At 39.3% G+C, this 122,500-nt stretch overlaps 3 protein-coding genes across 7 annotated transcripts; 2 read left to right on the top strand and 1 right to left on the bottom strand.

The window, feature by feature from the left end:
• Positions 1 to 15,697: 15,697 nt before the first annotated feature.
• kitb (KIT proto-oncogene, receptor tyrosine kinase b) lies at positions 15,698 to 65,034 on the top strand. Its single transcript, XM_017709437.2, has 21 exons — positions 15,698 to 15,928; positions 26,597 to 26,860; positions 30,833 to 31,117; positions 32,998 to 33,137; positions 34,243 to 34,411; positions 36,026 to 36,212; positions 36,828 to 36,943; positions 38,462 to 38,576; positions 39,490 to 39,674; positions 41,335 to 41,441; positions 43,622 to 43,748; positions 46,149 to 46,253; positions 46,396 to 46,506; positions 49,165 to 49,303; positions 54,789 to 54,850; positions 54,948 to 55,048; positions 56,429 to 56,551; positions 58,616 to 58,727; positions 59,079 to 59,178; positions 59,505 to 59,610; positions 63,138 to 65,034. The coding sequence occupies exons 1-21, from the start codon at positions 15,868 to 15,870 to the stop codon at positions 63,306 to 63,308; spliced, it is 2,886 nt and encodes a 961-aa protein (XP_017564926.1). The 5' UTR covers positions 15,698 to 15,867; the 3' UTR covers positions 63,309 to 65,034.
• A 44-nt stretch (positions 65,035 to 65,078) lies between these two features.
• clockb (clock circadian regulator b) lies at positions 65,079 to 91,541 on the bottom strand. 4 transcript variants are annotated; one of them, XM_017709432.2, is made up of 22 exons: positions 91,412 to 91,541; positions 87,419 to 87,534; positions 87,048 to 87,146; positions 85,169 to 85,228; positions 83,202 to 83,350; positions 81,221 to 81,312; positions 81,044 to 81,133; positions 80,374 to 80,491; positions 79,746 to 79,859; positions 79,419 to 79,537; positions 78,008 to 78,090; positions 77,619 to 77,725; positions 77,143 to 77,290; positions 74,468 to 74,543; positions 74,146 to 74,296; positions 73,167 to 73,261; positions 72,866 to 72,970; positions 71,991 to 72,137; positions 71,295 to 71,504; positions 70,270 to 70,379; positions 69,902 to 70,163; positions 65,079 to 69,204 (listed from the first exon to the last, which is right to left on the bottom strand). In XM_017709432.2, the coding sequence occupies exons 3-22, from the start codon at positions 87,062 to 87,064 to the stop codon at positions 68,983 to 68,985; spliced, it is 2,475 nt and encodes an 824-aa protein (XP_017564921.1). In that variant the 5' UTR covers positions 87,065 to 87,146; positions 87,419 to 87,534; positions 91,412 to 91,541; the 3' UTR covers positions 65,079 to 68,982. The 4 variants fall into 4 exon arrangements, with proteins under 4 accessions (XP_017564921.1, XP_017564919.1, XP_017564922.1 ...); XM_017709430.2 differs by lacking the exon at positions 91,412 to 91,541 and adding an exon at positions 88,925 to 89,235; XM_017709433.2 differs by lacking the exon at positions 91,412 to 91,541 and adding an exon at positions 88,925 to 89,235 and having other exon boundaries at positions 74,146 to 74,293.
• A 79-nt stretch (positions 91,542 to 91,620) lies between these two features.
• lap3 (leucine aminopeptidase 3) lies at positions 91,621 to 108,047 on the top strand. Of its 2 annotated transcripts, none has more exons than XM_017709436.2 (14): positions 91,621 to 91,851; positions 91,976 to 92,091; positions 94,152 to 94,206; positions 96,805 to 96,910; positions 98,459 to 98,618; positions 99,108 to 99,272; positions 101,244 to 101,402; positions 102,196 to 102,320; positions 103,411 to 103,499; positions 103,598 to 103,700; positions 103,896 to 103,975; positions 104,732 to 104,844; positions 105,801 to 105,988; positions 107,001 to 108,047. In XM_017709436.2, the coding sequence occupies exons 1-13, from the start codon at positions 91,765 to 91,767 to the stop codon at positions 105,985 to 105,987; spliced, it is 1,545 nt and encodes a 514-aa protein (XP_017564925.1). In that variant the 5' UTR covers positions 91,621 to 91,764; the 3' UTR covers position 105,988; positions 107,001 to 108,047. The 2 variants fall into 2 exon arrangements, with proteins under 2 accessions (XP_017564925.1, XP_017564924.1); XM_017709435.2 differs by having other exon boundaries at positions 105,801 to 106,031.
• Positions 108,048 to 122,500: the final 14,453 nt, after the last annotated feature.

The following is a 122,500-nucleotide window of genomic DNA, read 5'->3' as shown; positions in this document are numbered from 1 at the left end:
TAGTGTACTTGTAGGTACTAATTCACTAATCCCTAATTTCAGCTTGTGAAAAAAAATACATTTATTAGATTTTAAAAACATCATTTTGATGTAAAAAGAGTCAGCTTTTGAAAAATATATCTAGTTTAAGTTTAATTTCAAGTAACTTTATTCAAAAAGTGCTGTACCACCACCAGAACACGGAGATGAGGTCTGTAGGCAGGGCCTTATTTTAGCCACACCTCTGCACTTTAGAGCAGGAAGTGAGACTGCATCCCTGTCCCTCATGACCACATGGTGAGCAGTTAGATTATGTTTTTAAGTAACTGTGTCCCAAAATCTGAAAATCAGTGTGGACCTTTAAGAGCAGTCTGTGATGGTCAGACAGATTTGCAGATGCTCACAGATAAGATGCGGTGACTTTAATTATCCACTCAGTCCAAAGGGTAAAACACAACACAGTATAAGATCCAGTCCAGTAATCGATAACATGAAACCATCCGACAAAAGGGGCAACAGTATCCAAGGGGCAAAAACACAAATCATACACGGGAAAACTCGTCCAAGGTTCGATACACAAAATACACAGAATAGCAGAATCAGGGAACGCTCATTAATCGTCTAAACAATACTTCACAAAGTTCTCAACCTGAGTCCCTGCTTAAATATTAGTAGGGGATGAGCATCAGGTGAAAGGAGTTCAATAATCAGGCGACTGAGAGCGCTGATAGGTGCATGGGGAAACCACGTGACCTGTCTGAGAATCTTGGGGGTTGGAGTTTTCAAAGGCCGAGTCCCCTAGCACGTGATCGATCATGTGGTCTCCCCAAGCACTCTGGGAGATGAAGTCCAGCTCCTTCGCAGAATGCATGACACAGTCACTACTGAAACACATGGTTTTATGATTTTATGTCAGTACAACTACTCAAAGCTGTGTGTGCTCATCATGTCCTGGCCATTGGATGTTGAGTCATGTTCATTGGCTAAAATTGTCACTAACAAAATGTTAGTTAAATGTTTTGATACGGTTATGATGTTATTGTTGGTGAGAAAATGAAATGTTCAGTCATTTATCATGATTGATTTCAGGGTCATTCAAATCTAAAGTATTTTAGTTTAAAAGCCAAATGTGTTTTTTCTTTTTTAACTCTGACTTCGAAGCAGTTCTATAGTATGATCAGTCCCTGACAGACGTTCTGTCGCTTATCCATGTTGTGGAAACAAAAGCTTATAACCTGACTTTAAATTCATCCATTGGTTTTAGAAATGACTCCTATGAAAGCTGAAACCCTCCCAAATGAGGTTTAATTTACAAAAATAAATTTGCTTCAATGCAGAAATATTGATCATTTAATGAACACAGAAAGATTTTGGCAAGACAAAAGTTGTCACCAACAGAAAGTAAATGTGAAAATCAAACAAATAATTTACCTCAAAATACAAACATTCATGACATTGGTGAATGAAGTGGTACAATTTATTGATGAAGTCATCAGGAATAGCAAAGACTGCAGTCTTGCATGCCTCCCAGAGTTGGTTTTGTCTTCCAAGCGTCCTCTTTCATCCTACCCCAAAATGATGTTCATGTCTGGTGACTGGGCTGGCCAGTCCTGGAGCACCTTGATCTTCTTTGCCTTGAGGAACTTTGATGTAGAGATGGATGTATGAGATGGAGCACCATCCTGCTGCAAAATTTGACCCCTTTTATAATTGGGAATGTAAGAGGTAGCTAATTCTTTTGATATTTTAGGCTATTGATATTGCCTTCCACCTTGCAAATGTGTCACACACCCCCATACTGAATGTAACCCCAGACCATGATCTTTCCACCACCAAACTTAACTGTTTTCTGGGTGTATCTTGAATCCATACGGGCTCCAGTAGGTCTCCTGCCGTATTTGCGGTGGCTGTGGTGTAATTCAACTGAAGATTCATCTGAGAAATCCACCTCCACCAATTGTGTGTGCAATAACTCAGAGGGACACTAACTTAATTTAAATAATTTAAATAATTGTAACTGCTTTATACCTGATGTTTCATATTACTATCACAATCACCGCCACTTTACTATATTCTTAAGTACTTAAATCTGGTGTACATACTGTAAATTCTCTATATTGTCTTAAATTATTAGTAAAGTGTTTATTTTTACATAAATGGCTGCAACTGTAACAACTGCAATTTCCCCCTGGGATCAATAAAGGAATCTGAATCTTCTGCCACTTCTCCAGCGTCCATCCGTGTATCAGGCTGTGGGCCTTGGCAAATGCCACACGGTTTTTTAATTGCCTTTTGTTTAGTGCTGGCTTCTGGGCACTGATTCGACCATGGAGGCCATTTCAAGACAGAATCCTACAAACTGTTCTAGTTGACAGGGACTTGAGGTGACCAGGCTGAGAGGGGCTGGCTTTGGATTTTCTAACCAACAAACGTTCCTCCTGAGCAGTTGTCTTGCGGGGTCTGCCGGACCTGGGCTTGTCAAAAACATCTCCAGTCTCTTCAAATCTTTTTTTAATTCTTTAATTTGTCTCAGCATCAAGTACAAAGGTGCCAGCCACCTCTGCAGTGGATCTGGTCTTCAGCCTCTTGATAATCAAGGCTTTGGTCGCAGGGTGGATTTTTGGCATGTTGTCAGAGGTCAAGCTGCAGTTCAAGTGAAGGTCTGGGCTGCTGGGTTTTTTTTATACACACCCACTAATTAACCGATCAATTAGTGAGCACAGGTGAGGCTGTAAACTAGGATTGGGTGCATTATACGACAAGGCGACAAAACGTTTGTCTTGCCAAAATCTTTCTGTGTTCATTAAATGATCAATATTTCTGCAGTGAAGCAAATTTACTTTCATAAATTAAGCCTCATTTGGGAGGGTTTCAGCTTTCATAGGAGTCATTTCTAAAACCAATGGATGAATTTAAAGTCAGGTTATAAGCTTTTGTTTCCACAACATGGATAAGCGACAGAACTTCTGTCAGGGACTGTATAGCAAGAGATCAAAACTGGATCAGGCTTAATCGAACTTCGTAAATGCCATCATGAGCTCTGATACAGATGTGGACAGTATTTTGTCTTTGAGAAGTCGGTAAACTTTGAATTAAAATATTATATATTCACTGTCATGTTTTCTGAGCACAACAGTCTCTTGGACCCCACCCCACCTCCAGCCTCCTCCCAGGGGTTAGACCACAAAACCATTCCATCTTGTGTGAAATGTATGAAGACATCTTTTTTGCTTTCAATAGTTTTTTCATACACTGAAGTGATGGTGAACTTTCAATGAGTATATTTAATCTTGTAGAACAATGTAAGAAATTCAGTGCACTTGTTTTATAAAATGACTCTAATATTGATGGTGTCTTTAGTTCAGTTACGATTTTGTTGCGCAGTTTCGTGATTTTTCTTATTCAGATCAAGAAAGACAAAAAAAAAAAAAACAGAAAAAGCCCCCCAGAAAACTGTGCAGTGAAGGTGGGCTTCCAGGACTGGAGCTCCAATGGCCTGCATACCAATTCTGGTGAAGTAACAATTTCGAGCACAAGAGGGAGACATCTCATCACATACAAGGGCATGGAATGACTGTTTGCCATAAGCATCAAATTTGTATTATGAAAGTAAGTTTGGGCAATCCTAATCTGAATTATGAGGTGTCGGCCCTGCAGTTCTTAAAGGTTTAACACATTGTATCATCACCGTCAGAACAAAACCTCATATCTGCAAAACTTTACAGGAGGAGGGAAAACAGTGGGGTGGGGGGCATTTTTGCAGGGTAGGACACTTGTTAAAAAAGTGCAAAGATTTTTGATAATATAATATATATATATATATGTATGTTCTATTAAATTCTTCTTCTTTCGGCTGCTCCCTTTAGGGGTCGCCACAGCGGATCATCTGCCTCCATGTTGCCCTATCCACTGCCTCCTCTACTTTCACACCAACCATCTCCATGTCCACCTTCACTACATCCATAAACCTTCTCTGAGGTCTGCCTCTTCTCCTTCTACCCGGCAGCTCCATCTCCAACATTCTTTGACCAATATATCCACTATTCCTCCTCAACACATGTCCAAACCATCTCAACCTGGCCTCCTTCAACTGCTCCACCTTCACTGTCCCTCTGAACTGCTCATTTCTAATCTTGTCCATCCTTGTCACTCCCAATGAAAATCTCAGCAGCTTCATCTCCGCCACCTCCAGTTCAGCCTCCTGTCTTTTAGACAGAGCCACAGTCTCCAAACCAAACATCACAGTAGGACGCACTACTGTCTTGTAAACCTTCCCTTTCACTCTTGCTGCTATCCTTCTGTCACACATCAGCCCTGACACCCTTCTCCACCCACTCCATCCTGCCTGCACCCTCTTCTTCACCTCTTTTCTACACTGTCCATTGCTCTGGATGGTTGACCCAAAATATTTGAAGTCATCCACCTTTACGACATCTACTCCTTGCATCTTCACCTTTCCACCTGCCTCCCTCTCATTCACACACATGTATTCCGTCTTATCTCTACTGACCTTCATTCCTCTCCTCTCCAGTGCAAACCTCCACCTCTCCAGATTCTCTTCCACCTGCCTCCCTCTATGTTCTATTAAATTCTATTCTATTAAATTTCTATTAAATCTATAAAATTCTATTCTATTAAATTTCCCATACCAATCACATTATTTGGTCACTACAGATGACTGGGTTACTGAAAATTCAGAGTATGCACACATAGCTAGGCCAAAAAGAGTCTCTGAAGCAGGTAGCCTAAGAGCTAATCCTTACATAAGTATTGTTTGTGTACATTACAAAGCATTTGCATATGCGATTCTTATTAATCATTTTTGTGTTCTAATATTGACATGTAAAAGCATTAGATATCCTGAGGATAAGGTAAAAATGGTACTTTGTTAACGTAGTTTTATGTACAATCTGCAAATTTCATGTGGTGCTATTAAATTTAAATTTAAAAAGCTCATTTTAAAGCTAAGCAGTTTTTTAAAGAGGAACCATCAGAACTGCATCATTATCAGTGTCAACAAAGAACAAGTAGTTTTGTCTCATCTCTACGTGACAACTAAATTGTGTCATTCTTTAAGGCAATACTAACCACCAGCAGCTGTTTATTATACATATATTCTAATGCTGGGTCACTGGGTGGTAAAATAGTTCAAAACCGGCTGTTTTAGAAAACACAGGGGGGGAGTTTGGCTAATAAACAGGTTTTGGGTTGCTTAGCTGGTAAAGACTGCAGAATCTTCAGTGCTGAGTAGGCACACCTGCTGGGTTCAGTTTAAAAACCCACACCAGCAACAAACAAAACCACTGTCAGCAGAAAAAAAGAAAAACAAAAACTCTGTGCTTGGGTCCACCGTTGATATATCCATAGAAAACAAAGCCGAGGTGCTAAAAACTCCATTTTAAGCACAAGATTGGAGATTTTGTGTGAATTGTGTGAAAGTGAGGGGTCCATTTATAATGAAGAAATGAAGAAAACAGTACCATAACAGACTGTCCATCAAAGGACTATTATGGTGATGTTATAGAAGGGTCTTTCTAGGAAGAAGAAATACAAAAAAAAAAATAATAAAATTTTAAAATGTTATATAAAATGGAAAGTGGGGAAGTAATAATAGTTTTGGTAAATGCTTAGGGTCGCCTTTCCTATTTAACAGCTGACATTCAGCTTTCCTGACAATCAAACTTCTAATTATAGAACAAAACTGGCGAAACTGATTGATTTAAAAGGCAGCTGTGGGTTGGTTTGATAGTTTAAGTGTCTGCGGTCCTGAGAAACTCTCAGTGAGGAAGATGCCATATTCATACAAATTGATAATTGATATTTCACTAACAGACACGACAAAAAGGCCAGTTCACTATTTCAACAAGTTTGTTGAAATTTTTCATCCAACACCACCTACAAGGCTTCCAGGTTATAACCTTAATAAGCTTTGTTAAAATAAGACCAGGTATTGGTTGTTTCGTGGTAAAACTCGTCGTTATCTTAGGTCTAAAACCAGCGTGATGATAGTGTTTTGCTAAAAGAAGTGAACGGGTCAGGACAGATGTCCGAGACAGTATGCACCAGACCCAGCACATTGCATACGCTCATCTGCTCGATTACCAAACGGTTTTGTGGCATTGCTAAAATGTGAAAATGTGTACATAAATCTAGGAACAACAACGGCTAGATATGATAAAATTACAAAGAATAGATTTGCAAAGTTTTTACTGGCCAACTTAATTCCTTTTCGTTACAGTTTTTAAGTGTTTGGGAACCAGGTTGTGTAGTTTTGCAAGTGAAATTTGTGTGTGTGTATATATAGATAGATAGATAGATAGATAGATAGATAGATAGATAGATAGATAGATAGATAGATAGATAGATAAAATATAATATATTCACTCAAAAGAGGCATAACTCTCGCTAGGACGAAGCAATATGAACAAAACAACCAGCAGTGTGCTAATCAGTATATGGAGCTATGAACAAGCTGGGATGCCCCTGTCAGAGCGATGAGGTAGGCGCAGGACAGGCGTTGCAATGTTTAACCTCTCTTTGCAGCTTCCGTGTGCAGACCCCTCCCCGTTCCCCTTCATGTGTCTGGCCGAAAACTGAGATCACTTCCAGTATCACATGTAATGCAATCGATTACACACACGTTAAGGTATGCAGCATATATTTTTGGTTCAGATTGCTTCATCTTAACGGGAGTTACAACACAATATTCAGGGCCTCTTTCGAGTGAATCTCCCTGTACATTCTCAGTACATGACAGATCATGACTGCAGGCAGGCCAGTCAAGCATACATGCACCCTGTGTCCATGAATAACCATGGATTACCCAGGAAAAGACGTCATCTTGATGGCAGCATGTCTCTCTGAAATCCCAATATACGCCTTAACATCATTGATACCTTCACACATATACCAGTCACCCATGCCTTGGGCACTGAAGCAGCCCAATACCATAAGAGATGGCTTTTGCACCTTTCACTGATAAAGGTCTCGATGGTCTTTGACACAGAGAACTCAGCATCCTTTTTCCCCAAAAAACAAGCTGAAACATGGACTCATCTGACCTCAGCACACATTTTCACAGCCTGCATGCCACATAAATCCTATGGATTAGCGATCCAAAATTGAAATAAAATCAAGTTTTAATGTTTAATGTTGTTTGCTTTACTAATTAGAATAACATCAAACAACATCAGCGCATTACCAACAGCTTACCGTCACAATATACACACAATACAATATATAATTTGCTCTCTGTGGTTTTAGAGTCTCGCGATATTGATTGTGAAGTAGGATCTTATTGACAGGAGAATGGTAGCAGCGCCCACTAAGCTAACTGGGAATGTCGAATGATTAGACTTTGTGGTCTGGCAGTGGTTTATGGGTTTAATGCATGCTGGAATGCATTGTAGTGCTTTTAATGCAGTTATGAGTTGAGTTACAAGAATTTCTTGTGGTTCAATCTTAATGTAAAGAGGCCAACATGATCCCACATGATTCTTTTTTATTCATCTATATGCCAATAGTCATGTGCAAAAAAGTTTGAATGCTTTCTGTTTATTGGCTGAGTTTGACATATCAGAGAACAATGTGTGCCATAACTTTTGCACAGGCCAAATCTGGCGTTTCCCCAAGATGTTACAGTCAGCAAATATCTATCTGTCTATCCGTCTGTCCGTCCATCTGTCATCAGGTGTGGAAAAAACGTAATAGTTAATATTCCAAAATATAAATCTGGAAGATTTGTACTGAAGTAGTATTGAAAGTAAATACCAGTGCTGGTAATATGGCTGGTTAGCATGGGATGGTCAGTCAGGTAAACCTCTCTCAAGAAACACACAAGTATTTATGATATGATTTATGTTATGAACTATTAAAACCCAAAACACTACGAGAGGCAGTACTAAGCTAAATATGTACAAAAGTATTCTTTATAGGATACTTTCTGTTGGTAGGTGGCTATTCCAAACCATGACCTCTGGATTTAAACTTGAAAATGATATTTACATTTTATTTATTTAGTTTTGATTTTTTTTATTAAAATTGAAAAATAGGGATTCATCCAGTTTCATTTTTAAATAAATAACTTTCAAAAATGATGTCCCACATTTTAGCCACACCTGTGAGTTTTAGAGCAGGAAGGGAGACTGCATCCCTGACCCTCAGGGCCACATGGTGAGCAGTTAGATCCCATTTAATGCACTTTTGTTTTTATAATTATTTTACCCTTCACTGTGCTACACATCTGTTGTTGTTTTAGAGAATATTTGTAGTTCCTCCAAACTTTCATTAACACTTAAAAGGCAAGCAAACACAAACTATACAAACCAGTAAACCTGGAAGAGCTGGAAAACCCAAAGTTCTGACTGGGTTTATTTCCTGAGGCAAATTTTAAAAATGCAGTTATAAGGTTTACAGCTAGGATTCCGTAATATGTGCAGTGCAGGTCAAACAAGTCCACAACATCTGTGGAAAGAGCAAGTCAAGGTGGACCACAAAACCAAGGCTCTCTCAATCAGAAGATATATAAACACTTAAAAACCACTATAGGGCACACCCTGCTACACCCTGTTTATCTTATTATGTGATGTAGGGACTAATGGTCATTATGTTTGGGTAGACTGGGGTCTTTCGCACAGTCAGCAATAACCCAATGGGCAAACTTCATTAGGTTACCATCATCCTCCATTAGACTGACTTTCACCAGTGGTCTCTCTACTCGAGTGTGGCTTCAGGGATTTGACTCTGAGGTGAATGGAAGGATAATGTTGAGACAGACAGAGCTACGCCACCATCTGATTGGATGAAAGTAACTCTGTGTGGTGTTTACAGTCTTCATGACTTTTATTATGAATTTAGAAATTATGATTGGTCGAACTGTCAGTCTATGCATTCATCAGCGAATCAATCTTCCCCTTTTAAAATTAATCTGAAATGGGTTTCAGAATAATTGCCCAGAAAAAAAGCTTTAAATTATGAAACAGCTAACTAAATAAGCACCAAAATGTAAAAAAAAAACATAATGAACTTATTCCAGCAAAATAAATGAATTATTTTTAATTAATGTAAGCTTGGTAGCTTTGTGTGATAGTGTGAGACCTGCCGAGTGTGGGACTTGGATACATTTCTCCACTGAAAACCTTGCCACATCTTTGAGGTTTGTAGCTGTTTAAGCATGGGTGGTTACGACCACCAATTTGCAATAATATTTAGGACTTTTGGAAATAAAGCTTTTCTTCACAGTTACTGTTTCTTTTAAAGCTGTCTTAAATTTCTTTATCGTGTTAAAAGATCCATCCAGCCAAGAAGAATCCAACTGGCAGCAAAGTAGCCCCAGAGGATCAAATTGCCATCCTATGTTAGAGTTGGCGCAGTCATTTTTTCTTATTAGAAAACGTGTCTGCAGGCGTTTTTCAGTTACCTGTTGAAACCGTTTTTGGCCTTGGTTTTGGCTCACTGATTATAAAAATTAACCAAGGCTGTTTCCTCCAAAATGAGACAGTATACGCACTGTACTATTGCTGCCCACATATTGCCCCTACTTTCTACTTAAGCTTGATGGAAAGTTTTAGATGGCACAGCTAACTCTGACAACTGACATTATATTGTGTAATTAATTCATGACACAGCTCATGTATCCTTGTAACAGTGGAGGTTCTTGAGGGAAATGGCTTTCAAATTTGCTATTGCTGTTGTTAGTCTGCTGCTCGTTGATCCACCCATAAGTCTCCCTATATTAAAGGTTTGGTATTGTCTACTGTACTGTAAAAAAACAATAAAATAAAACTCTGGCATAAGTGATTCTATGAAGATATGATGTTGCTTTAAAGAAACATCCACATTTTTACACAACAGTCCACAACTCCTATATATAATGTGGTTGGAGGGCACACTTTGAGGTTAGGGATTGTCTCCATCCCTACACATTAAATGTCTAATAATGTCTTTAATATAGAATTAAGCGTTTCTTCTCCTTTATTGTCAGCATGTTTTCATTGTGTGTATATTGTATGCGGGCGGCATGGTGGAGTGGTGGGTAGCGCTGTTGCCTCACAGCAAGGAGGGCCTGGGTTCGATTCCCCGGCCGGGTGATCAGGGTCCTCTCTGTGTGGAGTTTGCATGTTCTCCCTGTGTCTGCGTGGGTTTCCTCCAGGTTCTCCGGTTTCCTCCCACAGTCCAAAGACATGCAGTCAGGCCAATTGGAGATGCTAAATTGCCCGTAGGTGTGAGTGACTGTCTGTGACTGTCTGTCTGCCCTGCGATGGATTGGCAACCTGTCCAGGGTGTATCCTGCCTTCCGCCCGAAGACTGCTGGTATAGGCTCCATCACCCCCCCCCCCCCCCAGCGACCCTGACGGAGAAGCGGCTTAGAAAATGGATGGATGGATGGATGGTTGGTATGTGGTATGCATGAATTTCTTATGCTGTTACATTTTAAAATTGCGGCTGTGACAGAAGTTGCTAACATGTTTTGGAATCCATTATTTCATTTGTGAAGATCAAAAAAGGCTTGCTACATGTCTGCTGTCAGCTCTATGAGTATAAAAGTATATCAGTTGTTAGATATATTTGTAGAAATCTCACGGAGAGCCTTTAATTTTGCCATCTAATCAGACATAATGACAAACATTCCCCTAGCGTTCATGTTTTTTTTTATTATTATGATTTATATTTAGCAGATTTGAACACTCACACATAAACACAAACACACAGACACACATACATACAGTGGTGCCACACGCATGCAGGAATGCACACACTAACAGACAAGCGTGACAGATACAAGTGGCAGATAACCAACAGGCCTGTTTGTTGCTGTTAAGCCAAATAAGTGCTGCTATCTATGCTATCATAACAACCTAGAGTAAAGAACAATGGGCTATCTCAGCTCAATACGTTAGAAGATCTTACTGGTTCATAAACTGTGAAGATTTTATAGCCTGTGTAGGTGTGCACATGTCTGTTATCAGTACAAGCACAATTACTAGGTGTAATAGCTTTCCAAACTTGGGGAGTGGAGCACAATCTAGCATATTTTGTTTCTCATTAAATAAAAGTATTTGAGCTTGATCATTTCACAAAGCACAAAAAAAGCCAAAAGTGGCACGAGTGCAGTGTCACAACGAACCCCATAAACGGAGTTAATTGTAATAGATAAACTGGTAATCTTGCCCTATCCATTGCCTCCTCTACTTTCGCACCAACCATCTCCATGTCCACCTTCACTACAGCCATAAACCTTCTCTGAGGTCTACCTCTTCTCCTTCTGCCCGGCAGCTCCATCTCCAACATTCTTTGACCAATATATCCACTATTCCTCCTCAACACATGTCCAAACCATCTCAACCTGGCCTCTCTGGCTTCATCTCCAAACTGCTACACCTTCACTGTCCCTCTGATCTGCTCACTGTAAACACAGTTATTCAATGCAATACCACAACATAACCACATTATTTTGACCACATTTCTTGTGATGTTGCATTTTAAATTGCTGCTGACAGAAGGCGCAAGCATTTTTTGCAATCCATGATTTGATTAGTGAAGACCAGGAATTGCTGGCCACATGTCTGATGTTCGTTCTTTGATCTTGCCCATTCTGAACTACAACGGCCATTATAATTACTCCTGTTGTTCGATGTATTTTTAAGTATCTCAAGAGGTGGCATTCATTTTGGCACCTACTGATGCGGTTATGTTACAAGAGCATCACCTGAAAGTGCAGGTAATGCCACAAAAAAAGGACAAAATGACAAACATTTCATGTCATTATATTTAGCGGATTTTCAAAAACATGCACACAATACAATTGCAACAGCAAGAAAGACATGAGATATCAAACCGATATTAATTTGGCAGATTGCTTGGGTTACATAGCACACGTGATCATGCAGCTCAGTCAGGCTTGCAGAATGCACAACAGTTTATATTTGGTGTATCCACAACTGCTTCTACACGGTCAGGCATAGTGAGGAAGAGATGCTGGAATGGCATGCAATGCAGCCTCTATATATGCCAGAGTTCACATATGAGAGCCACAGGTGGTCATTATCATGTTAAAATATGGCACCAGGTGACCCCTGTAGATATGGTACCACCTCAGGCTCCAACACCACTGTCATGTATCACTGGCTGGTCAAATTACCAGTAATGAACATGAGGGGCGAATGGGCATGGAACCCAATGGCACGTCAAACCACAATGCCTGGGGTGGACCTATATGGCTCTGCAAAATGCATACCTCAATGAGCCTTTTGCCCAGTGCCTCCATACATGGATTCATCCATCATGTTGCAGTAAAATACAAGGGCCATACAATAAGATGCCACTCATTGATCACGTTCTCTGTTGTCTTCCTTGCTGGAGCATGCTTGGTTCCTAAAAGAACGTTAATGACGTGCTTTGAATCTGCTCTTTGCGGTCGCCTTCTCTACCAAGTCTTTGTTTTTGAAGAGCTATACAATTTATACCGATATTATTTGCAAGATGTCTGCGGCACACTTTTTTGATGTGTTTGTGCGTACAAAGTTTTTAAAAACTTGACTGTCATTGTTTACATTGGGAATTTTAGTAGTAATATTCGCTCACAACTGACCTGGCCAAGCAGAGGCTGTACTATTGCTAGCTCTCACTGTAAGCTATATGCTTCAAAACAGTGTTATACTACAGCCACTAAGTGGGTGATTAAAACAATATAAGTGGGGCCTGTGCACACAAGTCAGTAATCAAAGAACACAATGTACTTTCATGGAACTAAAGTATACTTTAGAAGTATCTGTCTGATTTCTTACCTTCATCTTTAAAACTGCATAAAAGTCTATGTTACATTTTACAGTAACACTTTACTTTAAAAAAAAAACTACCTACATAGGCTCTACCAATGCTGCACACATAACTGGCCATCCATGTGATGCAAAAGAATTCAGGACTCATCAGACCAGGTGACCTTCTTACATCAGTGCTAGGACCAGTTCTAACATATTATAGGCACTGTCAATGGTGGACAGGCGTTAGCAGCCCCATACACAGCAGGGTGAGGCTCACTGTGTGTTGGGACACATTCCTTGTGTACCGTCAACAAAAATTCCTGTGATTTGAACCCCAGTAGGCCTCCTGTCTGTTTGACCAGACGGGACGGCCTTTCGTCACCATCGATTAACTGGCACTGCATGGGTACCTGCTCCTAACTGGTTTAGAAATGCTATGTTTGAATGGAAAAATAGAAACGTCCAAATATTGTAATGTTCAATGTTCGAAACATTCAAGTAAACTTTTTACTCTGTTTTTAAATCCTGATATTTAACACATGCTAATGATTCCGGAGTCTATCTCATCATGTGCTCTCTCTCTCTCTCTCTCTCCCTCTCTCTCCCTCTGTCTTTGACCCACACAGGTACAGTAGAGAGATTAATGTGAGACAATATGGGTGTTTTAAAAGGAGAGCGTGTTCCCTGGGGAGGCCAGTGATCATATGCCTATAAAGAGTGGAGTGACTCACTCTACTGTGCTGTGAGAGTCGAGCAGTGAGTCAGCATCTTCCATCTTCACCTTTCTTTCACTCTCTCACACACACACACACACACACACACACACACACACACACACACACACACACACACACACTCAAAGATGTAAGCATATACTTTGCGGGTGATGAGTAAGCACTGATCACCGCTAAAAACCTGCCTTCAGCATAAATAATTGATGAAAAGCAAGATAACCTATGCTTGCATATGTAAAAACACACAGGATCTTATATTTTCATGCTACCTGAACTAGAGTGAGGCATCCTGAGGCATTAGAATATATCATGCCATGTTATTAGGATGTATCTAATATCTTACTCCAGTTACAAACAGGATAGTTCTGGTTCTAAAATCTGAGTCCCTGGCCTTGTTGCAAAGTACTGTTAATGCTGTTTTGTGTAACCATTGCTACTCTTGTAAACATGTTTATTCACATCCTACAGTAATCCTGTAGAGTAGGATTTTCCAGATTAAACAGTAGGAAAGCCCATTCTGATGATGTGTCTTTAAGGTGAGAGACTTTGGAAAAACTACAACTGCCTTTCGGTGGGTTTTTGGGGGGTTTTTGAAAAGTAGTTTTCTTCCTCTTAGCTGATGAAAGCAGATAGTAGAATCGAACGTTACTGTAAGGAAGCTGAATCTTATTACAGCAGTATACCTGGCAACTGTTTTGGATGTATTTATTATCTTAAAGATCAGCAGCTAGGCAAGCAGCCAGGATTGGTTGACACCACAACAGTGGCTGTATAACGTATTTCTGTAATGCGTGCTGGGTAGTGTAGTGAGAAAACATTGATGGACAAAAGCATGAAAACTATATAAAATTGTGAATTCTGTCAAACCATTAAAGCTGAGGGAAATATGGGTGCGCTGCAGCTGGACTACCATGCTAGAACAAACCAGCATGGACCAGCATAGCCAGCATGGTCACTAACAAAACCCAGATATGTTGTTTTTTGGGTGCTGGTATATTGGTGAACTAGCATGACCATGCTGGGTGACCAGCTAAACCTGCACCTGACCAGCATAAAAGGGACCAGCATGTAATTCATGATGTTCAGCAGAGGTCAGAATTTCCCGTTTAGTTCCAGTTTACCATATTACTCTAGTTTTAGGCCAGGATGCCCCTTTATGTGGTGCATAAAAACATCCCTTAACTGTGGTGAACTCTTTGTGATGTACAGTTGCTCATAGCTTTACTGAACACTGCACTGTTTATTCCGAATCAGACTGCCAACCTAATTGAAACGACAGCATTAAGAAAGACATCTACGTCCACATTCTCACACACTCCTCCTCAGATATTGACAGCAATCACGTCACCACTGATGAGCAGAGACCTTTTGATTGTGTGTGTGTGTGAGAGAGAGAATAGCTGATTTGTTAAATGCCCTCTATCACTGTCTTTACACAGACGTCCACTCAGCTGCTAAAAGGCTCCGTGATTCTGTCCAAAATCGGCCACTTAACTTAATGAATATCGAGAATTGCGACGGCTCAGCTTTGACTGCAATTGACCGTTCGTTTCCGGTAAGAGGGAATGGTGAACTGGCTCCAGTCCACACACTGTCCAAAACAAACACTCCAAAGGACGAGGTGGCCCTTTAAGAAATCCTAGACACACACACATCGCAGGATGTTTGTATTCCTATCTTCGTGAGGACGTCTTTAGTTACTGAAGCTAATACTGAGATAATACCGTGTTATGTTTACTTGTTGTATTTTGAGTTATTGACTTATTCTTTTCATTTTTTTCACCTTTCAGTTCGCCAGCACTGGCCAACATTTGTTTTTAAAAGGCAATTCCATCATTTTTTTCAACATTTCATAATTACACTTAAACAAATGCGTTCAGAATGGTTTGATGTGAAAATGCTTCATTTTAGAGACACCTGCCAGACTCGGCGTTGTTCACAGTGGTGGTGATGGGAACCAGATATCTGAACGCTTCAGAGAGTCATTGCATAAAATAGCTTATTAATAGGACGCCTGACGACGGAGACGCTAGGTTACAATACACATTAGGCTTAAAGCGTATTAAAATCCATTGATGGCGGAGGGATACATGGAGGGCATAGTAAAGCAAAACAGTCCCCTTTTTCTCCCAGGTTCACCACTTTGAGTTTCCCCTTCAAATTGCCTGGACTAACAGTCCCTGTGTTTCTGTGGCGTTCTGTGGAGGTGCTTCCTAAAGGGGTCGTCACGTAGTTCCATGTTTTGATCACGACCACACACACACACACACACACACACACACACACACACAGGCACGCGCGTGCGCACGCACACACACACACACACACACACACACACAGGCGCGCGGACTGAGGCGCACAGTCACCCTGTTGCCGTGCGCGGCGCGGGAAAGATGGAGCGCGCGTGGAGACTGCTGGTCACGGCGGTTACGCTGTTGTTCACCTCACAAACAGGTAAGACTCGGTCCTGTTTTACGAGCCTTCGCCTCTTTCTCTGGGTCCGTTTTCGCTTTTCCGAGGCGGTGAGACGCGCCGGTGAAGATGTCCGTGTGTTCCGCTGTGAGAGCGGATTAGCGGGAGGAACAGCCCGGTTGTGTTTTTCGCGGACAGATGGAACCGCGACGGTTATTTCTTTTCTTCCCCAAGCTGTTCACTCGCCGGCGTGCCAAGTTCTGAAAGGGGAACTCCACAGAATTTTAAAAAGTCCGCGAAAACCGTTGAGGCGTAAACAAAGTGCTTCAGAGTGGTTTACTGTGAAATGGTTCACATGTACAGAAACCTACAGGCTCGCACTCCGACACCGTGTTGGCGATAAGGAACCGTTTTATACATAGCCGCTTTATTTAATGTCCAAAATGTCCAGTCAGTGTTGATAATGATAATTGATAAATAGCAGTAAATCTGTCTCCTTTGGGGACTATTTTGTCCTAAATCGTTCTGAATATTATCTCAGAACCGTCTCAAGGATCATACAGTGCAGTGTGTTCGTCAGCGTTTCGTGGAACAACTTGGTCAGGGGCATTAAACTATGTGGACGTCTGGTTCCTATCACCGCCACTGTGAGCAGTTCGGACTCGGTGGTGTTTCTCAGGAGAGGTGCACATCACATCAAACTGAGGCGGAGCTCCTCTTTAAGCCCCCCGGTTTCATTCGGTCGGTCAATAATTGAGAAGTTTGTAATTGGATCCGTGACGAAGAGAAAGGAGCGCAGGCGGCTTCCCTCACAGCAGCCCTGCCTCCCACAGGTAGCAGGCTCTCCTGCCATTAACATGTGGTGTCCGAGGCGCCTCCGCCTAACAGAGAATCCACAAACACGGAGTTCATTTGCATAACCGCAGTCTAGGATCACTGCCTGACTGATTGATGATGCGGCTACAGGTGGTTGCTAGGTTACGGGGCCTCGCCGTGGGCTCGTTAACTGTAACTCTTATAAAAATAACCTTATGTAAACGTGTTTATTGAGCGCGGCGAGGCCGGCAGTGTCAGTTCTAGGACGTCTCGGAGGCTCCGGAGCTGCCCCGTGTGTCTTTGTGCTCTTTCTGCGCGAGGTTTTGTTTTCATCGCGCCCAGTGACGTCACGCCGCGGACTTTGCGGGGCCCTGTCGTAAGAGCGAGGTGTCGCCGGAAGGCCTGCGACGGTTACGCAAATCAGAGACCCAGTTCTGAAGGGGCTTCTGAGTTTTTACAAGATCCACGCGAGATGGATTGTGCTCGCAGGGAATTCTGTTGCAGGAGCCTTTCCCAGAACTCAGTGTGCCAGGCAGCCTCTGCGCAGACGTTTGGCTGGTGCTGACGAACTGACTGGATATATGCTGAATCAGCACCTTCTTCAACCGTCCAGAGGAAAACCTGTGCACTCCGTGCTGAAAAACAACAACAACAACACAGAAACCATGAAGTGTTTTTGTTGGTTCCCAGTGCTTTAGTAATGTGTTTTGGCTTTTTAATGCGTTGATTTCACAATGTAAAGGGTCCTAATGGTTTAACAGGTGCATTTGAGCTTTTCTTAATTGGATCCACAAGTGTTCACCAGGAATCTAGTGGTCTCGATTGGGCCTTTCCCTTAGGAAAACGATCAGGTTTTAATTCCAGTTGGTTCGTATGATCCTTTTTCAGCAGGGCTGCCAAGCTTCCTGCAGCTTTAAAGAGGAATTCCATTTTTCAGCATTTCTGCACGATACAACCACTGACATGTAAACCAAGTCATTCAAAGTGGTTTAATGTTTCGTGGGTTCATTTCAGAGGAGCTTACAGCCCTGTATCCCTCCACAGTGGTGGTGTGGCGGTTTATATGAGGCTTTGTTCTGATGAGGATATTATGCGATGTTCCTAATTGGTGAAATAGTGTTAAAGCTGAGAACTGAGAAAGCTGAGAAATAGTGTTAAAGCTTTCTTTTTTATCTGTTTTAGCTTGCAACGCCCTGTGTATACCATATTAACATGAATGCAGGCGTGGGGCAGCTGGATTGAGTACTGGGGGAGTACTGAAATTTGAACCTGGTGCAGCAAAGGCTCGTGTTTTTTATAAACTGTTGTATCTCCTGCTCAGTATGCTTTCCCATGTTAAATCTCAGTGACTGTGACTGTGGACACACTCGGTTACCGTGCCACATACCAACAATCTGATTGGCCGCGGCTCCGTTCATTTGCATAAAGATGAATCATAGCAAGAAAGCAGAGTGGGAAAGTGCATGAGCAGTCTGATGGGTCAGATATATGAATATCGCTGCTGTTGGAACAAAACCTTGAATCTCCAAAATGGAAATTCACAGGAAAAGGAAAAAAAATTCCAAGTCATTTTGGGCCCTTTCTGTTTGACCATTAAATTTACACACCATGTAAAGGGCAACAGGCAATTTCAATTTTTGTCAAAAACTGAAAAACAGCAAAAATAGAGACAGAAGGTTTTGTTCTGACGTTGTCATCTATTGTCATCTCACCTAATAACAGTACAGCATGACCTATGACATTTGCTTTTACTGTAAATGATCAAAAATCACGTTAAATAATTTTGCATGACGTCATTGTTCACATCATGTATATGCTGTTTAGATTTTCAGCCCCTTGGCTCTAAACGCCCCCAAAAAAGCAGTGTTTCATGCATCAGGCAACATATTCAAGACTATTTCATGCAATGACTTTTGGTAATTGAGCTTTTGAGGCATTAAAAACTTCAGACATCTGATTCCTATCATCACAACTATGAGCTGTAAACAGTTCTGACTGTTTCTCTAGACCAAAGCGTTTTATCCCCACCCACTCTGAGTGACTGTTCACATCCTAGATTTTGAAAAATCGGTGAAATTCCCCTTTACATACAGCACCCAAGCTGTGCATGATTACGCCTGTAAGGTGCAGCACTTAGAGGTTTCTGGGGTGTGCTAAAGAGTCCTGTTGTAGCTTACTCTCTATCAAAACATAAGCTCACACCCTAAAACACTACAAGTATGTCCACGATGACACTCTTTGTGAGTGTCAAAGTGGATTATTTCTAGTTAGCTGTGTAAAGATGGACTGTTTTCTTCCAGAGGTTCAGAACTACCCAGTGAAATATCCTTAGGCTGATTATTTAAATAAGTGCTAGTCTTATGCAAATGATCATTCTTTGTTCTATTTCATGTGCCAAGGAATACGTTTGCCTAACCTTTATATGAACATTCCCTTTGCACAGTCTATTATATTATTCATTTAAAACATTACACTTAATTATAGGCTACACAAACAGAACACCACCTGCTAACTAACTGCACAGATGTGTACTTTGAATGCACTTTAGAAAGATTGTAATATTGATTTTCAGTATGTCTAAGATTGCTTGGGAACATGCAAATGGATCAGAGATCTCATCTCTATATGAAATCTGCTTTCCAGGAGAAAGAAAAACGGACAAGATTGCTCAAAAAGAAGGGTGCCAATGTGCCAGTTTGGCACTATTTGGTGACACCTTGGTAACGCTGTGAACAGTGTTACCTTATGTCTGTGCTTATGTCTATTTTGTATGTTTGCACATCTGTGAATAAATCACTCACCCTTTGGAAAGCGCCACTCAGAGTCATCGTGTCTTCAACCTGCAACTTCATTCCACATACCTTTCAGTCATAACCTACCTGGTGACTTTGTGTCTCCTCACAGGGTTCGGCGAAGCGTTGTCCCACGCAGGGGGAGTAAAATAAACAATTCATAAAATTTACAAACAAATATTGTTTGTTAAAATGAGAAGTATGTTCACTGTACTTGTGTACTTACCGACAAATTTGAGCAGGGGTGCCTAAGCTTTTGCAGCTGTGTATGTAGCCATAGCCTACATAGTCCGGCAGATTAAACTTGACATTTAGAACAAATAAAATGTTCTCATCAATAAAGAAAGATTACTGGCCTGTTTTACCATATATTGTATATTTGATACTTAATACATATTTGGTTGCACATGCAGCTCATCAACACATTATGCCCTCTCTCTTGGTTAACTGAGGCAAAATTTGATCAGTTTGGAATGAGCATCTTGGCAAACATTGCAACTGCAGTTGTAAGAGTACATGAGGAGGGTTAGTTACTTTCTTAAGAAAGATTGGCAGAAACTTTTCCCAAAGGAAATGCAAAAAGTCACAAGAGGCCTTCCATTACAGTGATTTTACAATGGTTATGGTGCAACATGTCCATTTTGATTGGCTTTGACCGAGAACAAACATGCAAAAACAACACGGTTAAGATTTGGAGTGTGTGGGTTTGTCCATCCATCCACCCACCCATCGTCATCCGCTTATCCGAGTCCGGGTCGCGGGGGCAGCAGCCTAAGCAAAGAGGCCCAAGCCTCACTCTCCCCGCCAACTCCTCCAGCTATTCCAGAGGGATACTGAGGCGTTCCCAAGACAGTCGAGAGATATAATCCCTCAACGTGTCCTGGGTCTTCCCCGGGGTCTCCTCCCTGTCGGACATGTCTGGAACACCTCCCTAGGGAGGCGTCCAGAGGCCATCCTTACCAGAGGCCCGAACAACCTCAACTGGCTTCTCTCAACGTGGAGGAGCAGCGGCTCTACTCCGAGCCTCTCCCGAATCGCCAAGCTTCTCACCTTCTCACCCATCTCTAAGGGAGAGTGTTCTGAATGTTCTGAAACATCATATTAGAATGTCACCAGGACATTGAACTGTGGGATATATACCAAGCAGGGCTGTACAGTTAACTACACTGTGTACAGTTAATTAAGCCTCCAAATGTTGTCTAATGATTCCTATGTACACTATATTGCCAAAAGTATTTGCTCGTCTGCCTTCACACGCATATGAAATTGAGTAACATCCCATTCTTAATCCATAGGGTTTAATATGATTTTGGCCCACCCTTTGCAGCTATAACAGCTTTAACTATTCTGGGAAGGCTTTCCACAAGGTTTAGGAGTGTGTTCATGGGAATTTTTCACCGTTCTTCCAGAAGCGCACTTATGAGGTCAGACACTTTTATGTTCTATCGGGGTCTATCACTGACCCCGCTCCGTTATTTTACATTGCCTACCACTTCGTTGGCTGAGTTGCTGTCATTTCCAATCACTTCCACTTCCAATACCACTGACAGTTGACTGTGGAATATTTAGTAGTGAGGAAATTTCATGACTGGACTTGTTGCACAGGTGGCATCCTATCACGGTACCATGCTGGAATTCACTGAGCTCCTGAGAGCGACCCATTCTGTCACAAATGTTTCTAGAAGCAGTCTGCATGCTTAGGTGCTTGGTTTTATACACCTGAGGCCATGGAAGTGATTGGAACTCTGGAATTCAATGATTTAGGTGGGTGAGTGAATACTTTTGGCAATATAGTGTATAATTGCATTTACTGTTGGATAAGGTTGTTTCTGTTGCCAAGCTGAAACTATTATCTGGACTACAATAATACAGCACTTTTGTGTTCTTTGGGAAGTTTATAATATGTGGATTAAATGTCTGTTACAAGAGCCAAACATTTCAGTTAACATCCAGGCAGATAAAACAGCTGCACTGAATAAAATGATTGACGTATTATGAGACAGCAACCAGGTCCTGAAGATGGATCTGCCTTTCTGCTGTTTGAAGTTCCTACCACAATCTGCTGCTCTTACTCCAGATGTGTTAGCATCAAGAAAGACAGCATGTTAGATGTAGGTTGAAAGTAAACTCTGCAGGAGAAGGGTTGGTGAACCGTAGAATGCTCTACATCCCTAGCTGAGTTTATTCATCGCCCAGCCTGGGACAGTCACACTGTTTGGCTGACACACATTGGGTGGCTTCAAATGCAAGTACATTTTTGGTTGTTGCGTTCCGCTGTGGTCGTAAAGCTTTTAGGTTTGTAGAGAGGGTGGGCTAAGCATGACTGGACCATAGCATGTGAGTTTTGGAGCTGAACTGGGCAAATCTGAATGGAGATCCATAAAAATCTAAGCTACTGGTACTTGTCTAAGCCAGTTGTTACTCTTGACGTTCTAATCCTCTACATGACCCATTGTTTTAATTTACATTCAAGTAGATGTTTTGCTGGACCTGCTGAAAATTTGGGACTGTCTTGTGAAGGCTCTGCTTTTATATTACATAATGCAAAACGGAACGATCCACCGACACCACTTGGTCACATCATCAAAAAGGAGTTGCCACACAACATTTAATAGAGAAAACACAGTTGAAGTGAATGATAATCAATCAAAACACTGATTTGAATGATGTAATATGTGGCAGGCAAGACACTGTCTGTAATTAAATGCTGTCATTCAAGCTAAAAACTGTTAATGAAAGCAGGGGCACACCTTGCTTTCAGTTTACACCCACTTAAACAAATACAGCTGAGTAAATAGCATATTTTATACGTTATTACAAATGTAGTCTGCAGTTTTCAACTGTATTTGAAGGATCCTTCTGTTGCAAGAGCCTTGGGTGATGTAGTGGTGTAGACATGATGCCCAGCTAAGCTGGTATTACACAGAACTGAGGACAGCGATGATTTGGAGGAAAGATGTTGATTCATTCTGAAAATTGTAGCAGCATAAGATGTCTCTATTTTAGTCTCATTTTAAGCCTCTGTGCAACAATAAATAGCATATCTGATATTTTTTTTCCCAGACATACTCAATATGGTTCCTTTATTTCCATAGCAAAATAGAAATGCCCAGCAGCAGCAGCGAGCAGTGAGATGTAGTAATAGATGCATAGCATAAGGTTGTTGTTGCTTCTGCTACCAAGACAAATTTGATGGTGTGCAACAATATAGCATTTTTGTGTTTCTGGGGGATTTTGCATGGGTTGTATGAGTGATATTAGGCTGATACATTTCTTATACAAACGCCTTTCCAATAGGATTTCACTTAATATCCAGGCAGACATTTTGCTGATGAAATGAGTGAGACAGCAGAGGTGCCATTTAGGAAACAGCAGTGCTTAATGGGAAAGGGCCTTAGGAACCAGGCTTTTTAACCGTTGTGTACGAGGTCTTTGTACCACAGCACTCACTTGGGATCAAACCTCCAATTGCTCGATTACTTAGCCGGAGCTCTAAGCCCAGAGCTACCTACATTAGACAGAGGAAAATGCTGAGTAATGCCTTTTCTGATCAAGGCTGGTACAGCCAGCATTTTAAAAGTCATAGTTTATCATGTAACATTTCAAAGACCTCTAACCTTCCACTCTCACCGTATGTCTGAGTGAAAGTGCTCAGCTAACTCAGACGCCTAGGTGCATCAGATAATAAGTATGGTTACAATATAAAAGGAAATTACATTATAATTCCATTTCAGGTTGTCTTCAGTGTCTTACTGTATCCACTTGGCTTCTTTCAGCGCCCAGAATTGGGTGATCATTCAGGCTCTGCTTGTTCTGTTTTGTTGTGGTCTTAAATATGTTAGGTTCATGCTGAGGCTGGGGTAACTTGGTGAATAGATATGTTATCACCATTACGACTAAACTACTAAACTCAGCAGAGTCATATATCTATCTACATCTGGCATAGTAGTTGGAATTTGGCAACTAGGGCTGGCTACCAAATTTCAATGCTTTAGACAAATGATATATAATTCAATATCAAATTATAATGTCTGAGTAAACAGACTAATCAGTATCAGTGAGCCACTGAGCATGCTTATTCCAAATTCTAGACTGCTGATTGGCTGTCTAGAATTACATTCAGTATGCATACTAACCCCTGAATGCTTATTATTACACTAATGCTTATTATTCAGTGCAGGGACTTAAGGGCAAACTGGCTGAGCTATTCATAGGTTAGGAAGTGTGTGATAAAACTAGCTACTTCAGGGGTTAATAGCCCCAGCGCTTCTGTGTTCAGTAAACTTACTTCAAGCTCTTCACTCTCAAGCCCCACCAGCTTGTTTATTGGGGCAGACCCAAAAAATTGGAACAGACTAATATTTGTTCATTTATGTGGAATTTGTGTATTTCTCTGTTTCTATTCAGAAACTTGGCCTTTTTTAGGCCACAACAATAGCCTGAACTACAATACATTACAAAGCAAAGGCCCTTAAATTACAGCTACTGTAATCTCTGCAGAAAACTTCAAGATCAGACAGTTGATCAATTTGATATTTAAGATTCAATATTTCAAATTGACAAAAAACCATAAACCTTCACTCTGAAGGCCAGAACTGAAGTGCTATACACAGTAAAAACTGTGCTTAAAATAAAGGGTCAAAACAAGTTGGAACAGTTGAGAGTGTGTCTGTTTGTAAGAAGTTTATGAGTACGTTAGACAGTGAGATAGTTAATCCAGCTGGAGTTTTAGTAAGTTTCAAAAGAATATGATCTTTGACTTGCTAGAACTTTGGTTAGATTAGCTGTCGGCTAGTCTTGCCTTTGTTCCTCCAAGCTGTGCTCATGACTAGAAGACAAGGTGACAGTGTAAATTCATGACCATACCCACAATGCAATGCCCTCAAACCACAATACTGCACATGATTGTAGAAAAACTGCAAGGTAAAACCACATGTGAGGCTTGTTTTTCCTCTGGCTGAAATTTTGCATCTTAAGTCTCAAGTCATGAGTCACTGAAGCGCAGGCTAAATTGAAGTGTCAGGGCAGTTGAGTATGAGTTCATGTCAAGTCGTGAGTCAGAGCTGGTTAACTCAGTTGAGCGTCTGAGTCAAGTACGGTGTTAGTTAGCTGCGAGTCCCAGTCAAGAAGCAAGTCAATTAAATGCGACTCCAAGTTGCGAGTCAGTCAAGGTGAATTGTGAGTCAGTTAACTATGAATCTATGTCACAAGTCACTTAAGTACAGGTTTGAGTCAAGTAGGCTGTTAGATAAGAGTGAGTCTGAGGTGAGTAGCAAGTCACTTTAGTGAAGTCAAGAAGCGAGTCAGTTAAATGTGAGTCCAAGTGAGGAGTCAGTGAAATGCAAGTCAAGTATTGCTTTGCAGTTTATGTAAGGGGTCATAGTTTTGATGGACAGACATTCTAGCAAAGCCAGTGTGAACTGAAACTGAAAAAACATTGATTAAACTAAAGAGTACCTCTTCACTTAGATGACCAATAAACAAGTTTTTAAGTGTGATTTTAAGTACTTCTTTAGAAATACCAATGCGTATTTGAAGCCTCTAAAATTCTGTACATGCAGCAGGGTCACCCTGTTCATAAAGTTTAAATGCAGGTATGCTCTTATATGCGTGATTCCTCTGATAAGATTGTTGGTGCTTCTGCTGCCAGTATGCAACAACACAGCAGTTTTGCGCTTCTCAGGCATTTTATATACGTGATAGACTGATTAATTTTCTGTTCAAAAAGACTTTCATAAGTCCAGTATTTCAGTTCATATTCAGCCGAATGTTCTGCTGGATATGACTGATCGAAGGTGTCCTGAGACAGCAGAACTGTACCACTTAGGAAACTGTGGTACTTCCTGGAAAAGACCTTTAGGAACCAGGCTTTTTGAGCTTGTTGTGCAAGGTCTGTGACCCACAGTACACACTTGGGATCAGACATGCAATTGTTTGCCTGCTAAGCAGAAATGCTGACCACAGAGAGTGGAATAAAGCTGGGTGGCCAATGCTCTGAAAGAAATAAATTGCCCTTGTACATACAAGGAAGTTGTATTTGCAAGTGGGACAGTGCATTCTAGACAATATAGGAGTTTATCAGATGTGATGTGCAGTAAAGTTGTCTTAAGCACCTGAGAAAATTATAGTTCAAAAGCTGTTTAACTGTGTTGTAAGTGTATTTGTTCATAACAACAATATTAGAATGCAAACAAAAACCATGAAAATAATATGTGATTTAGTGATTATACGGTTGGTATAGTGTAGTGGGTAACATCTCTGCCTTCTATGCCATAGACTGGGGTTCAATCCCTGTCTGGGTAAACACCCTACACTATACCAATAAGAGTCCTTGGGCAAGACTCCTAACACTGCCTTCGCCTACCTGTGTAAAATGATCCAATTGTAAGTCACTCTGGATAAGAGCGTCTGCCAAATGCCATAAACGTAGTCAGTGTGTTCGTTTAACCATTTCCAAACATCTCCTTGAGGATGTCCAGTATTGTAGTTATCCACTACCTGATTTGGCTAATCAAAGATGAAATCTGGAACCTAACACCGGTTCTTCTAATCTTCTCTGTCGGTGAAAAATGCTAAATGTGGTGGCAGATATGAGAAGTATTTGCCTGAGGTGCTTCTATGTGATGGGTGCTTTTTAAAATAGGAGAGATAAAGCAAGATTCATATACTTCCATACTTTCTTTTTCCATGTGGTGCGCACATCTTTCAACAAGAAGCTGAGCGTTTGTGAAGTTTGATTTACTTGATAATCATTATGCACAGTACTGGTCAACAACGTCAGAGACCACCCATTGTTAATGTAATTGCTTGTGAGAATATACTTATTCAGTGATGTTGAGGTCTGGACTCTGGGGTGGTCTACCAGGTCTTGCTAGGAGTGCTTGTTAGGACTCTCATTTTTTGTATATCTTTTAATAATTTTTGGACTCCAGTTTTGGAAACTCCTGTTTTTTCACTTGTTTTCTTTGTCTTTTCCCTTCCTTATGCAAGTGGATTATCTTACATCTAATTGAGCTGAGCAAAACTGTAACTTATGGCCGTTTTGAAAGTAAAGAAAGCGAACAGACCTAGCATAATCTGAATGATGCATTTTCTGTTCCAGGCTTGTCCAAACCAATCATCACACCTGACAGTCCTCATCTGGTAATTCTGAAGGGTGGGCAGCTAGAGCTGCGCTGTCATGATGATGTGGGCACAGGTATAGTGCGATGGCAGCGGGAGAAGGACAAGAGGATCGAGGGAGACAGAGAGGAAGATGGGGCCATCATTATCAGCCTCGCCTCCACGCAGCCACAGCACATGGGCCGCTACACTTGTGAAAACACTCAAACAGGAGAGAAGAGTTCCATCCACGTTTATGTGAAAGGTGTGTGTATATTTGCATAACGTTCTCTTAAAGACATCAGTATGTGTGGGAGAATGTGTACATTTGTTTCTTACTGTTCTATTTCCCACACTTGGCTCCTGGAACAAGATTAAATTCTGAATAGGTCCCTAAAGCTAGTGTGAAGGAATAACTGTTGACTAAAGGTTTAAACATCACCTCAGAGTAGACTTTTGTTTTTCTTGGCGGCTGTGTTTAATTTAGTTCTGATACTGTTTAAAGTGATTCAGAAAGGAGGTATGCAAATACTGTGGCTATGAACTGCTTTTCATATTTGACCTGTAACTGTCATGTGTATTTGTAGTGTTTGGTACAATCTGTGACTGATTTTCTGCCTTTGTCACACACATGCTGAGATTTAAAGGACCCGTACCATGGAAAACTTCAGTTTTCTGAACTCATCATTCCTGTAAAAGAAGAGTTTAATGTATTATGTAATAGTGTAAAAGGTGCTGGGCTCAATGGCTGAAAACCAATCCAGACTATTATCCACCAAAATTTACTGCGGATAGTATGCCTTCCAGTAGGTAGTGTTCCACCAAACCCAGATTTGTCTACCCAGAGGATAGATGATTTTTAGGTGTTTGAGTATATATAGTGTATGTAAACCCTGCTATAAAAACAGATGTCATGAAAATGAAGACATTTATTATGTTTATTTTCACATTATATTTACTGCATAAAAATGACAAAAAATGTGTCAATTTATTACATAAAACCATGAAAACACTATGTGGATCTTCAGGGGGAAAAAAACTAGAAGACAAGAAAAATGGAGAATACATGTTTTGGGACCATGAGCCACATTTACAATGCACATTTACATTTACGTTTATAGCATTCAGTAGACACTCTTATCCAGAGCAACTTACAAAAACTGCTTTGTCTATCTAGAGAAAGTATCTTTGCTAGTTACAAATAGGTTAGTGAGAAAGCCGGTCCTGAGCTCAGATACTGCTAGAAACAAACAGTCACTGTAGATACCTAAAGAAAAAGGAACAGTGTTGAACACAGAGCAGTGCAACACAGTACAATACAATACATTACAATGAATACGGTCTGTAGCTGTTGACATCAGAGGTGTCAAGCATGGGATGGCAGGTTAAACTCACCCAAAAGTGTGAGTGGGGTTCCATTGATGGGGAAGAGACTCAGAAGAATGTCTAGGTCATCAATGAAGTAGCCTAGAGGAGAGGCAGGACGATAAAGGACAATGATGTGAAGTTTAGTGGGGAAAGATACAGTGACAGCATGGTAATCAAAGGAGGAAATTGAAAGATGAGAAGAAGCAAGTGGAGTGAAACGCCACTTTCTGGATAAAAGCAAACCTGTGCCACCACCCCTGCCGGACTGTCTCGGAGAATGAGAGAAGTGAAAGGCAGAGGACAAGGCTGCTGGAGTCGCCAAGTACATGGGAGTGATCCTGGTCTCTGTCAATGCCAGACAGTGAATGAAAGCATGTAAGGGCTAAAATGCAGTCTGCTTTCTGCACAGCGGATTGGCAATTCCAAAGTCCACCTGCTTCCCTGGTCTGAGATTTGATGACCGTGGTGGATAGGTAAGGTCAATGGAATTACGAGTCCTGAGACGATGAATGGTTCTACACAGTCTGTGGGATGAGTAAACAGGTATTGTAAAGCACATAATGGACACAACACTAGAGTAATTTGGACATACAGAGGTAATGAAGAATAACAAAGTGATACTTAGTCTCCTCAAAGGTTTACTGTAAGGTTAAGAGCAAATAAACTTATTTTGTCAATAATGAACAAGGATTAACTGCCTGTTTTACCATTTACATGCCATCAGGTACTGCTGAACCTTTCTCTCATTTGCAAATGCCTTTAGGGATTCATAAGAAAACACAGTCCTGCCAAAAAATAACACCCAAACTAGTCTTGACGTTACATTTGCAGATAAGAAGCTTGTGGTGCCAGTTATCTGTTCTATAATATTTTCAAAAATGTTTGTTTTGTAATGCTTTTCATGGCTTTTACTACAGCTTCTTTCAGTTTTTGTTTGTTTTTGGGTGTTTCTCCTGTCATTTTCTCTCTGAAGTTCCTCTTGATTAGATTGGATGCACTGTAGATATCTGTATTCATTCAACTGCTACTATCATGGGTTACATCATCAATAAAGATTAGTGAACATGTTCCAGAGGCAGCCATGCAAGCCCAAGCCATGATAGTATGTCCACCATACTTGTATGTTTGGGATCATGAGCAGATTCTTTCTTTTTCTACACTTTGGCCTTTCCATTTCTTTGGTAGAGGTTAATCTTTGTCTAATCAGTTCATCAAACTCTTCTAGACCTTTTGTGCCTCATCTCTATATTTCTTTGCAAATTCCAATCTGGTCTTATTTTGGGTTTGTCTTCACAGCTCGCATAATGTTTCTGTCATCAACTACTGCTGTTTTCCTTAACCAACCTATTTGCTGTTTGATTGTTAGTATACCAGTGGTTCTTTCATTTTCAAAAGCAAGTTGTACTGGATATATCCAATGACTGTGCAGTGGCTCTGACAAACTGTCCTGCTTTTATGAGCTTCAGATGATTTTTTTGCTTCTTTTACTAGATATTCCACATTCAGCTGTCAGTGATATTATAACAAAGTGGAAGCGATTGGGAAGGACAGCAACTCAGTGGTAGGCCATGTAAAATGAGCGGGGTCAGCAGAAGCTGAGGCACATGGTGCACAGAGGTTGCCAACTTTCTGCAGACTCAATCGCTACAGACCTCCAAACTTCATGTGACCTTCAAATTAGTTCAAGAACAGCATAGAGAGCTTCATGGAGTTTCCAAGGATAAGCAGCTGCATCCACGCCTTACATCACCAAGCACGATGCAAAGTGCAGAATGCAGTGGGGTAAAGCGCCGCCACTGGACTCTAGAGCAGTGGAGATGTGTTCTCTGGAGTCTGGCAATCCAGTGGACGAGTCTGGGTTTGGCGGTTGCCAGGAGAACGGTACTTGTCTGACTGCATTGTGCTGACTGTAAAGTTTGGTGGAGGGGGGATTATGGTGTGGAGTTGTTTTTCAGGAGTTGGGCTCGGCCCCTTAGTTCCAGTGAAAGCAACTCTTAATGCTTCAGCACCAAGAGATTTCGGACAATTTCCCAACTTTGTGGGAACAGTTAGGAGACGGCCCCTTACTGTTCCAACATGACTGCACACTAGTGCACAAAGCAAGGTCCATAAAGACATGGATGAGCGAGTTTTATGTGGAAGAACTTGACTTGCCTGCACCTGTCCGAGTCTGAGTCCTGACCTCAATCCGATAGAACACCTTTGAGATTAATTAGAGCAGAGACTCTGAGCCAGGCCTTCTCATCCAACATCAGTGTCTGATCTTACAAATGTGCTTCTTAAACCTTGTGGAAAGCCTTCCCAGAAGAGTTGAAGCTGTTATAGCTGCAAAGTGTGGCCCGACATCATATTAAACCCTATGGATTAAGAATGGGATGTCACTCAATTTCATATGCGTGTGAAGCCAGACGACTGAATATTTTTGGAAATATAGTGTATATTGTGGGTTTATACAAAAGATGCCATATTTTATATTCATCATATCTAGATTTAAATATCAGCACATAAAAGGTGAAATTCAGGTCTGTCATTATTCAACAGTAATGTCTGAAATGTTCTTAAAGATCTCTGTCCAGTAACTATATAGAAATGGTTTTGTGAAGACTTGGGAGTCCTCGGAATGGCTGACCATTCAAATACTAGGTACTATGAAGTCACTGATTAATCAAGATTAATCCTCAGTTTGCATCTCTTCATTAGCTGTTACACAGCTATTACACTACAGTAGCAGTTACTATTACACTGTTTTAAAGTTCTGTGCAACTCTTTGCATCTCCGTCTTTTTCCCACACCTTTGTCGACTACTCATGTCTCTCTCATTTCACCTACTTATTCCTCTCTCTGCTTTTCCTCTTTCCCTCACCATCAGATCTGGAGAATGTGTTTGTTCGCTCCATGGTGAACAATTTGCTGGTGAGAGAGGGGAAGGACTGCACTCTGTCGTGTCTGGTGACGGATCCAGCAGTGACTGATCTCTCATTAGCCACTTGCTCTGGTGCCCCCCTGCCAGCTGACCTCTCCTACAGCACCAATCCTCAAAGAGGCATCACCATTCACAATGTGTCCAAGGCTTTCGAGGGATGTTATGTTTGCACTGGTGTCATGAGCGGGGTCACCATGAAGTCGATCCAGTACAACGTGGACGTGCGCCTAGGTATGTGAATAGACTAATCACAATCCCTGCATTGGAAAATCAGTAGTACGGATGGTCCTATAGAGACTGGAATTTTGATACTTCCAAACCGGATGTTTCCAATGTAGAAATAGATCAAAATACCAACACAGTGTTTTTTTAACCATTCAATTTAAAATGGTTACTTTCGTAAACCTTATATTTCCCTTATATAAGTACTGGAGTTACAGAAGAAGGAAAAATGTTCTTCACCTTAAATGTACCTTAATATGAGAAGATTGTATTCAAAGTATTAATTTGGACCATTACTATTACATAATTAAATCATCACACAGTGTAAATGATAACTAACATTTTTCAAAAATAAATGTGATATGACAGCAACAATATATTTACAGAATATCAGGGTGCATGTTACCTTAAAAGTACATTTTTATGTAGTAGATTAAATTTTATTTGGAGAAATTTGTCCATGTAAATGTAGCGCACTGCATTAGCATGGCTTCATTTTGAATGTACAACAATGCCTTGCTATCGCTCTTGTTAACTGTTTAGCTTGGCCAGAATAAAAGGGAAGCTTGCTTAAGCAGAACCGTTCAGAATTTCAAATGAGCCTGGGATGTCTTAATTAGGGAAACACTTTGACCTGGTTAGTATGTCATAAAAACTACACTGATGAAGTGCCATGTAGGGTTTACAATAGTATTGTAAGTTATGATAGCAGGAGGATATACATGTCATCTCTTCAGCAATACATTTACCATCAACGCTTCCATTCTGAGGATGGGTTCTGGCTGGTTTTGGGTTTCAAGTTTACCAGTAACATACAGGCCTGGTTAAGTTGGGTCCTAAAGTCACTGGTAAATGTTGGGTTCAGGCCAGTTGTTAACCATGACTACTGAAGCTAGGTTTTCAGGCCATGAATGTCAAAAACAAGGAAAAAACACCTCTACAATAATGCTAATTCCTGCTAGCTATTTTTTTGCACCAAACTAGCAGTGATTTACATTAAGACTTTTGGGCCTTCTAGGTTAAATATGGACATTTGAAGTTTGTTAAACACATTCTGTGTTTCATTTGAAAATTTGCAAGAGGCATATTAACATATATTTTACCTTATAGCACTTTTACAGTGATTCCTTTAGAGCACTGACATGGAGCTACTGCTGTTTTCCATTTCTAATAGCTGATTGAAACATATTGGTCAGGCTACCAATTCACAGCCAGTGAAGGCCTAGAGCTACAGTATGTCTTATTCACTACTCTGGTCCCATCCGTTGGAAATAAATACATGATTGGTTGACTCCACTGTCAGTTCCTAAGTATGTTAGTGGTTCCTGAAGGCCTAATGAATGGAAGAGTTAGCTTGACCGTATCTACTTAAATATCTCAGAGGGGAAAAGTGATTGTATAATTTTCTGTTATCCTTTTAACTGTTTGTTTTCCCATTAAGACTTAACAATGAAGTAAGAGCATTATTACATCACTCGCAGAGTTTAAATACAACAAGCATGATGGCTACATTCAACAACAAAAGAACTAAAAATTACAGAAATTTCACAGAAATCAATCACGATCCTGAGGGTTATCCACTGGTACAGACCTCTAGTGAACACTACCTTTCGTAGATATTTAATAGTTTGTTTTCAGACACCACTACAAAATAACAGACTCCAGAAATAGTGCACTAAATAATGAATGATAGTAGTTCTGGACACAGCCAGAGAGATAAAGCCTGTCAGACATTCTTTCAGGCCTTTAATGCTTCAGGGACATCACATTAGTCACTTAATTCAGTGAGATATATTGGAGTGTTGGAGTAGTATATTAAATTACATAAACTATCTCTGTCAATTATTAATTAGATTTGCTGTATTGGTTATGTCTGCGTATGTGTGTAGTTCCAGACTCAGTACCAGTGATCGCTCTGTCCATGCCAGAGAAAGTGATACTGATCCAGGATCAGGAGCTTCAGGTCATCTGCAGCACCACTAACATCAACCATGACTTGCATGTGACTTGGAACTTACCTCCAGAGGGGGTGAGACACACACACACACACTCACATGACACATGAAACAAATGGTCAGTTTTTGAGTACAGGAAAACTGTTGTCTGGATATTCTTGGTCAGGGGACTATTCTCAATGTAGCCATGGTAATGAGTGTGTTAAAAAGCAAAACTGCTGTACTGAGAAAGGTCCACCACCCATACATAATAGCTGGTCAGCAATGGCCCTGTACATTGTTTGACAGGGTAGTATTGAAGGTGTTTCTGAAGGTGTTGAAATGCCCAATGACTACTGATACAAGGTAGGTGTACATAGTAAAATTCCAATTCCAAATTTAAAAGTATCCAGGCACATGTTTGTCCAGTGTTTCTTCCCAAAATCAAGAATAGTAATCAAGAGTTTCCTGCAATATCAGTTTACGCTTCTGTTTACTCTTGCTCTACTCTCTGGAAAGTCTCTGGGAAGACTTTCCACTAGATGATGCCACATTGCTGTGAGGATTTGATTGCATTTAGTCACAAGAGCATTAGTGAGGTCAAGAACTGATGTTGGATGATGAGTTCTGGGTCACAAATGCCACTCCAACTCATCTCAAAGTTCCATTACTACAAAGGATGCAGTGCCATTGCTCCTCAGCCCAATGCTAAGGAGTTTCACACCTCTTTAGCTGACATTTAACATTGCACATTGCATTTTAGGCCTGTGTGCAGAAAATAACTTCATCCATCAGAGATGGAAAACTTTGTTTTTATTCTGTTTGTGTCACATTTTGAGCAGCAAAGATGAATACATTTCAAGCTTCAGTCATCCACTGATAAAATAAATCAGTAGTAAGCTCTTAATGTTCTGTATTCTGATCTGAATGTGTGCAAACGCTCACTCAGACACTAACGCAGTGCAATACAAGGCAGTGTAAGGCTTCTTTTATACACTGAAAGAAAACTCAGTAGTACACGCAACCACTATGCCGTGTGGACATGCATGTGACCTAACTATTGTTGGGGCAGATTTCTCTGTCTCTGAATATAAGGTAGGATTAAAGTCCATAAATTAGAAGGGTTGTCTGGATGCTTTTAAACATATACAATGGCTTACCTGACTTGTCATTGTAACCTCCTGATGTTTTCTTATTCAGAAGGCAATGATGTCCCACAACTCCCAGATCTTGCCTGGTTCCCATATTTACAAGCGCACAGCCATACTGTGGATTAGCGGTGTGAAGACAACTGACTCAGGAGTCTATATCTGCGAGGCCCGAAATGAGAGAGGTGTCTCTACAGCTGCCGTTAACCTTAATGTGTATGGTAAGTGACAGGACTTCATGCATATCATACAGTGCTTTCTTCTACCACTCATACTAGCAGCAAAATACATCCAAGTGCAAAAGTCAAATTTGCACACTTTTGCACAGTAGTTAAGACCGGTCTCCACCAGAGTGACCACAGAGCAGGTATGCACAACTCATGTTCATAGAGGGTTCTTGTCCAGCACAGTTTGGTGATTTCCCTTCTCAAAGAAACCTGAAACTCACCTGACAATTGAGGCTGTGTTTGAGTAGGTCAACTACGAAACTGTGCTGGACAGCAGCCCTCAAGGACCGCATCTGTACACCCCTGCCATAAAGTTGTCATAGAGTAGACTAAACCCAGAATCACGTAAATATTTTGATACTGTAATTAAATAGTGTCTTAAGTAAAAGAACTTTAAAAAAAAAATGTAAATAGTAGATGTACAAATGTAGCAGGTTCTAGTAACCCATATAACTTCTTAATGTAGGAATTCTGGTCAAAGCTGGTTTGTGCTTGTCTAGTGCTGGTTTAGCCAGTTACCCAACATGGTTGTGCTAGCTGCCCAGAATACTAATATGTAGTAATACACCATACAGCATATTAACTATATTGCTGTTGACCAGCACACCAGCATTCAGGCCACAATGTATGCTGGTTTTGCTGGAGATCAGGCATGCTGGTTTTTGTCATAATGTTACATAAAATAGTAAAGCTTATAAATGAAACAGTATGTGGCACAACTTTGCTACATGCATTTGTCCATTTTGATAGATAATAGTCTCACACTGTCAACAACCATTTAAACACAGTGCTAACTAGTGGCTCAAAGTTCCAGCATTCCACTATTGATGTGACTTTGGCTCAATCCCATTTCTTCATTTTACCCCTACCCTTTGTTTTCGAGTGTCTACCTAAGTGGTTGAAATCTTGCCCTACGGAATAGGACAACCCTCAAATACAAAGATAAAAAAGCAGTGCTATGTAGGCAACCTGGCCCGTCTTCAGTGATAGCAAAGAAGGGAGAAGTTAAGCAACCTCACTGCTGGGCATATGCCTTCAAAGAGGGGGTATACAATTATTTATTATCACCCACTCCTTATTCTTTAGTGATGCGAAGCTAAAGTCAGCTATTCGCCAGCTTCTTGTTTGAATGTTCCCATTCCATCTTAAATGATGCAGCAGTCACATTCTGGCACTTCAGGCGTCAGAACTATTTGATTATTTAAGCTGGAATGGGAAAGTTAGCGAGCTAGCTACCAAGACATTAGCATGCTGTTAGCAATTTTTTGTGTTTGTTATGAAGACAACCATGATACATTAAAACGACATTAAACTGAGCTAAAATAATGGTCATCGTAATTTTTAAGGGAGAAAATTCTCACATTTGTGGGTTTCATTTGAATAACCTCTGAATAACCTCCGTTTGGAGGGCCTTATAGCCCTAACACTTCACCCTGCCCCTCTATCTCAACAAAAATTGGGACACCCTAACAATACATGTGCACGCTCAAAACAGAGGGCTAAGGGCTGAGTGGTAGGGGCAAGGGGTGAAATGGGATTGGGCCTTTGTATGTATGTCCTTTCCCAGCCTTTTATTCAGCTGAATGTCGGAATGCGTGTGTGTTACAGAGCGCGGCTTCATTAATGTAACAGAAGAGGAGGATAGGGCTGTGGAGGTGAGAGAAGGCGAGAGTCTTACACTGCGTGTGGAAATGACCTCCTACCCCAAACTCAGCACTGCCTATTGGACCTATAACAACCAGCAGCTCAAAAACACATCAGAGCATGTCATCACACTACACAACAATGAATACAGGTATTTCAGACAGACAGACAGTCATTCTTTCTTTTAATAAATAAGTAAGTGACACTTTTTAATCCCACAAACGGGGAAATTTCAACTCTGCATGTAACCCATCCGTGAAGTGAAACACCACATACACACTAGGGGGCAGTGAGCACACTTGCCTGGAACGGTGGGCAGCCCTATCCACGGTGCCCGGGGAACAATAGGGGGTTAGGTGTCTTGCTCAATGACTCATGGACTGTCAGCACTGGGGATCGAACTGGCAACCTTCCGGTCACATGGCCAGTTCTCTAACCTCCAGCCCTACATGTTAAGTTCTTGATTATACCATGTACCTTCTGTCTTTCTTACTGAAGTTATGAGTGTTTCAACCTAGACAGCATTTTGAATGAGGCAACAACACAGGACAGGCAATCAGAATGAAGGTCATTCACACATATTAAAGGGCTTTTTTAGAAAAACAGTAGGAACAGTAACAACACCATTTTATTTCATAACTGCATTGGTTTTATTTCAAGGGATAAAGAGATAATAGAAAATGGCCATGTAAAAATGTAATTATGACTTATAATTATACAAGATTTCTGTACAGGACTTCACTGAATGTGTTCCAAATGTTTGTAGGTACATCAGTGAGCTGAAACTGGTTCGCGTTCATGGCTCAGAGGGTGGGATCTACATTTTCTCAGCCAATCACAGTTATGCATCTGTCAACGAGCCATTTATCGTCCGTGTCATCTGTAAGTTGTCTTTTTCTCTCCTTTCCTTTCCTTTCTTCCTTCTCTGTCGTCTTTTTCGGTGTTCATAATATCAAGAGGGCCTGATGTAACAAGACTTTTCTGCAAGTTTTAGGTGCAGATGAGTTGCATTCATGCATGTTCTGTATAGAACAGCACAAGGTGCTTGTCTCCCTCGTATATGGACTATTCTAGTGAATTAGTTTAAACTGCATTCCCAGGAAGAAAAACAGAACAATTGAGTAATCAGACCTCAGATATTTACAAGGATTATGTTAGGATCTCTTTAATCGCAGTACACTTGATTATGTTATGATGTTAAGGCATTAATTAAGATAGCAATAAGCTAAATATATACAAAATCATAATTGAAAGGGTAATGATTTAATATTTATTATGAATTTAATTTTTAAAAATCAAATTTCAATTTGAAGTTTCACATCTTCATGTCTCAAATCTTCATGTCTTCAAATCTCATTATTTTAAAGGAAATGTGTTCCAAAGCTTGAAACATCAATATTTGTCACAAACGAAACATATCTTTTCTGTAATTAAATAACATTTTATGTGTTTTAATGAAAAGTATTATAACTAGCAAACACAGCTTTGAGCACAACTGTTCAAAGCTGTGTTTGCTAGTCATGTACAGGCTAGCATTTTTAACTGAAAGGTAGCTAAAGTTTCATTGGTGTTAAGATGTTTTGGTTGTGACAAAATGATCTATTTTACTAAAATCATCATGATTATTAAGATATTGAAATACTCAAAAAAGGAGAAATTTAGTCTAAAGTCTTGTGTTTTCAACTCTGAACCAATTCATGATGGCATGAGTCTCAGGATCAGATGCTAAGCATGCCACAATAAATTTCATTAGCTAGAGTAGAATTACACCCCTGTAGAATGTGTTGAAGGGAAAGAACTTTATTCATTAATGCTATTTTACTGCACCTTTTTAAGGCCTGCAGTTGGTAGGCAGTCCTACACGCAGTTTGCATGATTAACTACAGCCTAATAAACTGGAGGCTAATTTCAGAAGCATTTTAGGCTTCTTTTACATACATACTCATTGTTGAATGAACTCTTTTAGTGTTTATTTGTGTCCAGCACTGGACTGAAATCATTGACAATGGTGAAATGCTGGTATTAAGTTTGTGCTCAGGGTCTTAACCCTTGAAAGGTGTTGAGTCTTTATTGTTGTTTTGCTGTGCTACTTAGATTACATACTCATATAACATTTCCTGTTCCCATTTTCATGTTTTAGTGTGAACAAGAGGTTCTTCATGTAAAACAAGCAGAACAGTACATTTTTCATCACATACAAACCATAATGAAACATCTCCTCTTGTGTTTATAAATGCAAATGTGGTATTTTTTGAAGTTTAGAATTTCATCTCCAAAAGAATTTCTCTGCTTGTTTGAGCTGCAAGTGAAAAATAACTTTCATAAAATTAAAAAGTGTCTTTTCTACCACAGGCAATAGCGTCAACTACTATAAAATACATTTTTCATTCTCTCCCGCAGGTAAACCTATGATTGTTTCTCAGGAGGGTCCCATTGATGGGCAGGTGAGGTGTGTCGCATCAGGATATCCTGTCCCAAAAATCTCCTGGTATTACTGCGAACATCCCCACACACGGTATGAAGATCAATGCAAATTGTGAAGTCGCTTTTTAGCGTTTGAGGAGTATTGCTACAGTTCTGAGAGCGATGCTGAGAAACTCGTTCATGCATTTGTTGCAAGCAGAGCTGATGACTGTAACACTCTTTTTACCGGAGAAGACATAAGGCAGCAGAACAGATCCTACGAAAATTGTTCTAAATGAAGTGCACTAGCTGCGTTTTATTTTTTTAGAGTTGATTTTAAATCTCTAAATGCCCTTGCAGAACCTCTCAGAATGTCTCTCTGTTTACATACCAGCATGACATCTTAGATCTGCAGATACTGGCCTTCAGCAAATACCCTACGTGAAATACTGAAAACATGGATAGACTCTTTGTATTATTATGCTTCTAAACTGTGTAACTCAGTTCCACCTTTTATAAGACAGCCAAGCTCAGTGCAGCCTTTGAAGACACGTTAATTAAGTTTATATTTAAATTTTTTATTTGATCTATGCCATTACTTTGTTTAAATCAGTCCTTTTTATTTTGTTTGTTTATTTGTTTCCATTTACTGCTGTTCCCCAACAGCAACTGTAATAGACAAAAAGCAAACTCAACTTTAATTTCTTCTGCCATTTGTCTGCTATGCACTTTGACTTAGCACTATATGAAAAGTGCTGTTATGATAGTATTAAAAATCTTATTGCTAGGATTTTTATTAACAGTGGTAGTGGTTTTATGAAATAATCATCAGAAACATTGCAAACCTGCAATAATTCCAAAACTCACAGTTTAGCTTCAACCTTATTTGACTTATGAATATTATTACTGAAAGCTTTTATTTCAAGTGGTGCTTTAACTGCATCAGTTTACTGTTCACATCTGAGTTGGGATCAGGGTGAGATAATAATGAGAGTTAATTGTCAAGTTCTGATCTCCTCTCTCAGATGCTCCCAGCTCCTGAACGCCACACAAGAAGACGATGATGTTGCCATAGTAACAGTGTCGGGGTCAGAGTTCGGCCGGACTGAGGTGGAGAGCCGCCTCAACGTCAGCAAAGGAAAATACCACACCCTGGAGTGTGTAGCAACAACACAGGGTGAACAGGCATACACACTGTTCTCCATCAGTGGTGAGACACACACACACACACGCTAACATACACTAACACACACACACACATATTTATTACTAATACACACACTGAAACCCATACACAAATACGCGCACTAACACGCACACTAAAACACACACATACAGAAATAAACACACTAACACACACTAACACACAGACACTAATACACTAGTACACACTAATACAAACACTAACACAGACACTAACACACACACTAAAATGCACACATACACAAATACACACACTAATACACACACTAAAACACACACACTAAAATGCACACATACACAAATACACACACTAATTCACACACATATACAAATATACACATTAAAACACACACTAACACAAATACACTAATACACACACTAATACACTGATACTAATACATGCACTAACACACAGACACTAATACAAACTAATAAAAACACTAACACAGACGCCAACACACATGCACTAATACACTAACACACAGATACTAATACACACACTAGCACACACACACACACACTAGTACACACTAGTACACACCTTAACACACATACACTACTACACACACTAACACACACACAAACACACATTAATACACACACCAACACACACATACATAATACACACACAAGTACACACATAGACACACAGAAATAAACACAATAACAAACAGTACTTAATTATTTGTTTACAAAATTAATCTGCTTAAGAAGGAACAGAAGAAAAAAACAACTGGTAAAATAAATGAATAAGCTGCCGTCCAGACAGCTACTTACTGTTGTTGTTTCGTGTGGTTTACATACTCTATGTGATTGATGACCTAAGTCATTTAAATGTGTCCTTTTTATCATAAATGCAGTCATCATCAGGAATGCACTCAGTAAAGCATATTATGATGTCATTTCTCACAATAATGATAACACATTGGCATATTGCCCACCCACAAGTCACATTGTGAGACAAGCAGTTCTGTGTCTTAGCAGCTGCTTAGAGCCCCTGAGACATAGAGAAAAGTGTGTCAGTCATGACATAAAAATGTCTTATAAAGATGTACGTGCCACTTAAGCATTAATTGTTACTGATTTAGTTTGTATTTATTTAATTATTTATATATTTCATTGATATAAACATGTTAGGTGTTTAAAGTTTCCTTTGTGTATATTTGATTTTTTTTTTATGAAACCTTACAATTTGTTCTAAGTTTATTCTAACTTCTGTCCTAATCAAAACAGCTTTAACTGTTGTTTAGTCTTGCATCCAAATTAGGATGATTGGGGTGGATAAGTAAGATTTAGCTTGGGGCCCCCAAATGTTCAGAAACAGTTATGGAAACAAATAAACATGAACCTATTTGCATCCAGACAGGCACTCAAATCATTTTAATCCTTCTACCCACACACACACACACACACACACACACACACACACACACACACACACACACACACACACACACACACACACACACACAGATCTATCACCCACAGACAGATTTAGAGGGATTATTTTGTGCAGCGTGAGCACAGCAGGGCTTGATACTGATCCTAAGCCGTTCTAAACAGGTTTAAAACACAGATGCCCACAAACATGGACCTTCTCGGTAATGATTAGTATCATAACATGTCTGTATTACTGTCTTTAGTGATGTGTTTGTGTGTTTATGCAGAGCGGACAGTTCCTCACAAACTCTTCACACCTCTATTGACTGGAGTCATATCAGCTTCTATATTGCTTACTCTGTTTCTGATTGTGCTCCTCTACAAGTACATGCAGGTAAAGGTTATATAATAAGACAAGGCTTATATAAACTGTATTGTGTATAGTATTATATGTATTCACAGAATTAGGCATAACAACATTATGTCTATGCTACAATTACTGTACGGTATATATAAAAATGTTACATACCTCTATTAAAATGCCAGTTTTTTTTTCATGTACAAAAATCAGACCAAGATGAATCATTTTAGATTTATTTCAACTTTCAGTGCAACCCATAGTCAGGTCAATTCCACTGAAAACAAACTGAAATCTTTTAGAGTGGGAAAAATAATAATAACAAAACTAAAATAATGTGGTTGCATACATATGCGCACCCGTAAATCTAATACTTTGTTGAAGTACCCTTTGACTTCATGACAGCTTTCAGGCTTTTTGGGTAGGAGTCTAACAGCATGGCACATCTTGACTTGACTAGCCATTCTTTTGTTGATTTGGAGGTGTGCTTTGGGTCATTGTCATGCTGAAAGGTGAAATTCTTCATCTCAGTTTTTTAGCAGAGGCCTGGAGGTTTTGTGCCAAAATTGACTGAAATTTGGAACTGTTCATAATTCCTTTCACCTTGGCTAAAGCTCCAGTTCCAGTTCCAGAAAAACAGCCCCAAAGCATAATGCAGCCTCCACCATGCTTCGCTGTGGGTGTGGTGTTCTTTTGGTGATGCGCAGTGTTGGCTTTGTGCCAAACATACCTTTTGGAATTATGGCCGAAAAAGTTCAACCTTGGTCTTATCGGACCATAACATGTTTTCCCACATGCATTTGGCAGACTTGTAGGTTTTGGCTAAACATAGCTGGGCTTGGATGTTTTTTATTTGTTAGAAAAGGCTTCCGTCGTGCCACTCTACCCCACAGCCCAGATGTAGGAAGAATACACGAGATTGTTGTCACGTGCACTACACAACCAGTACTTCCCAGAAATTCCTGCAGCTCCTTTAATGTTTCTGTATACGTCTTGGTAGCCACCCAGACCAAATTTCTTCTTGTCTTTTAATCAATTTTTAAGGGATGGCCAGTTCTTTGTACTGTGACTATTGTGCCAAATTTAATCCACTTCTTAATGACCATTTCATGGTATATCTAATGCCTTTTATTTATTTATTTATTTATTTATTTAGTTATTTATTTTTACCCTTCTCCTGGCTGATACCTTTCAACAATCAGATCCCTTTGATATTTTTGTAAGCTCTGAACTGATTCATCTTGGTCTGATTTTTTACATGACAAAGACCTTCTCTATTGGTTCATTCTGTTTTCCTATTGGACCATTTCTGTTGATTCATTCAACACGAAATTTTAACATAATGCAAAGAGAAATGGGAGTCAAATTAGGCAGAAAATATAAAAAGACAAATCTATATGTTTATGATAAATCTATATGTTTCTGCTTTACAATGAATAATCAAGGGACAGCCACTTCCTGATGGAAAGTACCCTATAAATGCTATTTAACTTTTTACTATCTTGATTAATAACATAATCCTTGTAGAGGCTGCAAGGCTTAAGTCACTCAACCGTTTTGTTGTTTCTGAAAAGCAAGCATCAGCAGATTAGGACAAAAAAAACAAAACTCAGGGAGTTTTGTCTTATCTTGCTCATTGGGGATGTGGACCCAGTTTTTCTAAAGCTTAGTGACAATGACTCTCTCTCTCTTAATCACTGAACTTGAGGAGTACGTGACTGTGCCCCTGTGTCACATATAAGATTCAGGGCTTGACTGGCAGGCAGGCGAGTGAATACTTTTGGCGGTATAGTGCACCTAGATACAATGGGGAAAAACAGCTATGACTGGATAAATTTCCATCAGGTGTTTCAACAATTTAACCCTTTTGTGTCCAACCAAGTCTTAACATTGAAATAAAAGTATTACTGCAATTCCTGTAGAGTTTACTTGCAGCAATTAAATTATACATTTCTAAGAACGGGGAAATGGGAAATCTTTAATTCTCTGTTGTGAGGGTTCCCTCTGGTCACATTTTCCAACACTCTGATATGATGTAATGTTTTACACCAGAACCTTATTAAAGGGCAAAGTTACACGTCCTTGGAGAATTTAAACATTTTTGTGAATGTGAAAGTTTAACATAAAAGTAAAATTCTTGCCATGTTTTAGTAGGTGTGGTACTCTGCCTTGAGTTGTCTCATTTGTTTTTCTTCCTTTCTGACTACTTTTTACAGAAACCTAAATACGAGATCCACTGGAAGGTGATTGACAGTATCCATGGCAACAACTACACATATATCGACCCCACCCAGCTGCCTTATGATCCCAAGTGGGAATTCCCAAGAGAGAGACTGCGCTTTGGTAACCAGTTATTTTACACGTATTGTTCAGCATGCAGTGTACATGACCGTTCAAAAGTTTGGATTCACTGTTTTCAATCATATGAAACAAAACATGTTTGAAATGATTATTAATGTGATGTTAGTGTTCTGCATTTTTAGAAGCTGGTTTTCTAGACATTGTTTAAACCTAGTCTTGGACTAAATGGTAAGGTAAAAAGATTTTTTCCAGAATTAAGTTTAGTCAGCTCTAGGTTTCTGATCATGAGACTCAAACAAAGTAAGAAATTTTAGGTGTGAGTACAGCTACAAATGATATCATTTTCTTTTACAATTTTTTTACAATAGTTTTTGGTATTAACCAAGTAAGTGTGAGGTACAAACTCCAACGTACTAGTCAAATAATTTGCCTAATACATTGGAATGGAATGAGAAGCAAAACCAGAAAATACCTTGAATCTATATATATATATATATATATATATATATATATATATATATATATATAGCCTTTCTATCATCTGGAACCAGTCTGCCCATTCTCCTCTGACCTCTCACATCAACAAGGCGTTTTCGTCCACACAACTGACCGCTCACTGGATATTTCCTCTTTTTGGACCGTTCTCTGTAAATCCTAGAGATGGTTTTGTGTGAAAATCCCAGTAGATCAGCAGTTTCTGAAATACTCAGACCAGCCCGACTGGCACCAACAACCACGCCACGTTCAAAGTCCTTTAAATCCCCTTTCTTCCCCATTCTGATGCTCGGTCTGCACTTCAGCAAGTTGTCTTGACCTCCTCTACATGCCTAAATGCAGTGAGTTGCGGCCGTGTGATTGGCTGATTAGATATTTGTGTTAACAAGCAACTGAACAGGTATACCTAATAACGTGGCCGGTGAGTGTATATATATCCTCCTGAATAAAAATACCAATAATCTTTATTGTTGGGCTGCTTGAATACTTGTGCCCCATTGTTTGTAGCATCCCCAGAAATCTGAACCACAAAATACTTTAGTCAAAGAATCCTATTACACTGACAAAGTCATTTTATTTCAGTTTTTTCATTGTTTTTATACTGAGAGTCAAGTAGAGGCAGAGAACTAAGCAATGACATAACACAGCAATGTCTATCTTCACCATGGCAGCTATGTTAGCATCAAGCTAGCGAGGTAAGCTTTAAAACCAGTTACAGAGAGTCTGTTAGGAGCAAACAGTGATGTTCAACTGGAGGTTTGTCATCTGGTTGAGCAGATTTAAACTCTAACTGGGCTCCTTCCTATTTATGCTTGTAGCATTGCTGCCCTTGCCATACTTTCATCTTCACTCTGCTATACTGACAGCTTTAAAATGCAAATTGTCCCAGAACATCTCAGAGACATTTAATAGTATATAATAAAAAATTCAGCTGGTCACCCCAGCATAATCATGAATGAATTTGTGCTATAAAAGAAAGGAATGTTTCTTGCTGAGTCCTTATCATTTGCCTCGGAAAACTATCTTTGTATTTTGTGCCATCATTTTACAACATACACAGTTGTAGGCACAAGTTTGTGTGCCTTTGTCATATGACATTTTGTCAATTTTCTCAGCAATAATAAATTAACACAACCTCTACAGAGAACACACTTCTGTACATTTTAATATACAACTACTGATTAATTGCTGAATTTATTTATTTCACTGCATATTGTTTAAACAAGTTAATACAAGGCAAAATATTTTCCCCAATATGTTAAACTAATTAATAGAAATGTGCTTCTTGCAGAGGATGTGTTAACTTATCTTAAACTTAACTGTTTTTAAAGTTAAATCCAAGAAAATTGTAGAGGTTCTTTAAAGGGCCTATATCACATAAAAGTGACTTTCTTATTTTTAATCAAAAGAGTTTAAGGCAGTAAGTAAACACTGCCCGTTTCAAAATGTACCTTTTACTCCCCATATATGGAAACTAAGCAGCAATAATAGCTTGCTTGGAATTCACTGCTTTTGTGATGCTACAAAAACCAACACATTTACATACATCCACAGTTTCAGACCACAGCAGCCCCATCCATTCACAGTGAGGTTATTAGAAGTGTTTCAGCCTGTGCTGCTTTATGAATGAGGCACAATGGCAGCCAAACACAAGGGGTGTATATCACAGCTCTCGGAACAAAACCTTGTATCTCAAAAATGGTAACTTTACAGGAAAAAAAACATGCTTTAAGTTTAATGTAAGTCAGACTTTTCCAAGTAATTTTGGGTTGTTGCTTTTGGTCCATTCATCATGAAGTTTACACATAATGCCAACAGTCATTTTCAAGTTATGTAAAATACTGAAAAACTACAGAAATGGAGGTATGAGGTATGGTGCTAACAGCAGCGATAAATACTTTTTTTACCTTGTCTAGTCCAGCTAAAACTGTGTGCATGTGTATGCAGGTAAAATCCTTGGCTCTGGAGCTTTTGGTAAAGTGGTGGCAGCTACTGCTTACGGCCTTTGCTCACCTGACACTGTCACCACTGTTGCGGTAAAGATGCTCAAGCGTAAGTATCTGTGTGTTCATGTGAGTCAGTGAATGTGGACAAAGAGCTCATTTAGAGTCTCAAGCTAATTTGATTAAATGCCTCCAATGTCTCTTTAATGATTTTCCCTTGTGGTTTTGTGTGTGTGTGTGTTTGTGTACAGCGAGTGCTCACTCTACTGAAAAGGAGGCTCTGATGTCAGAGCTGAAGGTTCTCAGTTACCTCGGCAACCACATGAATATTGTCAACTTGCTTGGTGCCTGTACGGTGGGAGGTAAGAGGTCAAGAGGTTCAGAGTTGAAACTCAGTTTATGTGACATCAGATCTATAAATCAGGTGATTCAGAGAACCAGGGGAGCACTTCAGTGTATTTATGTGTATTGTGCACATTCAAAGCCATTGAAAGCAACTTTCAGGAGAACGCTTTTGTAGAAGAAGCTCATTATTACTAATTTTGAGCATAACTCAAGAACGCTGGCGGGTACATGACTAGCGAAACAGTTTTAATAGTCGTACACACATAAAATCATAGCATTTTTTTTTAAAACAGAAAAACAATTGAAAATTTGTGAGAATTCTTAGCCTTCTACACTCATTTTCAGACTTTGGTCCACATTTATTTCAAAACAGTGGAATCTAACTGCTCACTATGTGGCCATGAGAGAAGGGATGCCGTCTTACTTCCTGCTCTAAAATGCTGTCAGAGAACTTGTAGAGAGGAGAATACCCATTCTGCAATATCTTCCGGTTTTCTCAAACACTAGAGGGTGCTTCCCCAGTGAGTCCAAAATGAATGGGTTGATATGGAGGATTTGAGCAAAATCATAGTTTATAAATGCTTAAACATTTTTAATGTAAAAGAATACAAACATTTCCTGAACAGTGAATATCATACAACATTTTAACACCACTGTCACATTTTTAAGAGCTTTTAAACTCAAGCTATAACAGTTTAAAATGGCACCTCATGTATGTCCATGACGTCAGTGAGCGCGAAAAAACAATGAGCTGCTCTGCTCGCCAATCAATCATCACTCTCTAGCAGTAATGCCCACCTCCTACTGCCCAAAACCTGTTTTTTGTAGAAAAAGGGAAATATATAGGTGAGTTTTCTTTGCTTTTTTTAGTAATACATCCTTCTGCTTTCTAAAATTAAAGAAACGTTCTGGATAAGTGATTAGAAACTATTTTAACTTTTCATTTTTAGCCATTGTGTAACGTGGAGCGAGGAGGCGGACGCACGTGCTGAGATTTATTAAGGGCAAATCCAAAATCAGGGTCAAGACAGTCTTGGGTCATAGAGCCAATACAGATAGATCGGGGGGGCAGACATGGGCAGACATGGGCAGACATGGGCAGACATGGGCAGACATGGGCAGACATGGGCAGACAGAACAACCAACAAAGACCAGCCAAGACAAGGTGCAAACACAGGGCTTAAATACACATGGAAAACGAGGGACAGGTGGAAAACAGGTGTAGACAATCAGGGGCGGAGTTATGAAACGAGGGGGCGAAACCAAAACAAACGCACATTGAAGATCAAAACAAAAAGCACATGGAGAGGGAGGAGCCAATTGTGACACATTGAGCTCCATTCACTCCCATTCATTGAGGACTCACTCATGGGTGCTGATTAGCAGTCCTTTTTTGATATAACGAGGGGAATAGGCCAGGCTCCTCATAAACTGGCTCTGATGCTGTCCATGGACTAAAACTCCTCCCCCCCTTTCCACACTAGTTTAACAAGTCCTCGTCCACTTGGATTCATCATTTCTTCTCAGGGGAATCTCCAGCGCCATCTAAAGAGATATTCCATTACTTTATTAGCTCAGGTGAAGAGTGTAAGAAGAATCCTCAGAGGGGCAAGAGATCAAGCAAACACTAGTGTCAACTTCGGCACAGCAGAACTTGCTGTGACATCATTGCGACCTGGCGCATTTACCTTTTCAAACCTGAAAATAATGGCAGACAAAACTATTTATAAGCTAAAGCAATAAACCGGTTTAAAATGCTCAACATTTCAAAACCATGACATTCACTTTACTGGGTTTACTCTGTCTGTTATACATGACTGCTGACACAGCTTCATCAGCTCCCTCTACTAGCTGGCTTGTTAGCATGCTAAAGGCTACAAGGCTAACAAGGACAAAAAGAGAGGCATTACACATTGCTTCCAAGTTTATAGCCAGACATCAATTACTTACATACGTTATGTACGTTATGCTCAAACTTCTTAAAATACATTTTGCATTGCAAAGTTTGCATGGCTAGCTAATTAGCTAACTAAGGCTAACCTGTTCCATTTGAATAACCTGCTCCTAGTTTCCTTCCTTAAGTGCCCATTTGTGTAACTTAAGTAGGATGCACATCAGAGTGGGTGAGAGAAAGTTGAATAAGAAGAAATAAAACAGAGCCCTAGGGTTTTAGTAGTGACATGAAAACACGGGACAGCATTTTTAAATTTATTTATTTTTATTTAAAAATTACACTCATAAAAATCCATTATATTTCAACTTCAAAACATAAGCCGCCTCCTAATCGAAAGTACCTGATAAATAATGTTTTTTGTATAACTTTAGCTTATTACTATCATAATTAATGCTCTGGATTTCAATAAATCATAACATAATTTAAAGCCTGTGTTTTCCCCTGTCTGGTCGCTGGGCTTTGTACTGTTGTTTGAATCTTTGTTTGTTGTTTGACCTGTTTGGTGTTTAATGTTTAGGTTCTGTTTGATTCTGGTTTCTGTCATGCCCCCTGATCAATCCGTGTTGGCTCTATGACCCTGGACCATTTATACTATGACCCTGGATTTGCCCATAATAAAAGTCGCTCATCTCCGCATATGTGTCCGTCTTCTCGCTCCCTGCCGTTACACTTTCAGAATTACTTGTTTTGAGCATTTGCATAAAAGTTCTCTCCACAACAGGTCCTACCCTGGTGATCACAGAATATTGCTGCTACGGTGATCTGCTGAACTTTCTAAGGAGAAAGAGAGATGCCTTTTTCAGCTCTAAAACAGGAGACGGATACTACAAAAACCTTCTCAGTCAAACGCAGCCTTCAAGGTAAGAGGGCATGTGTATATTTATGTCTGGGGCAGTTCCAGATTTGTATGGCTGTTTGAATGTCTTTTATTCCATACCCCTTTTATTTGTGTACATCCTTTAAAAAAGAGGGCTCAAGGGTTCTTTTGGAAAGGCAATGGTGGAGATGGAGAACATGTTGCACATGGTTCTGTAGCCCATTTCTGCAAGCCCACTATGGCCATTCCACCAGCAGAATGGAAATCAACTTGAATATTTTAAATTAATGTAGTCAAATAAAATTGACTTCTCAAGGGAAGAGACTTCTCTTCAAAGAGAGGAGTGAGGACCCCCTGCTGTGAAACAATTTACATCCCTCCACAAAGACACCTGTGCTGAGATAAAACCGACAGTGCAACTTCAGTTTTCTTCAATTTGTTAAGTAGGATTCAACGGTCAGAATAAAAAAGAACATTTTAGGGCACGTTCAGACTTGGTTTCAGGTTTGGTTTGATGAAAGCGAACCCTGGTGCAGTTGTTAGTTGTGGTTGATGTAGTGGGTAACACCTCTGCCTTGTAGACTTAGGTTCAGTCCTCTGCCTGGGTATGCACTCTACACTATACCAGTAAGAGTCCTTGGGCAAGACACCTAACACTACCTTCACCGACATGGGTAAAATGATCAAACTCTTAAGTCGCATGTGTGTGGAGAGTTTATGACCTTTTGCTCTTATGGCTTATGTTTACATTTACATTTTTTGCTTCAATGTTAAATACACTATATTGCCAAAAGTATTCACTCACCCATCCAAATCATCGAATTCAGGTGTACCAATCACTTCCATGGACACAGGTGCATAAAACTAAGCCCCTAGGTCTGCAGACTGCTTCTACAAACATTAGTGAAAGAATGGGTCGCTCTCAGGAGCTCAGTGAATTCCAGCATGGTACCATGATAAGACGCCACCTGTGCAACAAGTCCTGTCGTGAAATTTCCTCACTACTAAATATTCCACAGTAAACTGTCTGTGGAATTATAACAAAGTGGAAGAGATTGGGAACGACAGCAACTCAGCCACAAAGTAGTAGGCCACGTGAAATGACAGTAAAGTGCCATCACTGGACTCTAGAGCAGTGGAGACATGTTGTCTGGTGTGGCAAATCACGCTTCTCCATCTGGCAATCCAATGGATAAGTCTGAGTTTGGCAGTTGCCAGGAGAACGGTGCTTCTCTGCATTGTGTCAAGTGTAAAGTTTGGTGGAGGGGGGATTAATCATGCAAAACTCTTAATCATGCTAAACTTCTCTGGGATCCACGGTCCAAGCCAAAGGGACTGATGTGTGGACATTTAAATATTCGCAGTATTATATCAAAGAGTAATCAGGTGGAACATTTGTTGACTGATTCTAATCTAGATCTTGTAGGTATTTCAGAAACATGGTTAAACAAATTCTCTCCTACAGCGTGTCTTAATATTGCTGGATATAATGTGTTTAGGAAGGATCGAAATGAGGGTAGGGGTGGAGGATTGTTAATCTACGTTAAAGAGACAATTAAATGCAGCCTTATTGAATGGTCGCATGAAATGGATATAGAATGTATTGGGCTGAATGTTTCATTGTCTCCAGAAATGTCCTTCATTGTTATCTGCTTATATCGACCACCATCATCTAATAGCTTATTTTACGAACATCTTTATAGCATTCTTAAAGAATGCGATGAAAAGAAAGAGCTAATACTTATGGGTGATTTTAACATCAACTGGGAGAATAAACAGGATAGGAAAAGACTTAAGGAGATAACAGATAAATTCAGTCTTACGCAGCTTGTACAAGGACCAACAAGGGTAACTAAATGTTCTCAGACGCAAATTGACTTAATGTTTACAAATAGACAAGAGAGAATAACTAAATCTTCCAATTTGTTAACAGGTTTATCTGACCATAATTTTATATTAGTGGTAAGGAAATTAACCAAAAAACGTTTTAAAAACATTATTAAACCAAAACATTATTATCAGAAAATCCCAAAAAGTGAAATGCATAATCTTGAAAATGCCTTAAAACAAATTGACTGGCTTAATATTTTGTCCTGTAAAGACATTGATGACAATTGTGACATCTTCTTGTCAACCATCAATAAAGTGATGTCTTCTTTTACTAGGAAGGTACAGTCCAAACCTAGGCAAAGGGAGACTTTACCATGGCTTAATGATGCCCTCTTGCAACAAATGAAAGAGCGAGATTTTGCACTAAAAAGAACATTGAAAACGGGTCTAAATAATGACAGACTTATCTTTACATCTTTGAGAAATAAGGTAGTAAGGAATATAAGGAAGGCTAAAGCTGAGTTTTTTATTAAAATAATCGATAATGCAAGGGGAAATGGGAAGATGATTTGGCAGAATCTTAATAAATTAACTGGAAGGAATAATGATCAGAGAACAAAGGAATATGAACTCAAAGTAAATGGAACCTTAATTCAGGATCATGATATGATAGCAAATACCTTTAATAACTTTTTTATAAATTCAATTGAGCAGTTAACCCAGAGTTTTTCCTCTAAGACTATAATATCTACAATCATTGATGATGATATACCAATTTTTAGAATAATGGAAACAACAGAATCTGCAGTATTAAACATTATAAATTCGTTAAGAGACTCTAAAGCAAAGGATGTTTATGGTTTGGACACGACATTTTTAAAACTACACAAGGGTATCCTGGCTAGTCCAATTGCTAAATTGATTAATCACTCAATTAGGCAAGGAATTTTTCCAAGTGCATGGAAGTCGGCTGTCATAACACCCATTTTTAAGGCAGGTGATCGAACAGTTGTAGAAAATTATAGACCTATTAGTATTCTACCTGCGGTTTCCAAGGTGGCTGAGAAGTGGGTGGTACAGCAGTTGACAGCTCACCTGAATAAGAGTTACACTCCTCTACATTCAATGCAGTTTGGATTTCGTTCTAACCATTCAACCGAAACAGCTATTTGCTATTTTCTCGAAGGCGTAAAATCAAAACTAGACAAAGGTGGAGTAATAGGAGCAGTATTTTTGGATTTAAAACGAGCATTTGACACTGTAAATCACAAGGTACTCTTGTCTAAATTATCTTGTTTTAATTTCTCTATTGACTCTGTTAAATGGATGAACTCATATATATCAAACAGGAAGCAAAGGGTACGCATTGGTAAAACTCAGTCTACATATTTAAGCTGTAATACTGGTGTTCCACAAGGATCAGTGTTGGGCCCTATTTTATTTAGCTTATACATTAATGACCTGCCGTCGGTTTGCTCATCTGTAAATATACAGATGTATGCTGATGACACTGTTCTTTATGTGCATGCTAAAAACAAACAGCAAGCTGCAAGTGAGTTAACTGCAGCTATGGTCTTAATATCTGATTGGCTATCTAATTCATGTTTATATTTAAACATAAACAAAACTGTTTGCATGTTTTTTTCACAGAAATTGACAGAAATGATTCAAGCTGATGTGCTGGTTAGGGGAGAAAAGCTAAAGCTAGTATCTGATACCAAATATCTTGGAATCATTCTAGATTCAAACTTGTCATTTAAAAATCAAGTTAAAAAAGTGATAAATACTGTTAAATTGAATTTGGCAAATTTCAGGCACATAAGACCGTATCTAACAACAGAGGCAGCCAAACTTTTTATGCATGCTATGATTGTCTCCCATATAACGTATTGTTTCACAAGCTGGTCACAAACAAGTTTGTCAATTTTGAAACCTATTGAATCTCTTTATAAACAAGCACTAAAGATACTAGACAGGAAGCCTAATAGTTATCATCATTGTCATATAGTACAAAAGTATAACTTGCTCAGTTTTGATAGTTTTAAACATCTCTTGGATGCCTGTCTCATGTTTAAGATTTTATATGGGCTTGCTCCTCCACCATTGAGACAGTTTATAAAACAAAAAGATAGTAGGGGTAGTATGGTAACAAGAGCATTTACTAGAGGGGACTGTATTGTACAATATAGACGGAGTAAGTTTGGACAAACAGTCTTTTCCATTAGAGCCAGCCAGTACTGGAATAGTCTACCAACTGAGCTACGAACATGCACAAATTATCTGATTTTTAAATATAAATTGAAGACATGGTTGAAAGCTAACCAAATCTGTAATCACCGATAACTATGTATATTTTATGTGTTTGTATATGTGTATGTATGTGTATGTATGTATATATGTATATGGGGTGGTGTTTTGTAAACGTCATTGAGCTGTTGACACTGGCCGCCCAGAACAACCTGCCTAGGGACTACGGATGAAAATGAGCTTTTTAGCTAACTCTGGCACATTTACATTGATGTTGATTAATGTGCACTGTCCCTGTTAAATAAATAAATAAATAAATAAATATGGTGTGGAGTTGTTTTTCAGGAGTTGGGTTGAACCCCGTAGTTCCTGTGAAAGGAACTCTTAATGCTTCAGCACCAAGAGATTTGACAATTTCATGCCCCAACTTTGTGGGAAAAGTTTGGGGACAGCCTCTTCCTGTTCCAACACGACTGCGCACCAGTGCACAAAGCAAGGTCCATAAAGGCATGTTTGAGTGAGTTTTGTGCGCAAGAACTTGACTGGCCTGCACAGAGTCCTGACCTCAACCCGATAGAACACATTTGAGATGAATTAGAGCGGAGATTGCGAGCCAGGCCTTCTCATCCAACATCAGTGTCTGATCTTACAAATGTGCTTCTGGAAGAAGGTCAAAAATTCCCATAAACACACTCCTAACCATTGTGGAAAGCCTTCCCAGAAGAGTTGAAGCTGTTACAGCTGCAAAGTGTGGCCCGACATCATATTAAACCCTATGGATTAAGAATGGGATGTCACTCAATTTCATGTGTGTGTGAAGGCAGACTATACTTTTGGCAGTATAGTGTATGTCAGAGAGAACATTAAGCAATCCAGAACCCTGAACACAATAAAAACACTTGACTTGTTGACTTGCTTGCTCACCTGCACAGATTTTATAAATCATACACATTACCATTGAAATATGTTCCATCAGCATTATTTAAGAAAAAAATATTTAGTGCAAAAACAAAAGGAACCTCAGGAGAATTGACATTTTATGATATCTGTAAAAGGGGCTTAAGGAACCTTTCAAACAGCTCTATGTAGTGACAGAAATGTTCTGCTATTGTTACAAGTAATATCACACCATGTACGATCTAGAACCCTCTTTGTTAAGAGTGTACAGTCATATACAAAAATTTGAGGTTTCACTTCACATTTTATTGCAGAATGGCACCAAAGCTATGGCATGCTATATATATATATATATATATATATATATATATATATATGTGAACTACTGTTTCTACATGTGTACAATTTTTAAACTTGCTGTTAAGTGGAGATGTTCAAACTTTGCAAATTACTATATGTTACATTATTTGTAATGAAAAGTCCATGCCATAGTTGCATGTGTGCGTGAGTGTGTGCACCATATCCATATATGTGTCTGTCTATGTGTACGTTAGGGAAGGCACAGAAAATGGCTATGTGCCTATGAGGTCCTATCAGAAGAGATCAAATCAGACAGGTAAGACCTGTTCCATCATCATCACTACTAATCTGCAATCCCAGATCAGAAATTAGATGTGATTATCCCTCTCTCTCACTCTCTCTCGCTCTCTTAGAATGGAGTGATGATAAGGACGACTTATCTCTTGATACAGAGGATTTGCTCAGCTTCTCCTATCAAGTGGCTAAAGGCATGGACTTCCTCACTTCCAAAAATGTAAGAGTTTATGTGCACATGTAGAGTTATAGTCACGCAGGAAAGCAGCACTTTGCATTGCCTTTGCAAAAAGCTGGAGCAGAAGATCCAGAATCCAAGTTTGTGCAAGTCGCCTGAAATGTGTTCTCATTACAATATAATGTTTAGCCCCATGAGACTTGCGTTACGTTGCTGAAATAAATATATATTATATTATATTATACTTACATACACACACATATATAACCCCATATCCAAAGAAGTTGGGACGCTGTGCAAAAAAAAAAAAACTAAATTCAAAGATGTGCAAATTATTTAAACCATACTTTTTATTGAAAAACTTTGTTGAAACTGAGAAATGTTATTGTATTTTGAAAAATATATTCCCATTTTGAATTTGATGCCAACAATACATTCCAATAAAGTTGAGGACGGGGGCATGTTTATCAGTGTGGTGCTTCACCTCTTCTTTTAACAATACTCTGTAAGCGTTTGGGAACTGAGGAGACACTGCTGTAGTTTCTCATTTTTAACATAGGATTTCAGCTGCTCATCACTTCGAGGTCTCCTTTGTCATATTTTCCATTTCCTAATGTGCCAAATGTTTTCAGTGGTGACCGGTTTAGAAATAATCAAGATGTGCATGTCACCCATGCACCCCTATACCATCATGAATACTGGCTGATAACTGCACTGATATCAGGCTGAGTGCTCTTTTGCCTGGAGGACACTGTGTCCATGATTTCCAAAAAGAAATTCAAATTCAAGTTGTTAGACCACAGGACACTTTTCCACTTCCTCTCAGTGCAATTCAAATGAGCTCGGGCTCAGAGAAGGTGGCATAATTCCTGGATCTTGTCTGTATGTGCTTTTTTTGCGTTTAAGAGGGTTAGCACTTGTGGATGCAACAACGAACTGTTTTCACAGACAGTGGTTTTCAGAAGTGTTCCTGAGCCTGGGCAGTGATTTCCTCTACAGAATCATGTGTTTTCAGTGCAGTGCCACCTGAAGGCCTAAAGATCACGGCCAGCATGTACTGACTTTTAGGCTTCTTCCTTACATACAGAGATTTCTCCAAATTCTCTGAATGTTTTAATGTTATTATGTACCGTAGATGATGATAGTTAAAAGTTAGTTATTTTATGTTGAGAAAAGTAATTGTTGAATTGTTGCAGTATTTATTCATGCAGTCTTTCATCTTAATTCCTGAAGGATGCTATTTTATACAAAATCATGTTATTGACCTGTTGCCGATTAACCACCTGGTGTTTTTTAAGCATTTCACAACTTTACCAGCCTTTTGTTTCCCCTGACCCAATATGCATTTATGCATTTATGGTGTGATTGTTTAAAAAAGTCCCAAATATTAATCTATCTGTACGCTTCTTTATGCATGCATAGTGTATCCATAGAGATCTGGCTGCAAGAAACGTTTTGCTGACTCAAGGTCGGGTTGCCAAGATTTGTGATTTTGGTCTGGCCCGTGACATCACCAAAGACTCCAACTATGTGTTAAGAGGAAACGTAAGTAGCTGCTTGTCTCATCCTTATCCTAATCTCATTGCGTACTTAACTCCACATTAAATATGGATTACTGCATAATATATACTGCATTATTTATTGTTTTTTTTTGTCCTCTCTAGTATTTATTGTCATGTGTTTTTATTGTTCTGTCTATTTTTTGTCTGGTGTATCTGCAGTGATTACACTGTCCATAAAAAGTAACATATTCAGAGCACATTGACAATACGTTTACAATATACATAAATACTTGTTAAGGCAGATAGGAAACTTATTTATCAGTCTACTCAGGCTTTAGCAGAGCTCAGAAACACTGAGATTAATAACTAATTACAGTGATTTATCGGTCTACTCAGGCTTTAGCAGAGCTCAGAAACACTGAGATTAATAACTAATTACAGTGATTTATCAGTCCACGCAGGCTTTAGCAGAGCTCAGAAACACTGAGATTAATAACTAATTACAGTGATTTATCGGTCTACTCAGGCTTTAGCAGAGCTCAGAAACACTGAGATTAATAACTAATTACAGTGATTTATCAGTCTACTCAGGCTTTAGCAGAGCTCAGAAACACTGAGATTAATAACTAATTACAGTGATTTATCGGTCTACTCAGGCTTTAGCAGAGCTCAGAAACACTGAGATTAATAACTAATTACAGTGATTTATCAGTCTACTCAGGCTTTAGCAGAGCTCAGAAACACTGAGATTAATAACTAATTACAGTGATTTATCAGTCCACGCAGGCTTTAGCAGAGCTCAGAAACACTGAGATTAATAACTAATTACAGTGATTTATCAGTCTACTCAGGCTTTAGCAGAGCTCAGAAACACTGAGATTAATAACTAATTACAGTGATTTATCGGTCTACTCAGGCTTTAGCAGAGCTCAGAAACACTGAGATTAATAACTAATTACAGGGATTTATCAGTCCACTCAGGCTTTAGCAGAGCTCAGAAACACTGAGATTAATAACTAATTACAGTGATTTATCAGTCCACTCAGGCTTTAGCAGAGCTCAGTAACACTGAGATTAATAACTAATTACAGTGATTTATCAGTCCACTCAGGCTTTAGTAGAGCTCAGTAACACTGAGATTAATAACTAATTACAGTGATTTATCAGTCCACTCAGGCTTTAGTAGAGCTCAGTAACACTGAGATTAATAACTAATTACAGTGATTTATCAGTCTACTCAGGCTTTAGCAGAGCTCAGTAACACTGAGATTAATAACTGTAATAACTGATCATCACGTTGATTTATCAGTCTACCCAGGCTTTAGCAGAGCTCAGTAACACTGAGATTAATAACTGATCATCACAGTGATTTATCAGTCCACGCAGGCTTTAGCAGAGCTCAGTAACACTGAGATTAATAACTAATTACAGTGATTTATCAGTCTACTCAGGCTTTAGCAGAGCTCAGTAACACTGAGATTAATAACTGTAATAACTGATCATCACGTTGATTTATCAGTCTACCCAGGCTTTAGCAGAGCTCAGTAACACTGAGATTAATAACTGATCATCACAGTGATTTATCAGTCTACTCAGGCTTTAGCAGAGCTCAGTAACACTGAGATTAATAACCAATCACATTGATTTATCAGTCTACTCAATCTGAGATTAATTACTGATCATTACATTGTTTATCAGTCTATTCAGGCTTAGTCAGATCCCCTGGACTTCCAGGTAAGCCTGTGTATTAAATCGGCCCTGTGTACAAGATATCTGAGGGTGCTCTGTGATATCTGGCATCAAGAGGTTAGCAGCAAAGCCTTTAAGTCCTGCACATTGCAAGGTGGGGCTACCATGTAAGGGCTTGTTGTTCCAGCACATCACACAGACTGTTTGGGAATGGCTTGAAGAATGTGAAGAGGTCAAGGGGTTGCTCTGGCCTCCAAATTCCCCAGTTCTCAAGCTGGTCAGTCATGCAACCTTCTTCCATTGCTCCATGAGAAAAGATGAGCTGCACTCTCTAACTGTATGCCTACAAGGCTGTGGTAAAACTGAGGGGGGTAGAGGTGTTAAGATAAATTGTTGATATTATTATTTTGTTGTCCAGGCACGTCTCCCGGTGAAGTGGATGTCCCCAGAGAGTCTGTTTTCATGTGTGTACACATTTGAAAGTGATGTCTGGTCTTATGGCATCTTGCTGTGGGAGATCTTCTCTCTGGGTAAGTACAGACTGACCACAAGCCTGCTGAATAACACCTTAGGAGAGAATAAAAATTATGAACAGAATAGACCTTATTCATTGAAGCGCTCACAAATTTCACCAACAGTTTTGTTATTAATCAGTTTCATCTTTAGCACGTCTGTACACTCAAACTCACATATGGTAGGAGTGCATGCAAATTTGAGCATCATATTTTAAAAGCCTGGAAAAGATGCTTGATTTGTGGTTAACTTACCAACAATATTTTATTTCAGAATTTCACAGTAAACAGTTACATTGTTCTGTCATCTTCTGCCAACATTGAGGAATAAGAGCCTCAAACCATATTATGATTCCACTCTACCCACAGGTAACAGCCCATATCCTGGAGTTCCAGTCGGCTCTATGTTTTACAAGATGATACAGGATGGATACAGGATGAGCGAGCCGGAATTTGCTCCAAGTGAAATGTGAGAGACGGAGGTGCATGTGTTCAACAGTAATGGATAGATACAGGCCCACTGGTGAAGATGAAAATGCAGATTTGTAAATCATGCACATTTTTATCGGAATATATTCCATCAACCTTATTGGAGGAAAAATGTATAGTTCAGCAGAGGGACCTCCCTCAAAAACAGCCAAAACTAGCATTTCATGGCTACTGTAAAAAAGGGTTTGATGTCTGTGTTTCATTTCTAGAGCATACAGCTTGTATAAATGTTCTGTAGTTGTTGATCTTATGATGAACCAGAAGAGAACTGTATAATATTATTAACTTGTGTATGTGTTTTACTAGCTATGAGGTAATGAGATGGTGTTGGAGCGCTGATCCTCTGAAGAGACCAACCTTCAAAAAACTCGTGGAGAGGACAGAAATGCTGCTCTCAGAAACCACCAAACATGTAAGTGTTGTTTATTGATGTGTATAATAAACCAGCTCAGCTCATTCGCTGTTGAACCAAACACACTAAGCTGATGTTCATGCATTTTAAGCCCCAATGGTCACGCTAGATGGAGAAAGAGTGACACTGCCATTTACGACAGTCTTCATATTGACCTCACACGTGAAAATGCCCTGTTAGTTCATGTGACTGGTTAAGCACAATTCTTAACACCATAGAATTTACAAGACAAAATTAAAGTGTTCCTGTAATCTTTCATTTTGCTCACCTTTAAAACATTTAGTTTTTGTTTTGACTGAGTTTTGATTGCATCACCATGCATTAGATACCATATTAAACAATATTGTATTGCTCCATCCCCCTGCCCCCCATCCCAAACACCTCCATCTGTCATTGTGCGAAAATGCTCAGCAAGCTCAGAGACCCTCCCTAACACTGTTTCACCCAGAAGGAAAGGAAGAAGGAAAACCTGCCACATTTCCAATGCACATTGGATTTTAAGCATGTACGTTGTCTGTGTTATAGTTAAACGCTAGGTCAGCTACCACTCTCTGTCTCTGTCATTATAAACCAAGTAACCGAGTAACCCAATTTAGTTTAACACAGTACAAAACATTATGAATTATGAAAAATGATGAATTATTCAGTATTATTTAATATATATAGTACTAGAGATGAAAAAATATAAGATGAAAATACAAACTATCCTTCACATAAATTCTGTTCACAAAAATGTACAATATAAACATTTATAAATATAAATATAAACATTAAAAACTCTTTGAACCGACAGAATAATCAGTAGAATGATTCATGTAAGATTTTGAGTACATGTAGAATACATGCATTTGTGACAACCTATAGTGAATAGCCACACCAAAGTTTATGCAAAAAGCAAGATTTGTGTTCATTTCAAAAGAATAAAAGGGAAATCTAACTTATTAGTAAATTCCAGAATATTTATTGTAATTCATATTTTTGTAAAAAAAAAAAAAGAAATCCATAATTAGATGTAAAATAAAACACTGTCCTCTTAACTTCTCTACATATAGTAAAGAGTAGCAACAAACCCTGCAAAGGCCGCTGTGCTAAGGAATACATTAAAGCCCAACATATTTCAGCAAAGGGTACAATCTGATTAACTGTGACTTCAGAATTTTACCTTTGGGTGTGAAAAACAGAGAAACTCACCTCAGATTAAATCTCTTGCGCTGATACAGAAAGTAAGATGTGAGCTTCGTCCTCAGAGCATAACTTTTCTTCCCTGGGGTACCACATAATGGCACTGGGACAACCAACCCTGTGTTCCCCCAGTGGTGCAGTAGTATCTTGTGACACTAGCTAAAAATGCCCCACATTTGAATCACTGTACCGAGTGTTGTGTAGATGTTCCTTGGGTAGAGTTCTTTATAACAGTGCAAAGCGCCTAAAAACAGTTACTTTGATTAATAAAGTCATGTTCCTTTATTATTTTATAAGATATTTCTGGACCCCTGTGATAGGTACAGTGCACAGTATTCATTATTCACCTGTCATTAAGAAAAAAAGGAATCTGTTGTAAAAATGCTTACTTGTAGTGCTGCAGTCTAGAGTGAGATATTCTGGTCTGTAAACTAGAAAGTAACTTGTGATGATGCATCTTAAAGATATGAGGAACCTTTTTAAAAAATGCACCTGCTTTACGGCAAATTTTTCACATGTGAAATGTTTGTCATTTTAGGAAGGCAGATAAATAACATGGCTGCTAGAAAGAAACCGATGTCTTCAAATCATCAATACAGTGGAGAGAATGTTTACCAAAATAAGAGAAATGACACGTCGGATGAGAACAAGCTAAAAGCTAAAGCAAACAAGGGAGTTATAATGCCTGCTGAGTATTTTAAAGAGAAACACAGATGATTGAAAATAGGGGTGCACAACAATTAAAGCCAAAAACATGCCAACAGACTGCAAATAAGCTCAGCGATCCGTTTTCATTTTTTCTACTAATCCTCCTGACTTCTACCTAGTCTTTTAATTTTACATTTAGTCACGCATTCGACTTTTCAGTTCAGAGTCCTGGTTAATGAAGTGAACTGTCGAGCTCACGTAGGGCTCCGTTGTTCTGCTGGACCACAGATCCGTTGCACACGCAAAGAATCCAATTTGCTTCAGTTCGGCCTGCACACTTCTAACGCATTGAGCACACATCTCTGGTACGGCAACATGGGAGAAATGCCTTCGTGATGGAATCTTGTACCGTTTATCCACCTTGTTTAGTAAGTGCACAAAGCCTTCTTTGCTAACCGTTTTAAATGGCGCCATATCTTTAGCCAAGCAGTGTGTGACGCAGTGAGCCCACGTCATAAGGAGTTACGCTCTCGAACATTTGAGCGATGGATTTGTTTTACACCTGGAGCTGCATCGTGACAAGAGGTAGATCTAACCGTGCTTTCAGCCTTTTTGCTGAACACTCCTCCTCCAGTTGTTTGTGGTTGTGTTTTAAGTGGTGGTAAAGGTTTGTCGTGTTCCCCGTGACTGGAGCCACAACGGCTCCACATTCTTTGCACAAAACCTTGGACTGAGCGTGGCCATCTCGACTAAAACCAAAGTATTCCCAGACTACAGTCACGCCTCCCCTATTTGGAACCAATTCATCCTCACGTACGTCTTCGCTTCTCGAAGATCTTTCGGCACTTGGCCTGGCTGTGCTAATTTTTTCCCGGACTAAAAAATCGCGTGTTCACCTCGCTCTGCCTCTTGCCTACTTATGTCACGTGATCATAGTCTGCAGCGCGAAGAGCTCCCTCTATTGCTGGACGCGGATAACGCGATAACGATAAAAATACGATTAATCGTGCAGCCCTAATTGAAAACATGATAACATACATGATGAAACCTTCAATTCTGTCAAATTATAATTGATTGTTTAAAAACAGCAGTTTTTTTGATTAATTGGATGCTAGAAAAAATCCTACCTATTGGAACAGATTGTCCAAGTTTGGTGGAGGAGGGATAAAGAGTGACTGACAGTGATAAACAGTCTGGGACTGTTTTTCAGGGTTTGGGTCTTTAAGTTCCAGTGAAGGGTGATGTTAATACTACAGCATATAGCAACAATTTAGACAGTTACATGCTTCCAAATTTGTGGCAACAGTTTGGGGAAGGTCCTTTCCTATTCCAGCATGAAAGTGTCACAGCGAGGTCCATAAAGGCATGGTGGCCTGCACAGAGCCTTGACCTCAACCCCACTGAACACCTTTGGTAATGAATTGGAACATCAACTATGAGCCAAGTGTTCTGACCCCATGAGGTGCTCTTTTGACTGAGTGGGCACAAATTCCCACATACACACCCCAAAATGTGGAAAAACGTTCCCAGAAGAGTGGGAGCTGTTTTAGCTTTAATAATGCTCATTCTTCTAAGTTTGATGGTCAGGTGTCCACATATATTTGGCCACATATGATCTAGGTGTTTCTAATAAAGTGTCCCCTAAGTGCATGTACACAATATGGTATAACAAATAGCTTGTTACTTGGATCCAACAGGTTTACTTGAACCTCAGCAACGGAACCAACAACAGCAACGATGCAGCAGATCGTCCAGGCCTGCAGAGAGCGCAGTCCCAACGGCTGAGTTCAGTGAGCAGCACCACGGCGCCAACTGAGCCTCTGCTGCCGTCCACCAATGATGTCTTTCTGGAACACGGGACGTGCTGAGAATCACTCGGCCCTGCTCAGCCTTTCGGATCGAAGACCTCAAGCTTCATTTAGTTCCCGGCTCGTTGTTCTTTTTTTTTTTCTCCATTTTGTTTCAGGTCAGACTTTCATTCCATTTTCCACAACCACTTGCCTTTCTTTCCGCTGCGGTTTACATACATTTCCTTTCTTCCTTCTTTTCATCTGTTAGCCTTGTCTTCCGTGTCAGTCTTCGCCTTGCATGGCCATCTCATCTGTGCAGTGTAACCTGCTGATATGTTTACCTAAATGCAGCTGAGCACTATTTCACTGTATTGATCCATGCAGTATTCTAAGCGCATGAAGAGCTGAGTTGACAGTATCTTAAGAGTCAGCCCATTAACTGATACTTAGTGTACTAGCATCAGATAGACAACCATTAGCTGAACATCATTACAACATGGACATACTAAGGTTTATTGAGATTAATAACCAACTGTGGTGATGACATAGTCATGCAATTAGAAAATCTATTGAAGGTTAGGAGTAGGTGGCTCAGACGTTTTTATATTATTGCTTCTACTGATAGTAATCGAATCACACATGTTCAGAAATTTCACAGGCGTCCTGTTTCTCTTCCACAGATTCTTAAACATCTCTACATCTTTGTCACTGTGATGTAAAAAATGTTTTTTGTGTAAAATAGTTCACTGGAGAGAAACTTGCAGTGGTGGTGATGGGAACCAGCAGTCGTGATGTCTACCTGTGAACCTACACACGACTTCTGAGGTTTTGTATGCAGGGCCGATGATGTTATAATAGTGGTAAATATGAAACAAATATATTTTATTTGGAGATTATTTCAGTTTTAACTGTCACGTCACGATAAACTAACACATAAAAATGGTCCAAAATAAACAGGAATAACATTGACCTACACTGACGTTTAGAATGCTTTCCCTTCTTCTCCTGTAAAGTTACTGTTTTTGGAGGTTTTGCAAGGTTTAGCTCAAACAGTGACGATATGCAGAAACAGTTGATGTGAAGAAGTTAAGAGGCTTTCATCGTTTCAGACGTCTGGTTCCCATCACCATTAAACAAATCTGAATCACTAGGTTTCTCGACCGGTGCACATCAAACCATCTTAATTATGCAGAAACTTTGAAAGTCAGTGGAAATATTCTATTATGCAACCGTTTGCAGTAAAAATGCTACTATTGCTGAAGCGTGAGCTAACAGACGCCAGATGCCAAAATGTCCAATGCCTATTTGAGATATCCAGGTTACAGTGATTATTAGGAACATTATTTGGCGAAACAGTTCCTTGTTGATTAATTGATTCACTTCCAATCTGCATTATGAACACATCCTGACACTGAGTGCCTGTCTTTTTTTTAAGAACGGTGGTAGGATGAAGTATAAAAACAATCACATCTCTGACGACTTTGGCTTCTGCATCGCATGTTAGCACTAATAGTAACGCTTCTTCCAGTCAACGTAACAAAAGAGGGAAAATTTTAATTAAAAAAAAGATACTTTGAAAGAAAGCTAAAATGAACGGAAATGACATGAAATGTTTCACATAGAGGAATTTGTATGTATTTGAAGATTGACTATTTTTTGAGTGTCATAGCATGTGACGTTTAGCATGAGGGCGTCACAATTCTGTAAATACTTTTTTCGAAATCTTAGCGAGTTTTGATACAGGTTGAAAAGAAAAAGAATGTGTGTACATGTGTAATGAAAATAAACTGTTCAGGAAACGTCACCAGTGCATTTCTTACATAGCGACATAGAAGAAGACGACCAAAGTAAAGTCATATATTGTCTCTTTTATTTCAAGATCAAATATTACCATGAACAGGCGAGGATCAGTTATTGGCAAAGTGACAATACTACACTTACAAAACCATTTGTAAGAACACTGACGGAGACGTGGAAATCCACAGCGAATAATTCAGTTTAACTGATTTTACCCTTCGCATTACAGGGGCTGAATCCATCACTGGACAGATATCCACCATGTAATGCAAACAAGGGGGCTGAATTGCATGAGCTGTTTTGGGGACATTCATTCATGAACTTTGATCAGTTCATTGTGTGAAAATGCTTGATAAGAGTGCTTCACAGTTCACTGGCTGCACAAGAGGGGTAGACAATGTAAAATGCAAAACAACAAACCTAGAACGGCGGATTTGGTGTCTGTTTACATGGTTACAAAACAGTTTTTGGGCCCAGTCCATAGACACTGAACAGATGCAGCGCCACGTGCATAAACATGTATATCAATGTCTTAAATTGTGTCCACAAAACATCTTTGGTGGCTAGACAAAGAAAAATGACAAATACAGTACCCGAGGCCCCGATCTAATCGCCAGATAATGTTTGCTGTTTGGTTAAGACTTGCATGATACTATCAAAAATAAAACTGACAACTGTTCACACTTCGCAGGCCTATATATCTCTCAGCAGGTTTTGGGTGCCCGGCCATATGTAAACAAATACTACAAAACGTAACGTAAATGAGTTCCGTTGGGGAGAAGAAGCTGCACATTTTTATTTGGAAGTCCATACATCTACATGTTCTGCTCTTCAACAATCTGTCTATAATGACTAAAAATGCATACATTTTCACATGACAGTGCTGACGGTCTATACACAGCTTTGCACTAAAGTCCTTTTACCATATGAAAATAAAGTTGCTTTGGATTTTCTTATAGAAAACGCTTTCAATAATATGGGTTTCTGAGGTATACAGCTACCAAGCCAGTGGGGAGCATTCTACAATGTTCAGAATGTTACTGCAACGCAAGAACTGATTGGTTATCGCCTGGTTTGACGTCCAGTCCCTACAGCGCTGAGGGAAGAGTTAGGAACGTTTAATACGCAGCACACGCTCGGTGAGGACAAACCGTACCCAGCCATGCAGTGAGGCAGCTACACTCACACAAATAACAAAACCACGCATACTTACTAGGTCAATTAGCAATCGATTTGAAGTCATATGCAGAAATTTGAATATCCCTGGCTCTAATTTAAATGTTCTACAGAGAACTTTTTTTCTGCAGATTTTAGTGCACAATTTCTGTGTATTTGCTGAGCTTAACATACTAGAAAAAATAAAAGAGGTGGGTTATTACAATATATTAGTGTTATTGTGTGCATTTCTGAGCAAATCATGGATATCGGCAACTGACTACATGTTTCGTTACAAAGAGAGCATAAAAAGACCTATTTAACAGGATTTAGTGCAGTGTAGTATAATGTTGAATAACTGTCAAAAAATATGGTTATATACTTTTTCTTCACATACCCCTACAGAAAACAGAACAAAACTGCCCAGACTTCTGCGTTGGTTACATTTTATGAAAATTCTGCAAATAAACAGTAACTGTGCATTCAAATGTGCAGAACTGTTCCCTGGGGGAAAAAAAAAAAAAAAAAAAAAAACACACACACAAAAAAAGTGACTAGCAGTGCCCAAACTTGCATGTTTGCATGAGTAATCATATGTACAACTTCTGAAGCCAAAAGCTGTGTTCCAAAAGCAAGGCTGCAGTCCAGACGGTCAACATTCAGATCTGCGATCACCAGCAGATGAAACCACGTTCCTGTTTCAGAATAACCTGTTCATTTAATAATGAAAGCTTGTAATGTACATTAAAAGTACATTAAACTAGTTTAGTTTGGTTTATGTGTCAGCTCGAATTTGGTGTTATGGCCAAAAATGCAGCACTGTACAAGTTTTGTTGTACAGTGTATTTATAGTGTATTTATTTATTTACATGTTAAGAAAACACATTTTTTAGGTTAACAGTGGCTTATTCAGCAATGTCCCTTTACTTTGAATAAAAACTAGATTTAACAACTGAAGTAAAGTCAAACAAAACTAATAGAAAGTTTTTGACAGATTAGCCAGTGGTGTTTACAAGTTTCTCTAGACATCTGAATTTCTCAAGTTATTTGTCACATATTTGTATATGTGTGTCCCTTTCATCCAAGACTTGGATTTTAAATAGATCTTTTTTTTTTTTTTTGGAAACGTGACTGAAATATCCCTGACACCATTCAGCTAAACGGACTAACCTCATAATGTTTTGCTTGATTTGTGGGTTGCGCAAATGCCAATTGTGTGTCATATCAGAATAAAGGCTATAACAAAACTAATGCCTTTGGAAGAACTTTAACTGGTATATCGCCCAAAACTAGTGTCCACTTTATGAAATGCTCAATGACAAATTACCAACAATCAGCCTGTGTTTGTAAGGACTAACTACATTTGCCACACTGGATAAGGAATTACAATGGTGAAAGTTTACTACACGTTAAAAAAAAGGCCGGTTTCGAACCATCAATCACGACAGTATTCCCATCATCAAAACTGACATGACAAAGTGGCCTGTGGACTGTTCTGTCATTCAAGCGCATCATTTATAATACAGTCTTATTGAGGACCCACGTTTCTCAGCTGCAGCCTAGCTTTTGGAGCGCTGCTAATTTCTCATTCTTTCACAAGTACAGACACACTTTGAATTGGTTATGGCTTGTTGCATAATTTCCACAACACGGCGTGGAATATAGGAGACGTTTTGAGTTTCTTATGTTTAACAGGGTCTCTAGGGCCTCTACAGTTAAACTCTTGTTCATATCTACTTTTTCTAATCTTAGAAATAAAAATAGCTGCATATTGTCTAAGCATTTGACATGTGCACACATACACATACATACATCCCTATTCCTCACACATACACAAGACACACACTCACTCGCTCAGTCCATCATAAAACACAAATATCACAATCACAAGGGCCATTTTAGTGTGTGTGAACACAATAAGTGCTATAGAACATAAAGGGGGAGGGGAAGACATATTTTTAAAACAATATCTTATACATAACCTGGAGAAACATCATTGAATTCCCCTTGGAGGAAACAAAATATATATAAAATAAATTTTGATTGTTGGCACTTAGAAGATCGACAACTACACTGGTCTACAGAGTAGAGGTAACACCATCCTCTTCGGTAAGTTTCGAAACGAGGATTACGATATAATAAAATATGCAAGCCATTCTGGTAAGAACCTAACGGAGATCCGTTTGGAAGCCAAGATCAGCTGAGTATCTTAGGATGTTGGGAAAGATACAAAATGCTAGAATAAAACTCGGAATCTTTCCTGTCCTAAACCTAAAATAGACCTAAATTAAAAGAACTACAAGTAAAAGCTTATAATTCTCATGCAGAGTATAAAATAATCACCTTTGTATTTTGCTCCTTTATGGTTGGATTTATTTACACGGTATGGTACACGGATCTGTACAGGTAGTAAAGATTTGGAGTTCCCAGAAAAGATTCTGAGAGCTTTCCTTTTATGCAAGGTCACGCGAGGACTATACTCCTGAACATTGATGCTTAAATAAATTACTGGGATAAAAAAAAAAAAGATGGAAAAACTTGGTTGTAAGGGTGCTGTTCTCCACCTGTTATTGCGGTGAAACGTCTGGAATCCTGAACCGCTGCTATAGCAAACACCTGGTGGTGTCATGTTCCACGCTGGCACTGAAGCGAGGAGTTCCTTCTCCGAGAGGCTTCTGTCACCCGACCGCAGCCGTCACCAAGGAAGAGCTTTGCTGGCAGAGGCGGAAGAGCTAGCCGATGACCTTCATGTTAATACTGTTGACAAAAACAGCACCGTAGGGCTCTTTGTTTGTCCGCATCACTGTGATTGACCACTGGTGTTGTCAGTCCGGTGAGATGCGGGGGCTTTCTGCCGCTTTTGAGTCTGAGGCTTCAGTTGTTGCTGTTGCAGTCTTTGTTGTTGCTGTTGCTGTTGTTGACGCTGTTGTTGCTGCGCTGTGCCAAACGCACTCTGCTGCTGAATAGGAAAAGCTTGTAGAATCAATTGTGTAGGCTGGTTGCCATGGAGAATGCGAGTGCCCTAGAGAAGAAACAAGAAAAATAAGCATATACAGTTGTGTAAAATAAACCTCCACACTCCTGGTCAAATTACATGTTTTATTATTATTACTTTTGTTTTATAATTATTTTAACTTATTTCAAAAGGAACATGCTCAAATATGGCATTTCTCTGCATATTTTAAGTTCAGAATTTCTATTTATTTCCTTAATATATTTGCTATAACTTTTGCACCAGCCACATTTTGTTTATTTTTTCCCCACCAAGCTGTTCAATTCACTACACATATAAATAAGATCTGTCTGCTGCCAGCTGATGCTCTAATTGATCAAATTATATAATTTTCATGATGGCTTCACTTGTTATTACTTGTTTGTTGATCCACCCTGAGAGCAGAATGGAATGTTAATGTCACTGTGTTATCATTTAATAACAAAAATGGATGTATGTTTTTTGGTGTATGTTCAGTTGATTCTGAATAGGTTTTAGTGAGGGAGAAGTGACGGAGAATAATCTCACCCTCATTTGCTTCCAAAACATACCATACCATATAATGAATGTATAATTTTCTACAAGTGAATTTCTATATTATTCTATTATTTCTATATACAATATTTATATCTATATTATGAAAAAAGTCTTAATCTGGTCTCAGTCTTGACTCTGATTAAATGTGCAAACTGTGTTTGCATGTAATTTTGTGCAAGTAACAGGGCACCTGGAGAAACTGCTGCTGTTGCTGTGGCTGTGTCGCCCCCTGCTGCTGCCCTGTCTGAATTGCAGATGCTTGCGTTTGAGAGTCGGACTGCGTGGCTGCCTGCGTCTGCAAGGCTATGGCCTGCGTCTGGCCCTGCTGCTGGGCAAACGGGCTGTATGCCGTCACTACCTGGCCCATAAACATTGTTGTGGGGACCATTACGGCACCGCAGGCCATTGGAGCCGTCACTAACTTTGTGACCAACTGCTGCCCTGCGGGAAACCTGCGTAGGCAACAATTATGAATGAATGAAGAATTATGCAAGGAGGAGAGCAAGAGTGAAATTCATATAAGGGATAGGACACGTGTATATTTGTATGAATGTGTACCTGTTAACTGCAGTTCCTTGATTGACATTCTGTGCCAGAGTGCTGGGTATCTGCACCACATTAGCATTGCCAGGCTGACTGATCATCATTGTGTTATACACCGGACCCCTCTAGTGCAGAAAGAAAGACAGTTGCAAAAAAAACATGGCTTTAAAAATGCTGATTCACCCCAACACCATTACCATAATGATGTGATATCAAGGGCAATAAGGGGAGACCAATGTTATGATGTCATCTTTAATGGATTCTCTGAACAGCAATTGTGCAAATGTCAAAGACAGTGGACAGAAAAGCATTAAATTACTTCGAGTGCTTCAGGGTTGCGGGATGGGGTATGGGCTTTTATTGACTTTAATAAAAACTCTTTTCTCCTACGTCTCAAGTACAGTTGCTCTCTTATTTGCTGTCTCTTCGTGCTATGAATACACACAGAACATTCAATTCAGTCTTTTAGTCAGTCATGTCTGGCATATTGTAAGGTGGGATTAGTGGTAAGGTTAGTTCATTTGTGTTTGATAATAAAAAGCCTCTCACTTAACTCACTAAAAAGTGCCCACCATTTTACTGGCACCATGTACTCTTCTGTCTATGTAGATCATTCTACCAAACTGGTTCAATGTCAGAGTTCAAAACACATCTGACTTTTAACCGACAAGCCTATTCTGGTTTTCTTAGAGCTTTTGATACTGTAGACCACAAGATTTTAATCTAATGTCCTGAGTATTGGGTCATAATGGTTTAAATTACATGTAGGTAATAGACAATTCAAGGTTTCAATTGAAAATCATTTGGTAAAAAAATTGGCATTTTTTGTGGTGTCCCTCAAAGTTCAGTTTTAGGGCCTTTGCTTTTCTCTTTGTACATGCTACCTCTAAGTGTTACTATTATAACAACTCAAAGTGCTGCATGCAAATTTGATCACTGTTAACTGCTTCACTTGAGAAATTATGTTTCACACAACTCCTATATTACAAATTGTTGCATGGAATCAAGCATCGAGAAATCAGCATGGGTGTGTTTCTAACCTGTGTAAGAGTAGAGCCTTGTGTGTACTGTTGCTGAGATGGTGGTGCCTGCTGCTGTAGAAGGTGCTGAGTTCCATTGTGGGCGGTGCTTGTGACATTCTGGCCTTGAATAGCTACAACACCAGCTTGAGATCCTGAACCTAGCACCGAAGCTCCTCCGACCTGAGGCAGCTGAACATTAACCCCACCCCCTGACTGCTGCAGGAACATCTTAAAGAAATGAAAAATTGCGTTACTGTCAGTACAGCAATCCAGATTTTCCAATCAAGGGAAATGCATCAAGTCATGTGATCCTGAGATGCCTGGACTGAGCTCAAATGAATCCTACAGCAGTTGATATAATGGATTACCTCACTCTATCATCATATTCTTTAGTTACAATAAAGCCATCAATTACAGAGAATGATAAAGCTATCAAATACACCTGAAAGCACTCAAGGTGAAACAGTATTCATCTTTTTGGGACAGAAAATGGTGTATTAGCAGTGAGTGATCTGATTAATCTCCAAAACACGTTGTTAAACTTTAAAATTAGTTAAGGATCCAAAGCATTCAAAATTAGTCAAGCATCCAAAATGGGTTTATCTGGAAAAAAAAATGCTTACATATATTAATGCTGTATACTGTGATGCATATTGAAATCAAAGTCAAAGACTCCCTACTTCCATACATGTTTGGATTTAAGTGGTCCAATACCTGAAGTCCTTGGCCCTGAACCCTTTGTAGCTGCTCATGTATTTGCCTCAGTTCTTCCTGCTGCTTCTTAATATTGGCTTCGATCATCCGCGTCCTCTGCTCCAGCTGCTCCTTCAAGTGCTGCATGGCGCTCAACGGTGCAGAATACTATAGCGCACACACACAAAAACTTAAACAACAGGTACCCACATAAGTGTCAACATCTGGAGACACTAAACCTTATATTCCCAGCCTCCAATCTCACGATTTTGTATGGCATATTCCTATTATCAAAATCTTTAACCGCTATTTATCTACCATCCCAGCGTTGTCCACCCAGAAGTTGTTACTACGCAATGCTGTACTTTTGTCCTGTACACACACACACACACACACGCACACGCTTGCGTGCACACCTGCTCATCCAGCATTTCTTCTGAAATCAAGGGAATAAATAGTGAATTTGTCCCATTCTGCTGCAGTAACAGCCTCTACTCATTTAAGAAGGCTTTACAGTAGATGTTGGAACACTGCTGTGAGGATCTGATTGCATTTAGTTACAAGAGCATTAGTGAGGTCAGGTAGCGATGTTGGATGATTAGTTCTGGATCACAAACTCCACTCCAACTCATCTCAAAAGTATTGGATGAAGTTTTTTCACTAAAGAGAACAGTTTCATTTACATATTGTATAGTATATATAGTGTAATAAATGATGATTTCATTCATTTCTGCTTTTTTTAAGCTCTATCTCGTCTTGATCTTGACTTGATATGTTCAGTTCTCTGTCTTGAATAACACTTGCCTCTAACGGTGACTGCAACTCTACCGAATTAACTGAAAGTAAGGCAGAATGCCAAACATAAGGACAAATCATCTAAGCTGGTATCTTCCTACCTGTGCAGGGGGTTGAAGCTGTTGCTGCTGTTGTTGTTGCTGCTGCTGTTGCTGGTTGACTTGAGCAGGAGATGAATTTTGGGTGCTATTCTGAGAACTAACAGTCTGTTTACACATAAATAAACCACATCAACAACAGACAAGTTTCCTCTCATCTACCACATATGACTCAACAAATTAGAAAGAGGAGTTAAACAGTTGAGGCTAATGAGAGCAGGGAAAAACGTACAAATGTGTATTCCCAAGGCTTCTAACTAAACTACTATGTGGTGTATCGATTAATGTACGCTGAAGTTCTCACCTGGCCACTGACTGAAGAGCGTCGCTGTGAGGCCATATCAACGGTGGCAGGCCGAGGAGGAGTGCTCACATCCATCTGCAGCTTAGAGGGAGTAGCTGAGACACAGAGGGGACACTGGTGACTCATCAAAGTGATAAAAATGACTCCCAGTTCTGCATAGTAGTGAGTCATTATTGGAGTGTGGTAACTAAACTGTTGTCATGTTAGGCAATTATAAATATGACACGAGCATTTCAGCAAAAAGAATGGCCTATATTGTGTCTCTAGCTTTAAGTTCCTGGGAGTACACATCTTAGAAGATCTTTCATGGACACTTAACACCTCACACTTGGTTAAGAAGGCACAGCAGCGCCTCTACTTTCTAAGGAACATCTGTCTTCTCAGATTCTCACCAACTTCTACTTCTGTGTGACAGCAGCTCCACTGTGACCTGCCTTCAGAGACTATCACCTCCAGAGTGTGCAGCATCATCAAGGACTCCTCCCACCCCAGCCACACAACTTCCACCCATCCGGGGAGGAGACTAAGAAACAATCGGACCAGAACCGGTTGGCTCAGGTCCAGCTTTTTTCCCCTCCACCATCACCCTGCTGAACTCCACACTACTCCACTGATCTTGTAATATTGTATGTTGCACACAATATTTATTCATTATTTATTATCCCTTGCATTTCTATAGAATATACTGTTCACTGCATACAGAATACCATGACTTTTAGCTGTTGCTGAGCCAACAACATGTTTGTTGTGACCATCTATCAAAGAGCTCCAAAACCAGTGACCCCTCAAAAACATTAATGGGAGAATCTGTTAATATGGCTGTTCAGACTGCAAAATCTGTGATCATAATTTTGAAATACCATCATTATTTTTATATACCTGCACCATTTTAAATACCACAGCGTATCTTATTACCCTTATACTGCCAAACGATAAATATAAAATAAGAGTATTATTTTATGTCCCAAAAGAAGCTTACAGGTACATGTGCTGTCAGACACGGCTGTGTGTGAAGACTTGCGAGAGCTGCGTGAGGAGGTGGATGGTGTTCGGTTGTGATCAAAGCGCTCTAGTGCTTCCTTCAGGCTGGAGGTATTCAACTGTGACTCAGAACCTGAATCCTGAGACTGCTAAACAGAGATACAGAGAGAGAAACAAATAAACTGAAGTATTTATTGCAAACCTGTATATCTGTAATGCGGAGATGGAGTTTAAGTGAACAATTCACACAAAAACAGTTCTCTACACATTGTGCCCAGTAGTGTGAATCAACGATTCTTAGTAACTCGGTCACGTCTCACCTTGTCTGCTATAAGCTCAGGAGGAGACTCTTCAATTCCCATCTCTCTCCTCTGCTCTGCCCGCACCTCAGCGTAACTACCATGAAAAAGGAAGAAAATAAAAAATGTGAAATATTTAGGGCAATATAAAATATAATATATAGAATATAGACTAGCATACCAATAGACACATAAATAGAGGGATGTAGACGATAGTATGTTATTATTAAACCCCTGGTACAGCTGACTGAAGTACACAACAGCAGTGCAGAGTACATTGTATAACATACAGCAAACCATTTTGAAAATATAAGCATGCTAAGAATAATATTTAAATACATCAATAGTATACTTCTATGTAGTTATACAGAGACTAATAAAACAATTATAATTTTTGAGGTAAGACTTTAATATGCATTAAGGAAATATGCTTGAATAAATGTATTTCTTAACATAACATGTCATAAAGATAAAACATTAATAAAATAAACTTTAAACTATATTTTTCATAAATTTAAGTGTATTATTTAGAAGTATAATTTAAAGCAATGATGACTCACATTAGCAATTAAATATGAATATCGGTACAGTCAAGATCACACATTTATAATGTTTCAATAGAAGAATTTGTGACCCAAGTTAATGTTAACTTCTTTCCTATTTAGAACAGAAAAGCACTTTGAAGCAGAGAGAATGTATTTCAACATTACTTAAATATAATTTAAGTACACAGGTTGTGTTTAGTTATTGCTAATAAAATAATTATAATTTAGTATATACCTAATATTTTCTTTTAAAAAATGTATTGTTCCAAAAGTTGTTCCAAAACAATACATTTAGCATTAAATAAAATATGTTTAAAGGGCAAACATTAAAATTATGTACTTCTCATATTTACTGCATTTTGGAAAAGTACATTTAAATACATTTTTCTTTCACATGGGTAAATACAAAAGGCAACATTTAGTTTTCCTTTTACTAACTAGTAAATTACATCAAAATTAAGTCTACTTTAAAAGCACAAATAAATCCCAGTTTACAAACATCAGTCAAAATCATGCACTACAAATGTACTGTGCACAAGTTACATTAAAACAGCCTCTAAATATTATTATTAATAGTTTTTCAGTGTCAGAAAAAAAATCAACAAACATGATTAATAGAAACAAAGACACAAAAGCCTCCAACACTAAGTTTTTCCAAATTCAAAAATGACTATTTAATTTGTCCACTATTTTTGCTTAACCAAGTGCTACTGGAACACCTTAACATGGGCCCACTGGCAGCCAAAGTAATATCCATTACTTTGCATTGAAGTTTCTGTTCTTACTGAACAAGCCTTTGTATGAAATGAACTTGGATTTGTTAACGGGTTAATTCTTCCATCCTTCAAATCTTAAAACAAACAAATAACAGCTGTGTCCTCCCAACAAAATGGGTCACTGACAGTCAAAGACACGAACATTTACACAAATAACTATTAAACATACCTCTGCTGCCTTATATATTTCTGTCAAAAATGTATGGCTAAAGGAGATATTTCTGATGAGATTAGATATAAGGAATTCACTTGCATAAGTTAGGAGAAATACAGGAGAAATAAAAACAGGAGCATCCATAACTGGAGTTTCAAAAGTATGTAGAACATCTAGAGTTGGTGATTTGTTTTCAACTGAAGGCACAATAAATGGTAACAAGTGCAAACAAATTATAATGCGAAATGCAGTACCCTTTGGAAGAGAAATTCATTCTATGGCACGATAACAACCCTAAGCACACTGGGGAGAGGATCGAGATGCACGCTCTCGTGCAAAAAAATGGGCCAAGCCCAAAATGGCATCATAGTGGTCTTAACAACAAACCATTAAACAAATAGTAGGTAACTGGTATGGAATGGTTTTTCCTTTGATTACTTTAAATGCTGAAGTCTTGTGGGAGAACCTGCAGACAGCCTTTTACAGAAAGAAGAGACAAAAGTCAATATTGTTCCACTCAGCATTGATGGCTTCGAACAGCTGAAAAACACTGCCACATTAGTTTGTGTTTAATGTAAGACCAAATACTCTCTATAGCATCTAAATCTGGACTCTGACCAGCACAAAACCATGAGTAAAAATGACATTTTTTGCTTGATCCGATTTTTGCACAAGAGTATACATTTCAAACAAAGAAACTGCTGGTATCCTCAAAACTATGGGCCCAGATCTCAATATCATTGCATGTGCTTGGGATCACTTAGACTGTGAGAAGCACAAAATGCAACCAACTTCTAAGACTGAACTTTGGAGACAGTAACAAGAAGCCGAAAAAATAAAGTACTTCTTGGTTTAGTATTTTAAGAAATGCCAGTATCAGTATTCACATGGTCATAAAAAACTATAATTCCTTCAAGGAATCCCATAAAAGTCCAGTGTAAAAGTTCTCTTAGGATCCCTCAAAAGGTGCTTGAGTGTTCAATCAATAGAAAAGAGTTCCTATAGGAATCTAGTGCTGAATCATCATGCTTGATGGAAACCAGTGATATAGTTACAGGTTCCTGTAAACAGCTTGTGGATTATCAAGAGTTCCTATAGTAGCCACATTATATGGGATGGTATTTTCAAGGCATCGAAAATGAATAAATTTTTTTTGATCTCCCTATTGAACATTTACAGAGAAGGGTGGTTCTATGGTCCTGGAGCGTGTATAAATTTTACCTGACCACGGTGTGCGTGCAGACGATGAACTCAGGCCGTGAGTTCCACTGATGGTAGGTGATGTAGTAGTGAGTCTGGAGCCAGATCCACTGCTGCCCTTTAGTGAGGAACCGATAATAACAAGACTTCCCCTTCCCAAACTGCATCACTGCAGAGACAAAGAGAAAATTTCATTAACCTTTGTGTATACTGAACTAAATGATAATGAAACTTTAAATTTATATGTATTCTACACACAAATATATTTACATTTTTTCTGATAAAAGCTAGTTAGTTTTACATAATGAAACATATCAAATGAAATAAGCACCCACACCTTCAACCCCACCACATATGGACTAACAACTGTGTTGTAAGCTTGGTTGCTTGTTTTTTCAGTATGCTTTTGAGAGTCATTTCTGCACTGACACAGCTGTGAACACAAGCACAAGACTGAATATGTATAAGTGGGGGTGCCTGTGTGCAGAATTACTCACAATGCTCATGGCATTTAGCCAGTGACTCCAGATCGTCTACATGATAGTAGTCATACCCAGATGTCCCCAGCACCTCAAAGGGGAGATAGCCAATGATAGGTGGAGCTCTGGAACAAAATAAAGGGGCAAAGGATGAAAATTTCAGTATTTCATCAAATTTAAAAGCAGTGGTTTCACAGTGAGGACAGTTGTTAACTCTTGAGAAAAGAGGCATACTTACATGTAATTAATATATTTATTAAAATACTGAAATATATTTAATAAAATAAAACAAAACAAAACAAAACAAAACAAAACAAAACATGTGTCATCTACGTCAGTGTAGTATTTAGAAGTATATTTTAAAGCAATAACTTTAAAAATGAGGTGGGAGAACATGGCACCATTACCTGTGATCTAATAGGAGAAATTTCCACTCTAGACTGTGTCGAGAAGTAAACTCTTCATTGGGCTCCTCCACTGTACACATCTCCTACAATCAGTAATCAATGAAGGTAAACAAAAATTGTAGTTAATACAAGCAATCAATACAGGACAATCGATACAAGCTAGCCAAACGTGTTGAGCAAATTCTAAAGACAAACAGTCATCGATATATAATCCAGGGCAGCACATACCCTCGAAATATTCAATATTTAATGAAGACAGGCCCAAATTCTGTGACCTCATTACCTGTGACTGTTGTAATTAGCAGACTTGAACCAATACAAAGCAATACTACACTCCTTAAAAAAAATTCAAAGAGATACTTTCATCAAAGCTAGAAAACCAACAAGAAATATTAATACTTGGATCTGGCTCATTAATGTAGCAGTGACATGAAAATGTGTCAAAACAGCATCAGAAACTTTGTTTAGACACCTTTAGTCTGTACTTTATTAATACTTCTGAATGAACAGCATGAGAGTTAGTTTTGAATTGAACTGAGATTGATATGCTCAGGGGTCCCGGTAATTTGGTGCACACCAAAGTTCTTATTTGCTCTAATGAAATGCACTAACACAGAAACTGCACCATTGTTTCAACAGCAAAAATCTGAGCATCTCTCTCCCAGTCAGCTACTGAAACTCTCATTCATGCTTTCATTTCTAGCCATCTAGATTTTTGCAATTCTCTTCTTGCAGGCATCGGCTCCTCATCCCTTTGTAAACTCCAGAGAATTCAACACTGCTGCTCGTCTCCTCACTTACACCCGGTCACATTGCCACATTACACCTGTTCTCCAAAACCTCCACTGGCTTCCCATAAACGATCATATTCAGTTTAGCATCTTCCTTCTCACCTACAAAGCTCTCAACAGTCTAGTTCCTTCCTATCTCTCTGATCTTTTCCAGCCCTACAAGCCTACGCACACTCTCTGTTCTTCTACCGCTGGTCTGCTTACCATTTCCTCATCTAAGCTCCACGTCTTCAGTGATCGTGCATTTTCCAGAGTAGCTCCACACCTCTGGATCTCTCTCCCTTCTCATATTCAGCAGTCTAATTCTCTTCTGCCCTCATTTAAATCCAAGCTTAAAACACATCTGTTCTGTCTTGCATACAATCTTCCCCTATCCTAAACTATTATAGCTCATGCTAGTTTGTTATCTGTGCTGTAAATATGTATCTCTGTCTCTGCTGTGTCATCTGTTTGTATGTTGTTATGTATTTGTTTCTTATGCCATACTGTAATCTGTAAGCATCTTGTGTCCTTGAAAAGCACTATACAACAATCATGCATTATTACTATTAATAATAATAATAATAGTTATTATTATTATTAATTATTATTATTATTATATTAGCAAAAGATTAACTTGCTTTGATAAACTGTGGCTTTGCTAGACGCACAGTGGCCACGAAACACACTTGGTCATCAAAGGCTGGGCATAAAGACCTCTGGAGTACTCCTTCTAGGCCATTTCGAGTATGACGAGGCACTGGGAGAGTGAAGGAGAAAGGGGGAGGGAGAGAGAGCGAGAGAGAGAGAAAGAGAGAGAGGGGGAGGAGGAAGGCGAGACAGAGAGAGAGAGGGAGAGAGAGAGAAAAAATGGATTATATTGTAACTGTTGGCTGCTCATTGTCTTATTCATTCATTCTGTTAAATTTCATGATAAACATCAAAGCTTAAGCCTTAGCCACACTCACTATTACTGAGGGCCTTGAAGTTGCCAATAACTTTGACATATTCATACACGGGCGGGTCTTTGGGGTCCATAGAACCTCTGAGCACATGACAGCAAAACTCCAACTGGCTCTTAGCTGGAAATAAGAGAAAATGATGTCAGTATCGCAGTGCATGTATCAGATTGTGGCACTGGGTAGTAGTAGGCAGTATACCACTTCACCCCTGAATTCAGGTGTTTCAGCCACAACCATTACTAAAAGCTGCATTAAATTAAGCAACCACATAATCTCCATAGACAAACAATAACAATAGAATGGGTCATACTGTAGCGCTTAGAGACTTTAAACTGACACAGGATGCCGTCTTTGCCACAAGTAAGAAGCAACAACGGCTCAGTCACGAAGTGGCAGACCATGCAACCTCAGAACGTTGAATGTTCAGCAATGATGCTCAGCCTGTCTGGTCAATTTCCCATGACTGCATCTTGAGGTGAAAACTCTTTCAACACTTCGCAAACTGGATATCCATCTGGATATCCATATTGTAACTACGGAGAAGGTTTTAAACAATGGACAATTTCCCACTGGGGAAATAAATTTCTCGGTAGAAAACGGCTCTTGTCTGAACCAAGATTTTCACAGCACTCACACTTAAAGTATTCTGGGCTGAGGTTTTCACCTTCTGGGTGTGAAGACAGAGCTTTGTATATGTCCGTATGCTCCCCGACAGGAAGGAAATTCAACAGGTTCTGATCCACCAGATCCGACTAAAACACAAAGACAGACACAAAACATTGTTAACGCTACCACAGATATCTGCATGTAACAATTTTGTACGAACCTTTTGCAAATTCACAATTTAAAGCATCTTCTTAAAATAAACAATCTGCATTCATGTAAAAATAAAAATTACTCCACTAGTTGCCTTAGTTCTTGTTCCTTTATTACTTTTCACTGACAATAAAAAGCATAAATAAAACAGAACTTTCTTTATGAAAAGAACTCTTTTTGTTTTTTGGTCATGCCCTAAATTTCAGTTGGGCCTGTAATAGTCATGAAATTTCAAATGATGATTCATTTCCATAAAAATAACTGTGATTAACAATTTAACTGTCTTGTTCATTGTATTCAACTAAACAGGCTCGCTTCCTGGTGTTATTGTAAGACCCATGATGTAAATGTATTAACACGCTTTCATTTCCATTTATTTACCTCAAACTCAGCTAATTCACAATCTGTTGCACTGTAAGATACAATTGTGCTAGTAATGTAAAATGTTTAACACAAATCAGATTACATACAGTGACACACATACTCACAGGCAGGTGCCCTAGTAAGGACGTAACACTTTCAGAGACATAGATGATGTTCCCATCTGTCAGGATAGCAAGGAAAAACCCATCCAATGCCTAGAAAACAAAGTGTTAGGGTTAATTAAATGTTTTAGCAGGTAATTCACACAGACTCCCAGAAATATAAACGGCTGAGAATCTCACCTCCAGCATGAGCTGTGTGAACTCCTCGTTGCTAAGAAACAGGGGTTTCCAGTCCTGTCTGATCTCACTAGAATCTGACTGTGTTGCGATTTCTGCACAAAGCAAAATCCGTCATTTACACACAAACCAGCTTTAAACAGCATATATCAGAGAATTTTAATTTCATTCATTGAGATAAAAGATCTTGAAGTATGCAAATATGGTTTTAAACCCAATTCAGACAGGATTTAATGTGCATGGGTTCCTGGGGTCCTTTGTGATTTTATTTTCGTCAAAATCAGCTGAATCTGTTTTTTTCTCACTTTACCCTCACAGCAATATAGCAACAAAATCAGAAGAGGTTTGAAAATGGACATGTAAAAATCTATGACCACTGACAAAATGTCACAAAATAATGTGCAAATGTTATGGGAAGTACAACAAATGTTTTGCAAACCCTATTTTGGCCATAAAAAGTGACCATAATGACTTACTAAGCACCATGGTCCTTTAGCAGCCATAATAAGATCAAAGGAGCAGTCTCTGCTACCCTGTCCTTTCATGTCATTCTTCCCCAGGAGAAGATTACTGAAGTGCTCTGATGTATAGACACAACTACCAGTTGGTATAGCACAGGGGATAACACTTCAGTTCTCCACATGGTAGACGGGGACAGCCTCGGATGTGAGCTAAAACTACAGCTCATCGGTGCAGCAGCGGATGCTGATAATTCCTCTTTATCTTACACGAGGTATATTCCCTTCATTACATGATGCGCCAACAGTATTTTTCAAAGAATAAATATTTCCATTTCTGGATGTGGCTAACATCAGAGTAATTATCCTTCATTCTTTGAAAAAGAAATGAGATAAGAATGGCTCTTTAGTAAAGAAAATTGTTCTATATGAGACCATGAATACTCAAAGAACTATTTGCATGCTTCAAGGGTTCTTTGCATGGTGAAATGGTTCTTCACACTGATGGAGGAAGTGCTGTGAGGTTCTACATAGGACCAAAATGTGTTCACAATGTCAAGCTTGCAATAACAGCAGAACTTATTTTAGTGCTACATACAAACCCTTTTCAAAGGGTCCAGTTCCTTATACCACATCTGTTTTAAGAGTGTAGTTAACGATGAAGCCACACTACATCACAGCCTTTATAATATCTCTGGCTACATCTGCCTTTCAAAAGAAGTGTTGTAACATCACACAGCATCACGTTCACATTTTGCCACTTGTGTTTCAGAGTGGTACAGTGCAACATACTTATTTACAAATACAAATAAACTGTAACATATAAAATCTGGTTAAAAAAAATAAAAGCAACATTCATTGAACTGTTGGCTTGTATATTTTCTTCGCCATTAAATGGAACTTGCACCTGAATAATAACTACAGTTTTTGAACACTGGCATCTCAAATGGTTAACCGAGAACTCAAGTATCTATGCACATCCCTACTCGGCATAAGACGTCTGCCCAATGCCCTAAATTTTAATTTATTGTCTGTGAAAAGCCTTGTCACCATCATGGCTACATGGATGCCCATCCAGCGATTAGTTTTTACCTTTCAAATGTTAAGTCAGTGTTCCTGCTCTCAGATGTTGGCTCAATACCTCTATGTTTTGCCTCAAAACACAAAGATCTGAGATGTTTGCTCAATATCTATTTTGAGTCAAAACACAATTATGGTCAGATTTAAGGTAATTTTCTTTTATAACATGCAGTTTAATGCAATCACAGCATGCACTGCAAACAGTGATTTTTGTCAGCAGTTCCATCACGCGATTCATCACTTTCATTTCACTAAAAAACCTTTAGCTTGACATTTTCCTGTTTAAAATTTTTTAATCGTGTTCTTTATTTATGTAAAAATATGGCCCGTGACTAATCCTGCAGCACTATACCACAACAAAACAGCCTCTGCTGAAAAGACGAAGAAGCAAGTAAAAAGCAAAAAAATGTAATTCTGGACTTTGTGTATGTGCATGCATTCATCACCTTTGTGCTTCCGCAGGTAGTCAATGCTCTTCTGTAAGATAGTGGACTTGTCCATCTTGCGTGTGTTGCCTGGCAACATGGTGCCCAATTCCTTGATGAGGACATTGAATTGGTCTCTCCTCCTTTTCTCTGATTTATTCCTAGAAACTCTGAATCAGCACCAAAATAACATTTGTCACTTAATTGCTGCCAAATCCAGATATTCATTAACATAATAAAGCCTTTTTAAAAATTATGTGAATTTTTTTCATCTCAGGTTGGAGCTCAATGACAGCTACCAGAAGGGGATTCACGAAGTGAGAGCTACCAGGTTAAAACATTTCAAAGAGGGTTTGCCAAGTGAGAGAGGGACTCACTCCCTCTTAAGCAGACAACAGAGTCCTATTCACACAAGTGGGAAATTCTGCCTCTTTCACCAAACTTTAGTGACTGTAATTCACTCAAGGTTACAGCATACTTGTGGCCATTTTTCAGATGGTAGGGTCTTGTGAGTAGTTTAAGCCTTAAAACACATTTACAGTCAAAAAACAGTTTTGCTTCATGATTGTTCAGACAGCTGCCCAGTCTCTCTGCATGCTTCTGCTGTTGGCTAAGGAGACAGGGGCAGGGCAAGACTTTTACCCCTTTTCACCCTGTTGATTTGAACAGGCATGCATAACCTTTGTTTACCTCATATCCACAGAATACGTTCCATTTCAGCTTTCACTCTACAGGTCGTAACACAAGACGTCACAAATACTTGAAAATGTGAAATTTTCAGACAACTATAGGCTGATGCAACATGGCTTGACATTGCAATGTTGTTCACAAAGTGCAGAACACCTATCAAAAAGATCCCCTTTTGCTTCTCAACTGTGACAGGATGCTTTCTACTTTAGAAAAGCCAAAGGAGAACAGACGGTTTCCCTGCCTCATTCAAGAGCTGAAACTTCAAATGCTTTCGCACACAGCTACAGCTACACACGACTGCTGGAGATGCAGCTCCACATGAGACGAAGTAAAAAATACATTTGGCACCTCACAGAATGAGCAAACGGTGACACCAGGCAGGCGACTTTACATTTTGGAAAACTGAAAGTAGCACAAACAGTGTCATACAGCATCTTCCACCGTTCTTCCACATGTAACTCAGAAGCCTGTAGCCCAGTTTTAGCTGTTTTCTTATAGATTTGCTGTACTCTTGCTAAGTTAACCAGTTAGCCAGAATCAAACATATTCTGTGGGGAGCAGAGCTGTTATCATGCTAGCTAAACTAATGGTAACCAATTCCTTTCTTCTAGTTAGCAGCACTGTTGAGCATTCAGAATTTGTAAGACAGAAGGTTTGACTCTTCTTGAATGATGCCTTGAAAATGCAGTGCGATGTGTTCACTTATTTGGTGAACATCATGTCTTTGTGGGCGGCACGGTGGCGCGGTGGGTAGCGCTGTCGCCTCACAGCGAGGAGGGCCTGGGTTCGATTCCCCGGCCGGGTGACCAGGTTCCTCTCTGTGTGGAGTTTGCATGTTCTGTCTGTGTGGGTTTCCTCCGGGTTCTCCGGTTTCCTCCCACAGTCCAAAGACATGCAGTCAGGCCAATTGGACGTGCTAAATTGCCCCTAGGTGTGAGTGACTGTCTGTGTGTCTGCCCTGTGATGGACTGGCGACCTGTCCAGGGTGTATCGTGCCTTTCGCCCGAAGACTGCTGGGATAGGCTCCAGCACCCCCCCGCGACCCTGACGGAGAAGCGGCTTGGAAAATGGATGGATGGATGGATGTCTTTGTGATTTTTTTTTAAATCTTGAAATAACACGTGACGAGACAGCAAATAAGCATCATTAATGCTTTCACATCACTTACTACATCCTCGCCCCTGGTAATACCATACACTTCAGAAATATATGGTGATGGTTTGAAGGCATTGAAAAAGGGGACACTGCACAGCCTAAAGTTATTTTCAAGTAGCAACAAGAAGCAGCAGCTGTCTTACCGTTTGGCCTTATCTCTCTCATCCTCCTCCATCAACCCATCAAAAATACTGCCATCGTCCCTATAGCACAAAAACAAAAAATCTTTAAATACAGTGTGTATGCAATTCTATCCAATTTACTACATTTTATTTTCTTGCATCATTAACCTTGCATACTTAAAAATAACTAGGGGATGACGGAGAAAGAGACAGAGAGAGGCAGAAAAGAGGAGTGCAACCATACTGTTATAAATACCCCAGGATTCCTTCAAAGCGCAAAGTGTGAGCTTATTTTAGACACATACTGAAACACACAAGCAAAAAACTAAGTGGGTAGATGTGGGTGTGCACTTGTGCATCACAAGAACGCAACAATGCAGACTGAGAAAACACACAGGCATGCTCTTTTGAATGTGTGGTTTACACAGTAAAGCAAAAATCATTAAGCTCTCTGTTGTACTGCATTACATTTTAATCAGTCATGCTAAACTACTGCCTAGACTGACTGAGCTCCTGTCTAGCTAAATTATGTGTAGACACTGAAACAATACTGACTCTGAACACTTCATTAAAGGGTAATTCTATCTTGTCCTGTCACGATCATGAATTTTTAGCCGACAATTAAATGTCACATAAGTAACTACTATTTACTATTTAATTGTCTTTTCTTGTTTATCGTATGCAACTACTAAATTACAGGCCCAAAGTGTCTTGCTTCTTAGTATGTTTACTTATACTGACATGAAACAGTAGCCTAGACTATTAAATGTTACACAATTATACAGAATCATATCTAGATTCAAGCAAAGCTACAATTTTTATCTTGAGTGTTAAAGTATAAGAAAAAAAAAACATTTGTTCTGCTAGCATACATAACTATCAAACAAATTACGCTTCCCTTTAAACTTGAGAGCAAAAGCCTTTTACACATACACAGCCTAGCTTTTTTTGTATTCATAATGTTTAGCATAATATGGTTTAAATGACTTTTGGCACAACGCAAATGTGGAAATGTCTGCAGTCAGCTTAGATAATCTCAAAATATTACAATAAGCTGATTATGCAATAATTGTAACACCTAATCCCATCAACTTTTCATAACGTTTCCATAATTCAGTCGCTGAGACGCAGATAAAGTCCTGAATGGTTTGATGTGAAATGCTCCACTTTAGAAGAACTTGGTAAGAATTGTGCCTCACGTAAAGTTCTTAGGAGAAGATGAATGCACTGACTAATACACTGTTTTATGACCCTTTTAAAATAAAATTTTGAACCAAAACTTTATTTGTAATATTTATTCCTGATGGAGAGGAACATGCAGGGCATTGTAAAACAAAATAGAACTCAAGGATTTTCTCCCACCTCAAACGCATTTGTTTCCATCTCAACTACTGAATTGGTGGAATTCCCCTTTAACAACAGCACCTTATATTCAGTATAGATAGCTTGGGCTTTATTATGTTTAAAAGAGGCTGGCTGTTGGTAAAGGGTGATATTTTGTTCTGATCTAGGATCAGCTCTACCTTTCCAAGCCACAACATGAATCAATAAGGGAAAAAATAATCCCAGAACAGCAAAAACAATTAAAACCTAACTCAATCCCTTCACTTGAGCTAATTTTACCCTTGTATATTTTATATTATGCAAAAAACACTAAAAAGACAATGCCCTGTTCAATTTATCTCCTGCAGTATTTGATCTTATGTTATGCTTATGTGTTTAAAATATTGAGTGATTAGGTCAACAGACATGTATTCAGATAGTTTGTCTTGCTATTGTGTTTTTGAGCTGCTCTCAAAGATTAAATGATGAGGTCTTTACCAATCTTAGTGCTATACCATAAACATAACAATAGAAGGCTGTTGCGATGCATGCCTAGGATCATGTGTTACGATCATACCTGTCTATAGAGCTCATGGTGATGTTGTTTCATGGGTTAGTCTGAGGAAAAAACACTTGAAGCACTCGGAAGACATTTGAAGCAATGGTGGTAGAGATCCTGCAGTATCACAAAAACATTAAAAATAAGTACACGTTTGCACAAATAAAGACCTACATCACTATTACAAACCTTCTATGGTGCTTTATATCACTTTCACAATAACCTAGAATATTTTCAACTTCATATAATGTTCCTCTTGTACCCTTGTATAGCTACATACAATACTACTTGTTTATTGTCCAGTAGTAACACAGTAATTCACTATACGAGTGTTATAGAAATGCTGTAGAAATTACTGTGTGTGTGTATTGTTGGGATACAATCCTCACCTTGATGCTGTTTCCAGATATTTGTAACATCAGCTCTGCCGAGGTCAGTGCCTAAAGGTTGTATACTGACCACCCAGGGCTATGTGCCACACAGCCCTTCTCTCAAGCCCAGGAGACTATAAGGGAATTAAAAATGAACAGGTTAAATGGAAAAATTCCAGCATAATTTAACAGTTGAGATGTAAACAAAGGCATCCAGGAGTGATCTGTTGTGAAATGATTCATTGTACAGAAACTTGCAGACACAGATGATAGAAACCAGGGGCTGGTTTCTACAAAACAAATATGAGGTTTTTTTTAAGTAATGGTAATATATAGTGGCAAATAAGCTTCCTTTAAGGGCTGCTTCACTTTAGAATGGCCTCTCCACCATGGATGGACTGTAAAAAGTGTGTTTTGGCCAACATCTTCTCAAAACTACTGTAAAGCAAAGTCTCAGGCGTCAGGCAACATATTTGTTACCATTTCTGCAAGGAAAGTATTAAACCCTTCTGCTTTCTCTCACCACCACCAGAACGAATCTGACTCTTTACGTTTTTCTAAAACGTGTCTTTCACATGTTACGTGTCTTTTTACATGTTAATGACTTAACTGAGCAGACCTTTTTGAAAATATGTTGAATAAATGGTACATGAACAGTTAAAACGTTGCCCTTCATCTCAGCTGATCCACACTACCTCTATATCTGAGCGTTTCTGGCGCAAAGGCCGAGCCCAAAACTAACAGTAGTTATATATTAAGGAGAACGCAGCGTTGGGAACAAATATTAGCAACGTGTATTTAGAATACAGAAGTGTACTATTTTATCATACACTGCACGGTTTTTGTGAAAATGACCTTCAAGAAAATGACCCTAGACCAGACCTTATGACCCATGGGGTCAACAGAAGATTCGCATGAAGAAAACTGCCAACCAGTAACAGCAGTGTATTCAGTATTCAGCCATCCGTGCCTTATAAAAGTAGCCCTGATAGTATGTCAGAACAGCACTACATCAATAATAGTGTATTTACTTGTTAAGCAGGTACAGTAAACACAGCAGCTATGTGGTTTGAGACAACCCAAGTTAGAAGTACACTCTCCATTCAAACTACGAACAGCTGCAGCGCTGAGGGGACCGGCCGTCTTCTTACGTTCTCGCTCCTGACACACAGCGGCTAAAGGTGCACGGCTGCTCGCGTAAGCGGGAAACGAAAGCGGCGGAATTTAGTCAAGTAACAAAACAAAGTCGCCATTAATACATAGGGAAACGAAATGTCCTGCCACGAAAACGATTTTAACCTGGGAAACTGTGGTTACTTTCTCTCAGGCCATACCCCCGCGCTCCTGCATCCTGGGCTGGCTAGCAGGCAGGCGAGCCTCGCGCGCACTAACGGTATTTTTTTTTAAATCTGCATGCGGCTAACGGCTAAACTAGCCCGGTTTCGTTCAACAAACAAGAAATGTCGTTCAAAACTATTACACTTCAGCACAAACACACACACACACACCCTCCGCCATACTCACGCAGGCTCACACGGTCGCGGCTCCCTCTCTATCTACACGCTGAATGTGGGTCACCGGGCCTACTCGCTACGGAAGCTCCCGCTGAAGCCGGACTGTTGTCTCTTTCTTGTTCAGGGTCCTATTCAAACGTCCCCGTTTTGACCTCGTCCTCCTTCGCCGCGACTCACCGGCGCACCACAGCCCCGTTTCTGCTCACGAAAAGAGCGCAGAAATGCAGAGCTGGAGGAAAACAATAAAACACGGGGGCTAACCTAGTTCGTACGCTGTTACTTGGCGTTAGGAGTTGCAGCTGTCATGCGCATTACGGCTCTTGGGGGGCGCACTATTCTCCGAGTGAGCTGCTGCGCCGTAGCGTGGAGCTGCGCTGGGCGAGCATGCGGACAGCGGAGCGGAGCGCTGCGCCAAAACGTATGGATGGACCGAGTGATCTCCACATGGCTCGACAGAGTATAGTTCTGTTCAAAGAAACGTCTTAAACGTACATATCACTGTACGTTTGCGATGTTACCCCAGATACCGAGGTTTCGAAGCATTTGTCCATTAAAAAAAGACAATTCTCTCTAATCTGAAGCGCTTGTGACCAACGCCGTCCGAAGCTTCGGTCGGGACACCACCACGTGATTTAGCCCAAACGAACCGGCGCGGGTGTTTTTAAAGGTAGTTCTTCAAAATTCCCGAATCGTTCGGTCCTTGAGATGTGAGAAGAGTCATCCAAAGTGGTTTGACAGGAAACAGTTAATTTGTAGAGAAAGACTCTATAAAGAAATCATCTTTATAGTGGTTTTAATAGGAACCGGAGGTCATAATGTCTACAACACAAATATAGCCATTTTATTTACCATCCAAAAGCACCTACACAAGTCCTCTGAGTTTTATATATATATAATGTTGATGATGGCAAAATAGGGATAAATACTGAACAAATAAGTTTCCTTTGTGGACTATTTTGGCTTATGTATCCCTCTGCCATGAAATAATTCAAATAATTTAAATATGTTTTAAGACACAAAGCTATCACAAGACAGTGTCTCCGACAGAAGACAGCATGTATCTAGCCATGCCATGTAATAACTTTCTGTGAGGGAGCTTTCAGAGGTGGACGTCCTTTTCCTATCGCCACCGCTGTGAACAATTGTGCCACATTTAGTACGGTTCTCAGGAATGGAGCATTTCACATCAAACCACTCTGAATGTCTTTGTTTACATCTCAACCTTTTAATTATATTTGTTTGTTTATTTATTTATTTAAATTTGTGGAGTTCCCCTTTAAGCCAGTACCCGGCATCTATATCTTACTTTAGGCTTCATATGTGAAGCCCACGCATTGGCTATACAGGGCATAGCTATACGCGAGTAAGCTTCTGCACGAGTTTGTCAGATTGTTATGAATGTTTATCATGTAACGCACTTCTGCATGATATTTATGTTACTAACTACATTTACTGCTTTATGAAGGAATTACATGCTTATAAATCTCTAGAAGATGAACATTTAGTGGAGTAGGTTTAGCTGCTATTTATGTTTTTAACCACCAGGTGTCAGTGATGTGCACTGATTGTAAAAGCATCGAGAACCGAACCCTGATTCGATTCACTGATTCAGAGCGTTTCGTTTGCTATCGTTACTTCACTTTGTAACGATGTGAGTCTCAGTCGCAGAAAAAAGCCATTAATAGAAAGTTTGTCGCGTACTTTAACGCGCAGTACGTGTATTGTGCACTTCGTGGGGGTCACGTAGGGACTGTGATTAGCCACCAATCCTGACGCCGGACTCCCTTGAGTCGGTGCGCTAACGATGCACATCATTAATATTGTCTAGCAAAGTAGTTTTAATGTTAATTCAGCTTTACTTCTAGCTTATTCTACAGATTCAGCTAAATGTTATTACCTTACCTCTGAAAAGGTGACGAGGCACTAAAATATTCTACCCATTGTTTTAATGCTGGTTTTGTGGTAGAGTGATATATAACATCCTAGCTATTTAGTCTATTCATCATGAAATTTAAACACAATGTAAAGGACTACACACATCTACAAATACAAGAGATACACGGTTTTCATCCAACAACTGCGCTATACTTCTGTATTTATTAAGTAGTAGTTACAAAGACTTTATAACAGTGTGCTATAAATGTAGGTTCACGGCGTCAGTGAGAACAAACCGTTTCACTCCGCCAATGAGCTTCTACACTTGGCCACCAATCACGCAGTAGCAGTAATCCCTACCAATCAGCACGCAGTAGGAGTAACAGCAACCAATCAGCACGCAGTAGGAGTAACAGCAACCAATCAGCACGCAGTAGGAGTAACGGCAACCAATCAACAGCAATCTGTAGCAGCGATGCTAGCGTTTTCCTGCCTAAAACGGGTTCTCCTGTAGTAAAAGGGAAAGATATTGATACGTTTTCTCTGCTTTTTTAGTGAAATACGCCCTTCTAATGTCTAAAATTAAAGTGAGATCCGCGACAAACGGCTGTAGTTATTTTACCTGTCCGTTTTTAGCCGTTTATCCTCATTCACCCCGTTCATTGAGGACTCCACCGCGGGCGCCCTCTGGCGTTGTGCAGTCATGGAGGAACAGGGAGGCCTGGCTCCCGTTATAGCGGCTCTGCGGAAACTTTAAGTGTTGGGAAGCGTCGGTGGGTCACTTCGAGGAGAGCCGTGAAAACGCGCTCCCCTTAAATCGGCTCTGCCCAGATCAGCGGATGGAAAGGGCAAGTCGCTTGTTAGTGACGTGCTAGACGCGACGGCGCCTTTTATCCACTGGAACTTTTTTCTTCTCGTGCGGCTCGAGGAGGCGCGCGCGGCGGAGTTCGAGCGGACGGCCACGCTTCACACAAAATGATTCTACACCATATCTCTAGAAAAGCACTGGTCTCCGGAGTCCGGGGACTAAACCGCCGCCTGTTCTCTGCATCCAGGAGAAAAGTAAGTTCAGCAGCGTCAGTTACCCGAGGAGGCCCGACTGGCGCTCACTGTCTGCGGTTACTGACTGACAGGGACGCTGGACGGACGCTTCTTCACCGCGCCTGCATGTCTGTGTTTGCTCCAGGGTTTGGTGCTCGGTGTGTATGAGAAGGAGAAAGATGACGACGGCGTCCTTTTCACCGAAGCAGCGGCGTCGTTTGACAGTTCCGTCTCAGGCAAGCTCAGGGAATTGCTGTCACTGTGAGTAGCTGCAACTTCAAGATCCTTCATCATTTATTTTCCTTTCTTTTTCTCCCTCATTTCCCTTTTTTTTGTGCCAGAACAGTCCTAGTTCATGTTCCAGGCTCTCTGTGTTTGTCCCTGTTGCCTTGCAGCGTTGCAGAACTTTTCATGCCTTCTGTTCATCATGAGAAAAGGGCTCTGTGCCAGTCTGGCTGCAGGGTCCCGTTAAGACTTACACTCTTGCTGGTAAAAGGTTGGACCCCCTTTTGATTTCAGGACTGTCTTAATTCTTCGTGGCACACTTTCAACAAGTTGTTGGAAACGTTCCTCAGAGATTCTGGTTGGTTATTTGAGTTACTGTTGCCTTTCTATCATCTCAAACCACTCTGCCGATTCTCCTCTGACCTCTCACATCAACAAGGCGTTTTCATCCACACAACTGACCGCTCACTGGATATTTCCTCTTTTTGGACCGTTCTCTGTAAACCCTAGAGATGGTTGTGTGTGAAAATCCCAGTAGATCAGCAGTTTCTTAAATACTCAGACCAGCCCGACTGGCACCAACAACCACGCCACGTTCAAAGTCCTTTAAATCCCCTTTCTTCCCCGTTCTGATGCTCGGTCTGCACTTCAGCAAGTTGTCTTGACCTCCTCTACATGCCTAAATGCACTGAGTTGAGGCCGTGTGATTGGCTGATTAGCTATTTGTGTTAACAAGCAACTGAACAGGTGTACCTAATAAAGTGTATGTTACCTATGTAAATGGGTTCTGTTCTGACCGGCCACCCTGTGTTGGGCCTCTTTCAAAAAGCAGTCTGTGCTGAAACACTCCTGGGTGAAAGAGAGAGTTCTGATTTTTTTTTTTTTTTCTGCAGAACCAAGTCACCGCAATATGAACGAAGTCAGAATCAGAATCCTGCAGTTGTTACAGTTGCATCCATTTATGTAAAAGAGTAAACACTGTAATAATTTAAAACAAATATAAAGAGAAATTTGCAATATGTACACAAGATTTAAGTTCTTATGAATACAGTAAAGTGGCGGTGATCTTGTATAAAGCAGTTCAAAATTATTGTACCTCTCAGTTATTGCACACAGTTATCAGTACACATATGAACAGTTAGGTGTTGAGTTTTGCACCACACTTATAGAGTTTTAGAGTTATAGAGTTTGATATATAAAGTATATATAACTATAAAGTCAGGATTGTTCACAGTGTTGGTGATGGGAACCAGACATTTGAAGTATTTAATGCCTCTGAAAGTTTTCTCACAGAAAGAAGTTACACAAGACGGCTTCAAGCACACTCCATTCACAGGCGGAGAGGTACATGCAGGGCGCTACGAAGCAAAGCAGTGCTCCAAGAAAACCTTTTTCTGATTTACCATTATTTTGCCATCATCAGTCCATCAGTAAAAACTCAGAAGACACTTGTAGGTTCGCTGTTGTTTTTTGATAGTAAACAAAAATTGCAGTATTTGTGCTGTGGCTGTATTAAGACATCACATCCTCTGTAAAGTGTGAGTTGTGGTGAAACACAATTTCCATCTCAATAATTGACATATGCTCCGGCATCCCCCCGCGACCCTGACGGAGAAGCGGCTTAGAAAATGGATGGATGGATGGATAATTGACATATGCAGACATCTTGAAGTTGGTGGAAGTCCTCTGTAAAACATGATTGAGTGCTGTTAAGTGATGGCTGGGGCTAATGTTTAAAGATTTTTCTGTACTTTGTTGTTTTCATACCTGGGAGTATTTCATGAAGCAGGATTTCCCAATTAGTCAGGTAACTTAGGCCCAAAAATGAGAGTGGTCCAGTAATATGTCCCTCAGCCTGTTTCGCGATGGACAGGGTTGATGTGGGCTTAAGGTATCTGGCTTATTTGGTTCAGTTGGTTTTGCATGGCGACTGCTACAGTGCACCAAATTACAGGTGTGGTTTATTGGTCAGATATTTTGCTGGGACACAACCACTGTTTAATCCAAAACCCTCTTAAAAATATGTGTAACAATCTTATACAGCCTTTCTTGTGTGGGCCCAGCAGCCTGCTCATGATTCTCATATCTTCCTGTAGATCCGGACCGCCGCTGAAACTTGGGAAGAGCAGAGTATTCTATGGCTTACATCAGGTAAGAATACAGTGATCACTGTTTTTGTTATTTGCCTAATGTCATATGGCGGTCAGCCACACCTGATTCAGCATTAAAGGCACAAATTGACGAATTGCTAATAAAATGTGTTTCAAACTGTTTGTTACACCAAGTTTTAGTTATTTGTTACACTAAGTTTTAGAAGAATTGTAACGTTCGAGATTGTCTCACTGATTTGTATCATCGCTAGTTTTCCATCAAAACCACCTCAGAAGGAAAAAAAGTGAGATAGAACTGTATCAGTAATGCTTTTGGGTGTGTTTCAAACAAAATGAGCAACACTCCCGTTGCCTTGCTTGACTGTGTACGTCCATCTCCACCACTGAAAAAATTAAGCCATAGTAATAAGCCATAGTAATAAGTGTATTCTAACTATATATTATAACTCAGTATCTCACAGTAACTACTTAATATTTCATAACTACGTCTTAGTATATCAGAAGACTTGCTTGAATTTAAACTTTTAATAAAGGTCCTGTCCCATAATTACAACCTACTATCTCTTAATTATGACTTATGTTGTAATTCTGGTTTACTGTCCTATAATTACAACTTATTGATTCATATGCAGCTAATTCATCACGTATGATGTATTGTGTTATAATAATGACAATGTATTATGATTTATAAACTCACGTTGAACTTGATGATGTCTTTTTGGTTTACAATTGAATAATTACTTAGTTCACCTAGTATCTCATAATTATGACTTACTTTCTTGTGATTATGACATTGAGTCTTATAATTCTGACTTAATATCTTATAATTGTGACTTGGGATGTCAGTACTTTTTCATAATTAGGATCTAGCGTAGAGTAATAATGACTTGGCGTCTTATAATTATTAGAAGCGCTTTCGTTGATATGACATACTACGTGGCCTTTTTTTCTTTTCAAGTGACAGAAACAGGCTTCCTGGACCAAAACCCCCGAAAACCATGTCATTTTTGACAGTGATTGAAGAGACGTGACTGCAGCTGCAGGAGGAGAATAAAACAGTGCAGTTTTGAGCTCAGCTGAATGAAAAATAATTGTACTTTTGTAATATTTCTCAGACTTTTTCATGCAAGTTTGCAGATTGACTGACTCTGAGTAAAAATGTGTCTTAACTCCACAGCGTAGATCCTCATGAAGTTGTAAGGCTTAATGACCTGCGCTTGTTGAGCTAGTTGGTCATGCTGTGCACTGTAGATATAGCTGTGCCCCAGCAGCTGTAACGGTCCAAAGGCACTCTGGGAGATTTAAAAAACAAAAAAAACTGATATCTTTAGAAGTATAGCAAATAATGTTTTTTTTTTTTGTTCTGAATGTCTGTTTAGAGGGCTGGAAAAGTGATCAAGGCTATTTGATAGCATTCTCTTTTAGAATAACTTTATCAATTGCTACTGATATTTCATGCTTTTAAAAGTGAGGAATTTGTGTATAAAGGATGGACAATGTGATATGGTGACAAATAATGTTGCCATACGCTTTTCTGAGTATTGATGCTTTCCTGCCCACCTCATTTGGTGCAGACCAGTCAAACATTTCCCTTAGTTTGGTCAGTTTTGACAAGTATTAAAGCGTCTGTTTGCTGCCAAGAGAACTCTGGTTCAGTTAGTTGGTAATAAAAAAAAAAAGTTCAGTGTTAAATACTTACTTTCCCCACTGTTTATGTGTTGGGGATATATTCAGATTTTACACAGTCATGGGCCAGAAAAAGGTCAGTGTGTGGCACTATTGGATGCAAATAGAAAAATAACATTTATCTTTGCCAAATTTCTGACAAATTCATGAACAGCCATGCATATAATTTATCCCACCATAGGTTTCATAGTGTCTTGATTGTCTGCTAAATTTAGACTAATTCTAGACCGTCTGTAAACAACAGTCAGTGTGCACAGGCTGCATAAACTGCATAGTAACTATTGATAGGAGGTCAGCTCTTTATGACCATTTTATTTCATTAGTTTACTGTTACAAAATAACAAATAAGCATGGATCCTTTAGGACCCCTGAAATGATTTGTCAGGGTGTGAATCAAAGATACAGTGAGTGTCAGAAACTTAACACCTCATTAAATTTGAACCTTGTAAAAGCGAGACAAAACTGATGTGTAATAAAACAGTAAGTACTTACCATAGAAGATCCTGCTTGCCTGCCTTCTGTACTGCTTCAACGATTTAAAATAGTTAACCTAGTTAATATATTGGACAAAAATAAAGCGTACCTTGTGACCAGTGCGAAGGTATGACACGTTTTCTGTTCACTGTCCAATGAAAACCACGTATCTCCATTTTTTGTGATTTTTACTTTGCTGTATCATTTTAGCTCAGCAGTTGTCCTTTACATTGTGATGATTGGACCAATAGAAATGCTTCAAAATTGTTTAGAATTAAAACTTTTTCCATTAGCATACATTGAAAGTAAAGAAAGGTTTTTGCCCTCACATGTAAAGTTACTATTTTGGAGATACTTGTTTTTTGTTGGACAGCAATGACATGACTGTTATGTTTAAATAATGATGTTCAAAAGGTAGAAGAGCCATTGTGGAAGCTTTTCTCATCTGTTTATCTATTTGTCATTTGTTTTCACGCAGGACTTTGCTAGTGTAGCAGTAGTGGGTCTTGGTAAGAAAGGAGTCGGCGTGTGTGGGAAGGAGAACTGGGATAACTGCAAAGAGAATATCCGGGCAGCTGTGTCAGGTATGTGCATCTCAAGTCTCCCCTCTTTGCACAGGTATATCTGTCAATTTCACTGTCCTTCTATTAGGGCTGAATTACATGGACAAAACATTAATATTACTAGTACTTTGCTCAGGGCTTGCCTTTTCAGTACAAGGGTGCAAGCTACAGAAATTCCATAAGGCCTACAGCATCTAAACATGTTAAGCTCAGTAATATTATGGTAAGATTTTGCGCAGCAGTTGTTGCTGTGGAATAAATACACTATATTGCCAAAAGTATTCACTTGTCTGCCTTCACACGCATATGAACTTGAGTGACACCCCATTCTTAATCCATAGGGTTTAATATGATGTTGGCCCACCCTTTGCAGCTATAACAGCTTCCACTCTTCTGGGAAGGCTTTCCACAAGGTTTAGGAGCGTGTTTATGGGAATTTTTGACCATTGTTCCAGAAGCGCATTTGAGAGGTCAGACACTGATGATGGACGTGAAGACCTGGCTCGCAGTTTCTGGTCTAAATCATCCCAAAGGTGTTCTGTCAGGTTGAGGTCAGGACTCTGTGTAGGCCAGTCAAGTTCTTCCACACCAAACTCGCTCATCCATGTCTCTCTACGCTGTTCTTGAGCTAATTTGAAAGCCACATAAAGTTTGGACGTCTGTAGTGATTGACTCTACAGAAAGTTGCCTACCACTGCACACTATGCGCCTCAGCAGCCGCTGACCCCGCTCATTTTACATGACCTACCACTTCGTGGCTGAGTTGCTGTCGTTCCCAGCCACTTCCACTTTGTTATAATACTACTGACAGCTGACTGTGGAGTAGTGAGGAAATTTCACAACTGGACTTGCACAGGTGGCGTCCGATCACGGTACCATGCTGGAATTCACTGAGCTCCTGAGAGCGACCCATTCTTTAACTGATGTTTGTAGAAGCAGTCTGCAGGCCTAGGTGCTTGGTTTTATACACCTGTAGTGGTCATGGAAGTGGTTGGAACACCTGAATTCAATGATTTGGATGGGTGAGTGAATACTTTTGGATATATAGTGTAGATCTGGGTTAGATGTACTCAATCAGAAAGCAAATAGTGGTTGCGTGGTTTGTGTCTGCAGCTCAATTTATGAAATTTTTGTATACTTTTGTGCGACATGAAAGAACAGCGGAAAAAAGGTTGTCTATTTAAATGCAGACATTTGTACTTTTGATTTGCATACTACATGTAGCTAATTCATTTTCAATTATATGAGGCCTTTAAGACAAGATATACAATGGTGCCCTGCTAGAGCAACATTTGTTTGTTTATTTTTGAGTGTTGTAAGAAATAGTTCTGGAGTGCCATGTTGTTCAAGATTTTCTGTCAGTCCTATGTAGAAACAACTGCTTCAGCTCCTAAAACTGCCAGTAAGCTTCTTATACGTACAAGTGCGTTAGGTTAGAGTTGTAGGCATTTTCTGGCAGAGCTCAGCATCCCAGGAAAAGGAATGCTGACCTCTGTGTTTGAGAAGCCGAACATTACAAAACCTCATTACAAAAACGTGTATTTTTATAACCGCTCATCTGCATGGCAGCGGGTTGCAGGCAGCTTCAGGACCTGGAGATCCCTCAGGTGGAGGTTGACCCCTGCGGTGACGGTCAGTCAGCAGCAGAGGGCGCTTTGCTCGGCTTGTTTGAGTATGATGAGCTCAAGAGCAAGAAGAAGTTCCCTGTCACGCCACAGCTGCACGGCAGGTACTGAGAATGATTTCTGTATAATGAATGTATAGTGTCATGCAAAAGGTTGAATGTCCCTAGTCAAATTGCATGTGATGTTGATTTTCTATGTGAAAATAAGTTAACACATCAAACACAACTTGAATAAGGTGATGTCCTGCAATGTTTAGAGTACAGGTTCTCATTTATTTGCTGAGTGTAATATATTAGAAAAAGTAAAACATACAACATAAAATATGGCATTTACCCAGGCCACATTTTGTGTTTTCCCTCTTTCCAATATGTTAAATTCAGCAAATGGATGGCAGTAGATTAGAGTAGTTCTCTGTAGATGATTTGTTCACTTATTTTAGTTAGAAAATCAACAAAATATGTAATTTGACCAAGGGCAACCAAACTTTTGCAAATTCCTGTAATTGATATATATATATATATATATATATATATATATATATATATATATATTGATACATATAATTCATAGGAGTGTCTTTCTTAACTATTCAGTGCAGATACAGCAGCGTGGGAGAAGGGCGTTCTGTATGCAGAAGGACAGAACCTGGCCAGAAGATTGATGGAGGCCCCAGCTAATTACATTACACCGACAGTTTTTGCAGAAGCCATAGAGCAGAAGCTGTCACCCTTCTCAGACAGAGTGATCATTCATAAAAGGTAGTGATTTGCTCTCACTGAAATACAGATTTCTCTCTCCTTTCCCTTAGGCTGGCTTTATATTGTGAAAGTTTCAGGCAGCTAGTTGCAGGCTGTGAGGAGTTTGCAACATAATTTGATAGTTACATAAAGCAATTCGAAACCAATGAAAGTTGCATGCAACATGTTCAGTTACTCCACATGAGTAGCTCGTAATTTTAGATGCACAGTATCATTTGTTTGCAGACTGTTATTGTTCTCATATATTTTTTCCCAGCGATTATTACTGTTTTTTTGTTTGTTTGTTTTTGCTGTATCTGTGTATCATATGTCATTTATCTGTCTATGGTACTTTACCATATATTTGAGTTTATGTATTGTGTGCATGTTATGCCATTCAAAATTATCTTAAAGTAGCTGGTATGCTTATAGCCTACTTGTCTCATCCATCCTGTCCTAGAAGCACAAGAAGTTCATCATGAACCGTATCTCACTCCCCTCTTCTGGAATGATGTCCTTTGGGTGCCAAATAAATCTGAGCTCTTTATAAAATAAGGCATGATCAAGGCAGAAAAAATGAATCTACAACCAGCAGACTATGTAAGAATAAAGTCTGGCACAAGCAAATGTTTAACCTCTTCAACTCCTTGAGACCGCCGGTGGTCCCAAAAACGCACTTCATCATATGTCTTCATCAGCACATCATATTCTTCATAACTTTCATATTTCATAAGCTACTTTTGAAAGGTGGCTGTTATATGAGAGCTGTAACTGTCTTCTTTCCAGTCAAATAGATGAGTAATGTAATTTTAAACCCTTATAATAAAAGAAGCTGAACTGAAGTTTTTTTTGTGTACTGAAAGTCGACCCATTTATCCACAAATCCGGGCTATAAACTATAAACAGATGGTGTCTCTTCAGCAATCTGCTCTGTAAAAATTATTTTTATACAATAATACAAAGAGCGTCTAAGATTTTTGGCTTTCACCAGTAAATTGTCAGCATAGCAACATGTGTGTGATCATCAAACACATGTTCTGTTAATTTGAGGGGAGCTTTTACAAAAAAAAAAAAATGTACATTTGTTTCATGCAGTTACTGAATAATTTGCCTTATGATTTGGTCACCTAAATTCAGATAGACAGACCAAAATATACCCTGGAGAATAAGAGGTTAAACAGTAACAGTCTAATTAAACAAAGTTTCAAAAATTTAAGAAACTCATATTTGTAGTCATGATTAAAAAAAAACTGAGAAAATGGAAAAACCACTGCTCTTGAGTCAGTCATGGTGGGCTTTGGGGGTAGGGGTCTTATTTTTAAACACCCAATAAACCATCATGTTTTCTTCACACAAAGTTTTTTTGTTGTTGTTGTTTTTTTGGTTTTTTTAATGCAGGGGAACCTTCACATCAAATTGACTGTGTAGCAGTGATGACTTTGTTATTGTTCTTTTAAACACTTATTCTTCTAAAAGACAGCACAATTAGGGGGCTTCCACAATTTGCATTTGTTCCCAGACAAGAACCCACTGTTCTGCTCCTGTGTTAATTGTTTCAGAGGAGTTTCATGGGAAATGGTTCCTTGGAGAGAAACGTACCAGCTCACAGTGTTTACAACATAAATATAGACATTTTATTTACTGTCCAAAGCCACCAGTGAAGCAACAGGTGTGTTCTTGTGTTCTAAGTTTTTATATGTTGATCATGATAAAATATGGTTTCTTTGGGGACTGTTTTGCCTTAATTTCTTGAAAATGTCCAAAGGGATCATTTAAATACTGGAAATAGCATTGTAGTGAGTAACAAACAATGTGTCATGTACATGCATATATAGTGTGTGCAAGTTGGGAGCCACATACTGTATATCCATTAGGGAGGATTAAAATCAGACCATGTCACAGATTTTTGAGATGGTTGACTAACAGATACAATGCCTCACAAAAGCTTTTGATGTTACTGTAACCGTACTGTTCATACTTTGTCATTCTCAGACCCCAGTCATGGATAGAGAGCGAGCAAATGGGGGCCTATCTCAGTGTGTCCAAAGGCTCAGAAGAGCCCCCCGTCTTTCTGGAACTTCATTACACTGGAAGCCCAGACTCCAGCCAAGCTCCTCTAGTGCTAGTCGGCAAAGGAATCACTTTTGACAGGTAACATTTTTAACATCTATACCAGGAGTCAGCAACCCTAATGCAAAGAAAAGCCATTTTGTCCTTTTCAACAAAAATCAAGCCACCTTGCGAGCGACAACATTTTATGTCCATTTTAACATCTTAAAGACAAATTTGTCTCTGTATGTGTTAATGTACTAGTATAGGCTAAGAAATATAATAAAAACAAAACGCAGACTTACTTTGCTCTGCTTTAAGCTCGGGCTCAACTATAATCACTTTTCTTGCATCTCTGGCAGGAAACCTTTCTGCCAAGCATTTGCTTTGTTTTTACGAGGCTTAAGTCAGCTTGACATTAGCTTCTTGTTTGAATTTTCACATTTCTCTCCCGGTTCACATTGATGCAAGATGAAGTTATAAAGCACGACAGTTCCCTGCACTCCGGCTAAACTTTGCTTTACGTTAAATAAGTAGAAAGTAAAGAGCGGTGCAGGAAAGCCAGCATCACAGTGTGTGGCAGAGGGAACAAATGGGCAACTTCTTGCTGCTTCTTCTCTATAACTTCTTTTCTCTCTCTGTCTACTACTTTCTCTCAAACAGAAAACAAACTTGACTATTGGGTGCACACTTCTTAGACATGAACCTCAATTTTGCAGCATATTTACAAACTGTGTAACAGTAAATGAATCACCCTCGGCTTACTTGTCCATCATCGGCAATATCAGATTACATCTCTCCATCGTCCAGGTCTCATGTACCTTCTATGTCACTGCTACATTTGGTTTGTTTATTATACTTTTACAAGTAAAGTGTTTTTGAATGTTTCCCTCAGTGGTGGAATCTCACTCAAACCCTCATCTGGAATGGATGCCATGAGGGCGGATATGGGTGGAGCTGCTACTGTGTGTTCTGCTATTGTCACCGCAGCTGCTCTGAAACTGCCAATCAACATTATAGGTCTGCCTTTTTTACTTGATATTCACCTTACCTTGCTACATCAATGCAATACGGTGCAAAGTGGATAGCTAATCACATTGTTTAAAACCATTTATCTTGCCAATAAGTCTGATTTAAACCATAGAAACGCCATAAATAATCAGAATAAAGGCAAATAAACATAGGTACAGCCAAAAAAACTTGCTATTTAGTTTGAAAAACAAAGTTTGGTTCCAGATTTCTTTACTCCAGCCTTCACATAGATTTGTTAAATTTCATCACAGACAATTAATTTAACATTTAATTTGATCATTCAGTTTAATCTAACATTGATAAACCATTGGATGAGAACTACAAGGGTTAGAAATAGTTAAAAGGACAATTACACATTGAATTACCCCATAAAATGAAACACAAAAAAGCATGTATTTTGAATAGTATACTAGGATGGCTCTACTCTGTATTTAGAATAGAATAGAATTTACATTTGTCACTGTGTTTGCACACTGTGAAATTAGACCTGTGCATTTAACCCATCCATTCAGTGAAACACCCACATACATGCACACTAGTGAACACACACACTAGGGGGCAGTGAGCACACTTGCCCGGAGCGGTGGGCAGGGGAGTGCCCGGGGGTTAGGTGCCTTGCTCATGGGCACTTCAGTCATGGACTCTCAGCCAAGGGGATCGAACCAGCAACCTTTTAACCCATTTAACCCATCCGTGAAGTGAAATACCACACACACACACACACACACACACACACTAAGGGGCATTGAGCACACTTACCCGGAGCAGTGGGCAGCCCTATCCACGGCGCCCGGGGAGCAATTGGGGGTTAGGTGTCTTGCTCAAGGACACCTCAGTCATGGACTGTCAGCCAAGGGGATCGAACTGGCAACCTTCCAGTCACAGAGCTGGTTTCCTAACCAGCCTTCCTAACCTCCAGCCCACAACTGCCCCAATAAACAGTTTGTTTTGTCATTTTTGAAGGCAGAAGGTCTTTACAGGAAGTTTTTCAGAGTTTAGTGCTTAATAATGAAACTGTTACCTGTTGCTATACACGGCACTAATAAAAGCCTTGTTGCTTGCTTTTCTTTGGGCTCAGGCTTGGCACCCCTCTGTGAGAACATGCCTAGTGGGAAAGCTAACAAACCCGGAGATGTGGTGCGTGCCAAGAACGGCAAAACCATTCAGGTATTTCCACGTGCTATAGACTGACCATTGATGTCTGCAAATACAGAACAATTTTATTAAAATAATTTAAACATGTGTGCTCTGCTTTGGTCTGATAGGTTGATAACACTGATGCTGAGGGTCGTCTTATTTTGGCTGACGCTTTGTGCTATGCTCATAGCTTCAATCCTAGAGCGGTAGTCAATGCTGCAACACTTACAGGTACATAATCACATTTTCTCTCAGTCTCACAAACGCACATGCAAAAGTATATTTACATTTCGCTCTCTCAGACCCGTCCAACTACTTAAGGATATTTTTATTGACAATCTAAATGTATAAAAAGTGTAATTAATCATGCTATAGTTTCTGCTATAGGCTTCCCCAAATATCCATAATCTTTTTGTCATCTGGCAGGTGCTATGGATGTAGCCTTGGGTTCTGCTGCTGCGGGTGTTTTCACTAACTCTAACTGGCTTTGGGAACAGCTCCATAAGGTAAAATCATAAGAATCAGACATATACACTATATGACTAGAGGTTTGTGGATGCTTGACTGTCACATCTATAATATGAGCTTCTTGGACATCCCATTCCAAACCATGGGCATTAATACAGAGTTGCTGCTATAATAGGCTCCACTTTTCTGGAAAGGCTTTCCACAAGATTTTTGTTGAGTGTGTGTGGGGGAAATTGTGCCCATTCAGTCAAAGGTCAGGCAGTGATGTTGGACAAGGAGGCGTGACTCTCAATAGACGTTCCATTTCATTGCAGTGGCGTTGAGGTCAGGGCTTTTCACTATGTCTCCACACCAAACTCATCAAACCATGTCTTTATGGACCTAACTTTGTGAACAGCCTTCCTCAAACTGAGGCATCCACCAAACCCATATTCGTCCATCAGACTGCAAGATAGTGAGCTGCTGTTGCTCCTCGATGCTTTATCTTAACAATAACAGCACTTACAGTTGATGAAGCAGATTTAATGTAGCATCCAATAACAGTTCCAGATTTAAAGTCACTGAGCTCTTCATTCTACTGCCAGTCTTTCTCTATAAAGATTATATGGCTGTTTGCTTGATTTTATACACATGCTCGCAGTGTAATTCAAAAATTAGGAGAGGGGATCCATGTACGTTTTGCCTTATTGTGTACATTAAGTAGCCTGTTGGTAATATATCTATTTTTATGACTCTTTTACATAGATTCTAGATTTTGGATTCAGATGTTCTGTTGTATGTGTATGTATTCGCAGGCAAGTGTCATTACAGGTGACAGAGTGTGGAGGATGCCACTATTCCAGCACTACACCAAACAAGTCACAGAAAGTGCTCTGGCAGACCTGAACAACATTGGCAAATATAGCCGGTAAATGTACATTCATATACAGCACAGGAGCACACTCACAATGACAAGAGGTTGGCAGTATTGAGAGCATACAGTTAGTGCAATCACACATGCTCTTTAATGAATTAACTTACATATAAACATGCATCACATACACATATGTGCTACTGCAGTGCACTGCACGAAGACACATGAAAGTTTCATGTATGTAGTGGGTGAAATGAGTTAGCTGTCTAGTTAGCATTGCTGTAGTCTTGCAAGAAAAACCTCTGACTATAGTTGGAAAATCTGGTGGCTCTCATTGCTTAGATGGGGGAAAACTTCACCATCCAAGGCCATGTTGTCTCTGGCCACTTAGCTTGTTGCCTTTTTGTTTGAAGTTGTTTCAGCTGATGTCCAGTTGTGTGAGAACTTAGCTATAATGGTGTTTTTCCCAAGACACAAAGCTGTTTTGTCTGATATGTGAAACCTGACAAAGTAATCTAAGGATGACCAACTCAAGCCAGAATTGAACGCTTCAATTTTTAAAAAGTGCACACAACCACTTCCCCAGTACATTTGGACACAAGTAGGCTAGCAAAACGTGGAGACAAAAAAGGCTGACATCTGCTACCAAATTCCATATATGCCAGCTTTACTTTGTCTGACTGAAAAGAATTGGTATAAAAATTAATACAGTATTTTTTGTCTGCATATAAATAATCAGCATGCTGTGAGAGTTATCAAAGAACAAGGTTTCTAAAATCACAATGTTCTTCTGGCTTTAGAGGATATTGAACTCAACCAGCCAATCAAAAGACTCCAACAAGATGTAAAATCCAACAAGTGAGCTCTTCGTATGCATTAGCCTCTGTGTAACTCCTGCTGTCACTGGTCTAAAAAAAACAAAACAAGAAATGTGTACTCATATTTGATCAGAACAAAACGGTACCGGTGCACCCCAGTCACAGCGCTCGTTTGTTTATTACTCCCAACAGCTCGGGTGGAGCCTGTACAGCTGCGGCATTCCTGCGAGAGTTTGTCACAGCCAACCACTGGGCTCATCTAGATATTGCTGGCGTAATGACCAATAAGGACGAGGTTCCGTACCTGCGGAAGGGAATGTCTGGGCGACCCACCCGGACACTCGTTGAGTTTGCAGCTGTCTTGGCCACTGAGCCTTAAGGTGACCCATGCATGACTTTGACCACTCAAGAGCACAGAAGAAGGTGATTGGAATTTCTCTGACTATGAAAACCTGTGTCACAGGGTTAATGATGAATGTTCCGGTCATTACATTAAACAAAGCCAATAATGTTAAGCGTAATTTCATCAACCAGAGGGTTGGACACCATGATAATGTTTATCAAGACTAAGGATTGTTTTGAAGAAAGATGAGTTCAGTATTAGTCGGACACAACTATTGTCACAGATTTAGACAGTCATGTGTACTGTGCAAAATTCAGGGACCACCCTTCGTTCATATAATTTCCAGTCTGAATTTAATTTTAGTATTTTTTTTTATTTAGAATTTTTAGTATTTTTCAGCTTTTATAAGATTTAGGTGTGTACACCTCTTCTTTACAGTGAAAGAAAACTGCAGGAATATTTTTCCACATCTCCAAAGTTCAGTCTTAGAAGTTACGTGCAATTTCTACATCTTAAAAAAATCCAAGTAATCCTAAGCACATTTAGTGATGTTCGGGTCTGGACTGTTCTGAGAACTCCTCTTCTTTATTAAATTCGCAGATGTTCTTTTTTGTCAAGTATCTTTTCTCAGTAATGGTTTCTTGACAGCTTCACATCCTTTCCGACCCACAGCGCTGAGGCGTCTTCTCACAGTGGAAGGATGGACAGATCTGAAGAATGCAGGTTGATTTTCTCTCATAGACGAAAGCTTTAAACATCTTCCATTTAATCTCCTCGGAAATATCTCTTGAACGTTTAACTTGTACTTAACAAAATTTTGACTGGAAATGATATGAATAAAGGGTGGTCTCTGCTCTGCACAGAACCGTGTGTACTGTTAATTCTAGTATTAAAAAAATTTCCTAACATTCTCCATGGTGAAAGTTATTATTCATGTTTTTGGTTCTCACCTGTTATCTGTATTTATAATATTCACTGCACTATACCATTGTAAACCATTTTAAACTGTGTTGCTGGCCTGTGACTTTTTTTTTTCTTTTCCTTTTCAGGTTTTCCAGTTGATCTAGTTCGGTTTTTGACAACGACTTTACAATGTGAGCCAGGTCTCATGGTAAAAATGCTGCTGTCATTCGATTTTTGTAACACCAAAAAAAAAAGAAAAATCCTTACAAAATTAAAAACCAAACTGTGAAATAAGAATATAATATTTGTTCCTTGGTATTATAGCAAAGATGCACTTCATATCAGTTCCTATGTACATTTCTAAAATAAATGTATTACCTGTGTCAAATAACATGGCCTAAAATGTTCCGGCTTATGTTGAACTTTTTATATGACATGGACACACATGAATAATTTCATATGATTTTAAAGAGCCAGTATTTGAATATAAAACAGCATTTATGATCTATAGCAATTGTTTTGCTTACTATGAAATAACCTAGAAATAACAGTTTTATACTTATGAATAAAGGTGAGTGTCTTTATGAAAGGAAAATGAGCCTCATTCACCAATATCTTCTTAGATTTGTTCTTGCGAAAGGTCCTAAGAAAACACCTACACAGGCCCCAGCTAAATGTTAGGAGTAAACGTTGCAGTAAAGTAGAAATGTCAGAACTCAGATTGAATACTGTAAACACATGTAACTCCCTAGAAGCATTTGGCACTTGATCTTGACTTTCACTCCTGTAAGTACTATGAAATAGTCAAAAAGAGCACAAAGTAAGAAAGAGGGAACATACCATTTAGAAAAGCCTTTGGATCTAGATGATGTCATTTCTGATGGATTCAAGCTGCATATTTCCACTTTGTGCATCTTTTAAAATATTTAAAACAGAATCTACACACGAGATGAATCTGACGTAGACTTTCACTGAGGACCTTTCTCAAGAACGAATTTAAGAGAAACAACTTCAGAAGATATTGTGGTGAATGAGGCCAAAAGAACTTATCAACAGTAGTTTACATACAGACATACAGCTTCTGGTCAATTGACATGTTCTGTTGAAGTCAATATATGTACACACTGCAGCGAACGCTGTATTTGTTGAATTTAGCATAATGGGGGAAAATAAAACAATGTTGCCTTTAAAAACAGTTTTTATCTATTTATTTATTTATTTTATTTTTCAATGTATTAAACTCAGCAAATAAGCAAAAATTGTGCACTAAAATTTGCTGGAAAAGCCATATTTAAGTGCCCTCTCTGTAGAGGACATGTTATTTTCAGTAGGAAATCAACAAAACTTATTACCAGTGATGTTCAAGCTTTTGCGTACGACTCTGTAGTTTACCTGAAGCTGGCACCAGTTGAGAATCTCTCTGTAAGCACTAGATGGCAGCCCAACAACAGTGCTGAATCTGACAGCTTACTGAGTGGAATCAGCTGAGCACATGCATATACTGAGAATATGTTATGTGCATGAAAAAGTCTCAGATGCCTTGCAGGTGCTGTGTGTGTGTGTGTGTGTGTGTGTGTGTGTGTGTGTGTGTGTGTGTGTGTGTGTGTGTGTGTGTGTTTAGAGACGGTGGTCTGGCAGGTCACTTTGTAAGCTGATGGGGAATTTGTGCAATAAACTGTTAATCTGTGGCAAAGCAGTGGCAGAGACTAGGACGACTGCTCCAACGGCTCACGGATTTTAAGCCTCACAGCAGGGAGATGCGTACATGCCGTGATTTTAACTTCAGCATTTCTCTCGCTTACAAACACCCACACATCTTTTCAGGAGTGCATGTTCTCTGATTAAGTTGATAGGGATTCATGTTTCTCACATACCTAAAAAGTGACTAAGAAGAGCTTGTCTTGTGTTGGATAGCCCTGCCCCAGTGCTGCAATATTTAAACTGTTTAAAAAGTGCGTAGAATGGAAACACATATATATTTTTTTTGTTTTAAATAATAAAGGAGTTTGAAGTAGCATGTAAACATTGTTAAAGTTTCAAAACGTATCATTTACTGCCCAGGCTATTCATGGACACTGTTCTCCCAAAACAGCCTGTTTTGAATTCACTGTTTCTCCAAAGTCAGAAGAACTTATTCACATATATTCACCTTTTTGGCCTACCTCGATTTAGCTCCACCCATTCATACTGAAGTAGAGTTCATTTGTTAGTATTGGCTCTTACAGGCAGTGAAACAAAACAGCCTGTTTAGTTCTACAGAGAGGTTTTAAAAAAAATGGTCATGTACAAATGAATGATGACCTTTTTTGTTCATAAAACTACAAAAGTGAACAAAGAAATTGTAGGATATGCACCCTTTGATAGTGAGTTTCTCTTGCTTATTTGACTTAATGAAGTGTGAAAATGGGCAATTATCAGCAAGTAAAGCACTGCTTAAAAGTGTCAGAGTATAACATTGACAAAGTCTATGAGCTGATGCTATTGATTACCAGAATGTTTAGCTCTTTGAAATCAGTATCAGCCAAGGATTTCATATGAGACATGTCTTACATATACAAAGGTGCTCATCACTTTAATAAACGTAAGAAATGTAAGTGGTTCATAAATGAGGACAGGTTAACTTCAAATTATATGACAACCCCATTTATAAAAAAGTTGGGACGCTGTGCAAAATGTAAAAAAAAAAAAAGCAACAAAACAATAAAAAAAAAATTATGTGCAAATCATTTAAACCCAGTATTTAATTAAAACAGTACAAAGACAGCATATCAAATGTTGATGTTGATGTATATGTACATTTTGAATTTGATGCCAACAACACGTTTCCAAAAAAGTTTAGAAGGCTGCAACAAATGCCTGGTAAAGTGTAATGCTAAAAAGAAAAAACACCTGGTGGATGATTGACAACAGGTCAGTAACATGGTATAAAAAAGCATCTCGGAGAGGTTGAGTCTTTCAGAAGTAAAGGTGAGGAGGAGTTCACCACTCTGTGAAAGACTGAGTGGGCAAATAGTGCAACAATTAAATAATGTTTCTCAACATAAAATAGTAAAGAACTTTACTATTTTCATCGTCTACGGTGCATAATTACATTAAAACATACAGAGAATCTGGCCATATTGCTGTTTGCAATGGACACGGCCAAAAACAGTATTTGCTGGTCATGATTTTTGGGCTCTCAGGCAGCTCTACATTAAGTGGAAATCACTGCATGGGCTCAGAAACACTTCTGAAAAACCACTATCTGTGAAAACAGTTACTGCATTCAGAAATGCAAGTTAAAACTAAAATGGAAAGAAGAAACTGTACGTAAACAGGATGCAGAAACACTGCTGCTTTTTCTGGGCCTGAGCTCGTTTAAAATGGACTGAGGTTAAGTGGAAGAGTCCTGTGGTCCAACAAATCAACGTTTGAAATAAATGTTTGGAAATCGTGGACGCTGTGTTATCCGGGATAAAGAGCACTCTGCTTGTTATCAGTGCACAGTTCAGAAGCCAGTATTCATGATGGTATAGGGGTGCATTCGTGCACATGGTATGGGTGACGTGTACATCTGTGAAGGCACCATTAATCCTGAACGATATATACATGTTTTGGCAACATATGCTGCTGTCCAGATGAAGTATTTTTCGGGGAAGGCCTTGATTATTTCAGCAAGACAATGTCAAATTATTATTATTATTATTATTATTATTATGAAACAAGTAAGATTTAAGACAAGATTAACACATCAAAACAAATAAATAAAACTATTAAACACATTAGTGATAAAAATAAAGCAACTAAGAAGGGTAAAAAGAAAATAAAAAAAATACTACAACAATAATAAGGACAAAATAGTGAAATGATTTCAAAAATATTATAACACCAATAAAAATAATAACTCTACAAAGAAAATAAATAGCAAGTAAATCAGCTCGTCAACACTGGCTGTTAATGTTGTTTATCTAAATGAGCTGTATGGCAGATGAATTTTATAACACATCCAGCACTCTAGGATTAATAACGATACCAGTGAAATGTTAAGAGCATATTGGCCTTTGCTCCTTAGAATAAAATTGTAATTTGAGCGCATGCACATTCTTATTCATCAGTTTCTTCTTTCGTGTTTCTGTGCAATCAAACTGAGGTCTGTGTGTGAATTTGAGTATAATAGTTTAAACCACCTGACATAAAAGCTTGGTTTGCGGTTACTTAACCAAAACTATTTTCACGATCATGTACAATAGCGCTAATAGGATTAAAAAAAAAAAATAGAAAATAATTTTAATAATTTGTGGACATGGCAACCCAGTACAAACGAGGATATACTATTATTACCTCGACATTTTTATAAACAAATGCTGCGACTGTTCCGTGTTCCATTGAAAGACTTTTACACGCCACCCAACAAATAAAAAATCTTATACGCTGTAATACAGCAGTGCTTAAGCATGTTATGTTTATGAAAATAATCATACCACACAACCACAAGAGCTTTTGTTGATTTCACATTTTATTCTTTCTAGTCGTCGTAATTTTAACGCTATAAAGTTGGTCAGTAGGTGGAGCAGTGCACTCACTACTCGACTTCAAACCCCGCCTACGAGCACAGCCATTGGCTCTTGAGCTGCTGAATGCTGTCTTTAATTGGCTTACTCCAAAAACATCTGTATGAATTATGGTGTAAGTCATATGTGATATGTAAATGAGTTACTGGTGGGCTGGTGCTTAATTTCATGCGCTGAAGCTGATTCATCTCTCATGCTTGAATCTCCACTTTTGCCACAACGTATGAAAGTTTCATGAATCAGATGCAGAGCTGTTTGTACGTCATTAGATGCAATCAGATCGGCCTCTGTTTACGCAACGTCGATGAATAAGGGACACTATGGACTAACAGTAACGGTAACATATCGTCATATTATCCACCCAGTATCTGTGCTCATTGGTCATTTTATCAGGTTTTATACACTTTTACTACAGTCCACTTTTTTGGGATAGTCTTGAGGCTGCTTCATGTTTTTAGTCATCAGATTTAGTTTTTTTCGAGGTTTGATTGCATTAGGTCTGTTAGGTCAGGGTCAAGCGGTAGCTTGGCAGTTCAGAATTGGGCAGATTTGGGATTGAGCCATGGAATGGTAAGCTTTGATTGGCTTGTGGGCTTGATTCGCTGGAAGTAGGGCATTTTGTAGATTAGGATTATCTAAAAACTGGAGCTGACTCTCAACTCGTTCTGTTTTTCCAGGAAGTTGTTTTTCTTTAACTCATCAGGTAGCTATTTCAGTGTATTTGAGCCAGCCAGCCTGTGTGTGTGTGTGTGTGTGTGTTAGTCAGAAAACACTCCTATTGTTCAGAAGTGCAGTCAAAGGACAAGGTCATGAAGATAAATGTATTTTTTTTGCAACTCTGTGTTTTCTCTTTAGGGGGGGGGGTTATGGTCAGTGACATCAGATAACAACTGCTAGTCTAGTGATATGTGGGTGTTTGTTTTTGTACATTTTCAGGACAAAAATTTGGTTGCATTTTGTAAAATTGAAAGGATAAAAACATTTCATTTTGGTTAACAAGGTTTGGGTTAGAAAATCTTTTTACATGCATTGTAGTTAATTACAGTACTGTGCGAAAGTTTTAGACCCTGAGAAAAACTAAAAAGCTATTTTTATGGTCTGTTTCTTTGCTCAGAAAAATACTTACAGGGCACTAGATACAAATATCAATAATAGAAGAAGTAATGGCTTTGTGTATGTTAATGTGTTCAGTTAACCATTTCCAAACTTTTCCTCTAGGAATAATAAATCCTTGTGATGGTTGTGGCTGTCTGGGAGAGAGCTGGAACCAAAGTTAATTATTAATAGCAATGACTACCACAAACTGTATTAATGATATAGATTTGTAACTGGCTAATTTGAGTATTGCTGTTGATTGGGTGATTGTTTGTGGTTCTAGTAAGTTACAGCTTAATGTTACAGATAACTTTCTTAGCATTCGAGATCTGGGTAACTCAAAATGCCTTAAAATGCGTTATTTCTTGCTTACTTAGTCGACTTTAGCATTAGTTGGACCTATATATGAAACAAGTTTATGATTATAAACAAGTTTATGATTATAAAATTCTATTACTGACTTATAAAGCTCTAAACAGACTCGTCCCTCAGTACCTGAGTGAACTTCTCTCCTACTATGAACCATCACGCCTACTTAGATCACAAGGTGCTCGCTCACTAGTACCTAGAATTAATAAAGCTACATCAGGGGGGAGAGCTTTCTCATACAAAGCCCCCCAGCTCTGGAATAATCTTCCTGTTAATGTTCGGGACTCAGACACAGCCTCAGTCTTTAAGTCTAGGCTAAAAACTTACTTGTATAGTCAAGCCTTTGGTGATCAGTCTTCCCTGTCAGATCTAGACCTGCCGGAGTCTTTGCTGCTCTGTTAACACTGTAATCTGTGGTCAGCCACTCTTTACAGAACTGTCTGTATTTTTCTTTACTTTCTTTGCCGAGCTGAATAGCTGCCCATCTTGTGTGTCTGAGGCTGTTACCTCTTCTGCCTTGATCGGGTACCACTGCTCACCAGCCCTCTGGACCGGCTTGACCACCACTGAGCTTCTTGCTTTACAACGCTGTGCAATCCGCACCGTCAGATGCTGCTGCTGCTGCATAATCAGAAATTAATCAAGTTAATCGCTGCTTTTCTTTTTCCCATTTTGTACTATAATACTTTATACTAACAGTGTTTGCTATCCGGTGTCGACCGTAGGAGGATGGGTTCCCCTTCTGAGTCTTCCTCTCAAGGTTTCTTCCTCTTTTAGGGAGTTTTTCCTTGCCACCGTCGCCGCTGGCTTGCTCATGGGGGCTTGGACCCGAATTTTCTTTTCTTTGTGTAATACTGATTGTTCTGTAAAGCTGCTTTGTGACAACATCTGTTGTTTGTTGTAAAAAGTACTATATAAATTTTTTTTTCTTTGCTTGCTTAATGTGTACATGCTTTAAGAAACCTGAGTTAATCACAGCCTGAGTATCTGCACCTGCATTAATCACAGTTTAAGTATATAAAGCTGGATTAATAACAGTCTGAGTATGTAAACCTGGATTAATAACAGTCTGAGTATGTAAACCTGGATTAATAACAGTCTGAGTATGTAAACCTGGATTAATAACAGTCTGAGTGTCTACACCTGGATTAATAACAGTCTGAGTATGTAAGCATGGATTAATAACAGTCTGAGTATCTAAACCTGGATTAATAACAGTCTGAGTATCTAAAACTGGATTAATAACAGTCTGAGTATCTAAAACTGGATTAATAACAGTCTGAGTATCTAAAACTGGATTAATAACAGTCTGAGTATATAACCTGGATTAATAACTGTCTGAGTGTTTACACCTGAATTAATAACAGTCTAAACCTGGATTAATAACAGTCTGAGTGTCTATACCTGGATTAATAACAATCTGAGTATCTAAACCTGGATTAGTAACAATCTGAGTATCTAAACCTGGATTAATAAATCTGAGTATCTAAAATTGGATTAGCTGTAGCCTGAATATCTAAACCTGTATTAATCACTGCCTGAGTATTTAAACCTGCATTAATAAATCTGAGTATCTAAACTTGGATTAGCTGTAGCCCGAGTATCTAAACCTGGATTAATCACAGCCCTACTATATAAACCTGAATTAATCATAGCCTGACTATCTAAACCTGGATTAATCAAAGAGAAAGATTTAAGACGAACATGGATAATTTGGAGATGAATAAACTTGTTTTGCATTTAAAAGCACTCCAGCTGGTTTCCTGATACAATGAGAAACTGTCAAACACTTAAAAGTCATGAAGCTGAAATCAGCTTCTCATTCGCATTTTCCCATTCCACCTTAACTGCTGCCTGCTGCTTTCAACCTTAAATAGTGCTGTCGCCTAAACTGAAAGCTGGCGATTGAGGAGCTGATTTCAGCCTTGAAAAAAAATCAATGATTGAGAGACATTTTACAAGAAACCGTTATACTGTAGAAAAGCTTCTTACTAAAGCTAAAGCTAAAAGCAGAGCAAAGTAAGTGTGTGTTTATGTTTGTTTATTATTTTTGTTAGCCTATACTAGCACATTGGCACATACTGAAACATGTTTACAGCCACAATGGTAAAATAGTCATTAAACTGTTGTGACTCCCAAGGTGGTTTGATTTTTGCTTTTGATATACTTAACATGGTTTATGTTCATTTTCTGGCTGTGGCTGCTCTAAAAGTGCATTATAAACATTTTGGGTCCATTAAAAGAAGTTCTCTTTGGGACCTCAGACTCCCTCAGTACAGGCCTATCCTCCCTATCCATGAACCTCTAGTGACGCCCCTGTCGACAACCCACACATTTAAAGACATTTTTAGGTTGATGCCGGGTTTCAAACCTTCAAAAACTCCCAGTTTTGATCTCACATTAATAAGCCAGTATCTGAGATTTTGTGCTACTAGGGAACCCAATAGGACAAGTTCCCTGAGTAGCCTGCAGCTATCATAGTGGCCATTTTTTGCTGGATGTATATTAAAAACCACATAACATGTAAAACGTGTCTTAAACAAGCCATACATTTTGCTCATCCCACATTTTATGTTTATTTTTCTTCCTAACATTTTACTGCACATTTACTCTTTCCTTGCTGAATTGAACGTATTAGTGAAACAATAAAATATGACATGTAGCCTGTGAAAAAGTTATGGCATCATTGAAATTTTATGGCTTTTTCCCTCAATATGGTAAACTCAGCAAAAAATAGAGGATGAGTTAACTTATTTTCACTTAGATATCAACAGAACATTCATTTGTCTAGAGTCGTTTAAACTTTTGCACACAACTACATGATCCGACTCGCGCTGTATGTTTGTGTGGGTGTGCACATGGAGGAGGGGGGGTTGGGGTCTGTGTTATGGCATGTATGATCTTATTTGCGTGTACTTTAAATGGTCCCATGCTGGGGTGTGTGCCTTAGCTGAATGCTGCGTGGTGTGAGTGTGTGAGCCCCCCTCCCATCTTTGTGACTGGTTTGAAACAGATTAACATTCTAACAGCCAGTCTCACATCGACCCCCCCAGCCCAGAACAAAAGCGCTCATTAGAACATACCTCCTTTAGCCAACCTTTATTTTCCATCTCTGCTGCATGACTGTAGCTTTGTCTTTCTTACGTTCTAGGGCAGCACAGTATGGCGAAAGTATCATATTGTTTTTGTCCTGTTACACATTGTGATTGTGGTATTCTTTGGAGTCCGAGGTGGAAAGAACACTGAAAATTCTCTCCTTCACCAACAGCACTGCCAGTGTAGTGACCATTAACTTGGAACACAGATACACAAGTAAAGATCACTCAAGTACGTCTCGATGGACCAGATTCACAAAACTCTGCGGTAACAAAAATAGACCCCAGAGCAGCTGGAGTTTTACAGAAGTACCTTCCATCTTCAAGATACATCATCAGGAGGTTTTCCTTGTTTTTAAAGATCTCACTCTGTGGACTAATGTGAGTTGGCATGTTTAACAGAGGTTGCTTGTGTTTTCATTGCGTGAAATGGAACGTGAATCCATTTAAAGAAAGGCATACACATAACTATGATTTAATTACACTCAAAATAGTACCATTACAGGTTCAAATGTGGTGAAGTACTGTAGCAAGAGCCTGCTTAAGTTGGCTTGAAAAAACTACTGTTTTTATCTTGTTCTATGGTCAAAAAAGTTATGGTCAATAAATCTACCTCTAATTTCACCTGTCAGTAAACACTCTGTAGCCAAACGTTTTTCAGCAATCCTCTTATTTCACCAGTTATGCTAGCAACACTTTAGCCACCACCTGGGATGTCATAGCAACAGCCTAGCAACACTTTAACACCCACCTGGAATATCTTAGGAATAGCCTTGCAGCACCTTAGCAACTACCTGTGATCACATAGCAAAGGCCTAGTGACACACTAGCAACCACCTGGGATATCATAGCAATAGTCTAGCAATACTTTAGCAACCACCTGGGACAGCATAGCAATAGCCTAGCAACATGTTAGCCACCACATCGCATATCATAGCAACAGCTAGGAGCATCTTATCAGCTGTCTATCTTGGTCACTACAACAATAGCCTAGTAAACACCTCAGCAATCATCAGGGATACTATACCAGCAGCCTAGCAGCGTCTAAGCAACCACCTTGGCTACCATTGCAGTGGCTTAGTAACACCTTAGTATCCACCTGGGATAGCATAGCAGTAGCCTAGCAAGACTTTAGCAGCCATTTGGGATATCATAGCAATAGCCTAGCAACACCTTTAGCAACCACCTGGGATATCATTGCACAACCTAGCAACACTGTTAACAACCATTTAGGATAAAATAGCAATGGCCTAGCAACACTTTAGGAACCACCTGTAAAAGCATAGTAATAGCCTTGCTGATGTATAAAATGCCAAATTCATAAAACACCCACTGAGATTGGCCAGGATGCTCACAGCACAATAAAAAAGAGAGTTTAATAGAGAGGGTTCATTTGCATGTTGTATATCAGTACTGCAAACGCCTATAACATGATAATGATTGGCAAGCAGTACATTGTGCAGTGTAAACTGTGCACTCTGTCTCTCTCACAGCCTTCGCCTGCCTGACTTTCCTCGTCCAGCTCCTGCCTCTCTGTTTAGTTTGCTTTCGCTGAGTCACGATAATTCTGCAGCATGACTAGGTAATTAGAGCTGCTGGAGGCATGTCATTTTCCTCCTGCCTCTTCTATTCACGTAAAAAGGAATACGCCCTCCAGCCTTTGGAAGCACTTTTAAAGAACTGAAGAAGCGTTTCCGATTTCTCTCTCTCTCTCTTTCTCTCTCTCTCTCTTTCTCTCTCTCTCTTTCTCTTACATTCTTTCTGCCTCTCACCATGTTAGTTGCTCTGTTTTTTTCAGACACATTCTCTCCACATTGTCCCTCTATGGGAGATGTATTAGGGTGTGTTGTGAGTATTGTCTGAGAGTGAATGGCCATTTCTGTGTGCCATGTCACATCCATCTGTTTGAATATCATTACCTATCTATAAAACAATGTAGGGCTGGGTGCTCCGATGGTACACGTTTGGTGATAAATTTCATAGCAGCAGATATTTTGAGTGTCCTGGGTGTCAGCCGTCAATCTGAAACACTGGGCAAATGCAAGTGTCATCAAAAAACAGGCTTAGACCAGTTATAGAGAGTCTGTAAACAATAATGAGTTTATAGTGGCTGAGAGGATGGCAGCCTTTTATGATGTCACCTTATTAGTATATTTGTGTCAGTGGTTTGATTTTGTAGATGAGAATTTTTCAGAATGTTTTTTTATTTTTACTTATTTATTTATTTGAGTCTATTCGGTGGGAGTGCTTAAAGGAAAAATGGTTCATTCATTCATCATTTGCTACTCGAAGTATCCATCTCTTCTACCGCTGGCATCTTCTTCTCATGGAGTATTTAGACCAAAAAAAAGCAGACTTGGTATGAAGGTCCAACTACATAAAAAAAATCATTCTTGGTGTGTATAGGCCTTTAGCTTTAGCATGTCAGGTTCAAAACTGATTCAAATGACCAGCCATTCATCATCAAAAGTTGAAGGACAGAACTGAAGCGCTACACGGTCAATGCGAAATTTAAAAGAGAGAGGCAAAGCAACTGTCAGAATAAAGGTAACATACAGGGACCGTTTTGCTCATTAGGACTTTATAGCAGTGAAATCTTAGCCGAGTCAGAGTCAAAACCGGGTCTTTGAAGCAGTCCTGTCCAAGTCAAGACCAAGACTTTATAGCAGTGAAATCTTAGTTGAGTCAGAGTCAAAACCGAGACTTTGTAGCAGTCATGTCCAAGTCAACACTGGCAACACTTTATAGCAGTGAAATCTTAGCTCAGTCAGAGTCAAAACCGAGTCTTTGTAGCAGTCATGTCCAAGTCAAGACCAAGACTTTATAGCAGTGAAATCTTAGTCAAGTCAGAGTCAAAACCGAGACTTTGTAGCAGTCATGTCCAGGTCAAGACCAAGACTTTATAGCAGTGAAATCTTAGTTGAGTCAGAGTCAAAACCGAGACTTTGTAGCAGTCATGTCCAAGTCAAGACCAAGATTTTATAGCAGTGAAATCTTAGTTGAGTCAGAGTCAAAACCGAGACTTTGTAGCAGTCATGTCCAAGTCAACACTGGCAACACTTTATAGCAGTGAAATCTTAGCTGAGTCAGAGTCAAAACCGAGTCTTTGTAGCAGTCATGTCCAAGTCAAGACCAAGACTTTATAGCAGTGAAATCTTAGTTGAGTCAGAGTCAAAACCGAGACTTTGTAGCAGTCATGTCCAAGTCAAGACCAAGACTTTATAGCAGTGAAATCTTAGTTGAGTCAGAGTCAAAACCGAGACTTTGTAGCAGTCATGTCCAAGTCAAGACCAAGACTTTATAGCAGTGAAATCTTAGTTGAGTCAGAGTCAAAACCGAGACTTTGTAGCAGTCATGTCCAAGTCAACACTGGCAACACTTTATAGCAGTGAAATCTTAGCTGAGTCAGAGTCAAAACCGAGTCTTTGTAGCAGTCATGTCCAAGTCAAGACCAAGACTTTATAGCAGTGAAATCTTAGTAGAGTCAAAACCGTGACTTTTTATTAGTTGAGCCAGAGTCAAAACAATAAACAATCAAAATTGATGCTGTGTTATTGCAATTTGTTATTTTTCCCAACTTTTGTCATTGACCTCAGCGGTGCAGTAAACTGGATGTTGATATTTTGGGGGCCATGGATTCCAAATATCTTGTATAATTGCAGACAAACCCAGTATTATGCAACAAATATAAAGAGAATGTAGAACATCCTCCAGGCTTTTTCCACCTTAATTAAACAATAAACACTGCTTCTCTGACAATTGTCAGTTTCGCCACCATGCCACTGTTTATGGCTTCAAGTCGTCAGTCGCTTACTGCTATCTAGTCAAGTCAACATTTATTTATATTGCACTTTTTACAACACACATTGTCACAAAGCAGCTTTACAGAAAATCCAGGTCTGAGCCCCAGTGCGCAAGCTAAGGGTGACAGTGGCAAGGAAAAACTCCCTAAAAGCAACAGGAAGGAACCTAGAGAGAGGAACCAGTACTCAAAAGAGGAACCCATCCTCCTCTGAGCAACACTGGATAATCAAACAATATTAAAATAAGGGGGGAAACACAGCCTGTCATTGGATAGAAGTATTTAGATTAACCAGTGGCAACTACAGTTAGAGGCCTATGAGAGTAACAAGAATAAGTAACAGGTCTATGAAGAGCGTCGAGTGTTATGTGCTATGAGTAGTCTAGAGTGGGCCTTGTTTTCAGTTATATCATGCAGACCAGCCCATCTTTAATTATAACTGTATTTCTCCTGCTGTGCACATCCAAACACACAGCATTACCTTCATACAAAATAAATTATAAGGTGTCCTTAATTTTTTAAACGTATTGCTTATTCATTGTTTCTATGCTACACTGAGAAAACCAAGTCGAGCCAATGATAAAATGAAAACGGGTGGGAGCCTTTTTGTCTTAAATGTGACGTAATCATGGCAGTCAGTGTGCTGCAAACTAATGCTAGCTTAGTGAGTTAGCATCAGCATTTCTCACTGCCCATCAGCTGAGATACATCAGAACCTTAGGTAGTTTATTCATTCTTTTCTCCTCAGTGCCATCTTGGTTTCCTGCAGTTCACGTGATTCACCTACGAAAGTTGCGTAGAGCACTGCTTCTATTAGCCGCCACCAGCTTGTCATGCTGAATTTGACATCTCTCAAGGCTGATGTTAGGGATTTCTATTCCATATTAAATAGTGCAAGATTTGTATGCTAACATGCAAATTGGGGGCAGTTGTGGGCTGGAGGTTAGGGTACCAGCCTTGTGAGCAGAAGGTCGCTGGTTTGATCCCCTGAGCCGATAGTACATGACTGAGGTGCTCCTGAGCAAGGCGTCCAACCCCAACTGCTCCCCGGATGTTGCAGATCGGGGCTGCCCAGCACTCCAGGCAAGTGTGATCAGTGCCCCCTAGTGTGTGTCTTCGCTGGTGTGTATGTGTTGTTTCACTGCATGTATGGGTTAAATGCATAGGTGAAATTTCCCCTCTTTTGTCACCAATAAGGGTCACTTAAGCTAACGTCTGGATATAACTGCCCCACTTTTGTGGGCTGGATAGGACCGTGTGGCCTGTAGGCCTTGTGTTTGACACATGGGGCCTAAGGCACTGAAATTAGGCATTTAAGACTTTGCCATTTTTTGATAGTACTGAACTAATTTTGTCAGTACCATGAGTACTGAACTTGGAGACCCCAACCTAAAGGCCTGTTTTGAAATCATTCAAATTTGCAAGTGTTTGTTGACTTTCTCAACACACACTTGCGCACACTCATACACACAGTGGAGGTCAGGGAGAACTGGGTGAAACTGTTATTCTGAGGTTGAAGTGACTCAATTTTTACTTCCTGCTTCAGAAACTCCCCATATGTCCTGGGAGAAGTTAGTGTGTGCTAACTAATAATATTATTAGTGTGTTAGGGTCTCATTTACCAACCGCTCTTAAGAACCATTCTTTCTTCTTAGAACTCACATTGTTTTCATGAAGATTCTGACATTCATCAGTGTTTTCTTATTTGGGATTTGTTCTCAGGTGGGAATCTACACACTCTCAAGAGCACAGAGGTGTGAACAGTTCTGCGGTTTACACAAATTTAAGAAGAAAACGTAGAAAGACGTTGGGCCCAATGTTTAAACCCAAGGCATTAACTGAGATAATATTAATATGAACAAAAAATGATCATTTTTAGGGTATTTTCTGTTGGGAGGTGGCTGTTCCAAACCCTAAACCCTAAATTATAACTTGTAATAATAATAATAATAATATAATTTGAAAAAAACATTAAAAAAAAAAAAAATACTGTCCCATTTTTTCATGTCACTGCTGAAATATAAAGTTTGATTCCATGGGCGAAGCCTTATTTTAGCCACACCCCTGCATTTTAGAGCAGGAAGACATCTTTGTCCCTGCATCCCTGTCCCTCATGACCACATTGTAAGCAGATAGATCCCATTGTTTTGAAGTAAATGTGTCTCAAAATCTGAAAATCAGTGCGTAGCGGTTGTGAGTTCTACTCAGAATGAGCTAAAATTTTCAGTTGTGTTGTAATGATTGTTTTGGTAGTGATAAAAGTGAAAGTTCGATCATTTATTTTAATTTTAAAATGTTATTTTATTTTATTTTAAGTCCACTCAGGGCAAATGGACTTTAGTCTAAAGTCAATTAAAAGTCAAAAAAGTGTTTTTTTACACTCTGGCTTTGAACCAATTGAGTAGAATTGTGCATGTATTAATGATTAGTAAGATATTGTATGATCTATTTTGGAAAATATAGCATTAATTAATGTATAACCTAATAATATTATTAATTATTATTATATTACAGCCTTAGTCCAACTGTGTTATAACCTTTGGAAGTAAATGATGACCTAAAGTTTTTTTAAATGAAAATGTTTCATTATTAAATAAGAACATACTAATACTAACAAGCTCCCACGCAGGAGATGTTTGTATTGGAAACAAAGAACATCAAAAAAAGAAATAATGCCCAGATAAGCCACCATGGAAAGATCAATTTGATCCTCAGCCGGCAGTGTCCAGATTTTC

Source organism: Pygocentrus nattereri, chromosome 22 (genome assembly GCF_015220715.1).
Source record: "Pygocentrus nattereri isolate fPygNat1 chromosome 22, fPygNat1.pri, whole genome shotgun sequence".
Classification (NCBI taxonomy): Eukaryota; Metazoa; Chordata; class Actinopteri; order Characiformes; family Serrasalmidae; genus Pygocentrus; species Pygocentrus nattereri.
The sequence above is the reverse complement of the archived record's forward strand: the minus strand, read 5'-3'. Positions and strand labels throughout refer to the sequence as shown.

Coding starts and splice junctions, on each gene's coding strand:
- lap3 (XM_017709436.2), top strand. CDS start 91,765: ATGATTCTACACCATATCTCTAGAAAAGCACTGGTCTCCGGAGTCCGG. Junction 91,852..91,975: donor TCTCTGCATCCAGGAGAAAA/GTAAGTTCAGCA, acceptor TGTTTGCTCCAG/GGTTTGGTGCTCGGTGTGTA. Junction 98,619..99,107: donor ACGCCACAGCTGCACGGCAG/GTACTGAGAATG, acceptor TTAACTATTCAG/TGCAGATACAGCAGCGTGGG.
- kitb (XM_017709437.2), top strand. CDS start 15,868: ATGGAGCGCGCGTGGAGACTGCTGGTCACGGCGGTTACGCTGTTGTTC. Junction 56,552..58,615: donor ACTATGTGTTAAGAGGAAAC/GTAAGTAGCTGC, acceptor TTTGTTGTCCAG/GCACGTCTCCCGGTGAAGTG. Junction 59,179..59,504: donor GAATTTGCTCCAAGTGAAAT/GTGAGAGACGGA, acceptor GTGTTTTACTAG/CTATGAGGTAATGAGATGGT.
- clockb (XM_017709432.2), bottom strand. Junction 74,297..74,467: donor CTGAGCTTATAGCAGACAAG/GTGAGACGTGAC, acceptor ATCTCTGTTTAG/CAGTCTCAGGATTCAGGTTC. Junction 69,205..69,901: donor AACAGCAGCAGTTTCTCCAG/GTGCCCTGTTAC, acceptor TTTCTTCTCTAG/GGCACTCGCATTCTCCATGG.